The sequence below is a fragment of the Lutra lutra genome, chromosome 8 (genome assembly GCF_902655055.1).
Source record: "Lutra lutra chromosome 8, mLutLut1.2, whole genome shotgun sequence".
NCBI lineage: Eukaryota > Metazoa > Chordata > Mammalia > Carnivora > Mustelidae > Lutra > Lutra lutra.
In genome coordinates, this window is record NC_062285.1 from 61685660 (window position 1) to 61829838 (window position 144179).

The following is a 144179-nucleotide window of genomic DNA, read 5'->3' on the forward strand; positions in this document are numbered from 1 at the left end:
TGTTTTTGTTTGTTTGTTTATTTGTTTGTTTGCTTTAAAAGATTTTATTTATTTATTTGACACAGAGAGAGACATCACAAGTAGGCATTGAGGCAGGCTGAGAGAGAGGGGGGAAGCAGGCTCCCTGCTGAGCAGAGAGCCTGATGTGGGACTCGATCCCAGGACCCTGAGATTATGACCTGAGCCAAAGGCAGAGGCTTAACCCACTGAGCCACCTAGGTGCCCCTGGAAATTTCATGTTTTAAACAAATAAGTAATCAATAAATATTGGTGTTTGTTTGTTTGTTTTTCCTATTTATCCTTTCTTGAGCTTGCTGGATGTGATGAGAGGCCTACACAGTCCACAGCAGCCTGGCTTCCTCAATGCTCCTCAGCCCAGGCTACAAGGACGATAGTGGTTTCCAGCCCACTACCAATTTTTGGTCTCTGTGTCCCAAGGGCTCTATCAAAGTGACAAGTTCATCTGGAATGCTGAATAATCATTGAATTCATGATTGTTCAAAGTCTTAACGTAGTTCAATGGGAGAAGAAAAAGATTATACCGTGCACAGAGTAGGGAGAGGGGACTGGGCAGAGAGATGTACATAAGAATAGCTCTCAGGCCCCAGATGCTTGGCTCCTTTTATCCTGCCTCTCATAAAAAGGAGACATGTGTTCTGGCTTTGACGTTTCCTCTGGGATGTTGAAGCCTCCTCAGGTTCCCTGAGATCCCAGTTTTGGAACCCATGCCCCAGGCTGGCACTCACTTTCTGCTTCCTGACTCAGCCTGCTTCCTGGACTCCGTCTTTGACTTCTGCCTTCTCTGACTGCAGCTTCCTTACACTACCAGGCTCGGCTGTCAGTCCCTGTTTCTGGCATCTGTGCTACATCCCTTGAGTGACAGGGCCCTTCCTATAACTCCTGGCTTGCAACCCTTCTCAGGTGGCTTCAAGCCATCGGCATTTCTGGAATCTGCCCTGGGACTCCAGCATTGCCCCTCTCCAACCCATTCCCCACACTGCACTCAGACTTTTTCCACAGCACAGATGTGATCATGTCATTTGTCTTTTGAAAACCATCCATCAGCATGAAGCCCCAAATCTTTGTGGCCCTTCACGACTCGGACTTCTCCCACCTCCCCAGCTTTGCATCAGAGCATAGCGCCCGCCCCTCCCTCCATATCCCAACCACAAAGAATCATTCCCAGAACTCACCCCACCCTTATACACTCCATGTCTTCATATAGGCTTTATCTTCTGCCCGTTTCCTGCTCTTCTCCTCTTTTCATCAAGACTCAGATCAAGCACCATGTCCTCCATGGTACCATGGGCACTCTCTGAGCAAGTGTCTGATGGTTCTCTGAAACCATCTCACTGTCTACACCTGGCTCACTAGACTGAAGTTCCCTGAAGTGGGAGACTGTGCTCCTTGTCCCTATACCCCAGCATCTAACAGTATGCGGAATAAGTGCTACATTAATAGTTGCAGAGTTACTTGGAATCCATTACAGGATGTCAGACCAAGACCTAGCTAGGTCTAAAACTCTTGGCAATGCCTTCAGCTTCCAGAAGACTCCATGTGTCAGGCCCTGAGATAATCATTAAGCATTCAAAGATGGAGAAAGTTTTTCCTTCCTTTAAGAAGTTCACAGTTAGGGCTCCTGGGTGGCTCAGTGGGTTAAGCTTCTGCCTTCAGCTCAGGTCGTGATCTCAGGGTCCTGAGATGGAGCCCCGAGTCAGACTCTCTGCTCAGCAGGGAGCCTGCTTCCCCTCTCTCTCTCTGCGTGCCTCTCTGCCTACTTGTGATCTCTGTCTGTCAAATAAATAAATAAAAATCTTTAAAAAAAAAAGTTCACAATCAAACCAGAGGAACGGACTAACAGTTAATTGCAATTTAATATTGGAAGTGTTATGATAAAGTGGGACAGAAAATAACAGAATGATTTAGTGCAGTATACAATTAAGAGAAGGCTTGAATGCATACATGGATTTGAATCACAAACCCGTGCTTCCTAGATGTGTGACCTTGAGAATGTTATTTTCTTCAGCCTGAGTTTGCATCTCTGTGATGGGGGAAACAGTACATAGCAGGTAGAGAAAGAATGGTAATGAGAAGGGGGGTTATTATGGTAAAATTTATGTAATCTAATATTTACCATTTTAACTATTCAGAAGCATGCAATTTAGTGGCACTAAACACATGACCATCACCCCTGTCCGTACCCAAAACTTCTCCATTATCCCCAAGAAAAACTCCATACCCAATAAACAACAACTCTCCCTAGCCCCTCCCCTCAGCCCCTAGTAATCTGTATTCTTCTACTTTCTGTTTCTATAAGTCTGTGAATTCTAAGTACTGCATATAACAGGAGCATGTAATATTTGTCCCTCTGTGCCTGGTTAATTTTGCTAAGCCTAATGTTTCTAGGTCCATCTATGTTACAGCATAGAACAATATTTCATTCCTTTTTATGGTTAAATAATATTCTATTGTATGTATATACCACATTGGGCTTTTTCATTCATTTGCTGATGAACACTGGTTGTTTCCACCTTTTTGGCTATTGTGCTATGAACATGGACATAACAATATTTGTTCAAGTCCCTGCTTTCAATTCTTTTGCTTTTCTACCTAGGAGTGGAGTTGCTGGGTTATATGATAATTCTATGTTTAACTTTTTGAGAAGCTGCCAAACTGTTTTCCACAGGGGCTGCACCATTTTACTTTCCGACGAGGAATGCCAGAGGGTTCCCATTTCTCTCATCTTCAGCAACATTTGCTTTTTTCATTTTGAAAAAAGCGTAGCCATCTTAGTCGGTGTGACTTACAATAAGAACAGAGGGCAGCTTCCTATCCTAGATGCATGATGCAAGGAAAACACAGATAGCCTCTTTGGTCAGGAAAAATAAAACTCTCCCTTTTTTCTCTTTCTGGGCCTAGTCCGGAAAACTGAAAAAAGGGTCCAGTTAATGGAGAACCGAAAAAGAGGTGGGAAAGCAGAGAATAAGGTTTAAGAGTACAGGGAATAGGGAAGAAGGAGAAGGCTGAGGTACTACAAGAAGCAGTCAAAGGTTATGTTTTGAGGATGAGAATGGCCAAGGGACTTTAAGGAGAGAAGTAATAATTTAAAAAAACAATTTTATAAATTGCATTTTTTGGGTTTGTTTTCTTGAAAAGATGGCATAAGCCTGTGGTATGAAAAGCCCATCTTTCACTCCTGGGCCCCCCAACCCTCAGCTTCCCTTCTCGTTAGGCATCTACAGTTAGCAGTTTCTTGTGTAATCTTTCAGAGATATCTGGCATCGTGTTCAATTTTAGAGTGTATGCTGGGCCGCAGTGCAACATGCTACTTGGTTTTTCTCAAGACTTTGGGGAACTTGGGGCGCCTGGGTGGTTCAGTGGGTTAAGTCTCTGCCTTCAGCTCAGGTCATGGTCTCGGGGTCCTGGGATCGAGCCCAGCATCGGGCTCTCCACTCAGCGGGGAGCCTGCTTCCCCCCCTCTCTTTCTGCCTGCCTCTCTGTCTACTTGTGATCTCTCTCTCTGTGTCAGATAAATACACAAATAAATCTTTAAAAAAAAAAAAGACTTCGGGGAACAATCTGCTTCCCCCAACTACATCATGCTAATGAGCATGGTGACGCTTAAGGAAAGGCCCACGTTCCATGTTTGGTAGGAAGCTGAGAGATGACACGGGCAGGAGAAAAGATCCTAGTGAGGTCAGGAATTCAGGAGGAATAAAAACATAAAAGCAAGAAGAGACTATGAAAAAAACCAAGCCCTGAGAAATGTGCAGAAATCTGGGGGAAGTTGTTTCTGATAAGGGCTCCCACTATATTGACCCACATGCTGAAGACACAAAGATCCAAGATACCTGGAAGACTCGGGGAGACTCATTCTACCAATATTTGTGTTAAAGAGACCTACACATGACTTATCAGGATTGAATGAAATATGGTGGGTAACGCCTTTACCCTAGCATGGAGATACGGTAAACCTTTGGTAAGTTACAGTTGCTGTCATCACCCTTTATTGATTACTTACTGTTTGTAGGAGTTGGGAATACAAAGATACACAGTGTCCTTAAAGAACTCACACTGGTGAGGGAAGTGGACCATTGGTTACCGTTACGGCTTCTTCCCCTTAGCATAACACTTTCAAGGTTCATCCATGTTGTAACCTATATCTGTACTTAATTTCTTCTTATTGATGGATAATAGTCTTTGTGTGAATATACTACAGTTGATTCATCCATGAAATGATATACTTTGGGGTCGTTTCCACATTTGGGCTCTTATGAATAATACTGCTATAAACACTTGCATGCAAGTTTTTGAACAGGCATATGTTTTCATGTCTCTTTCGTCATACTTCTTGAATTTTCTACATTTCTTTGCTTTATTGTGCCCTGCCCCCTTCTCTTTTTATCTCTTTCTCTCAGTTGCAGTTTCCTTGGGCCTGTCTTTGGTGGGACAGCCACATTTACCCTGAGCTAGTCTGTCCAACTGAAAAGATAGAGCAAGTGCCACCCTAACCAATACGGAGATTTTAACAATATGTCCAATGGCTGTAATTGATTCGATCCTTGCTACAGGTTTGAGTATTAATCAGACTTTGTTAACCGAGCATTTTTCTCTGTCATTTTTTAAAAAGATTTTATTCATTTATTTGAGAGAGAGAAAGAAAGAGAAGGGAGCCCAAGCAGTGGGAGAGGCAGAGGCAAAGGGACAAGCAGACTCCCTGCTGAGCCAGCAGCCCAAGGCGGGACTCAATCCCAGGCCCCTGAGATCAAGACCTGAGCCAAGGGCAAATGTTTAACTGACTGAGCCACCCAAGCACCTCTTAACCAAGCAATTCTCAATGCTACCTTTTATGGTCTGAGGTTCAGAAACGGTTGCCTTTTGAACCTTATAAATTCCCAAATTTGTGAACGCTCTATTCCCTTTCCTGAGTGCAAATGGACCAATTCTTTCCTAAGCTTATCTCTTTCTTCTAATACCATGGCAAACTTCATCATCAGCAAGCAACACAGACTATAAACATCCTATTTTCCAACTTCTTCTTCTTGAACCATAAATTATTAAAAATTCGATGTGCCGCACAAATTACTTTAGATGACAACTGTACCAAATGTTTTACTCCTGCAGAATATGGATATACATCCTTTCATCTTCCAGTAATAGTTTTCTACCACCTGCTACCAGCCCCTAAGCCAATACCTCATTTTATGGAAATGTAATTAAAATAGAAATGTCTCTGACATACAGAATAGGCTAGGTTATGCTCTGGTACAACAAAACTAAACTAAACTAAAACTTCAGAATGTCGGCAGCTTAACCTTGCAAAAGTTTATTTCTTGCTTATGCTATATGTCCAATGCAGTTCATCAAGGCAATGAGAAAGTAAAAATAGCTCGGACGGTAAAAACCCATCCTGCCATTCATCAGATTGGAATAAAAGGCACAGATAAAGCCAGCTGCAGAGTTAACAGGAAACAATATTTCCCCCAAGGACACCCTGCCTCTGTAAACTGTCATCCGCCCCTCACCCCACCGCCACTTAAGTGACTACTGCTTTCTCACTCTTTGAGAATCCATTGTCTAAAATCAGAGACTATCAAAATTTGAAATACTTTGATTTAAATTGTATGAAATGATGTCAGTAAGAATGAAACCACCCACTTGCCTGGGGGGTAATCTGGATTTACAGCCCAGGTGCAAACCTTCAGATAAGGGATTTGAGCACACATTCCACATCTATCTTGTTGGGTCCTCCCCCCGCCCGCCCCCCCGCCACCACCCCAAGGAAACAAGGCCCTCAGTCTCCTTTTCAATCCAGATATGATGTTAACCACTCCATCCAGCCTGGCATTGCTTGGAACCTATCAAAACACTGATTTATTTAAATTTTACCTAAACTCGGGGCGCCTGGGTGGCTCAGTGGATAAAGCCTCTGCTTTGGCTTGGGTCATGATCCCAGGGTCCTGGGGTCGAGCCCCGCATAAGGCTCTCTGCTCCTCAGGGAGCCTGCTTCCTCCTCTCTCTCTCTGCCTGCCCTCTCTGCCTACTTGTGATCTCTGCCTGTCAAATAAATAAATAAAATCTTAAAAACATTTTTTTTTTTTACCTAAACTCTACTCTTCCAGAATTCTACCAGTTCTAACTCTATCTTTCCCTTTGTTGGGTGAGATACCCGGCAGTTTCTCTAGTGTGTGGTCTTCCCCACAGCAATGGGTCAATACATCTGATTTTGCCTAATAAATGGTTTGTTTTTAGTGGTTTGGAGCTGATTGGGCTAAGAGAAGACATTCAACTCATTATAAACTTTTGGCAGTGGAAGATCTGTATTTTATATAATGAAATAATTAAAGCTTCTTGTCAGACCCTGCCTTGACCCTAAAAACTATCTTAGCTTTCCTGGAAAAATCAAGCCAGCTGGTCTGTATAACACAAACCCTCACTCAAAAGCTATGGGGTTTAGAAATAACAATAGCCAAAGTCCTAAATGGTTCAGGGTGACTTGGGTCCCAGGCTGTCTCTAAAAATGTCGCTGGGGCATAGCCAGACTGCCCGCTGAGCCTCTTTCTGTCTCTGTCCCTCTAAGACTAATACTCTGGAGGAAAGCCTTGTACTGTGTCACAGGTAGCTGTCATCTGTCAATACTATTTGGAGAATAAAACAGAAGGAAAGGAACTGTAAGTATGCCGTCCTTCTCCACTCCCCGTCATCACTGTCGTTATTCCTAGAGAATAAGGAATGTGTTCAGAAGTGGTTAGCAGGAGTTGCACCAAGAAGCCTCAGAGTTAGAAATCAGGGAGATACTCAGGGAAAGGGATAGGATATCAGCCACTGTCCCAACGAGCAACAGAAGCAGGCAGGATTAAAGGAACTAACGAGGGAAGATGAAGCATCTGAGACAAGTGCTGGCAGGAAACCATTATGGCCACTTGGTCTGAGAAGGCAGAGGGAGGGAAAGGTAGAGTCTTGTGAGAGCTGCAGATGTGGAAGAGGGGTCCAGGCTGTAGAGGGATGAAGCTATTGCCAGGATCACAAGGAGGCGAGGGATAGGAGTTGAGGAGAAAGACCGTAAGAATAAATATCCCAATCTCTCTACCTTCACCCTCCAATCTGACTGCTGGTGCCTCCCATTGGCCAGACCCAACTGGACTCCAAAAAGCCAAAAGCCCAGGTGGTGCTTCAGTGAAGGTCAACCTCTAGAAGCACAGTTCGGGGTAGAAAAGAACAGATAATGGGCTGAGGTTGAGGGTCGAGCCAATGGAGACTAACAAGCATAGGTGTGTTGAGAAACAAAGTGGGAGATAATCTTGGGCAAATGCAAGAGATAGGAGAGGCACTGGAGAAAAATTAAGGGTTATGTCGTGAGTCCCAGGGTATCAGAAGTGAGGGCAGTGGTCCCTGGTTCCTGACCGGATGTCATGGGTGTCTGGTCATCGGATGGGTCATATCAAGAGTAGGGCCATGAGAAGTGACTTCAGAAGTTTAAAAAAGACTCATTGGGGGGCAGTCCTGGGTTCAGACGTCTCTAGTGCAGGAAGCTGTCCCTGGAAACCAAGGTATCACTGCACTTCCACTACAGCCCTCAGGCACTGCTGGTGTGGAATTCTTGAGTGACATCCACTGAAAAGAAAGCTATTTGGGCCCAGGGAAGAAACGTCTCATTTGATTTTAAGGAGGTTGCAAATGACTCATTCTGTCTCTATTTCTCATTTAATTTATTTTTGCTTTATTTTGAAGACTAGGTTCTTAAAGGAGCCAGCCGTGGATTGGCTCACTGAATATTATAGATAATTTCTGATAATAACTAACAATAAAAATGGTTGGTAGGCTAAGAGGATTTGTGCTGTTATTTCTAATCTGTTTTATAGATTAGAACTTTTTTTTTCAAAAAGTGTAATTAAATGTATGATCCAAATAAGCTCTGTATCTAATCACATGGTGTACTTTTTTTCTGCGTAGGAATTTTTTTTATTGATAATTAAGGAAGGATCCCTAGCCCCAAAATATCAGTTATCATACCTATAAGATTAAAAATATAGTGTAATTTAAAGCCTGTAATATTACTTCAATGTACTTCCTTACTTTAGCATATTGATGACATTGTTCATTTTAATCCTTAAAGAATATCAAATGGAAAAGCAATCAAAAACTCCACTTTGTTTTTGGAGGCGACTTTATCATTGCTTGCTGGGTTTTCCATTTCTGGAAGAAATTCATTGCTTAAATAAATGGGGTATAGGAAAACAAGACTCACACATACTAGTAGAGAACAGAAGGAGAAGGCAAAGTCTTCACGTAGAACTCCATTAGTCATTCTCTTTAATTCTTCACGTCAAATGCGTAAGGCTGTTTTGGCATTACTCTTAAAAGGAATTCTTTTACCTCTCCAGGAAGCAGGAAACGTTCAGAAAACAAACATTGCCTCAAAAGCTTCAACTGATGAATGTGAATATTCCCATAATCCTCCAAGTGGGTTGGAGCAAATATACCGTTAATGTTGCCTGCTCTTCCTGAAAAATTCTTTTTTTTTTTCCAGAATAAATTGGCTTTATGTAAATAACCTTCAGGTTATTTATGAAAAATGCTGTAACTCTGCTACGGTGAAGTTATACATAGGTGTGATTAAAAACAACACGTCTGTGACAATCTAGTTATGCCTTTCTTTCCTTTTTTTTTAAAACAACTTTAAAAAGGGCGAGCCTGGGTGGCTTAGTTGGTTAAGCATCCAACTCTTTTTTTTTTTTTTTTTTTTATTTGACAGACAGAGATCACAAGTAGGCAGAGAGGCAGGCAGAGAGAGAGAGGAGGAAGCAGGCTCCCTGCTGAGCAGAGAGCCCAATACGGGGCTCGATCCCAGTCTCGATCCCAGTACCCTGGGATCATGACCTGAGCTGAAGGCAGAGGCTTTAACCCACTGAGGCACCCAGGCGCCCCAAGCATCCAACTCTTGACTTCAGCTCTGATCTTGATCTCAGGGCTGTAAGTTCAAGCTCCACGCTGGGTGTGGAGCCTACTTAAAACAATAAATAAATAAAATAAGATAAGAATGGATAGCATTAAAAAAAATTTTTTAAAAAGAGCTCTATTGAGATACAGTCTACATACTATAAAATGGACCCTTTTAAAGTACCCAACTCAGTGAATACAACAGAGTTGAATAAACTAAATACAAATATGTATGTATTTATATATATATATATATATATATACACAGACAGATTCTATTGTATGGATACACCACATTCTGTCTCTCCATCAAGGGATTGACATTTGGGTTGTGTCAACATTTTGGCTGTTATGAACAATGCTGCTATGAACATTCACATACAAGTCTTTGGACATATGTTTTCCATCTCAGTATACATTTGCACAGCTTATTGACATGTGCTTTTGTTTTCGGCATGCCTTCTGAGAGAAAGACACTTTACCATCAGTTATGCCCTCACATTCTCTGTAAGCCTGAGTAAAGAAGAGAGTAGAGGTAAAAGGGAGGGTGACATGGACCCCCCAAAACACCCATTCCCTGATTAAAAATGAAGGGTTACACTCACTAAGGTTATCTGGCAATTGCATGTTTCTTTTTTTTTCCTGTTGGAAAAAAATATAAGTAGGCAAACTAAGAACACACACACACACACACACACACACACACACACCTATGAATACATGTGGCTGCACACATGTAAAGCCTTCATCCAAAAGGCAAATAAAAAGTGGGAAGGCTTTCCAATTTAGATATTAATGTTATTTTAAAAATATCCCTTTTGAATATCTGATCTTTAGTCTTTTTGGGAAACCAACGCATATAACTAAGTCTCGAAAGACTATTTTACCCTTGTTCTAAGAGGTCATATGCTCACTCAGGCCCAGTTTGTGATTACAGGATAAATTCATGTGAAATGAGTTTTTTTCCGCTTGCCTATTTTCTCAATTTAATTGAAAACTCATTCTTTCTTTTAGAAAATTCACTACAAATCCCCATGTTGTTATCATCCCATAATAAAGCAACGATCCCCTCCACATTGTAAAGTGAGCCAGCTATAACATGCTGAGTAGTCACTCATCACCAAGCAGCATGAGCAAGAGAGAATCCTACGCCCGTCCTGTTGGAGCTTCTTCTCAGTAGAGTGTTAACACGCCTTGCCTCTCACTGGTGTTGGGCCTCGTGCATTGTATCATTACATATGCATTTTCTCCTTAATCCTCACAAAGGACCCCACAAGTAACTTATTATCTCCATTTCAGCAATGAATAAACTTAGGCTTGGAGAGGTTGCATAACTTTTTCCTGAGATCACATATGTAGTTACTTGCAGAGCTCACATTCAAACCCAGGTCTTCTGACTTTTTCTGACTCCAGAGCCTAAATTTGTATTCACTCCATTACAGTGCCTTTATATATCATGAACCCGGATGAGTGCAAAGAAACCTGTACAAAATTTGCTAAAAGACTTCACCTACTTAGAACTCAGCTCTTAGATGAAGTTCTTTGCGTAAAACAGAGTATGGAATCAGGAAAGAAATTTAAAAAGTAGTCAAAATGGAGTTTATAAATCTCAAATACTAAAATACACACACATTGCTTATAGGATAATTCCTCAGTTCTCTCTCAGAGACTTTTTACGGTGCTAAAATATACATAGTGTAAAATTTACCATCTTAACCATTTTTTTTTTAAGATTTTATTTATTTACTTGACAGAGAGAGATCACAAGTAGATGGAGAGGAAGGCAGAGAGAGAGAGAGAGAGGGAAGCAGGCCTCCCGCTGAGCAGAGAGCCCAATGTGGGACTCGATCCCAGGACCCTGAGATCATGACCCGAGCCCAAGGCAGCAGCTTAACCCACTGAGCCACCCAGGCGCCCCAGCTACCGGGGACCTCATCTTAACCATTTTTAAGTGTACAACTCAGTGACATGCATTTATATTGTTGTGCTATCATCACCACCATCCATTTCCAGGATTCTCTTCATCTCGCAAAACTGATACTACATACCCATTCAACAATAACTCCCCATTTCCTCCTCCCCTCAGCCCCCGGAAACCGCCATTCTACTTTCTGTTTCTATGATTTGACTACTCTAAGTGTCTCGTGTAAGTGGAATCACACAGTATTTGTCTTTCTGTGACTGGCTTATTTCACTTAGTATAACAGTCCTCAAGGTTCATCCATGTGGTAGCACGTGTCAGAATTTCCTTTCTTCCTATTTAAGGCTGAATAATATTCCATTGTATGTAAACGCCATATTCTGCTTACCCATTTTTCTGTCAATGGGCATTCAGTTTGCTTCCACATTTTAGCTATTGTGAATAATACTGATATGAATATGGGTGAATAAATATCTCTCCAAGACCGTGCCTTCAAATGTTGGGGTATATACCCAGAAATGGGCTTTAAAGGATCGAACTGAAATTCTATTTTTAATTTTTTGAGGAATTGCCATATGGTTTTCCACAGCAGCTGTTTCATTTTATGTTCCCACCGACAGTGTGCAAGGGTTCCAATTCCTCCAAACCCTAGCCAACATTTGTTAATTTCTGGGGGTTTTTTGATAGTAGCCGTCTTCCTGGGTTGAGGTAGTATCTCATTGTAGTTTTGATTTGCATTTCTCTAACAATTAGTGATGCTGAGCATCTTTTCAAGCGCTGGTTGGCCATGTGTATATCCTCTTTAGAGAAGTGTTTATTCAGGTCTTTGCCCATTTTTGAATTGGGTTTTATTTTATTTGTGGTTACAAGGGGATTACATTTAATACCCTAGAGTTATAACATGCTAATTTGGATTTATAATAGCTTACTGTCAATAATGTACAAAAACTGCTCCTTTACTTTTCTGCCCCTACCCCTTTCAGTTATTGAGGTCATAAAATGATATCCTTATATATTGCATGTCCAAAAATATAAACTGATAATTTTTTTAAAAGTGTCAGTCTATTCGATTATGTAAAAAACAAAATGTGAAGTTATAAACCGAAGTTGCAATAATACTAGCATTTAGACAAATGATTTTTTTTTAAACATCTTAGTCTCTTAAATCATGCAGAAAATAAAAAACGAAGATATAAACCTTTGTTACAAAAATACTAGACTTTATAATTACCCCTGTATTTACCTTTGTTGGGCTTTTTATTTCTCCATGCAGCTTTGCGTTCCTGTCTATTGTCTTTTCATTTCAACCTACATGCCTCACTTAGCATCTCTAGGAAGGCAAGTCTGATGGTAACAAACTCCCTCAGGTTTGTTTATCTGGCCATGACTTAATTTCTCCCCTTAATTTTGACAAATAGTTTTGCTGGATATAGACAGCATTCTTGGTTAGTCGTTTTGTTCTTTTAGCACTTTGAATATATCAGCCTACTGTCTTCTGGCCTCCAAAGTTTCTGATGAAAAATCTGCTTATAATCTTATTGAGGATCCCTTAGATGCAGTGAGTCACTTCTCTATTGCTGCTTTCAATATTCTCGCTCTGTCTTTGTGTGTTGATAGTTTGATTATAATGTGTCTTAGTGTGAGTATCTTTGGTTCATCCTACTTGGAGTCATTGAGCTTTTTGGATTGTTGTACTCATGTCTTCATCAAATTTGGGGAGTTTTATTACATGTTATTTCTTCAAATATTCTCTCTACCTCTTCCTCTCCTCCTCTTCTGGGACTCCCACAATACGTATGTCGATCTGTTTGATGGTGACCCATAGGTCCCTTAGACTCTTTGTGTTCACTTTTCCTCAATCTTTTTTTTCTTTCTGTTCCTCAGATTTGATAATTTCCATTGTTTTATCTTCAAGTTCACTGATTCTTTCTTCTGCTACTCAAATTTGCCTTTGAATCCCTCTAGTGAATTTTCCATTTCTGTTATTGTCATTTTCAGCTTCAGAATTTCTTTTTGTTGGTTTTTTTTATTTTGTTTTGTTTTCTATCTCTTTATTGATAGTTTCATTTTATTCACGTATTGTTTTCATGACCTTCTCCACATCTTCTTTTAGTTCTTTGAGCATCTTTAAGACAGTTGTTTTAAAGACTTTGGAAGATCTGCCTTTGGGTCTTTTTTGAAGACAATTTTTTCTTTGGCTTAATGTTTTCCCTTTAATGCGCCTTACTTTCCTATTCTTTGTAGCCTTGTGATTTTGTTGTTGTTGTTGCTATTGAAAACTTAACAGTTGTATCTAATAATGTAGTAACTCTGAAAATCACATTCTTCCCTTTGCCCAGGGTTTTCTGGGTTTTTTTTGTTTTGTTTTGTTTTTATTTATTGTTTTTGTTTCCATTTTGATTGTTGGGAGCTATCTCTGTGCCAGGGATCAACCTGAGGAGTAAAATTAAGGTCTTCTCGGTCTTTTCTGTGCATTTGCTCTTCCCTGGGCATGTGCAGTGACTATCCAATGTCCCTATATATGAAGTTGCTTTTTTTTTTTTCCTAAGTAAGCTCCATGCCCTATATGGGGCTTGAACTCACAATTATAAGATCAAGAGTCATGTACTGTACTGACTGAGTCAGCCAGACACCCCTGAAGTTGCTTTTGAAAGTCTTAAGGTCTTTTTGGTTATTCTGTTTTTAAATGTCTTGGTTTTTAATTTTAATTTCTGGTTTCCCAGAAGAGGAAAAAGAAAAACAAAGGGGAAAAAAGGTCATTGGCCTTTTAAGTTCTCTGGAAGTCATGTCAGCTAGAGCAGGAGGGGCTTGCAACAATAGGGAGAGGTGCAACAACAATGGCCACCCCCTTCTCTGTCTGCATTTCTGTGACCAGAGCAGTAACCAGTAATTGGAGTGCAGATCTTCAGTGTTTGGAGAACAAGGTTCTTATTGCCCACCCTGACTCCTGCAAGCATATTACAAAGTTCTTCTGGAATGCATGCATGGCTGCCCATAGTGGATCATGCGGGTGAGGTCTGGGTAGCTGATACTGTGCTAAGAGCTGAAACTGACCGAAATGAACTGCAATTTGCCATCCAAGCCTTCCTCAGGAAATTGCAAGCCTTCAACAGATTCCACAGTTCCAAAAATAGTTACATCAGACAACTGTCTGCCAGTATAATTTTTGTCTAGGTAGGGAAACAGATTTCTGGCACTTCTGATTCCACCATCATCCCAGAAACTTTTATTTCTGATGATCTGTGATCTGATGATCACAATTCTGATGAGATTGGGTATCTGGTTTCCAAGCCCAAAGTAGATCAGAAGCAGGAATTCAGAAAGAGGACATCAACCAGCTACAGTCAGGCCCACAGTCTTACTTATCATCAGTGGTGCCAAAGCATTGCTGCCCTACCTCAGTGTTTGGTCTTTCAGCCATCCCTGCTCCACTGATGGTTATTGCGCTGCTCTGCAGCACCCTCCACCCCCACCCCGCACTGCCACATGCCTCTCTCATCCACTCGAGGGCATTTCTCGCTCTCCAGTTAGTTGGAGACACCTGCCTCCCTTACCAGCTGTTTCAGAGAAAGTTGCCACAGCAAAGATGTTGTATCCTAGGTGATATTTTTTTCTTTTCCTTTATTACCATCTTCTCTTTCTAAACGTTCAGAAACATGCCAGCTCCTTTTAGCAGTCAGATCCTGCTGTCGAGCCTGAGCCACTCTGTCAGAATAAATCTTTACTCAAAGAGACTTTTTCCTCAAAGCCCCAACTGCATTTTCCAGAAGTTTAATATATCTTTCTTTCTTTTTTGGAGATTCTCTCTTTTACCATTAAAACCTTCTACATCTGAGCCCCATTTGTTGTAAGCTGAATTCTCATTCATTCCCACTGAGCTCCTGAACCAGTGCAAATTGGGAGATACAGTTAGGCATCTGACCTATAGATCCTGCAGGAGTCATATTTCTGGAACTTTCTAATTCCATGAGGAAGGTAGTTCACACAGATCCTGCAAAGTACTCATAGGGAGCAGTGCTTCCTAATTCCACATGCCAGCCTATCAGAGGCTTTGTTCTGCCTTAGCAAAAATACTCTTACATCATCATTCACTTTCACCACATTAGTAAGCATACACAAACACATAGTGTGTGCATATGCATGCCAGCATGTACACACACACACACACACACACACAGAAATTAAATTTAATTTTCAATCCTGGCAATGATACAGTAAAACTATTGCTTTTAAAAATTGATGATGGCATTATAAATTGGAACATGTTTAAAAAATCAATATAGCAAAATGTATCAAGAACCCTAAAAATGTTCATTGACACAGTAATTCTACTAAATTATATATAGTCTCAGAAGATTATCTAAAATGTGAAAAAGCCCTGTTCTGCATTATTTATTATGTTGAAAAATTGTAAGAAAATTAATGGCCACCAGTAAAGATGTAGTATATGTATCTGCTGAAATTCTATAGTGAAATTAAAATATTGATATGGGCATTAAAGTAATTATAAAGTCTACATAACACTATAGGTATGGTACAATAGCTACCATTCACTGAATGTCTACTGTGTCCCAGGCCACGTAGTAGCTATATTGTGGATATTACTTCATTTTGGTCTCAATAATTCTGTGGAGTAGGTATTACCCTTATTTGAGGCTCTTTTCAAGGTTCTTCTTTTATCCCCCCTGCTTTCTTTCAATTATCTCTCCATACTCTCTTCCCTTTCTACTTAAAGGAAAGAAAATTCCTCAAAGGAGCTCCTACCTGACTTCAGAATATGGATTTTTAAACATTACCCTAAACTGCCTCCTATTCAATATGGTGTTAAACAGAAAAGCAAAAAGAAATCAGACTACTAAAGTATTATATCCACTACAATTTAAAGTTTAAAGATGTTGTCTCCAGAAAAAAAAAAACTTGGAAGGGAATATATAGAATTGATGACAGTTGTCCTAGGGTAGTGGAATCTCAGGGGGATAAAATTCTCCACCCCCCCCAATTTTCTGTAATATAGTTTCATTATTCTTATAAGCATAAATACTTTAAGGCCCCCCAAATGGAAGTAATTAGATTTAAAAAAAAATAATTGGATTCTGACACGATCAATCCTTTTCATGTTCTAAAACATTCTTTATGGTCATTGTAATATTGTTTTCAGAATTTAAAAATATGCTAAGTACTAAAAAATGTCTACTCCATTTATGACAATAACAGCGGTGAAGCTTTCAAGTTTTAGAGCTTAAGGAGAGAAATAATTGTAATCTCATACAAACACATCAAGATAGTGCTTTGGGTGTTTCAATTTTATGAATATTGGCTCACTTGATCTTTATGACACTTGAAAGGTACAAGTTCAACTTTCTGAAAGTTATCCAGAAAGCTCACTCCCTAGAGTTTCCGTGAAGCCGCAGCTCCACCATATCTACTGGCTGGTCCACATGCCCCAGGAAAGGGCCCCTGGGGCATTTGCCAAACATATCATCCAGCCCCACTTGCACAGCTGGAAACACAGCTGCAGGCTGCAGCTGGCCGGAACCCTGGAGTAATCATCACTGAAAAATGCTGAAGAGGAAGCTCCCCTGAAGGTCCTTCCTTCACCACCACCCCCTCTTTCTGTTCGTCGAGGCTGACTCTTCCACTTAATAGGAAGAACAATTCTACTTAGTGTCGCTAATCAAGTAACAGCTGGTGAAAGAGGGGAGCCTCACTTCTTCCCCGCACTTCAGGCTCTCCCAAACACACCAAAAATATGGCAACTGCAGAAATCATGGGGACTAATACTGCCCCCACCGGGCAAAAAACTCAGCCAAAACTGCAGCTTTCATTCAGATTTAAACCTCTAACAGGGAAAACAGAGATTCGAAATGTCACTTCTCTTTCTTAAAAGCGTGGGATTCTTCTGATTATAAAATGAATACATCCTTAGTGTGGAAAAATGAAAATGAATTTAAAGAAGAAAATTAAATCACCCTAAGTCTTTTCAACCAAAATTCCCACTCAGTAATTATTCATTTCTGAAAATAAATTCCTGGCCTTTCAAAAATACGTGACAGATACATTGATACACACTTTTTGATTTTACCATTTAAGAATCCTACTGCATATACTATTCAGTTTTCTCTTATATGTGATGTTACTGTATCTTCCCATTTTCCTATGCTGCAAAAAATGCTTTTAATGCCTTCTGCCTCAGATCATAATGTTAGGAAGCATTCCCTGAAGTTTTGTTGAACTATTAGCACCATTGATTCCTCTTCCTGTATTTCCTAACTCCGCTGAATCCTCATGGGCATTCAGCGTTCTCTGGCTTCAGTGAGAATTAAGCACAGGAAGAGGAAAAGCAGGCCATCTGTGCGGGGAAGGTAAAACCAGTGTAAATTAAATGGGGTGTGAAAAAAAGCCACTTATGCTCTTTAAACATGTGCTACTTGAGGGAAATGCTCACCTGTGTACAGAACTAATCACTGAACACACAGGCTTCAGGTGACCGACCGGTGCTAAGTGTTCTTTGTCCAAAAAGCAAAAAAAGCAATGCTCTTTTTTTATTTTTCATTTTTTAAGATTTTATTTATTTATTTGACAGAGAGAGAGACAGCTAGAGAGAGTGCACAAGCAGGAGGACTGGGAGAGGGAGAAGCAGGCTTCCTGTCGAGCAGGGAGCCCTGATGTGGGGCTCCTGGGATCATGACCCGAGCCAAAGGCAGATGCTTAAAGACTGAACCATTCAGGTGCTCTGCAATGCTCTTTATTTTATTATTTTTTTTTAATAACATTTCAAAGCTCCAAAATGATCCAAGAGATTTTAATCAAACCTTAAACATTTCAAGGACGGTAGACCAAAAACAAAAGAAGCCTCCTTCTCTGGCTCTGGGACCATTTTCCTCCCAACTCTGCTTACCAGCTAGAGTTCTTTTGCACTTTGTATACTCACCCAGGGCTGTTTGCTCACACACCACCATCTCTTCTCACTGATGGGTGTCTGTTCGCTCCTCCCTTTTCTTTCTGTTTCTCCCACACACCCCCGCTCCTTGTCTTCACCGATACACCAGTAATATGGAACAGCGTGGTGCTCAAGGGTGTCCGATGAGATCTGAATTTGAATTCCGTCTGTGGCAACTTAAAGCAAGTCACATATTCTCTCTGTCCCTCAGCTTCCAATCTGACAAGTGGGAATAGCAGTATCCAGCTCATGGGACTGTGGTGAGAAGTCCATGTGTCACGCTCTCTAAAGCACTTTCAGAATGGTGTCCAGCACACCATGACCACCTCATCACTGCTTCTAACATTTCTACTACTGGTGAAGAGCTTCCTAGATGTTTCCTTCACTTTCAGTCTCTCATTCCCCGCCCCACGTGCATAATTACAGAGACCTCTGTGCTAGGGGAGTGCTTCCCATGTACTAACCCTGTTTAAGCTCTCTACATATTTTTACTCCTTACAACAATCTGTATGCTAGAAATTACATTCCATTTTACAGATGGGAAAACTGAGGCTTAGAAAAGTTCCAGTCTGTCCTTTACAGTCTCTTAAAAATGGCAAAATCCTTTTTAGTTATATAATTTCTTTGCTCAAATGTCCACAAGATATTCTATTAACTGTCCCCACGTTGCTTCAGCTTTCCAATTGTGGGTATTGGGTTGTACCTGTTAATGCATTCTCGTTGTAGGCAAATATGGCCTTCCCAAGTCAATTCCTGAAAACAGCTCCAGTCCCGAGGTTGCTTTTGATTCTACTCATGCCCCTTTCTTTCCTCAACACCATTTTCATCAAAAGACAGAGGTTTAAATTTGCATTTTTTCCTAGAATTATAGTGAAGTCCTCTATCCCGGTACTTTTTGGAGTACATAAACCATATTCTGGACGTCCCTGAATTTAACTGCACATGCCTTTAAAGAAAACCAAAGCATGTAGTCAAGGATAAAATGATTGGTGTAAGCTGGTGGAATTTTGGGACAAAGCTCATTATTTTAAGATTTTCCAGCCACTTGGTTTGCCTGGGTGGCTCACTTGGCTAAGCAGCTGTCTTCAGCTCAGGTCATGATGATTCCAGAGGCCTGGAACCGAGTCCTGCATCAGGCTCCCTGCTTGGCGAAGTCTTTAGTGAAGTATTTAGGAAGTTGTAATGGGCTAAAGGGAGAGGAAGAGAGCAAGATCAGGAGTCAGATGTGAGAATTTGGAGGTAAAGCCTCATGGCCCAGAGCAACATCTTCATCAAACAATGTTTAGAGCGTGTAGTCTGACACTGGACTAGCCAAAGTGAGCACAGATTGTAGATTTGGAATTTTTTTTTAAAATATTTTATTTATTTATTTGACAGAGATCTCAAGTAGGCAGAGAGGCAGGCAGAGAGAGAGGAGTAAGCAGGCCCCCTGCTGAGCAGAGAGCCCGATGTGGGGCTTGATCCCAGGACCCTGGGATCATGACCTGAGCCGAAGGCAGAGGCTTTAACCTACTGAGCCATCCAGGCACCCCTGGAATTTTTTTTTTTTTAAGATTTTATTTATTTATTTGACAGACAGAGATCACAAGTAGGCAGAGAAGCAGGCAGAGAGAGAGGAGGAAGCAGACTCCCTGCTGAGCAGAGAGCCCGATGTGGGGCTTGATCCCAGGACCCTGGGATCATGACCTGAGGTGAAGGCAGAGGCTTTAACCCACTGAGCCACCCAGGTGCCCCTAGATTTAGAAATTTTAACTGCAGCACCTCTTGTCTACCCTCGTGTAGGGAATGATCAGAGGTACTGGAAATACTCACAATGAGGAAGAGACGACAAGACAGGTTGGGGTAGGATTGGCCTGGGCCAGGTGGTGGCTACAGAGAGAATACGTGGGAGGTTGACCTTGACTATCTAGGGTCTATTATGTGGCAGAGGGAAGGGGATGGTGGGTGGCGAAGGGCAGAGCTGGGAGAAACAGAATAACCTGAAAACAAAACAAATAACCCCAAGTGGCTGGACTTACCACTTATCGGTGATGTTATAAAGGAAATGCCGGAGTCCCGGCTCAGAATGGTGTAGGACTATGATGTTTCCAAGATCTGTCTGGTCACTCGTTTAGCTGGCACCTGGGTGGCCACTGGCTTACTTTGGGCAGGTCTGCCTGATTCAGGGGACCTGTCGAAGCCCCCACTCAAACTTCTTTCTCCTTTCTCTTTTTAATGGCTCCTTTCTTTTCTCCAACTAGAAGTGTGAATGTTTTTAGATACCCGATGATACCTTTCCGAACCCAAAGTAGGACCCCTTGCACTGACACATGATCTGGTGAGGGAGTGGAAGAGCTGACCTGGGTGAGATCCAGCCAACCCCACACTTCAGGGGCGGGGAGGGGGAGCAGCAGGCAGAGCCCGAGCCCGTGACCCCACTGCTCCAACTGCTCTGGGCTCTAACCATGGCCACGACGTGATAGAAAGGAGGGGAGCAGGGGAGGGTGGACTGATAAAGCAGCTATTGCCCCTTCCTCCTGCAAAAAATGAAAAGGCCCTCTGGGAGGTTGCATGCCTGAAGTTCTTGGCAAATATTTTAATTAGAGTTCAGACTTTGGCAAGGGCTCATTGCCAAAAGTCACTGAAACCGGGCATCAGACCCAGGAGAGGCCCTGGGGGGTGCAGGAGAGAGTGGGAGTGGCTGAAGGAAGGAAAGGAGGCTGATAAGGAAGGTGAGGAGGGCACCGGGCTTGCCCTTTGCCCCAGGGTTGGCGGCGCCAGAGGCTGCTTATTCCTCCTGTCTTATCTCGCCCTTGCATTCTGTTCCAGAAGTCAGCTCCCTTTCCCAGGGAAATGCGGCAGAGGAGTAAGTGGGTGGCTAGTCTCCCCAGAGAATGGCCTGGAGCAGCTTGGACTCTTTGTAGCTGGGGTGTGTATGCATGTGTGTGCCTTCCAGTGTGCTGGGGTGTGTCTGAGGGCTATGTGTTCTGCAACATCGACTGATCTGGAGAAGCACATGTCTTTAACAAGCCAAGCAGTGATGATGATGGTGGTGATGATGATGATAGCTAATGTCTACATGGCTCTTTTTTTTTTTTTTTAAGTTTTTATTAGTTATTTGAGAGAGGGAGAGAGGGAGAGCATGAGCAGGAGGAAGGGGCAGAGGGAGAAGCAGGTTTCCCTGCTGAGCAGGGAGCCTGGTATGAGCTTAATCCCAGGACCCCAGGATCATGACCTGAGCTGAGGGCAGATGCTGAACGACTGAGCTGGCCCTACATGGCTCTTTCTACCGGGGATTATCCTAGAGGCTCTACAGACACTTACTCACTCAATCTTCACAACAATACTATGAATAGGAGCTATATCATCCCCACTTGGCAGACAAGGAATTGAGAAACAATGTGGGTAAGTCACTCGCCCAAAGTCGTGCAGCCAGCCCAAGGCAGAACCTGCATTTGAACTCTGCTGTCTGGTTCTGGAGACCATTTTCTTAACCATCAGGCTCTACTGTCTCTCATACTGACTATAAACAGAGTTAAGTGTTCAAGTAAAGAGTACCAATTCTTAACAAGATCTAATAAGTAGTAAGCACTAAGTATCGGGCCCTATTTAAGCTTGTAGCTCATGTAATCCACTCAACAATCCTATGAGATTGGTACTGCTATCATCCCCATCTTACAAGGGAAGACACTCAAGACCGAGGTAGCTGCAACTTGGTGTGGACAAGACTAGAGTTTGGTCTATTAAGTAGCAAAAGCCATAGTTGTGGGACGCCTGGGTGACTCAGTTGGTTAAGCAGCTGCCTTCGGCTCAGGTCATGATCCCAGCATCCTGGGATCGAGTCCCACATCGGGCTCCTTGCTGATCAGGGAGCCTGCTTCTCCCTCTGCCTCTGCCTGCCATTCTGTCTGCCTGTGCTCGCTCTCTCTCCCTCTCTCTCTCTGACAAATAAATAAATAAAATCTTTAAAAAAAAAAAAAAAAGCCATAGTTGTGAGTAGGACCTTATACCAAAAGAAAGGATGAAGGGCATCAACTTACTATTATAGATTCTTCATTGAAACCAACAAACAATTCAGGAATGCCCCTCTTAACTTGTATTTTTACTCCCATTATAGAATACTCTTTTACTTTGCCTCCATTTAAAAAATGGGTCGCCTTTCTCTCCCCTCCCCATGCCAGCATTTCCACCTTCATCTCCAAAAATCTATTTCAGGGTATACCTAATGTTTTTAATGTCTTTCTGATGCCCACTCAACATGCATTTAGGTAACTCGGGCAAGCCATCAAAGGAATTAATTGGATAACGGTTTCAATTACTTTGCCACTGGCATAGGAGCACAATAGCAAAACAAACACCCTAATAATTAACGGGACTGAAAAGCCCAGTAGATCTTCATGACTACAACTGTATCTCATCCATCTCTTTTTTATCCTAACAAATAGGAAAGTGCCTGGTAAGCAATCCATAAATATTTATTAAACCAATGAATGACAAAACGGAGTTTTGCTATGGGGCACCTGAGTGGCTCAGTCAGTTAAGTACCTGACTCAATTTCAGTGCACCTCATTATATCAGGGTTGTGAAATTGAGGCCCACCATAGTGACAGGTTCTAACACACTGGGCGTGGAGCCTGCTTAAGATTCTGTCTTTCTCCCTCTTCCTCTGCCCCTTCCCCTGCTTGTGGGCCCATGCAACTGCACATGTGCTCGCGTGCTCTCTCTTGCTCTCTCTCCCCCAAATAAATAAATAAATAAATAAATAAATAAATAAATAAAATCTTTTAAAAACTGAGCTATGCGGGGCCCCTGGGTGGCTCAGTGGGCTAAAGCCTCTGTCTTAAGCTCCAGTCATGATCCCGGGGTCCTGGGATCGAGCCCCATATCAGGCTCTCTGCTCAGCAGGGAACCTGCTTCCTACTTTCTCTCTGCCTGCCTCTGCCTACTTGTGATCTCTGTCAAATGGATAAATAAAATCTTAAAAAAAAAAAACAAAACTGAGCTATGCTAGAATGGAGGAATAATTTCTAATTGCTTTGTCCGGTTCTACCCCTCATATTTACAGCACATAGAGAAAGAAACACAGGCATTAAGAGCAGAAAGATCTGAGTTTGAATTCAGCTTAGCTGCTCTCTATGAAGTCTGGACTAAGTTCCATCCCCTCCTGTCTGTTTAGGAATGTATGGTGAATTTCCATCCCTTCCTGTTCTTCCTGGCTTCATTTTATTTTGCTGCCTCCCTTAAGAAGGGAATGGAAAGCAAAGGAAATGAGATTCGAATTCTTGCATCCTAGTTTTTCATGCCCAAGACTCAGATAAGTCAGAACAATGAGAACCCTAGAATCCTTCCTTTTATATTTCTTCCTGTTTATGACATCAAGTACCCTAGGGTGTGTGCATTGTTAAAAAAAAAATTCTCTTAAGAATTTTCTACTGTCGCATTTACATTTGTATTTATTGAGTACACATTGATACCTGATGTGGAAATTACAAGGCCTACTTGACTACAGAAGACATTATGGGACATTGTCCATGTCCCCCTTTAGAAGCCCCTAGAAACCCTCATTTATTTGCTCTCTTACAGAAGTATCTCAGCCACAGAAAGCTGATTCGCCCAAGGTCATACTCGGGTTCCCAGGCAGCGGGCATCCAGTTGTGGACATGCGGGTAGGAATATTCGGCCCCTCACCCTAACCCAAGACAACCCCGAAGGGCCGCCTCAGCCTCAGAGCCCCCTGAGGCGTGGTCTGAGGCTTTGGCTGCGACTGTACCATTATCCAACCAACTTCTCTATTCCCTGTGCTGCTTCCTTCCCTTCCTCAAGTGTAGATCCCAAGGGGATAACCTTCTCGCACATTCAACTCAGTCTTCGACTCTTCCCCAGAGAATCCAAAACTTCAACAGTTACCCAATTGGTTGATTATTAAACATTTTTTGGTAACTCGGACCAAGAGTCTCTGTTACTCCATATAGCAAACACAAGTGATGTCTTTCATTTTAACCCACAGAGTAAGAATGTCAACAAATACACTGTGGGTGGTTAAAACTTAAGCACATTCAAGGGCGGTGCCCCTGGCGGTCCCCAGATCGGTGCGCCCCAGTGTGGGGACGGAACACACCCAGGGACGCCCCTTCTCCCAGCCTCCGACCACCCTCCAACCTCTCTTCCACACACAGACTTCGCCACCCTCTTCTCGGCCGCTCTCCGCCCCCGGGGCCCGCCAGCACCCCATCCCGCGCCGGGCTCCCGGCCGCGCTAGGCCGGGTCCCAGCGGCCGAAGCCGGTCCACCGCCCGCTGCCCGCGCTCCACGGCCTCGCACGCTGCCGGCCTCCCAGCCTCTCTCGGCACCGCGAGGCCCAGGCTCCGGCCGCCGGGCCCCGCATCCCCCCCGCACGGCCCCGGAGAAGCCCGAAGGCGCCCGCGGCTCCCGAAGGTGCAGCCCGGAGCCCCCGCGGCCGCTCCCCGCGCAGGCGCCCGGCTCCTCGCTCCCCGCCGAACCGCGGCCGGGGCCCACGCGCCCCTCGACCCCGGGACGCAAGCGCCCGACTCCCCTCCGCAGGCTCGACCCGCGCGGCGGGCTGGGCGCCGGGCTCTCCCGGAGGCTCACCCGCGGGCGCGCCTGGGGGCCCGGCGGCCTCGGAGGGCCCTCGGGCTGGTGCCAGAGCCTGTGCGGTGGGCGACGGGGCACTTCGGAGACCCCCTGGAGCCCTCTCCCAGCGGTGGACCGAGGGGAAACAAGAACCCTTTTTGTAGCCAAAACAAAACCAAAACCAAACCCCCAAACACTGAAGTACATAAGGTTATTTATGCTCTCCTGATATAGAAATGTATTTTACTTTAAAAAGGGTGCCTTATTTTTTCCCCCAAGATTTATTTGTTTATTGGGAGGGGTGTGGAAGCGCAGAGGGAAATTAGCTTCAAGCAGACTCCCCGCTGAGCGGAGGGGCTGGTGGTGGTCGTGGAGAGGGGGCTCCAGCTCAGGATGCCTGAGGTCATGACCTCAGGGGAAACCAGGAGTCTGATGCTTAACACACAGAGCCAGCCAGGCGCCCCTCCTTTTATTTTTTTAAGAAAGTTATTATGGGTTGGGGTGCCTGGGTATCTCAGTAGGTTAAGCCTCTTACTTTTGATTTTGGCTCAGGTCATGATCTCATGGGTGGTGAGATAGAGCCTCGCTAAACGTGGAGCCTGCTTAGGATTCTCTCTCTCCCTCTGCCCCTCTCCCTCCCTGCTGGCCTTCTCTCTTCTCTCTCTCTTGCTAGCCCTCTCTCAAAAAAAAAAAAAAATAAAATAAAAATAAAAAAGAAAAAAGGATTTATGAAGGCGACTGTATGGCTTAGTCGGTAGAGCATGCAATTCTTGATCTCAAGATTGTGAGTTCAAGCCCCATGCTGGATGTAGAGATTGTTTAAAAATAAAATCTTTAAAAAATAATAAAAATAAGGATTTATGTGCAAAATTAATTTTCTATAAATTAGGAAAAATTATTACCTTCTGACTGTATGGTATATTTCCCGATATATTCAGTACTTCATTTATATATTAGTAAAATTTTATACTTTACTTCCTTAAGTACCTTTCTTTTATTTTTTAATAATCTCTACATCCAACATAGGGGTTTGAACTTATGATCCCAAGATCAAAAATTGCATGCTCTACCAACGGAGCCAGCTGGGGACGCTTATAGGTTCAAAATTACAGGAGGAGAGCCTATACATTTCTTTTTAAGGGAACTCTTAGATTTTTATGTGTTTTTATTGTAAATGTTTTCTGTGTATGTTTACATTGACTTATAGGCATAATCAAAGTCCAAATCTAGGATTTTTGTCTTATTGACTTAGTAATGATCTTAAAATTCACATGGAATAATAAATAGATAAGAATAGCTAAGAAAGGGGCGCCTGGGTGGCTCAGTGGGTTAAAGCCTCTGCCTTCGGCTCGGGTCATGATCCCAGGGTCCTGGGATCGAGCCCCACATCGGGCTCTCTGCTTGGCAGGGAGCCTGCTTCCTCCTCCTCTCTCTCTCTCTGCCTGCCTCTCTGCCTACTTGTGATCTCTATCTGTCAAATAAGTAAAATCTTAAAAAAAAAAAAAAAAAGAATAGCTAAGAAAAATATGAAAAGGCTTGTGCCCGAGTTGATATTAAAGCACACAGCAAAGGTCTACATAAGTAAGTAAGTAAGTATAGATGATACTTACATAAGTAAGTATAGATGATAGAACGAGCAGATCAGCAGACAGAATAGTTAGATCAGGAGTAAAACCTTGTTATGCATACATTTTAAAATGTAATAACATCTGATAAAGGAGGCACCACAGCTGAGGGTAAAGAGAAGGAATTTTCAAGCTGGTGCTGGAATAACTGGTTAGTGATTTGGAACAAATCAATTTAGATTCTTAACTCTCCTAGGTGGATGAAAGAATTAAATGGGAAAAACCCAAGTCATAAGAAGTAAGGCCAAATTCCAGTGAATATTGTATCTGTACAAGAAAAAACTCATAGATGTAAGAAAAAAATCCAACAGTTCATTGACATAAAAATTTTAAATTTGTTTAAGCAAACAAAAAGTTGAAAAAATGTATAACTAGCTACAATTATGACTTTTAAAATATAAAACATTTGCACAAATGGATTAAAAAACACTAAAATATTAGAACAATGAGTAAAGCATACGATATATAATTCATAGAACAAATAAAAAGTCTAACAAGCACATTTTAAAAGTTCAATAAAATCAGTAACAAAGGAAATGCAAGTTAAATCCAGAAATTCTTTTTCACGTATTAAATTAATAAAAATGAGCAAAATTATAATAGTCAAGATTGCTAAAGATGCAATGTCAGCAGCGCTGTCACATACTATTAATGTTTTAGTACACACTCTTTCTAGAAAGTGATCTTAAATTTGAATCAACTATTTTAAAATATTGCTGCATTTAAACACTTAGATTCTGTTTCTAGAAGTTTACTTACAGAAATAATCACTCATGGGGAAAAATACTATACATCTATATAATAAAATGAAAACCTGAAGTTAATGAGAATACAAAACGATATGATGGGATATTTTGTAGTCATTAAAATTTGTTTTTGAAGAATTGTTAATAATACAATAAAATGATCATAATTTAATGTTGCATGAAAACGCAAAACTGGACATGATTCTGAATGTAAAAAAGATGGGCACATATACGAAATGAACTAAATGTCAGTAGTGCTTATCTAATAGTCTATAAACTTATGGATGAGTTTGGCGTTCCTTAGATTTTACTGCATTTTCCAACTTTTCTACAGTAAGACTAAATTCACTTCGCAATTTTGTGTTTGTATATGTGTGTGTATTTAAAGAATGAAGGAGAGGTGAAAAATTGGAAACATATTGTTAACTATTCTTTGGGGAAGCTTGTTCTTAAATAGAAGAAAGAGAAGAGCTGTGTCTAGAGAAAGATGTAAAATTGAGGGAAATTTCTTCCCTTTCTTTTTCCTGCTCCTCCTTTCCTCTCCTGTTTCCTCCCTGCTTCCTTCCTTCCTTCCTTTTTTAATGATTTGCTCTTTTTTAATGAGAGTTTCGAATACTTTATTGTCCGTAGGGGAGGGAATGAAAATGTAGTAGTAAGGAAATAAATGCAGGAGCAAATTTCCAAAAGAGATTAGAGAATCAGATAAAGAATGCTGTCTTTTGGGTGCCTGGGTGGCTCAGTGGGTTAAGCCGCTGCCTTCGGCTCAGGTCATGATCTCAGGGTCCTGGGATCGAGGCCCACATCGGGCTCTCTGCTCAGCAGGGAGCCTGCTTCCCTCTCTCTCTCTCTCTGCCTGCCTCTCTGTCTACTTGTGATCTCTCTCTGTCAAATAAATAAATAAATAAATAAACTTAAAAAAAAAAAAGAATGCTGTCTTTAAAAGGAATTAACTTCAAACACATTTGTTGAAGACATGAATGAATGAATGAATGAATACACGAACACCAAGCGGTATGACACTTTTCCTATAATTCTGTTCCTTTTCAAAACTGAAATCACTAGGCGCCTGGGTGGCTCAGTGGGTTAAGCCGCTGCCTTCGGCTCAGGTCATGATCTCAGGGTCCTGGGATCGAGTCCCGCATCGGGCTCTCTGCTCAGCAGGGAGCCTGCTTCCTCCTCTCTCGGCTTGCCTCTCTGTCTACTTGTGATCTCTGTCAAATAAATAAATAAAATCTTTAAAAAAAAATAAAAAAAAACTGAAATCACTGAATTAACAATAACAATTTGAATAGAGACAAAGAACTATCATATTCATTGTTAAACTGATATTGCTAAATGGCTCATATCTTAACTATAGGATTATGTCTAAATTCTCATTTTTATACGAAGAGCAAGGAGGAACAATAGAACAAATCGTAACTTTTTTTAAGCACAAAATTCAATTTACAAATGTTAATTTCATACAGGGAATGTGCTGTGGAGAACACTGGCCCTCATCCAGACAATTCTGAAAGTAAAAACTATACTTATTGTCAAGGAAGTGGTTGGGGTTCTGAATTTTCCAGATAATTCTTATAAGCTAGAAAACTGTTAAGCTGAACATATTACTTTTAAACATAGGCTGGGGTTTCTTTTTTCCTTTTAAGAATGACGCTCCATAGACACTTACCCCTGGTGTTTTAAAATTGTAATTTATTCACGAGATTCCGAAAATTGCTATTCATTTGCTATTCATTTGATACATATATACAGGCTCCTAAACTTTCAAAACTTAGCTAAACGCACATTCAATACATATTTTATGTTTTTGTTATATTCTTTGTCCTTTTAAGGACCTGACATTTAAATTAAATATGAAAGCATTCGAGCTACGTAATTATATTCTATTTACTCACTCATACATTCATTCATTGGACAAATATGCGTTGAGCTTCTATTACGTCTGAGGTACTTGGAAACAGGTGAAAACATGTCATCTGCCTTTATGAAGCTCATAGACTAGTGGGAATGCAGTCTTTGAATACATTATTTCAGAGCAGGGAAGCATATAAGCTAGTTTGGATTTCAGAAGTGGCAAGTGAGTTCTAAACTGCAGTGGAGAGATTAGGTGGCCAAGAACAGGTAGAGTGAGTTGTCACGAGCCTCTCGGGAAAGGCTGACATGGAATGACAAATGGACCTCAGGGAGAAAATACCGGAACTGCTCTTTAGATGAATACATAGATCATCAATGACCCTTCCTCAGCCCACACGTTAGATGGCCCCCTGTCACTTGCAGCACTGAGGGTGTCTTGAGGAAGGAGCCCAGGGAGGTGACAATGGCACCTTTGTTAATTTGTCCCCTTTTGGCATATTGTGATGCATTGCTTTTCTGCATGCTTAACTGATTAAATTTACAAAATACTATTTTCTTTTAACTTGTCCTCTAAAAACGGACAAGTAGATTTAAAAGATTCATCTAAAGAAACTTCAGATTTAAAAAAATAATACAAGCACAAGGAAATAAGGAAAAGTAGAGCTGAGGGAGTCTATATTGCAAGGTAAAGCGGTACCCATCTTGTCAGAGTGAGTAAGAAGTCCATTAAAACACTTGCAGAATTAACAAGTAAGGTTTATGGGCTCTCTTCCATAGTCATCAATGACAACCCTCATTTAAGTGCACATTTGTAGATGAACAATGGATAAAATAAATCTTTGTAAATTAGTGGATGGGATTAAGAAATGAATGGCTGGATGTGGTAAGTGAAGCTAACAGTCACTCCTACATTGGGTCCACATATGTCTTTGAGGTTTCTTTGCCAGCTATGACAGCCACTAAATTCAGCGTCAAAATAAATCAAGTCTGGAACCAGACTTGTGAATTGCTGTATCACAGAACATTAAGCACAATTTAAAAAATAAAGTATACTGAATCAACTTTACCTCATTGAAATGCTAACATTTTAATAACAATAAGGAATATATTTTAGTAATAGAATAAAATATTCTTAAGCAATATAAAATGTAAAATCCTATTTAATTATTAAAAACTTGGGGAAATGTTTTTAATGTATGTATAAATAGGACAGTAATACATATATGTTATTGAGAAATATGTACATGTACATATATGTACTTACATGATGAAGTACGTAATCAACGTCCTTTGGAGAGGACTTGGCCAGGAGAGAGTTGATGGAAGCTTACGCTAGTGATAGCCAGGAACAGATGCTTGAAGTATTTAGGCAGCTGAGCAATGGGACGGGCGATTATTCCTTTGAAAATGCACACTGGACCATGTCCATTACCTCTTCCCTATTAAAACCCTTAGAATAAAGAGGAGGGAATCCAAACAAGGCTCCTGTCCTCAAGGGAAAATTCCTGACTCCCAGGCCAGTGCATGCTCCTCTGTTACTCTCACAGAATCACGCTCTCTATTCTTTTCCTCTGAGCACTCCTTTCCCTCTGTAATTTTCACAACTACTGCCAAGATCACCTGAGGAATATTGGCCTCCCACTCTAACTCCAAGCTCCATGAAAGACCAGCAAAATGTCTGGCACTTAGTAAATGTTAATTTGAATAATTAATTAATTTGATGTGAAAAGTAAAGGAAATAGCCAAGATACTCCCCTTTTCCTAGCTCGAGTGGTTGTGCCCCTGGTGGTATTGTTTCCCAAGATGGAGTCTATAGGAGGAGAGGACCCTTTGGGTTGGAGAAAGAAATGATAAGTTCAATCTTGGACGTGTTACATTTGAATGAAAAATTTTGAGCATTTTATTTGAGTGTGTATAAATAACTATATGTGTGTATAAATATATGTGTGTATAAATAACTATAAATACATACAACAGAAGACTATCAGTTTTACATCTCTTGTTAAAATTACCCCCTTTGTGATTATGAAGTAGTTTCATATGCCTAAAATAAAACTGAATAAAGAGTCCTTCAAAAGGGATATTTCGGGGTATTTCCTATTTTAAGAACAATCATTTAGAATAGAAACTTATTTTAGTAAAGCATGTTACTCTACTCAAGTCATGAATAGGACTCTTCCCCCTAAGGATTGTCAGCAGTAAAAAATAAAATAACATAAAATAAAAACAAAAATCAGTCTCTCCTTTTCAAAGCTATCTTTTCTTTTCTTTTTTTTTTTTTTAAAGATTTTATTTATTTATTTGACAGAGAGAGATCACAAGTAGGCAGAGAGGCAGGCAGAGAGAGAGGAAGGGAAGCAGGCTTCCTGCTGAGCAGCGAGCCCGATGCGGGACTCGATCCCAGGATTCTGGGATCATGACCTGAGCCGAAGGCAGCGGCTTAACCCACTGAGCCACCCAGGCGCCCTCAAAGCTATCTTTTCATCAGCAAAGGCAAAAACTGCATTTCCCCCAAGTAAGATTGTTAGCATCCAATAGCACCCGGAGAGCCTCCAACACCTTGAGATGACCCAGCTCTCTTCCGGTCCCGACTGCTCAGGCCATGCATTTCCGATTGTTTTCAGATCTTCCTGCCTTCTGATCTTGTCATTCATTTTCTCATCTTCTTGTCTTTCTTATCTTTCCCTGATGCCTTTCAACCACTTCCCTATCTCCTTCCTCTCTCTCACTCTTGGATGCAGATCCTCTCTCTGGCTCTATTGCCTTTGGACACCCAAACTGATAAAGAAAGAAGGATCACATTGGATCAGGAGAAAAGAACAGTTAGCCCTGTATCCTGTTTCCTAAGTATCTCTAGGGGCTGAGGGACAGTTTATAGTTCAGCCTGGCCACTGGAACAATTTATTTCAATCTGTTATTTATGAATTTATGTCACCCTTGCTTTAAATGAGTACTTGGGGAAAAAATGAATATTTGGAAACATGCTTTTGACCTTTACTTGCCTGATTCCAAAGCCTGCATCCATGTGACATCTTTGTGTATTATTCTTAGGGTACTGATTCTCAGAAGTGACACCAATGAAATCTGAGTTCCTTCTACTGTTTTCCAGTAATAATTGTTTTCCAGTAATAATTTTCCAGTAATAATTTTCATTATTTGTTGAATACTTAAGATATGTTGCGAACTATTTTACGTGTTTATTAACATACAAATTACACTTAATTTTATGAGATAGGTATTATTGTCCATTTTTGTTTTAAGGATGAGGACACTGAGGCACAGAGGCATTAAGTAACTTGCCCAAGGTCACAGAGCTGGTAAACCGTGGCATTGGAATTAGAACTCAATGTGGCCCAGAGCCTGCACTCAGTCATCTAATTTACGTCCTTACAAAAAGTCGTACCAGTTTACGCTGGTACCATTAGTGAGTACAGATGCTATACTGCTTTGGAACACTTCTACTTTTTAATTAATACTTTATTAGGTAGATCCTAAACTTCCCTTTCTCTCCTTAAAGATAAGGTTGAGCGCTGAAATGGGTCTCTAATACCATCTCTCTCCCCATTCCCAGAGAGCCAGAAATGGGAGTAGAGCTGTGGCCTTGATATTCAGTATGAGGTGAGGACAGTGAAGTACTTTGCGCCTCTAACTGTGGTAGAGGTATTCAGCCAGTTAGTACTCTTAAGAGTTAGTACTCTAACTGTCCTCTGTAGATACGGACTCATTTGCCCATCAGATGGGTATCATTACCCCATGTGGCAACAAGCTAGGGAGATAAACTCACAGTTGACATGTACGATGATGCATAAATGTCATGTAAATTAGACATCAAACCATCAGGACTAATAATCAGCCCTGGGTCTTTATCTTGTCACACAGTCACAATACTTCATGAACCTTACTCCCTGCTCCCCTAAGAAATATAAATAAATAAATAAATATATATATATATATATATATATATATATATATATATATATATAAATAACCCTACAAAGCTGACCTGGGCCAAAATCAGAGACAATAGATACTGTTAAAGAGGCCCACTTTGAGATTTTAATTTAAATTCAGTTTAGAGTCAGTGGGGATTGCTGACCTCTGCCAGAACCCATCAATTACAAATCTAATGAGGTTGGGGTGGCTGGATGGCTTAGTCATTAAGCGTCTGCCTTTGGCTCAGGTCAGGATCCCAGGACCCTGGGATCGAGCCCTGCTTCGGACTCCCTGCTTCGCCCCCTTCCACTACCCCTGCTTGTTTTTCCTCTCTTTCTCTCTCTCTGTCAAATAAATAAATAAAATCTTAAGAAAGAAAACCAAGTCCCGTGAGGTACAATGTTTATCTCCGTGCTGGAAGAAGTGACAGTAGGCTCTGTCTGTCCCAGTGCTGCTGAGAAGGGTGAGTTCATACAGTGCTGTGTATCTGTAGAAAGATGGCCAAGACGATGGGGAAATCTTTTAGCTGCAAATTACTTTTTGCTGTGCCTGTTTAACTCCTAGCGCCAAAACACTGTCACCTCTGGATAAGGTTATTCAACGAACAAGAATGGTAAAAATCAGGCAAAGAAATGTGATCACATGAGTCAAAAGAAAAATCAGTCATTTTAAAGACCATCTGTTATTTTAGAGTAGATCCTACAAATAGGAATGAAAACCTGATTTCAGAATAAATAGCTTATCTTCTGACAAGGTAGGTTTTGTTCACAGATGGCTGTACTGCTTCTGTTACAAGGAGAAAATGCACAGGACGCTTATTCTGGATTAACCTCACCAGTTGACTTTCCTATTTTTCATCGTTGTTAAAATTCAGACTATCCCAAAACAGTCCTTTACAGATTAAAAGGAAAAACTACATATTCAGAAGAGAGTATTTATCCTATGACTCACAATTCATCCACAAGAAGTCTGCTAGTAGCAGGGCCAGATGTCTCTGGAAAGTTTTGAAACCCCACGGAGGAAAGCACCGTTGTCTCTGTTAAGTGCGCAGCTCGAGGGGACCCTTACAAGCTGTCCTCCTGGGCAGCACACACGGGAAGTGAGTCCCACCAAAGTGAGGGCAGGATGAAGATGGATTAAGAGCAGATGTGACTTAAGTTCATGCTGAATCCTCTTTGGGGCTCTTTCTCCACAAAGCCAACCAACCCTCCTTGGAACCATACAGAAAGGCCCTGTGGGGCTACCAGAAAAAATCCCAGGTGACCCCAGGTGAATCAGTTCTCCTTTCACAGTACAAATTCCTTCTCCAGCAACACCTTCAGAGCAAACACAGAAATTTTATTTTCTCGGTTTCAACGGGCAGCCCACAGTACAACCTGTGGATGTGTACAGACCACCTTCCATTATGGGAATGTTAGATACTATCGAAAATGCCCTTGGAGCTCACAAACCCAGTACAGAACAAACGGACTCCTGGGACTCTCTGGAAACAAGGGCTGTGGTTCCTACCTGAAGGCAGAGGGGCCTGGGGCCAGTCCTATCCCCTGGCCCTCCAAAAAGGGTTGTTCCCATATGGAGGAACATATCAGGGCCAGAGTCTAAGAATCAGCTTTGGAGTTTGCTGGGGATTCTAGAGCTAGATGAGCCAGTTAGACCTGTGTGAACTTGGGATAATTTCTTCAGTGTCTGAATCGGGGATTAGGATGGTTGGTCTGCACCTCTTAGTAATGTCGTGAGGATTAAATAAGAAACCATCTGTGAAGTGCTTGTCCTGCTGCTTGTGTCTCAGCAAGCACACAGTGAATGAGAGAGTTGTCATCACGCCGCCCTTTGCCTCCATTCGAGACCACAGCAATTGGGTTTAAGTGCTGAGCTACTTGAAAGGAAGTTTCACCTACAAGCAGTCCTGAAGAAAACCACACACTGCAGTGAGCAGGCTCTCGTCCTGAACACTATCTCTTCCCTCCTGCCACCACCCCCCCCCCGCCCCCACCCTGTTCTCCACACAGCAGCAGCCCTTCCTTTCAATTCGCCATGTTGCTGCTTACAATCTCCTTCCAGGTTGTCAACTAAAATCCAGATGAGGGCTGAAGATCCTTCTCAACTCGAGGACCAAGTGTGTCTAGTGGCAAAAGGATGTGCCATCATGGTTAAGACTCAAGCACAGACTTTCAGTTGAGACCTGAACAGGAATCACTGCCTGGCTTCACCTTTCACCGCCTTCTGTCTTAAACGAACTAGGCCAATCAGCCTCTTGGAATGTGCTTTCTTTTTTACATAGAGAGGATAATATGCAACTGAGCAGTTGGAGGGATTAAATGAGACAATATTTATGCGTAAAGTGCCTAGCAGAGTAGCTGGCAAGGAGTAGAAGTTCAAGTCACTGCTCTTGAATCCAATTCAAACAATTCAAGACTGCTAGGTAACTGCAGTCTTTGGGGTGCATAGAAACTAGCAAATAAGTTAATCAAGGGATAAGCTTGAGATCAGATGCTCTCCAAACAAATATTGGTGAGGATACATTTTACCTAATAAGGTAAAGATTTCAACAGCTTTTGGAACTACGCTCAATTTTCCTACCTTGCCTGTTTAGATTTCTCCCCTCTCCTTTTTTTTTTTTTTTTGAAGATTTTATTTATTCATTTGACAGAGAGATACAGAGAGAGAGTGTGCACAAGCAGGGGGAGTGGCAGGCAGAGGGAGAAGCAGGCTCTCCCACTGAGCAAGGAGCCCCATGTGGGACACAATTCTGGGACCTTAGGATCATGACCTGAGCCAAAGGCATACCCTTAAGCAACTAAGCCACCCACGCTTCTCTCAGGTTGCTTTTCTTATTTATCAGAATTATTGTGTCAGGCAAGGTGCACACTACTTAAAATTACTTAAAATTAATAAGCTCCATACTAAATTAGCTTCCTGTAGGAAAGAAGGGGGGAACAGCCAACATTTTGAGGATGTGTAGAATATTCCCATGATGTGAGTACAATTAACCCTCTGTTTTACCAGTGGGGAAAACAGGACAGGGACAAAAGTGAAGCACGTAGGGCAACAGTGTCAGAGACAGAATTTGAATGCAGGTCTGTCCGAGGTAAGCTACCATCATTTCGTCCCCTTCTGTTTGTACAGAATTTTCGATTTCTGAAGTTTATTCAAGAACATACCTTCTAAATAGTGTTCCCAGGAAGCTATTGCTGAACTAATGAAAACCACTTATGGCCATTTGAAGGGATAAGGGATTTTAATTATCAGGGATTTGAAATTTGGTTGTCCTCTCACTTTTCCAGGAGTGGTTAAAAAAACAAAAAACAAAAAAGCGATGGCTATTCCATTCAGTCTGCCCGCTTGAAAAGCTCCAGGTAGATTAATTTTTGAATTATGATTCATCTTCCCTTTCCTGTTTTGATGGAACACGGAGATTGAACGATTCCTGTCAATAAAGAGCTCGCGTTTCCACCCCGCAAATTTGCTCTATAATAACAGCCTAATTGACTGAGGCGCAGGTGGGATTTCCTGACGCCATTTTAAGGAAACACAACTCCCCTGCAAGGAAGCGCCCAGTTAAAAGGGTCTATGCCCGAAACAAAGAGTAAGCAAAAGAAAGGAAAACGGGCCCGGTTGCCCAGTCCCCTGCATCCTGTTCCCTCGCACCCCACTGCCCCCGGATCTGGAGCGCCGATACGCGCCCAGACAGGTGCGCACTCCGACCTCGGCACATCTATGAGGTCGAGTCCCACCCAGTCCCCCAAACAGAGCGCCACAGCACGGATCTCGGGGAAGGCTGGCGAGGTCTGCGGGTGCTGGATCCGGAAGAGGGGAGGCACCTCCCACTGCGGGGTAGGGACAAAGGGTTTTCAAAGGTGCTCGTGCGCCCCGCTCCCCCAGCCACTGCACAACGCCCCCGTCGGTTCCCCCACCAACCCGGGCCTTCTCGGCCTGGTGCCCGGAGGCAACACACCACTGCAGCGCGGCCCGCAGCTCCAGACACCGCCAGCTGTTCGCTGTGCTGTGCGGACCAGCCACTCCCGCGGCCATCCTCGCGCTGCGCCCTTCCCACAATGCAACTCCCCTGGTTCCCTCGGCCCTTCGGCGCTCTGGCGTACCCCGAAATGGGGCCCCATCGCCCAGCCCTCCTCTCCTCCGGCGGCGCCCTCTTCGTCGCTCCCACTTCCATCCCCAAGGGCTCCGGGTCTCCAGCCCCCAACGCAGCCAGGTTCTGGGCCCGCTGCCGGGTCCCCAGGAGGGAGTGGGGCAGGTGTCCAGGCTGCGCGCCGCCTCTGCTCCCGGTGCCACCGTCAGTGCGCCCAGCACACTCACGCCCCGCAAACCCTCCCTCGCCCCTTCCCCGATGCTCAATCTCCGCCAGCCGCGGTCGCTGCATCCTCTAAGAGCTGCAAGAGGGAAGTCGCGAGGCGCGGCCGCCAGCAGAGACACCATGTGACGGGCACCGCTCAGTGACAAGCAGCTTTGGTTAAAGAGCGGGCGCGCGGGAGGGGAGGCGACGGCGCGCGGGACGCGGGACGCGGAGGAATGGCCTGACTTTCCCCTTTAAACCATCACGAGCCATGGATGTGCAAAGGCGACGCGCCCCCCAGTAGGAGAATGACTGCGATTCGAGACCCTCCGTGCCAGAGCGTGTGGATGTAAGTGCGAGGCTGGCGAGCAGAGTGTGGGTGGGGGTTGGCGGTGGGGGGAGATTCTGATGCAATCGGCCCCGAAAGGAGGAGGAGAGCCAGAGAGCGCGGGCTGGGGCGGCCACGCCGCTCCGCCTGAAGGTCGCTGGGAACCTCCGCCCTTCACCTTCCTCGGAAATCCGCCGCCGCGTGTGAACCCTCCCCGCCCAGCCCTCGCTGACGGAGGCCACCTTTCCCCGCCGCGGCAGCCGGACCTTGACACAAAGGACATCACACGGCCGGGGGAATCCCGGAAGGGCGGACACCTGGTCCACTTTTGCCACTTTTCCCTTTATTGCCCAAGGTAAGGCGATTTTGCTTTAACAGGGGGAGCCAAGGGAGCGGCGGCAGGGAGGAAAGGGATGTTTTGGATGCAAGAGGAGGCGGTAACGTACAAGACACCCATGCGGGCGTGGAAGGAAGGAGTTCGCGGTTCTACCCGCAGCCTTCGGATTTTGCTTGTATTAAATACGGGAAAAGTCCAGATCGTCTGTTCTTTCGAGCACACGCGGCAGCGTAAGGGGGCGCAGGGGCCCCTTAATTCACCTTTGCGTGGGCTGTGGCTTACTTTCTGGGTCTGTTTTCATAGCGGTAGAGTGTGGCACGCGATCTGGTTAAATGATACTAGGGTCGGGGACCACGCGGGTCTGGAGGGAGAGTGCAGCGGACGGGAGGGCGCTGCTGCATACCCGAGGAGTGCTCGAATCCGGACATTTGGGGGGAATTTCCTGCGTCCGCAGGGCCCAGAGGAGAGCATGTGATGCCCCCGGGGGTGTGCGTGCGGTGGGCTGGGGCTGGGGTACTGGGCGCCGCGAGGGAACCGAGCCGCCGAGCGCGAGTAAACAGGAGCATGTTTGCAGCCCCTTCCTCGAGCTCTGCCCCCTCTCGCAGCAGCCTAGAGTAGGAGGATGCAGGGGGAAGATTACTAAAGGAAGCTGGCGGTGATTCACTGTCCTTTCCCGCCCTGAAGAGGTGCTTTCCAACAGGAAGAAGGGGAGAAAGAGAAGTGCTGTTCTGAGAGCTGGATTCCGCGGGAGCTGGCGAACAAAAGGCCACCGCTCGCGCGGGGCCCGGGCGCGGACTGCCCTCGGCTCCTCTCCCATTCCCTCCTCCTGTCCCCGGCGCCTCGCTCGCGTCCCTAAACGTGGCCACAAAAGGCCTTTGAACTCGCCGCGTCGGTGCCGGGAGGAAAGCGCTCCTTCGCCCCAGTGCGCGCCCTGGGGCGCCCGCCACCCCCATAATCCACGTCCCTGAGGGTCTGGCTCCTTAGCATCCCCTGGGACCGCGCAGGTTATGGGGCTGCCTGGGTGCTGCTTCCCTGCGAGGTCGCCCGCCCCTGGATTTAGGGTGAACTGTGATCGGAGGATATACAAGAGCATATGGCGGTAAAAGGAATTTCGCGGTTGCAGCCTCACCGCGTTTCGAGATGCCTTTCTCAGGCGGTCTCGGGCTTGAGAAGGTGGTGCTACAGTTGAGAGCCCTTTGTGTCTCTCTCTGCGGCGCGGACCCAGTTTTGATAGCACTGTTTCTGCCCGTGGAAACCTTACTGCCGCCAGGATCACGTACTTTCTCAGACGAAACCATGGTGATCTATGTAGTTAAGAGTGAAAAAGACCCCGGCGCTAAGAAACGGTATTTATGTGTATGTGTACGGGATTTGACATCTCTGCAGTGGAGTTAATTTTTTTAATACAAGGGGGAGGAGAGAATAAGGCTGTGGTTTGCAGACTGCAGAGAGCGGCAAGGCTGTAATTTGTCACCTTGATAGAAGAAACTGTGCAGCAACTCGTGCTTTTTCTGACGTCAGAAGGACAACGGAAATAAAACCTGAGCTAGGTGGCTGGCTGGCCTCATTGTTGAAACGTCTCACGGGGTGGGGGTGGGGGGTACTCCTGAAATCTATGCGAAACAGTCAAGATGAGGCACTGATCCTGGATTTTGCTTGGCCCCAACCTCAAAATGGCTTTACTCTTCCCGGCCACTTCAATTCTCAGCATGTCAGCTTATGTATTTAGGAAACTTGCCTAGTTTGGTTTGAGGTCTTAAAAGCTTGATCAAGTTTATTCACGGCAACCCCCCTTTCCCCAATATTCAATAAATATTTCCTACTGAGGATTTATTATATGTGACTAGATAAAGTTCGTGCTTCCCTTCTCTTGGGGGAAGAGACCGTAAATGCACATATAATGAATTTCAGGTACTTGTTAGCTTAAGGGAGAAATAAAACAAGATCATGTGATGGGGAGGGCACTTGGAATAGATGACCGTCTAGCAGGGCCTGTGTGGGAGGGTGACGTTTGTCCAGAGACTAAGAGGCCAGGCATCTGTCTATTCTAGTCTTGTATTTTTCCTCCCTCTGGATGACACTTGTGGGCAAAAACCAATCTTACTCCTTATTGTTCCCCTAATTCCCTGCACACAGTTACTGTTTAATAAATGCCTCTCAAACTGAGACCTTAGTCGTCTCATTCACTTCTTTATGCGCTGGTGACCATCCCTTCCTTTCTATATCCCATTATCTGTTCCCCTTTCTCCCAAGCGAAGATGCAAGAGGTTTCTTTACCCTGCTTCTCTTTCCCTCTTACCCTCTCCCCACTTCTGAGCAGTTACCAGGCCCTTGCAAATGCCTCTCAAACCTATCTTCTCACCTCTATTCTCACTGCCCAAGTTCAGGTCCCTGTCATCTGTCCTAGACATGGCAAAGCAAGCCATGTGTTGGGATACAAGGATCATGAAAGAGACGTGGAGGTGCCTTGAAGAAACCCGTGCTTCAGGCCAGCACAACACGTGGTGAAGAGTGAAGCAGGGAATTCCTGAGGCGGAACAGCTTTCTGGTTGCTCTCCTTGGGTACCAGGCCCTGCTCCCCTAATTCAGTCTCCACACTTCCATGGGATCTGGATTTCTAAAACTCAGTTTACTTTTTTTTTTTTTTTTTTTTTTAAGTGACTTTGCTTCTAAAAACCTTGAGGGAGTTCCCATGGCCTAAAGTTAAAGTCTCGATTCCTTAGTCAGGCCCTGAGGACCCTCCACAGTCCGACGCCTCATCTCTTTCCATCTTTCTCACAGTTCACTCCGTGCTCTCCCTGTGGTTTTTCTGCTTCAGCATGGGCGTTGATTCTGGACTAGAATGCCTGCTGTTATCCTGTGTATTTGGGAAGGCCTAGCCCAAATGCCTTTTTTCTTCCCTTTCAAATCACTGTTCACTGATCATCTCTCAGCATTTTCATAAAGATATATCTTTTACTTTTTGCACTTTTATCACTCTAGGTGATGGAGGGCAGGAGATGAGGACACACAGACTTTGAGTCAAAAGTAAATACTGGGTTTCAACTTACCAGCCCAGGGACATTGGGCAAATTGTTTAGCACCTCCAAACCTTAGTGGGTTGTTTTTTGCTTTTTGTGGGGTTTTCTGTTTGTTTGTTTTGTTTTGTTTTTATTTTTTTAAGAGTTTATTTATTTACTTGAGAGAGAGAGTGCTGGGAGAAGGGCAGAAGAGGGAAAGAGTCAAAGGGAAGAGGTGGAGGGGGAGGAAGAGAGAATCCTCAAGCAGACTCCCAGCTGAGTTTGGAACCTGACATGGGGCTTGATCTCAGGACCCTGAGACCATGCTCTGAGCTGAAATCAAGAGTCAGCTGCTCAACTGACTGAGCCACCCAGGTGGCTACCTTTGTTTTCCCCCCTTTATGTTTTCATTTGTTAAATGGGAATGAAGATAATGATGATGGTGGTTATAGTTGTATCCATCTTACTGAGTTATCCTGAAGATTTAATTCAGATAATGGGTGCCAAGCCCTTGGCACCATGGTAGCACTCCATATGTCTTGAATTAAAAGGGACTTCAGGTATCTCAGCTATCAGAGGTGGTGGGAAAGTTGATCAGTAATATTCCCCTTACCTCCAATATTCTGTGCATATTTAATCACTTAAAACACTTTTCTGAAAATAATATCTTAATGGAAACTATGAAGGTGGTGTGGGTGTGGGGGAAGGATGTGTGCAGAAGTAAGCACTTTCAAAATCACATCACAGACTTCAGAAAAAGACACCTTGGACCACTGACCCTAAACCGCGTCTTTTAAAAACAGTTACACTCATTTCTGAAATTTGATCACATAGTCATTGGTTTTCTAGTGCCCATCTCTGTGTTAGGGTTACTCAATAACAGTAATAATTCAGTGATCGGGATGGCCCCTTTGCCAGAACCAGGCTTACAATCAAGGAACTCTGCCTCAGTTCCAATGCGTCTTTGCCAGTAATTTGCCAATAATTAGCTGGGGGCACTTGTGCAAATCATATCACATTTTTATGCCTCGTTTTCTCATCTGTCCATTGCTAATAAATAGTGTCCAAGCTCACAGAGTGAGCTCACACACACAGAGCTCACACCCACACAGAGTTGTGAAGACACAATGAGAACAGAGCTGAGGAAGCCCTTGCACAAGTTAAAAGAAGCACTTGAGATGATAATCATTTGGAGTTCAATGTGTTGCTAATCCACAGGTGTACGGGACGAGTTTAGATTAGTGATCCTCAATTCTGCCTTCGCATTAGATCCACTTGGGGTCTTTAATTTTTTTTTTAAGGATTTATTTATTAGTGGGAGAGAGAGAGAGAGAATGAGAGTGCTCAGAAGCAAGTGGGGGGAAGGGCAGAGGGTGAGAATCCAGGCAGGCTCCCTGCTAAGCCTAGATCCCATGATCCTTGAGATCACAACCTGAGCCGAAAACATGAGCTGGACGCTCAGCCACTGAGCCACCCAGGTGCCTCCCCGACTCACTTGAAGTCTTTTAAAAGCTACCAATGCCCAGACTCCATTTCCAGATCTTCAGATGTAGTCAGCCTGGGATGGAGCTCAGACTTGCGAATATTTTTTAAAAAACACCCAGGATGATTCTAATTACAGTGGCTTAGATTTTAAAGCAAACAAAACAAAGTCAGAATTTAAATGAAGCGCTCCATATGTTGTTTGATATAAAGTCTAAGTTCTGCCGAACTGTGAGCTTGACTGACTTTTCCCCTGATTTGACTGAACCAACCCATTGTTGACTTCATGGATGCACAGCCTCAGGTTACAATTCACGGTGTGAGTGTTCCCAGCTGTACAGTCCTGCCCAGTGATACAGCCGGGGCCACATGAAGATTTAATGTGTGGATCTCAGTTTCCATCTTTTAGGAGTGATGAAGAGGATTGGAAAAAAAAGAAGCAATGGAAAGGAAAAGGAAAGGGATAGGCTCCGACCCAGGTGTGGGAGGAAGAGGCTGAGTAGGAGAGACAGGACAGACCAGAGGAAAAGCTGTCTTTGATTTCTGGAACTCATTTATTGAGGCTGCACACTGGTGGCTAGAAAGCCAAATAAAGCCTGTGGGTACATTTTGTGTGACCTACACTTTCCTTTAAAACTGTTTGAAATTAGTTGTCAATATCTAAACATCAGATCCTCACTTAAAATTGGATTTCTGGCATTTATTTATTTTTAAGATTTTATTTATGTATTTGAGAGAGAGCAATAGCATCAGAGATAGCAAGAGAGAGCACAAGTGGGGAGGAAAGGAAGAAGCAGGCTCCGGGCTGAGCAAGGAGCCCAGTGCGGGAGGTTGGGATCGTGACCTTGATCAAAAGGCAGACGCTTAACTGACTGAGTCACTCAGGCACCCTGATTTCTGGCATTTCTTGAAAAAAAATCAAAAGGTCTGTCCTATTCCTACTGAAATAGGTGGGATACGTGTTCTCCAGGTTCTTACGCCCAGTCTACCTTGCTCATTTGTCACATGTACGTGGGCTGTGGTTGTATTTGCAATCTATCCATAGACCTTAGTACTAACACATTCGAATCCCCTGGAGAGCATTTAAACTATCCATGCTTGATCCCACCCTAGACCAATTAAATCAGAAACTGCTGTGTTTTAGGTTATTTTGTTTTAAACTCTCTGGGTGATTCCTCTGTCTCTGTCTAGAACTGAGGACTTCCAGCTGAGTTCACCTATTCAGAAGATTTGCCCACAAGCTCATTTCTTATCTCTGAAAGCGATCCATTAAGAAACACTCGATAGGATCATAAATTCAGAGGGTTTTAAAACTGGAGATCTTGGAGAGAACATTGGTCAATCAGAACTTCCTGTCTTAAGGTGAGAAAACAGGCCTAGAGGGAAGAAAAAATTGTCCAAGGATTATTACATCATTTGGTATTGGGGCATAGTGTATTTTATGATGTTTTCTATTTTCACGCGAAGGTGTATTTGTACTTTTTTAGTGTAAATGATCTTTTTGTTTTACATGCACCATTTTGTGATGCTTTAAAATTCTCATTATTTCTATTCTTTCTTGAATATTTTGTTGGGAACTACCTGTCATAGCTTGGATAAGCCTTAAAAACAAAGACAATCCTATCCAGTGTTTTAGTTCTTGATCAAAAACATCATTAGAGCAAAAACATACATGTGCCAAGAAGGAATTTTCTCAGAGGCTGAACTGTTCCAGGCTGTTTCAACGCCGTGTTTTTAGTAGTTATTTAAATCTATGAATTTTCAGTTAATGAGGAAGATTTTTAGTTTTGTGGTACCCACACTGCTCAAATACATTCACTGTTCTCATTTATTTAAGCATCATGGGGATTTTTTTTTTTTTTTTAATGTAATAGGCAGTTTGTCCCATATCCAAAGTTACAGATTGACTTTGTTAACTTCTGGAGTTTATCAGTATTTTCTTAGAGAAATCAGAGTTGTCTCAAAACATCTGAATATGGATAGGTTAATTCCCAGATATCATAGGCTGGCCACATTGATAACGGACATTTAAAAGACCACATAGGGGGCGCCTGGGTGGCTCAGTGGGTTAAGCCGCTGCCTTCAGCTCAGGTCATGATCTCAGGGTCCTGGGATAGAGCCCCGCATCTGGCTCTCTGCTCAGCAGGGAGCCTGCTTCCCTCTCTCTCTCTCTCTCTCTCTCTGACTGCCTCTCTGTCTACTTGTGATGATCTCTCTGTCAAATAAATAAATAAATAATCTTAAAAAAATAAATAAAAATAAAAGACCACATAGGAACTGGAAGAGAAGAATAATTCTGGAGCGATGGGTGCAGGTGTTGGGAGACTGTGAACAAGGTAGGATGCAGGGCTCCTCCTGTCCCAGGAAGTGAGCGGCTCATTCCCTGGCGAGCTTCCTTGACAGGGGGCTTCTCTCCCTTGGTACTGCTGACATTTGCAGCCAGACAACTATTGTGGACTGCCATCCTGTACATTGTATAACATTTCCCAGCATGCCCTGACCTCTCTCCCCTAGGAATCTGCAGCATCCCCTCACTTGTGACGGTCAGAAATGTCTTCGGACATTGCCAGAATTGTCCCCAGTAGAGAACCACTGCCTTAATTAATTCCACTTTCTCTGGACCTTTAGAAATCATGCCAAGAATTCCTAAACATTCCAAGCATAGTGACTGTGATGTTCATGATAAATACTTTCCGTTTATATAGTAATTTACAGTTTTAAATGTATTTCCGCACAATTCTCACATGCCCAGATTAAATGTAAAAGGAAGTAAGTGGCAGACTTCATGAAACCAGGAGGTGAAGCTATTCATGTTACTTCCTTTATCTTCCCGATTCTATTTTGTTTTACTGAGAAAGTGTGTTTGTGAGGATCATTAATATATTGTCTGCAGACAGATGATCATAGCTTGTTTTTTAAATTTAGTTGTCGTTATTATTGTTAACGTATTTGCTACTACCATGTGCTAGGGAGCTACGCAGTCTATGACCCCTGTTTTCAAGGAGCTGAAATTCTAATTACGGAGGATGATACGTACACATGAAGACTATCAACATATGTAAGAACCCTTGTATAAGCCAATGAGTAATCTATACAAAAATGCTTAAAGAATCCATGACAGGTAAATAATCAATCATGGGTTGCTCATTAAAGAAAGATATCACAGGGCGCCTGGGTGGCTCAGTGGGTTAAGCCGCTGCCTTCGGCTCAGCTCGTGATCTCAGGGGCCTGGGATCGAGTCCCGCATCGGGTTCTCTGCTCGGCAGAGATCCTGCTTCCCTCTCTCTCTCTCTCTGCCTGCCTCTCCATCTACTTGTGATCTCTCTCTGTCAAATAAATAAATAAAATCTTTAAAAAAAAAAAAAAAAGAAAGATATCACAGAGAAGGTTGGTTTGAAATTTAAAAAAAAAAAGCATGAAGACAAATAAGCTGGGCTTTGAGAGAAATGTACTCTAATAAAAATGGGCTTCACGGGGTGCCTGGGCGGCTTAGTGGGTTAAGCCTCTGCCTTTGGCTCAGGTCATGATCTCAGAGTCCTGGGATCGAGCCCCGCATCGGGCTCTTTGCTCAAGCAGGGAGCCTGCTTCCTCCTCTCTCTCTGCCTGCCTCTCTGCCTACTTGTAATCTCTGTCTGTCAATTAAATAAATAAAAATCTTAAAAAAAAAAAGAAAAGAAATGGGCTTCACAGGAAGGGGGAGGAGAGCATGTTCAGGGCCAAAGGAATGGTGTGAACAAAGCAGAAAACTGTGTTAAGACTAGATCTATTGAGGGAATGGAAGGTTCAGGAGAATGTCATTGGAGAGAAAATTAAAGAGCTAGTTACGAGCAATCTGGGATTGTGTTGTAAGGTTCCAGAGATTAGACTTCATGCTGTAGACTTTGGGAAATTATGATTGGCAAGAAGAGAAGAGGGATGGGCCAGACATGTATTTTCAGGAACAACCTGACTCTGTAGTGGGGAGAGGGCAGGGTCAGCAGGTAGCATGGAGGAAAGCCAGTTAGGATTGTGGGTGGGGAGGGATGAGGGGCAGGGAGGGGACATATGAAAGAATGTTGATGGAGCATGGTGACTGATTAGATAGTAAACAGCATTAAAGCCCATACCCGGGCCCCAAGTCTGAGTGATGAGGAGAACAAACATTATCTTTAACAGGAATAGCAAAGCTGATGTGTGAGGTCAGCGATGTGTTCTACTAGGCATGTGGAGTTTGAGGTAATGGCAAACATCCGCGTGAAGAAGTCCAGCGGGCCCCTGGCGTCTAAAAAGAATTCGTGGAAATTTTTCTGAGCTGGAAGGAACCTGAGAGATCCTCTCTCCCTCCAGCCTTCTCATTTTACAGATGAAGAAACATGTGACATGTTAAGTGACTTGATCTTTATCAAGTAGTATTTATGAGGGAGATCCTATTTCATAATGCAGAGGAATGCCAGTTTTATGAAATGAAAAAGACTGGGGAAAAAGTCTGAAAGATGCCTTTGTGGGATGGAACCTGACACTCCAGGCTTGAAACCTTAAAAAAGAAAGAATTTGGAGTGTGTGCTAGAAGGAGGAACCCCTACCCTCCAGGCGGGAGAAGGAAGTTAGCCTAGAGGCAGTGCTTAGAAGCAAGCGGTGGGGAGGGGGGCGAGGTCAGGAAGCCATGCTCCCTGCCTGCCGCAGTTGGAGAAAATGAGAACTGAGAAAGGGCCACCTGCCTTGACCGGAAGTGATAGCAGTAGTAGCAAGTATCGTCCCAAGTAGTATGAGGCACTGTTGCAGGTGCTGCCCGTGGAGTCGAGCATGGACTCTTGATAATGACTGTTTGAGGTGGGTATTCTTCATCTCCAGTTTACAGATTCAGAAACTGAGGCAAAGCGACATTAACCTACTTGCCTGGGGTCAACAGCTCCTGAATGGTGGAGCCGGAATTTGCCAGTTGAGCATGGTTTCAGGGGAGTGATGAAGACGGGAGCAAGTTGTTCAGGTTGTTGGCAGTAAAAGGCTGGTGGGGGCTGGTATTTCAAGGTTACAGACAAGTCACTTTCCAGATATGGAGCTGAGAGTGGTTGGCGGAGGGCAGGGGAGCGCGTGGAGAGGAAGTGGTGATACAAAGTGCTAGCAGAGTTGTGACTTGCATTTGGTTAAGCCAGTCAGAGTCTTGAAGAAGAGAGAAAATGTCTTTACTTTGAGATTGCTTACAGACTCCTAGGCTTTTCACAACCAAAGGCCACTTTTATTATTCCCCACCTCCCAAAGATCATTTTCAAAGATTTTGAGTATCAATTTTAAGCTTTTTAAAAAGTTTTTATTTAGGGGTGCCTGGGTGGCTCAGCAGGTTAAGGCCTCTGCCTTCACCTCAGGTTATGATCCCGGGATCCTGGGATCGAGCCCTGCATCGAGCTCTCTGTTCGGCAGGGAGCCTCCTTTCCCCTCTCTCTCTCTGCCTGCCTCTCTGCCTACTCGTGATCTCTGTCTGTCAAATAAATAAATAAAATCTTTAAAAAAAAAAATAATAAAAAGTTTTTATTTAAATTCAATTTAGTTAACATATGGTGTATTATTAGTTTCAGAGGTAGAATTTAGTGATTCATCAGTTGCGTACAACACCCAGTGCTTATTACCTCAAGTGCTCTCCTAAATGCCCATCACCCAGTTACCTCATCCCCCATCACCTTCCCCTCCAGCAACCCTCAGCTTGTTTCCTGTAGTTAAGAATCTCTTATGGTTTGTCTCTCTCTCTTTTCATCTTACTTTATTTCTTTTTCCTGCCTCCATGTTCATCTGTTTCATTTCTTAAATTCCACATATGAGTGAAATCATATGATATTTATTGTTCTCTGACTAACTTATTTCGCTTAGCATAATACCTTCTAGTTCCATCCATGCTGTTGCAGATGGCATGATTTCACTCTTTTTGATGGCCGAGTAATATTCCATTGTAGATCTACACCACATCTTCTTTATCCCTTCATCTGTTGATGGACATCATCTGGGCTCTTTCCATAGTTTGGCTATTGTGGACATTGCTGCTATAAACACTGGGGTGCATGTGCCCCTTCAAATCACTGTCTTTGTATCCTTCAGATAAATAGCTAGTGGGAGAGTTGCTGGGTCGTAGGGTAGGATATAGCAATACAGGGCTTTCTCAAGAAAGAAGTCTTTTTTTTTTTTTTTTTTTTTTTTTTTTTTTTTTTTTTTTTTTTTCAAGAAAGAAGTCTTAAATACACAACTTAACCTTTCACCTAAAGGAGCTGGAACAAGAACAGCAAATAAATCCCAAGTCCAGAAGGAGAAGAGAAATAATATAGATTAGAGTGGAAATCAATGATACAGAAATTAAAACAAAACAAAACACAGTAGAACAGGTCAACAAATCTAGGAGCTGGTTCTTTGAAAGAATTAATACGATCAATAACCCCTTCACCAGACGTATCAAAAAGAAAAGAGAAATAACCCACATAAATAAAATCATTAATGAAAGAGGAGAGTTCACAACAAACACTGCACAAATACAAGCAATTATAAGAGAATATTATGAACAATTTTATGCCAACAAATTAGACAATCTGGGAGAAATGGATGCATTCCTAGATACGTATGAACTACCAAAAGTGAAGCAGGATGAAATAGAAAACCTGAACAGACCTATAACCAGCAAAGAAATTGAAACAGGAATCAAAAATCTCTCAACAAACGAGTCCAGGACCAGATGGCCTCCCAGTGGAATTCTACCAAACATTTAAAGAAGAATGAATACTTCTTCTGAAGCTGTTTCAAAAAATAGAAATGGAAGGAAAACTTTCAAACTCATTTTATGAGGCCACCATTACCTTGATCCCAAAACCAGACAAAGACCCCACCAAAAAGGAGAGCTATAGACCAATATCCCTGATGAACATGGATGCCAAAATTCTCACCAAGATACTAGCTAATAGGATCCAGCAGTTCATTTTTAAAAAAATATTATTTATTTATTTATTTGACAGACAGAGATCACAAGTAGGCAGAGAGGCAGGCACAGAGAGAGGAAGGGAAGCAGGTTCCCCGCTGAGCAGAGAGCCCGATGTGGGGCTCGATCCCAGGACCCTGAGATCATGACCTGAGCCGAAGGCAGAGGCTTTAACCCACTGAGCAACCCAGGCGCCCCGATCCTGCAGTTCATTAAAAGGATCATTCACCATGACCAAATGGGATTTATTCCTGGGCCACAAGGGTTCTTCAACATCTGCAAATCAATCAATGTGATATACCATGTTAAAAAAAAAAAAAAAAGTACAGGAACTATACGGTCTTCTCAATAGATGCAGAAAAAGCATTTGACAAAATACAGCATCCTTTCTTGATTAAAAACTCTCTGCAGTGTAGGGATAGAGGGAACATACCTCAATATCATAAAAGCTATATGTGAAAACCCCACAGGGAATATCATCCTTAATGAGGAAGTACTGAGAGCTTTTCCCCTAAGGTCAGGAACACAGCAGGGATGTCCACTACCACCACTGTTGTTCAACACAGTACTGGAAATCTTGGGCTCAGCAATCAGACAACAAAAAGAAATAAAAGGCATCCAAAATGGCAAAGAAGTCAAACTTTCACTCTTTGCAGAAAACATGTTGCTTTATGTAGAAAACCCAAAAGATTCCACCCAAAACCTGATGCAAAACTGATAGCGGAATTCAGCAAAGTCGCATGATATAAAATCAATGCACAGAAGTCAGTTGCGTTTCTATACACTAGGATTTGTTTTAGTTGAAGTGTAATTTATATGTGATGCAATATCCAGATTGTAAGTATACTGTTTAATGAGTGTTGACTACAACTTTAATATATTAATTTATTTCCAGTTTTTATTACTGAAAGAAATACAAAATTGCTGGTCAGAATTTAGGATCATCACAGCAAGGTAATGCAATCTAGCCTAACGCAAGGATACCTGACATTTTAGTCAACTTGTTTGGCTTGTTTGAGGCCTTTTGAGATACAGAAAGCAGCTCATGGATTCATGTTATCCAAGGACCTCAGATGGGCAAACTGCCTTAGACTTGAGAAGAGATGGCAGGAAGAATAGGACCATCATTGGCCTTAGGCCTAATGCTTTCTCAAAACTACTGACCTAGCTAGTGGAGCTAGGAAAGGTTTAATCTTACTAGTTTCACAGAATAAAAAATTCATAACAATTTTTAAATTAAGTGTGTGTGACTGGATATGAAGGCATTATTTTTTTTAGGTTGATAATGATCTGAAGTATTGTTTTATAAAAGTTTTTTTTTCAGAGATAAGTGCTGAAATATTTACAGATGAGAGGATATCTCGGATCTGCTTTAGAATAATTCTCTGTGATGGTGGGGGTTAAACTTCAACAAGACTAGCCTGAATTGATAATTGTTGAAGTTGGTTCATGGGGACTCATTATTCAGTTCTGTCTACTTGCATGTATGTTTAAAAGTCCCCATAATAAAAAATTTAAAAGGGGGGGAATAAAATTATGAATATCAGTTAGGGTTTAGTTGCATGTAGCAGAGATCTTTCTACGTATGTTAAGTGAAAGGGATTTAATACAGGCAATTAAGTGCCTATAAAATTGTCAGAAGAGATGGCAGGACAGGCCCTAGGCTGGGTCTCTTGGAATAATTACTGGAATACCACCTCTTAAAACTAGTCTGGAGGGGAACCGCTCCTTGTGCCTCCATCCGGAAGCCAGGGAACCAGGAAGCCAGTTTCTCACTGTCTCAGCTGCATGATGCGGAAACACACCTCGGGACCTAAATCTGCTGATCAGGAATCCAGAGCCTCAATTGCTGGTTCCAGAGCCATCTGCACCTGCTAGAACTGCATCAGCATCATGGAAGCCTTGCCCCACCCCCCCACCTTGCTCTCTGATTGGTGGGATCCAAATATACCTAGAACCCCATCTGCAAAAGATTGTGGGAAATGTAGCTCTCAACTTTCCATCATTACAGAACTGGACTAAAAGGAGTAGGAACAAATACCGAGCAGGCCAATCCACTCTGAAGTATATTAGCAATTGAGACTGTATTTATCCCCAAAAGTGATTTTTGACGTGGCTTAAGTGACAATATATTCTTTGGTTTGTCTTTCCCTCTCTAGTATTTTATTTTATTTTTATTTTTTTATATATATATTTTTTAAGATTTTTTTTTTATTTATTAATTTGACAGAGATTAAAGGTAGGCAGAGAGGCAGCGAGAGAGAGAGGGGGAAGCAGGCTCCCCGCCGAGCAGAGAGCCCAATGCGGGGCTCGATCCCAGGACCCTGAGATCATGACCTGAGCCGAAGGCAGAGGCTTTAACCCACTGAGCCACCCAGGCGCCCCTATATATATATTTTTTTAAGTAGGTTTCACACCCAGCGTGGAGCCCAGTGTAGAACTCAGTGTGGGGCTTGAACTCACGACCCTGAGATCAAGACCTGAGCTGAGGTCAAGAGTTGGATACCCAAGCGTGCCCTGCTGCAGTCTTTTAATCAGAATTTACCAAAGCTGTAAACCTTCCACTACTCAAGAACATGTACCTTGCTCCCTCTGCTCTAATGAGGTTCATCTGAATGGTCATGCAAGGCTGTTCTATGTACATTTGGCCAGTGCTATTCCCAGTACAAGTTATGTCTTCCCAATCCACTGGTCTAAATCCACCTGGTTTTAGACATAGTTCAAGTCCTAACTTTGTAAAATCTTAGCTCATTGCTCCAGGCCCCCTCTTTTTCCCCTTCCTTCCTGCCTGCTTGCCTTCCTGACTTCTGTACATCCGTATCCGTGTATACCTCCGAAATCTTTCTGGATTTACTCTTTGTTCTGCCATATAGTTGGGTCTCTATCATGCAGATATTTGTCTTTCTTGCTTAAATAGGGTACAAGTAATGTAAGCCTAGACAAGGTTCTCTGTGTATCTTCTTCTCTGATACATAACACCATGAAGAGTAGAGACTTAGGTCTTTTACGTTGGTACTCTTGGTAAAATGTACCAGTCAGCATACTGAGATAATGCTTGCTTAAGAGTACCTCACAAGATTGTGGTAAAGGACCAAAGATGTTCTGTGCTGATTAAACTTTAATTTGTAACCCATTATAAATGTTGAGAGAGTGTAATTATGATTGAGCTAACATCAAGATCCTCACAAAGTGACCCTGTTAGGCCTTTTCATTAATTGTATTGTCTTTAATCGCCTCTGTATTTCAGTGAAGGTGTCATTCTTTGCTTCTTGAACTCAACCTGCACTTCCTGCCAGTGCCGTTGACCATGATCTCCTTCACTGAGGAGTCTCAGCTCAGGCCCCATCTCCACCTGTCAGTCTCTTGTCTGCTAAGCAGGGTCACTGTCCAGAAGTAAACGGTTGGGTGTCAATTTACGCACAGTCCCGCAGAGCAGCAAACATTTGCAGCGATGGTGTAGACCCACGTTTACTATCTCCGTGTAACTCGGGATAGGAGATGGTATCTTCTTAAGCAAAAAAATATGTGGGGCACCTGGGTGGCTCAGTTATTAGGCGTCTGCCTTCAGCTCAGCTCATGATCCCAGGATGCTGGGATCGAGCCCCGCGTCGGGCTCTCTGCTCAGCGGGAAGCCTGCTTCTCCCTTTCCCACTGCCCTTGATTGTGTTCCCTCTCTCGCTGTCTCTCTGTCAAGTAAATAAATAAAATATAAATATATATATATGTGTGTGTTAAAAACTGTATGGTATGATTTCCATTTTTGTAAATGTATACCTGTTTTTTATTTGTACACTTTTCATTTCACAGATATTTATTGAGTGCCTACTACGTGCCAGGCACTGCATCTATGTGGGTAGAAAGGCCCTGGAAGGTCATATATGTATACAGTGATCATCTTTGTGTGTTGACATAACAGGTAACTTTTTTCTGTTTACTTGTGTCCCCTTCATTTGCAAAAACGTATTTTCTAATTTTTTCTGCAAAGCTTATATTATTTATTAATAAGGAACTAATTTGTTTTTAAAAAACATTTCTGGGGACGCCTGGGTGGCTCAGTCTGTTAAGCTGCTGCCTCCGGCTCAGGTCATGATCCCAGGGTTCTGGGATCGAGTCCCACATCAGGCTCCCTGCTCAGCAGGTAGCCTGCTTCTCTCTCTGCCTCTGCCTGCCTCTCTGCCTACTTGTGATCTCTCACTCTCTCTCTCTGATAAATAAATAAATAAATACAATCTTTTTAAAAAAAAGTTAAAAAATTTTCTGTTCTACAAAATGCTTGTAATCTAATTCTACATGAAGTAGGTTAAAAACAGTCTAAAATCCCAATATTTAAAAAAAGAGAGAAGAGAAGAGGGAGCTAGAGATGGGGGAAGAAAAAGAAGGAAAGGATAATGAAGAAAAAAAGAGAGGAAATACATCAGAGTCTAACAGTGGACCAGTTTTGGGTGGTGGGATCTTTTTTACAATGTCTGTTCTAATGATTCTACGGTGAGTGTGTATTAGTTATAGAATAAGAAAAAAAAAATTCTTTCTCAAGGACTGGTCTGAATGTGACTTTCCTATGAAGCTGCTTCAGATTCTTGAATTTGACTTTTTTCAAACTTTGAAATCCTTCATTACCGAGCCTTAATAGATAGATGATAAATTGCCCAGAGAGGAATTTCTAAGTGTGGCCTCAGTCTTGGTAAGAGGTGTCACTAACTTTAACTTACCCCATTTTGCAGCTTTCATTTTCAAGAATGAGTTAGATTTCAGATAGGTTATTTCATAACAAAAAAAATGTATTTTTTAAAAAGGAGATTAGGACACAGACAACACAGAGACAGCAGCAAGACACGTGAGGACACAGAGAGAAGGCATAGCTATCCACAAGGCCTCTGAAGAAACAAAGCTTGTTGACTCCTTGCTCTTGGACATCTAGCCTCCTGCACTGTGAAAAAAAAATGTCCTGTTTAAGCCAAAGGAAAAAAACATTTATTCTTTGTGATGAACTTAGTACTGGTATTTGCCTAATACTGACATAATTTTAGTGGCGAGGATGTCCTCTCGTTCTTTTTATGCTTTTGCCTTTTTGCCATTTATTTAAATGACTATATAACTTGTACACACACATATATATTGATACAAAAGTTTAAATTCAAACAATGGATTCCAGATCTATGATTAGTCTACTTTTCCTCTCCTCAGAACATTTTTGTCTCATGTCCTATTTCCTACCAGTCTGTAGAGAGGAAAGGACACAGCCCAAACTGCAAACACCATCCACTGAATCAGCTTCCCACCAGCCCCGTAGGATCACTTCAGACTCTGAGGAAGCTGTACAGGAGAGAGCCAGTGTGGCAAGACTGCTGGAAATTACCCAGTCTAGCCCATCTGGGCAGCTTTCATTAAGGCGGCAAACACATCAGAGTGCGTGTTAGCACACTGCAACTTGGGTCAAGTAAAGCCAGGTTGTAAACACTGTTGCTGTGTGAAGGCACTGAGAACAATTAGTGATGGCCCGGTTGCTAGCCTTACCAGCCTCCTGCCTAGAACAATCAGCCCTGAGCCACCAGGTGTGCCTTTGCCCAGGAGACTCGAGGCTAGTCTCTCTCTGCCCTGGCTTCCTGCTGTCCAGGAGAGGCCCTGCCCGGTAGGAAGGTGAGTCTCCCAGAACCTGAGGTATTAGGAAGTACTTTCTTTCTTACTTGCTTGCTTTCTTGCTTCCTTCCATCCTCCCTTTCTCTCTCTTTCTCTTTCCTTCCTCCCTCCTTTCCTCCCTCCCTCCCTCCTTCTCTCCCTTCCTCTTTCTTCCTTCTTTCCCTTTCCTTTTCTCTCTCTTTTTTCTTTTCTTTTTCTCTCCTCTCTTTTCTTTTCTTTCTTCCCATCTTTCCCAGAGGGCAGTGAGAGTGTCTTCATGAGCAGGGGACAGAGTTGCCCTCCTCTCTCTGAGGGTGTGTAGGGACCTCTAGGCCCTCACTTCAGGGTCCATTTACCCTGGCCCCAGATGGCAGGGGCGGTCTCTAGCATACTTAGGGCCGCAGGCTTCAAATGTACTATAATTGGCTTTGTCTCCAGGATTTCCCACCCGTACCTGGGTTCTAGGGTTTTCCGCATCCCCTCATTTGAGGGTCCAGACTCCAGAGGACAAGCACAGGGGGAGGACACGAACAGAGGTCTCTGGCACTGGGGGAATCTCCCTGTTGGAAGTTGTAAAGGATCCTGGAAGCAGGGGCATTTCGTGCTAGATAGGAGTCTGTATGAACAAAAAGGAGTACAGTATGGCCTGGTTGTGGGAAAGAGAGGAGGAAAAGTTCTAAAAAATTATCACTCGGGGCGCCTGGGTGGCTCAGTGGGTTAAAGCCTCTGCCTTCGGCTCAGGTCATGATCTCAGGGTCCTGGGATCGAGCCCCGCATCGGGCTCTCTGCTCAGTGGGGAGCCTGCTTCCTCCTCTCTCTCTCTCTCTCTGCCTGCCTCTCTGCCTACTTGTGATCTCTCTCTCTCTGTCAAATAAATAAATAAATAAAAATCATCACTCTAAGGTATTGCCTATGGGTCTGGAAAATTCTATCAATGAGCACAGTGCTTCTTGGGATATACTAGGGTGCTTAGCTGGGCACATCAGAGTTTTTTTTGTTTGTTTGTTTTTAAAGATTTTATTTATTCATTTGACAGAGAGAGAGAAAGCTCACAAAGTCAGAGAGGCAGGCAGAGAGAGAGAGGGGGGAAGCAGGCTCCCCGCTGAGCAGAGGGCCTGATGGGGGCTCGATCCCAGGACCCTGAGACCATGACCTGAGCCGAAAGCAGAGGCTTAACCCACTGAGCCACTCAGGCACCCCCACATCAGAGTTTTGACTCTTCACTAGGCTATAGGCCGCTTATGGAATTCAGGATCAGACAAAGTACTATTCAAAGGGGTTTGCCATTGGGAGGTGAAAAGAAAAACAAACTTACTGGCATTCTGCCTCATTCCACGGCCCCTATGCCCTCACTAGGATGACCCTTGGGGGTTCCTCCACCTACACAGGCCCTGCTTTTCAAGTTGTGTCTAGCTTGTCTTGGTGGCCACCTGTTTCTTAATTTGTGATGCTTTGAGTCCGAACCTCTTCCCCCCCATACCATGGAAATGTATGTCCCCCGTCATCCACGTGGGAGAGACTGTGAACTCTGCAAGTTGTTCCTTTCTGGAGAGGAAATATAGTTTTAGGTGGATTAACCTAAATCCCCCGAGTATGAGTTTTTAATTCCCTGATTCCCTGACACAGAGTGATTTCACTGAAGAGATTGATTTAATCTCTTGCAGTTGATGGATAAAGTGTTTGCTAAATTTCAAACCACAGATTTGTCCTTTGCTGCTTGACGCCCCCCCCCAGGTTGTGTCGTTGATCCCGCATGATGCCATTTATTGGGGATCCGCATTTTTATTAAACTGGGCTTGCTAAATCTGAGGTGCTTTTGTGTCTGTGTAGTCTGTACCCACTCTGTGTGTGTCCTGGGATCAGGTGCATTAAAATAACGGCATCACTTTCATTTTAAATGCACTGTTCCATTAAAGGCATCTATATTGGCCACTGTGGATGCAGTATTCCTGTTAATGTGCACACAAGAGCATGGGACAGGACTCCTTTTGTAGTTAAAATGGAGAGAGATTTATGACAGGCATAAAATTTAGAAAGGAGCTTCCAGGGGAGCCTGGATGGCTCAGTCGTTAAGTATCTCCCTTCGGCTCAGGTCATGATCCCAGGGTCCTGGGATCGAGCCCTGTATAGGGCTCCCTGCCCAGTAGGAAGCCTACATTCCCTCTCCTGCTTCCTCTGCTTGTGTTGCCTCTCTTGCTATTCCTCTCTCTGTCAAATAAATAAATAAATAAAATCTTTTTTTTTTTTTTTTAAAGGAGATAAGCCTCCATAACTTGATATACAAAGATGGCCTTAATGCATTGGATGGCAAAATGGACAAGTTATCAGGAAGTTAACTTCGTTAACTTTGTTTACTTGTAATGGTTTATCTTTCATTGGTGGTGATAGTCGTATGTTTAAGTAGTTTTTGTTGTGTTGTTTTCTAGGTCTGTCAAGCTTATATTTTTGCTGCTATCCATTTTTAATATACTCAGAACAGAACTTGGACGAATTTTTTTGACCCCAAAGATACTTTGTAAACATGATGCATTTCAAAAGTGGACTCGAATTAACGGAGTTGCAGAACATGACAGTGCCCGAGGACGATAACATTAGCAACGATTCCAATGATTTCACTGAAGTAGAAAATGGTCAAATAAATAGGTAAGTATTTTTGCGCTAACACTTTCAAGCCCATGAAAGAAATGTCTCTCAAATATTATTCTGGTTTTTGATTATTCTCCTGAATTATTCATTACTAAAGTTATGCTCCATTTGAAGACGTAATTTGAATTTCTTATGTGACATCTGTTGGGCCCGGTCTGCAATAGCAGAGGAAGCAAATAGGAAAGTAATTTATTCATCTTTTCAAATCTTTCAATTGAGTCTAATAAAAATATATAAATTCGATGGACCCCAACCAGCCCTAACTTTTCAAAAGCTCTGTGCTTGTGAATCAGACTGACTGCTGGAACTTCGCTGCTGAATGTGAGCGTGAACGGGCATCATCTGCCCTCACCTACATTGTCACCCACCAACGGTTAACAACCCCTTTGCCAATGATCCCATTTCAAAACTACAAATCCAGCATTATAATCATCATTTATAACACAGATTTTAAATAGTAATAACCAGAGTTGGGGCCCATTGGCTCTCTTGAGAAACTGTAGTAGAGACTTAGTACATGAAACAGAAAGAAAAGATAGCATGAGTGGGAGGAGGCAGGTGGGAGGCAGGTGGGAAAAGTGTGCCTGTGAAGCTCTTGGCCCCAAATGTGACCTCAGCAGGTCCTTGCAACTCTTGGGTCCTATGTTTCGTAAGTTAGAAGAGTAGGGCCAATAACTTTTTTTTTTTTTTTTTTTAAGTGATCTGGGACATTCTTTGACATGTGGATTTTGTAGCCAGATATAGGGGTCATTTCACAGGAAGTTCTCCCGGTTGGGACTTGGTGATGTGGTTTGTGGAAAGCATGTAGCCTTCTAAAAGGCCAGAGGAAGAGAGTGGAGTAGATAGCACCACTTATGAGAACACCAACAATGTACACATTTGGGGGGTGTTCAGAAGGAAATTGGGAAACATATGTCAGCTAACCAGATACCTTTGTGGAAATTATTTCTGGAAATCTGCTCTCCTTTCTGCTGTGCTGTGCAGTTGGAAGTCCAGCAGAGGACTTGGGGACCGTCATTCATGAACTCTAGTTCCAGCCCTGCCTCTTCTCTTCCCTTTTCCCTTCCTTAAATGTTCTTAGAGGTGAAGTGTGCCACCCAGACACTTCCTCATTATCATCCAAGTACCATTCACTGTGTTGGGATATGTCATATGGTTGGACCCAAAATATGCTTCTTGCACCCTTTCTGAGTAATTATCAATAGTAAATTCCATTTCTTGAATGTCAGGTGTTTTTACATTTATTGACATTTTTCCTTATGACTTGCAAAGCTTTCTTATGCAAATAAGGAAAATTTAAAAATGCATTTTACAAATAAGGAAGCTGAGGCTCAGAAATGAAATGACTTGCCCAAGGGTACACACAGGTCTGTCAGAAATGCCTGTCTTTCTGCTCTGTTCTGCTGCCTCCAACTATAATCCTGGGACATGGATGAAAAAAAGAGTCTTTACCAATTTTATTAAAATACCAGTGCTATGGGCGCCTGGGTGGCTCAGTGGGTTAAGCCGCTGCCTTCGGCTCAGGTCATGATCTCAGGGTCCTGGGATCGAGTCCCACATCGGGCTCTCTGCTCAGCAGGGAGCCTGCTTCCCTCTCTTTCTCTGCCTGCCTCTCTGTCTACTTGTGATCTCTGTCTGTCAAATAAATAAATAAAAATCTTTAAAAAATAAATAAAATACCAGTGCTATCTTAAGCTCTGTACACCCAGAGTGTTCTGCAGTCACTGCTGACCTCCACTTAACAGGGGATGGGAGTCTAACCATTTCACAAGTAGGACATTTTGGTTGTATAATAGAGCTTCATTCCTGAAGCAGTGCAAACCTTTGAGGACCTTAAAATGAGTCATTATACTATTCAGTTCAGAATCTGAACTTGATCTTTAAAAGTTGTACTTACTAAACTAAGAATGGTAGGCTTCTGAAGAGATTACAGCTTGTAACAGCTGGAAGCACCCATTCTCGCCTGTGGCTTGGGCAACTTGCCTGGGTGATCTCACTTCCTCCCAGACTGTGACTAAGGCAGTACGCGGGGACAGCGGGAGCGCTGGCGGGCGGGTGTTGACCACTTGCTTTGTGGAATCTGGCTTTGCTACTGCAAATACAGTGTGATGCATCTCTTTGCCTGACACAGTTCATGAATCTTGCTTCCTTTCTGGCTCTAGGACAATTCAAATTAAAAACAGCATGTGACAACATGAAGCCAAAACAGGCAAATGGAAAAGACCAAAAAAAGACCCCCATCATGATTCCTGCAGAAGCGACACCTAAATACCTCTCCCTCTTCTTGTGGCTTTTTCACATGGGGTGAGGGAAGCAGGCTCAATTATGGGAATCTAGGAGGGAGCCCTCTGCCAGAGCAGTGAACTGTTAGATCACAGAGTCTCTTTTTAGGAAGCCAGAGGGACTGTTGAAAGCAAATATTGATCTTTGCTTACCTGGCATGTAACTGATAGCTTTGCCTGGAAACTCCCCACTAGGATACTCTCAGAATCATCTTTTTAAGTTTGGTTAAAAATAGAGTAGAGCCATGTGGGTATTAGGACTCCTGCCCTTATTCCAGTTCAGTTGTTTTATTTCATGCCCTAATTTTTGGGTTGTAGTCATGGAAATCTATACTTGAAACAGGAAAACCTTTCAAAATGTCCACTAGGCCTGCACTGCTGACATTTAATGTGCACGTAAAATGCCTGGAAACCTTGTGAAAATGTAGATTCGGGTTCGGGAGGTCTGGGACGGGGCCTGAGATTCTGATTTCCAGCCAGCTCCTAGGTGATGCCCATATTGTCGCTCTGGGCACCACACTTCAGAGTAGCAAGCTCTAGGCTCTTTTTCTAGATATGAGCTTCTTGGCAGAAAGAGCCGTCTTAATCATCTTTATATCTCTTATACCTTGTAATGATATGATAAGAGTGCCTGGGACAGGATGGATGTTACAAAATATTTGTTAAATGAGAAAAAGAGAGACAGACACACACACAGACACAGACACACACAGACACACACACACACACACGGAACCATTAGTGCATGGTTTAGAATTAGATTTGAATTGAATCCTAGCTCGATCACTTCTGTGATCTCATGCTTTGAGCCTTGGTTCCATCCCTGTGAGAAAGGGATAATAATAATAATTGACTTCATGGGATTGTTGGGGAATAGTAAATGCAATACTCTTCTGCTGTTTGTAGGTTAAGAATTCAGGCTCTGCCTCCAGCCAGCTCAGGTTCAAATACTAGCTCAGCAGTTTAGTTTTTAGCAATGTAACTTTGGTCAAGTTACTTAATTTCTTAAAATGGAGCTAATAATAGTACATGGTATACGATACCACATGTAAGTATTGTGAAAAGAGATGATAAAATCCATGTAAAGTACTTGGCAGAGTGTCTGGCAATAGTAACCCTTTTAGTAAAAAAGTAGAAAAGTCTTTATCAATCATAGGGCAACCCTCTTTCTTTGGGAAGCACTTCTCTGTTCTCCACCCCAAGGAATAACAATATCGATTTAGCTTTCGGATGGTTGCTGGTTATTGTTACTTTAAAGCAACTGAAATATTAAAGTTGTTGAAACATTAGTAGATTATCCTAGCTGTATCCATGCAAATATTCATATATGTTGTCTATTGTTGTTCTCATCTCTGTGCAGAGGTAGTGCTGTTATGACCCTAGAAGCATCTAACAAAATTTGAGAGTCTTTCAATTAAAATTTTTCTTGAAAGGATCTGGGGCAGCTCTTGTTACTATACCCTTACCAGCCTCTGTTTGCTTGTTTTGGTCCCTCTATATTTTTCAGAATTTATGTCCTAAATTTGTCTTACTTGGAAGGGCCCTTGAAAATGTAATATCTTTTCTACATATTAAGGAAGAAATTTCCACTATTTCTTCCTATGCTCAGTTTTCATGTCAGAAAAGTCCTTCCTTGCTTTAACAGCTCCTGTTCCAAATAAAGTCTGTTTTCTTTTCAGTAGAGTTTACCCGTCAACTAAGGCTTTGTTTACTTCCCAGTCTTCTCTTTATTTAAAAAAGATTTTTTTTAATTCAAGTATAGTTAGCATACAATGTTATATTAATTTCAGGTATGCAATATAGTGATTCAGCAGTCTATACATTACTCAGTGCTCATCAAGATAAGTGTACTCTGAATCCCCTTCACCTATTTCCTCCATCCCTCCAGCCCCGCCTACTCTGATAACCATCAGTTGGTTCTCTATATTTAAGATTCTGTTTTTTGTCTCTTTATTCCTTTATTCACTTGTTTTATTTCTTAAATTCTACATATGAGTAAAATCGTACAGTATTTGTCTTTCTCTGACTGACATTGTACTTGGCATAATACACTCTAGGTCCACCATGTTATTGCAAATGACAAGTTCATTCTTTTTTGTGGCTGATAATATTCCATTGTATGTATGTACCTTGTCTTCTTTATCCATTCACCTGTGGATGGACGCTTGGGCTCCTTCCATAATTTGGCCATTGCAAATAATGCTGCCATAAACATAGGGGTGCATGTATCTTTTCACATTAGTGTTTTCGTATTCTTTGGGTAAATACCAAGTAGGGATTACTGGATCATATGGTAATCTTATTTTTAATTTTTTGAGGGACCTCTAGACTGTTTTCCAGAGTAGCTGCATCAGTTTGCATTCCTACCAATAGTGCACAAGAGTTCCTTTACCCCTACATCTTCACCAGCACTTATTGTTTCTTGTGTTTTTTATGTTAGTCATTCTGATAGGTGTGAAGTGATATCTGATCGTGGTTGGATTTGCATTTCCCTGATGATGAGTGATGTTGAGCATCTTTTCACATATCTGTTGGCCACCTGAATCGGTCTTCTCTTCAAATGCCTTCCATTTCTTTCATTCTTTCATGTTTTCTAATCTCCTTGTTACTGCTTCTTTCCTCTTATTCTCTTTTCCTTTTTGGTGTAGAGTGTTAGGATTTCAGGGAAAGACCGAACAAAGGTCATTCAAGTTCAAGCACTCGTGTCTTTTGTGTTATGAATCCTCAAATGAAACACTATAATCTAGTAAGAACCTGATTGGTAGAGATCACAATAGGAAGATTATTCTCCTATCATACTACCCATCCTTAATTGGATTGTTGTTGTTGTTGATTTATTTTTGGTTTTAAATAACTGTTCTAGATTTTTCGCCTCCTTTCACACTACCTCAGTGTAACGCCTACATCCTTTCCAAGGCTTTGTCTGTTGAAGGTCATTGCGACAGCCACTGTAGGTTTTGTTTTGTTTTGTGCACAGAACAACTGGCTACCTAAGAGTTGGTTGAATTCTGCTTCATAGGTTGACCTGAAACACTTTTTTAATAACACTTTTATCATTTAAGACCATATCAAAGACCCCCTTGCCCACAGCCCATTTTTTTAGTCAATAAAGAGAAATTTTATTTCAATTTCTTTGCCAGAGGTCAATGCTTTTTAGCATGGAATTGCACTTTTTAAATGGTGAGATAATGGAAACTTGTAATAAGTCGCACAACCTAGTTATTTTGAATGGACTTTTCACAAAAGAGGTTGGTTTTATTTGTTGAAAAAAAAAAAAGTTTACAGAAATGCAAAGCAGAGATATAAAGATTAAGAGAAGGAAAATTTGGAACAACATAAAGAGAATAAAGATGCTTTCTTTAAGGACTTCATTCTTACTAAGCTAGATTTCCCTGCAGCCTAAGCAACTCCATACTTCTTAAAAAGAAGATGCATATTCAGGTTAATAGGGTCCTCTGAGTTGCGGGTGCATGGGCAGGGACATATAGGAAGAAGAGGGAGTGGGGACATCACATAACCACTCAGGATGCAAAATGACCTCGTGACGCAGAAAAATAGTAAATAGGTCAGAGTCCGAAAACTCCATTTAAGGCCAGAGCATAAGAAGACCATGGAAGATGAAGGCTTTGAACTGGCAGGATGCCCCTGGCTGAGAGGAAGATGGAGGGTCTCCTGAGAGGGGGGAGTGGATTGCTACTATAGTTGATCCTTGAACAACACGGGCTTGAACTGCACAGGTCCAATTGTTTTTGAAGTAAATACAGGACAGTACTGTAAATGTATTTTATCTTCCTCGTGACTTTCTTTCTTTCTTACTTTCTTTTTTTTTTTAAAGATTTTATTTATTTATTTGATAGAGATCACAAGTAGGCAGAGAGAGAGAGAGGAGGAAGCAGGATCCCCGCTGAGCAGAGAGCCGGATGCGAGGCTTGATCCCAGGACCCTGGGATTATGACCTGAGCCAAAGGCAGAAGCTTTAACCCACTGAGCCACCCAGGCGACCCCCTCGTGACTTTCTTAATAACATTTTCTTTTCTCTAGCTTGCTTTATTGTAAGAATACATAATACATATAACACATAAAATATGTGTGCATCGACCCTTGGCGTTACTGGAAAGGCTCTGGGCAGCAGTAGGCTGGTAGTAGTCAAGGTCTGGGGTGATGTGCAGAATGTCCTGGCCTGGCTTGTCTCCTCCTCACCAAAACGAAGATCATTTTGCGGAGCAGGGGGAGCTAACACTGGGATGTTGAGACAACCTTAAGTTAAGCAGTACTTGGAATTGCAGAGTAAGGGATCCCTACTTGAAACTTTGTCCATGGCGGAGCCAGTGAAGATTTAGGGGAAAACCGATTAAGCCAGGCTGCAGAAAGCGCCCCAGAAGAGGCAGAATCACAGAGGCATTTGACACACTGTGTTTTTTAATATGCTTTTTAATGGTTACTTATTACCACAGCTCTGCAAGTCACGTTCATTATTCTCATCCTGCAGAAATTCTGTAGGAAAGCCCTGGCAATCATGCAGAGACTTTATTCTTTATCCCTTTCCATGGTACAATGTTTGACCCTAGTAAATTTCCCCGGGGTCACAGTGCCTGCGTTCCATTCTTCTCTGCCCACCAGTCCTCCGCCATGGACTCTGAGGCACGCAGCCGGGCTGGGAACGTAGATCTGCCCCAACAGGCAGCGTACTGGTGTTCTGTTTGGTTTCTTTGAACATGTTGGGGCTTTTCTCTTGATTTAAAATAATGGAAATGCTTTTTGGAAAACAAGTCCCTCCACAAGAAGGGCAAATGGGGGACATTATGGATAAAGATTTGGTGAGACTTCAGTTGGCTGTTAAAGTTATCCTGATTAAATACAGTCTTTTATTTAATAGCAACACTAAATTCAAGTCCCTTTCATCCTGGCAAGTCCAGCACCCACATTTTTTAAGGGGGCTGTCTGTGCGAAAAGGAAGACAGCTTTTCCTTGCCCCTCTTCAGCCAGATCTGTAAACCTCAATTCTGTGTAAAGATTTAAAATAAGGGCAGGGCACCTGAGGGTGACTCAGTCGGTTAAGCGCCCGACTTTGGTGTCCTGGGATGGAGCCCTGTGCTGGGCTCTGTGCTCAGCCCGGAGTCTGCTTGGCCCTCTCCCTCTCATTCTGCCCCTCCCCACTCATTCTCTCTCTCAATAGGATTTCTCAGGCCTCTGCCTTTAAGTTCCCTCTGGCTGATTCCACCAATATAAGAGGCTTTTCCTTTTCTGGATTCCTCATCTCTACTCCCTTTTGCACAGCCAGACCTCCCTGCTGTGGTTTTAGCTGGCACAGTCTCTCCTGCATTTCAGGGGACCGAGGTTGCCTTCTACTTCGGTTCACCCTCTTGCTGGACAGGTGGCAGGCATAGGCAGATGTCGAAGGGATAAGCCGCAGATCATGTGGCTTAGATGAGGTGATGGCCCCAGGGCAAGTTCGTAGTATTATACCGCCTGTCTTTAGCTTATCCTGGCAAAAGAAGGCGAGCTTGGAGAAGTAATGCCAGTGAGAAGCCAGACCCCTTGATGAAAGACGAGAAAGGTAGCTAAATTAAACCAACTTTGATGAGATGTATCTTTTATTTAAAAACGTTTTATTGTGGAATACAGCATCATTCAAAACACCATATGAAAATGTAACGTACAGTTTAAAGATATCTGCTTCTTTAAAATAGTCCAATTCAAGTGGCTTTACATTTATTAGTGAAAAATTCACTGTGACTAGTTCTTCCCAAAACTGGGCAATTAAATTTTCAAAGGAATAACTGAAAAGCATCCCTAACGTGTCTTACTAATCCATGCAGCAGTGTACCTATGGACTCTTCTTTGACAATAACACCTGTTTTGTTAGTGGGGATTTCTTTTAAAGATTTATTTATTTATTTGAGAGAGAGAGAGAGAGCACAAGCAGGCTAGGGGAGGGGCAGAGGGAGAGGGAGGAGCAGACTCCATGCTGAGCAGGGAGCTCTACAAGGGGCTCAGTGAGGGTCTTGATCCCAGGACCCTGGGATCATGGCCTGAGCTGAAGGCAGACGCTTAACTGATTGAGCCACCCAGGCACCCCAGGATTTTTTTTAAAAACTGGGCTCCACACCCAATGTGGAAGTCAATGCAGGGGAGACCAAGAGTTGGACACTCAACCAATTGAACCACCCAGGTGCCATGGGAATTTTTTTTTGTTTTTGTTTTTGTTTTTTTTTTTAAGATTTTATTTATTTATTTGACAGAGAGAGAGAATACAAGCAGGGGGAGCAGCAGAGGGAGAGGGAGAAGCAGGCTCCCCACTGAGCAGGGAGCCCAACATGGAGCTCAATCCCAGGACAGAACTCAGGATCATGACCGGAGCCGAAGGCAGACACTTAACCAACTGAGCCACCCAGGCACATCTCTGCTTCCTTTTTTTTTTTTATTGAAGTTTTTTGTTTTTAAAGATTTTAGGAATTTTTTTTAAATTGGGAATTTAGCCCATAACGGTCTCATATCAATCATTAATATATTTGATGGTTCTTCGAGGTTTCTGGATTCCTGCTTCTATGTCTGTATATAGTTTACGCAACCTGTCTGAATCTTTCCCATCCCAACCTCAGTCCCACCTCCCCCATGCAGAGGAGTGACTAACATCTAGTGCTGTTACTCTGTGCCTGGAGCTGTACCGATGTTTTACACATGGTCTCTTATTTAATTCTCCCGGTAATGCTACGAGATAATATAATAGTATTACTCCCATTTCACAGATGAGAAGACTGAGACAGGATGCCTTGTGCCTCAGAGCTAGTGAGGATTTGAGCTCAAGTTCTAAATGCCACACTTTCTTAAAGCCCTATAGCTCTGCCCCTCATCGTGGACTACCTACTCTGCCTTCCCCCACCATGATCTCCCAGCCTGAACTCCTACAGCCTCTTGTTGGCCTGGTGTCAGCGTCACTTACTACCCATTCCCGTGCCTCCCTCATCACCTGGCCTGCTGGCTTGCAGATAGCAGTTGCTGAAGGAATGTCTGATGGGGAAAGAGTTATTTTCTTTTTTGCAGCAGAGAGGGAATGCTTTATTTACTAAGTTTGCACGCCAGGGATGTGAGCTCAGAAGGAGGCCTGTTTCCAGGATTCTTTTAAATGCCCCCTTTATAGTATCCTTGACATTATCGAATTGTCGGTCAGAGAAAATTCTATGTAAAAGTTAACTTCCATTGCATCTAGTGTTTTAATCCATCAGTACTGAAATGATTTGAGATTATTCTTTTTGATTTATGGTTGTCTTTCATTTCATCTCGAGATGAGCACCTGCTATTAGCAATGGTTTCTACTAAGTAGAGTGAGGAGTAGAAAAACAATTGAAGCAAAGTATCTGTCCGTTGGAGTGCTTGGAGTTTATTTGTTAAGACGAAAGTGGAGACAGTGAATTCTGGCAAAAAAAAAAAAAAAGGCAAAACAAAACAGAAAGGTGGTTGTACCGGGCTATAAACTCTTAAGGAACTGACTGGTAACTTTTCATGTGTGATGTTTTGATAAGTAATAATGTGAAGCTTCAATCATTATCGTGAAGTTAAATTATTATAACGTGTCTTTACAGCAAGTTTATTTCTGACCGCGAGAGTAGAAGAAGTCTCACTAACAGCCATTTGGAAAAAAAGAAATGTGATGAATATGTAAGTGTCATTATACTAAGGGATGCTTGTTTGTTTTAATCACATAAAATGGGACAGATGTTTTTAATTCATGTAACATAATACCAGAAGTATAGCTACTTATATTCCCCAGGGTATCCTGTGTATCTTCTGCTGAAACCCATTTTAAAAAATAACTAGACCACTAAGGAAGTATTTCTTGAATTTTATTGCCACACCGGTTCCTAATAGCGCTTTAAAGACTTTGGCACGATGAACTTTCCTGGGGACTGATTTGCTTATGTTTGTTTGTCTCTTTGTTTAGATTCCAGGAACAACCTCCTTGGGCATGTCTGTTTTTAACCTCAGCAACGCCATTATGGGCAGTGGGATTTTAGGACTCGCCTTTGCCCTGGCAAACACCGGAATCCTACTTTTTCTGTGAGTGTTGACATTGCTGTACTTTCCGTGTTAAAACTGTATTTTCTGTATATTTCTGCTCATCTATAGAAGAAATTGGAAATTTTCTAAATAGTTTTTCTCTTCATATTTTTACTAACTCGGTTAAGTTATGAGTACATACTTTTACATTGTTTATTGGAATGATTTTCCAAGTTGCACCTTACGTTTATGAGGAAGGGGAAAGAGAAAACCTTTTTATCCACCCAAAGCACCAAAATGAGCCTTTATAAGAAGGATTAACAAATTTCAAAATAAGATTTTTGGTATTTTTGGATTCCCTGTCACTTTAAATCTCACCTAAAGGTCAAAATAATTTGGAGATGTCGAATTCAACCACTCACCACTTTGGTATTTGGATTGCAATGGAACATGTACTATATCCAAAGGTAATCGCAAATTTGTTTGTAATAAATAGCCGAGAAGCACAGATGAGAAATTAGCATGTACTTTTCCTCTGAGAGTTAGTTAAAAGAAAATAGGCAATTTTGTTTTCAGATAACTTTTCCTCGCACTGTTAAATGGGACTTTCTGCAGATGGACAGAGGGCTTGTTTTCAGTTGGAACAAGTAGAAAACAGATCATAGAATTTATACCAGGAAAATGCTCACCCAGCCTGATTCTTCTCTCAAACCTGTAGGGAGTATCAGTGGTGTTTTGCCTGAAGAGGCGAGGAGGAAATTCTCTTCTCCAGCCTTCCCCCTCCCACAGACTACACTCAATGTTCCTCACTGGCCTCACTCAGTAGTTTTCATTGCTGGATTGTTGAGATGGGAGCATTATTTCCTTGGAAGCAGTGACCAGAATGGCTAGTACTCCTACAAATTGTGTATATTCCTTTAGACTTAGAAAACTGTAAAAAAAAAAAAGAAGAAGAAAAAGAAGAAGAAGAAGAAAGAAAACTGTGATGAAAGTACACTGCTATCCATTCCATTACCCAGGAATCAATGATGTCCTTCCATGCTGGGCCATTTCGGTCAGTAGCACTAGGGATTAACATTCTTCCTCTTACGTGTAAATGCACTAGACATGTCTTTCCTAGAAATAAAACTCTGTTTAGGGCAGTGAATTCAAGACTTTTTTTCCTTATTTTCCATCCAACTCTGTAAACCCAACAGCAGCCTCTTCTCTCAATAGAGAAAACAAGAAAACAATGCTGATGAATCATTTTGTGTGGTCTTTCTGTTTATGTATATCTTGAGCCAGGTGCCAGGTTTTAGGGTGAAAGGATGGCGTTGGACAAAATATTTCTATGGTGACTTTTTTGGTATGCGTGGAACTCTGACCCTCTGAGGATACTGCAGGGTCGCTGCACTTGTGACTTTCAGAGCAGTGACTGGAGACACCCGACTGGTAGTCCCAACTCCTCTTCTGAATGAAGTCTTCTGTAGTCTTAAGCAAGTTACTTAGCCACTCTGAGCTGTAGTTGCCTACTCTGTAAAATAAGGCAACTATACTAGAAAAATCTCAGAACTGTGCCAACCTCTGAAACCCGATGATTCTGTGACTATTTTCAGTTATTCCTAAGCTGGAAAAATGTTCGGTTCGGAAATGTGTTTTACACTGATGTATTTATGTTACTATCACAGTATTAGTTAGTTCTATGTTAAGTAGTTGAAGAATCAATTCTTTGATGATGGTAACCACAGTAACTCTTGTGGCTCTTACTTTGTACCAGGTACTATTCTAAGTCTTTATGCTGAATCCTTGCAAGTCTCTGAGATAGGTACTAGTGTTAGTTCCTGCCTTCACAGGTAAGGGAACTGAGGCAGAGAGAACAGACTTTTATTTTGAAATCTCTTTTTGTCACCATTCTGGGAACCCCCTTCTCTGGGAATCCCCTTCACCTCTCTTCTCTCCTAGATCCCTTATTTCTCCTGTATTCCATTTCTTCCTTTTTCTGGATTGACTTCCTTTTTGTTGCTGAGAAAGGATGAACAGAAATAACTTTTTCCGAGGCCTTCATGTCTGCAAAATGTTTTTATCCTACCTGCATCCTGGATTGGCAATTTGGCTGGATAAAGAACTCTATATTGGCAATAATTTTCCTTCAGAATTTTGAAGGTATTGCTTCATCGCTCTCTAGTTTCTTCTGTTGTGAAGTCCCATATCCTCCTGATTCCTGATTTCTTTTATATAGCCAGGATTTTTCGGTTTTGTTCTGTTTTGTTTCTGGAAATTTGTTGAATCTCTTTGTCCCACATGTTCTTCAGTTTTATAGTTCTGTGTCTTGAAGTGGCCCTAATCACCCACTGTGTCAGGCTGTCGGTACCTCCTTTTCTTTTAGAAGGTAATAGTCTTCAGTTTGGGGATATTTTCATACACATTATTGTGTCAATGAATTCCTTCCTCTTTTTACCTTTTCTATGTTTCTGGAACTGCTCCCCAGATTCTGGAACTTCTGGACTTGTCCTCCCAGTTTTATTCTTTATTTTCATTTCTATAATTTTTCACTGTAGTTTCTGGGACATGTCCTCAATTTCCCTCAGCTCTTTACTGAATGCTTTATTTCTGTTATTATTATTATTTTTTTTTACAGGAGCTTTTAAAAATTCTTGGAATATTCCTTTCTTATATTATTTTGTTTTATGATTTCAGTGTTTTCACTAAGGATTCTAGTGATAGTTTTTCTCTGTTATGGGAAATTTCAAGCATAAAGTGGGAAGAAGAGTATAAAAGATTCCCATTTTCCCTTCATCCCATGGCCTTACTTGTTTAATCATACCCCTCACCTGGATTGTCCGGAAGCAAGTCGCAGCTCTAATATCATTTCACCCATAAATATTTCAGTGTATTTCTCATTAAAATATAAGGGCTATTAAAACATAACCATAATATGTCACACCTAAAAAATTATCAACAGTTCCTTAATAACATCAGATATCCAAACAATATTTGAATTGCCTGTTTATCTCCTTTAACAAAACAACAACTGGATTTTCCAAATCAGTACTCAAATAAGGTCCATATAATGCAGTTGGCTGATACGTGTTTTAATCTCTTTTAAGCTGTAGGTTCCCCCATTTCTCTCTTCTTTTCTCCTATGCACTCTATGTGATGAAGAAACTGGGCCGTTTGTCCTATAGAGTCTCCAACAGTCTGAATTCCACTTACTGTATCCCTCTGGCACAAGTTGATTTTTTGTTTGTTTGCTTTGAAATTGATCTTTCATTTTAGGATCTTTTCTGAAATGTCAGGTGGTCCTTTTGTGTCTGTTGTATTCGAAAGTAAGGGATGGGGAAAACAAGGCCAATTTACGCCTGCCACACATGAGTGGGGCTTGTTGGGAATAGTTTCACTTAAGGTGTTGTCACCAGCCTTTTACTTGGGGAACCAGCAGTGTTGGTTACTCTTTGGCTGCTGGGATCACTCAGCATCTTCTGGTTACCTGCCAGGAGGGTCTCAGCATTGCCGCCATCTTTTTGGGAACCAAGCTGGGGGCACAGTTTGGGGGTGGATATCTCAGTTGCATGTGTTCACCTAATCCCAGTTTTCCTGGCAGTACCCACACCCCCCAACCCAAGTTGTGCTGGGCCCCTCACCCAGAGACCCGAATATTATACTTTACAGAGAATGTCTCTTCAGATATATGTCTTTTGCCAGATAGGAGAGGAGCAACCCCTCAGCTTCACAGAATAGGTGCCTGGTCTGGGGAACCTAGTTATTTCTTGAGGATCCCCTTTATTTTAGCTCATCCTTTCCACTATTCCCTACTTGCAGTAATGCCACCGGGGCCTTTTGGGAATTCTATGGTGAAAATTGGATGAGTCTTGGCTTTCTCCACTGCCAGTTGAAGGTTCAGCTTTGTCTACTTTCCAGTTCTGAAATTTTGTGCTTATTGTCTCCTCTAGTGTTCTTAGGAGGGAGCAAGAGTAAGTTCTTATATTCAATCTGCCATTTCTAGAATTCAGTTGATTTTTAGTTACAGTCATTCAGGGATAATTGATCTCTTGTCTCATGACTCTTCAGTTTCTGACTAAAGCAAAGAATTGGATAAACTCGACACTTAGAGTTGTAGGAAGACTGCCCTGCGTAAAACTCTTAGGAATTATTTGGTTACTTGCAAGATGTGTGAATAGCAAGCACCGCACACTGAATCATCAGGTGAAAGCTTGTGAAGGTAGCTGTATAAAGACCCAAACTTATAAGCTCTTCACAAAATGCAGCACTCTCCTACCTTAGAACAAGGACTCACTCTGTGTGTCGTAAAACCAGCTGCTCCTACAGCTGCTCAAAGCCAAGAAGCAGTTGGCAGGATCAAGGTATTTCATCTGGTACAGGGCCCTGTTCCAGACTCATATTAGCCAACACGGAAAAAGAGTCCAAGCCTGTCCAAGCTTCTTTAGAAAAGCAGCTGGGAAGGCTCCTCCAAGTCTCCCTGAGGCTGGGTGCGGAGCTCGTCACTGGGGTCATCTGAAAACTTGCGGGAGTGATTTCTTTTTCTTGGATGAATTTGGGGCTCGTTTTTTTTGACCTAACCATAATGGCTGTCATCCCTGTTTAACACACATCTGATTCAGTTGGGATTAAGTGAACTCTGCCCCATTGGAAGAATGCAGTTAGGTTTTGTGTTTTCCCCGAATTCTGAAGCCCTGTATTCCATCTGAGGAACAGGAAGTATGGGAATGGGGAATCTTCAGCTTACAATTGTTCTGATGGTATATGTTCTCTTTTGAGGGCAAAATGGGGCTGTACCCTGAGGCAGCAAATTGGGGATATGCTGAGGCACAAGTATCTCAAGGTAAAATGCACCCATTGAACTCAGTTTTCCTAAGATTGGGGATCCAAGGAAAAGGCAGTGAATGCTGAAAACTCTTCCACTATAACTCCCTCTTCTATCACTCATTTTTTTTTTTTTTTTTTACATAGCTCCCCTGTAACTCCTTCATGGCCAAAGTGGTATCAAAATTAAATACTGGCAGGGTGCCTGGGTGGCTGAGTGGGTTAAGCATCTAACTCCTGATCTCGGCTTAGGTCACAATCTCAGGGTCATGAGATTGAACCTGGAATAGGGTTCCGCACGGGGTGTGAGCCTGCTTAAGATTCTCCGTCCCCTTCTCCTTCTTCCCCTCCCCATCCCAAGGAAAGAAAAGAAAAGGAAAACAAAGTAGATCTTGGCATGGAAGAATGGTGGGGTTTGTTTTATTTTTTATCTCACTTTACCATCTCTCCCACCCTAGCCCAAAACAGGAAAGTTATATTTTTTATAAACATATAATATATTTTTATCCCCAGGGGTACAGGTCTGTGAATCGCCAGGTTTACACACTTCACAGCACTCACCATAGCACATACCCTCCCCAATATCCATAGCCCCACCCCCCCTCTCCCAACCCCCCTCCCTCCATCAACCCTCAGTTTGTTTTGTGAGATTAAGAGTCACTTATGGTTTGTCTCCCTCCCAATCCCATCTTGTTTCATTTACTCTTTTCCTACCCCCTTAACCCCCCATGTTGCATCTCCTCTCCCTTATATCAGGGAGATCATATGATAGTTGTCTTTCTCCGATTGACTTATTTCGCTAAGCATGATACCCTCTAGTTCCATCCATGTAGTCGCAAATGGCAAGATTTCATTTCTTTTGATGGCTGCATAGTATTCCATTGTGTATATATACCACATCTTCTTTATCCTAGCCTCAGCAATCAGACAACAAAAAGAAATTAAAGGCATCCAAATCGGCAAAGAAGAAGTCAAACTATCACTCTTCGCAGATGATATGATACTATACGTGGAAAACCCAAAAGACTCCACTCCAAAACTGCTAGAACTTGTACAGGAATTCAGTAAAGTGTCAGTATATAAAATCAATGCACAGAAATCAGTTGCATTTCTCTACACCAACAATAAGACAGAAGAAAGAGAAATTAAGGAGTCAATCCCATTTACAATTGCACCCAAAACTATAAGATACCTAGGAATAAACCTAACCAAAGAGACTAGGAAAGTTATATTTCTAAAGATACCTATTAAAAGCATACATTTTATAGAAAATGAATATCTTTAGAACATATCATTTCCTCATAGTAGTAAGTAAATGAGAAGTTTATTAAACTGTATAGATTTTATATTTTTTCATAACTTCCTGGCATATTATTATTATTATTTTAATAACGTAGCCCTTAAGTGTAAAACTGTGAAAAAGGAGAATGTAATTGATGATACTTCTGAGACCTCGAAAGATATGATCATTTATTATAAAAGTTGAGTTTATAAACCATCTGTTTGAAATGATAATTGTGAAACAATGTAAGTTCAAATTTTATTTTGGTTGATTACAATTCCAGAGGCTCTTTTTTTGAGTTTTCGTAGTTTTTGAGTCCCGTTTGCCATTTTCTATGTCACTTGGTTGTGAAGATAAAAATATAATATAGCTAAAGACACACTTTGAAAAGTGGCATGCAAGAAGACATTTATTAATTAGTGCCAACCCTATAGGACCGCTATGAGTGTGTATGTGTGTACATGTGTGTGACAGAGGAAGAAGAGAGTATGTGTGTGAGAAAGTATGTGTGAGAGAGTGTGTGTGCATGAGAGAGAAAATGTGCTTGTGTTTCTGAGAGAGAAAAATGAAGGGAGTACCAGTAATGATTTGTACATACTAGCACTATATAGTACCTGTTTGTGGAATTATTAATTAGGTAGTCATAAATAATGGTTAACATCTATTGAACAGTAATTACATATGCTGTTTTATCTCATTTAATCTCCATCAACACTATGAAGTAAGTATTAGTTCCATTTTACAGACGAGGTAACTAAGGCTTAATAACAACTTACCAAGTTGGGGAGCCAAGGTTCCGTCCAGGCTTTTCTGACTCTAGAACCATAAAACACTATACTGTCTTTTTGTGATACCTTCATCAGAAATCAAATCTGCATTATTAATGTACATCATCAGAGAAATTCTATTTTTATCAATAGATACCAGCAAGTTAATATTTCAGCTTTAAAAATCATCTTGTATAATCTTCAATATTCCTGGACTATGTTACTACTGTTTCACCAAGAATCGTCACCATTATTGTAATGGAAATAGTTTTATTATATCAAGTGCACCACATTGTAGATCGGGGTGGTCAGGTTCCTGGTAATAGCCCATAAAACACATGCTTAAAGTATATCATGAAACTAACATACCTTCTGAACTGCTTCATATGTGTCATATCTATACCTGACTTGGCCTTGAGTGCTTTTAAGAATGTCCCTTGTCTTCGTGAGCCCTTGACCTTAATTCCTTCCAAATATTTAACTAAATGTTAAGAATTAAAAACCAAGGACTGACAAAGTCAGATAATACCAAGCCCATTATTAGCGAATTGGTTCAATACTCCGAGTAGTTCCATAAAATAGAATATTAGACTACTATATGAAAGAGGAAACTGAATTATATGTACTGGTATGGAAACATGTCACAAGAATATTATTGTTTGAAAAAGCCTGACCGTTAGGTGGAAGCGGGCAAGAGAGGAGAGTGTGTGTGTGTGCTTACGCCCTGCAGACTATTTCGAGGGTGCATGAGTGAGCTGTTGACAAGAGTTGCTTCTGGAGAGTGGCACAGGGGCTGGGGTGGAGTGGGGGTGCAAAGCTTTCACCCTGTATTGTCTTCCTACCAGGTTTTTTTAGGGGAAGAAACTAATGAAAAGAAGCCTGTTTTTTAAGGAATTTAAAACCAATGCCATAAGGCTTTTTTTTCCCCCTTCTTACCTACAGAAAACTGAGGAAAAGCAGATTTTCAGTACTGATATTTAAGGCCCTTAGAGCGAGAATAAGCAGTTGATGCCGTGCCACCTACTCCAAACTGTATTTTCAACCCCATCTGCCTTCAGAGAGCCTCCATTTCAGCCACACCACGTCCTTCTTTTCTGTAAAGGCCACCTGCACCATCCTTATCACCCTGGCCTTTCCCCCTCCTTATTCCCATGCACCTCCGTGCTTCTGAATCCTGACAGGCCTGTGAGGCCCAGTCAGATGCCACCTCCAGAACTGTTTCCCTGATACTTCTTTACCTTTCCGATTGAACTCTGAGCCCTACAAGGGCAGGATTAATGTCTAATTCTTCCTTGTTCAAATCAGCCCCCCGCCCCCGCCATCACTTCTAACCCCTCACTCCCCACCCCCCAACCCTGCTGGCCCCAACAAGATCTAGAACAGTTGCTTGCATATATGTGATTCTCAATAAAGTTTCATTGACATGAATGAACTAATACTTAAGAATTAGATTTTGCAAAACCAAACAAGTCTTTTAGGGCAAAACAATGGCCCTCATAATTGGTGCAAACTTATTGGAGGGCAAATACCAACTGAAAGGTTTAGCTCACCCTCAAATTTTCAGTGGGCTGTGGAGATGTAATGATAATAACCAGGTTAGCACAGCACTCGCCCCCAAGTGGTTACTTGGTTACTTTCCTGGGAATGCCTCTTTCATTTGAACATTCTAAATAGTTCAGAGCCTGTTAAATCCTGTAAGAGGTTAGTATTACATTGCTAAAAGGGCATTTGTTGTTAAATTGCTATTTGCAAAAAGGAACATAATTGTCATTTTCAGTGTACAGCAATTACCTTTACTTTGTGGTAAATTGTCTGCTTCAATTGTAGGTGAATTCTGTCTCTCTTTTTCTTAATATTTACTTCTGTGGACCACTAAAAAGATGCAATATTGTATTACCTATAATTACAGTGTTTACAAACAAACCAGTAAATGGCCATGCCAGTAAGGGTCAATCTAGAATATAAAGATCTCTGTAAATCAGGATCAGACTAGCAGGGGACTTCTCTCTTTAAATTCAGTGTTTTACAGTTGAGCCTACATAAGGGACAGACAGAAATGGAATTAGAACCATAGGTCCATCAACACATTGCCCTAAGTCCTGTTCTTATCTTGTAGGTATTTGATCATTATTAGCCTGTCACAAAAAAGGGGGGGGGGGCTTCTCACGATACCAGGAGGTTTGTATTCTTAAATAACTGTCTCAGCATAGCTCTGAAGTCTCCTATCTTTTTTAGCAAATTCTACTAAATTGGAGTGAGACCGCAGTGTTCCTTCACAAATATGTACTCTGCATGATCCTGAATTGTCACTGCTTCGTTACTTCATATGTATTCCAGAAAGTTTGAATCACGCCCACCAAGATGATAATTTTGCTCTTAGCAGTAACAGAGATGGTCTGTGTGATATTTATCAAGTTATTCCTCGTAAATGTTAAGTCGTCTCTCTCTGTGCACTCCTTAGCAGGCAGTTCTTTGCCTGCTTCCGCGGAAAGACCAACTGGATCTTGTGATCTTAAAAACTGGGCGATTAAAGAGGAAGTCAATAGGGAAACCCTACTCTTCCGGTGATCCTAGGAGGAGGTCCATGAGTATAGTCACAATCCTCTTCCCTCTTGTCAATCAGTTATTTGTTTTTTAAAATTCTTTGAGTTAAAGTCACTGTTCCTTAGAAATGATCTGAAGAGAAAATTGTTGTCCTTCAGCTGGCAGCAAAAATCATTGGCATCAGATTCTCTTGTTTGGGAATAATAATACTGGAAGAGGAGAAATGGCACATTCAGCCTTGCCAACATTTGAGATACATGTAAAAAGGGCAGTGGCAGTGCCATTGAACTCTATTGAAATTCGCTGGATTAAGCAGCTTTTCAGAAATCGGGAAATAGGAGTGGTTAGTGTTGTGCTAAAAATGAGTGCTTATTTTGTAAGCGAAAGAGGGTTGGCAAGCGTAGGAGATGAGTCCCACCCATTGTTTTTAAGAGTTGAGCAGTTATGCTTAGTTGGTGAGTCATCTAAGATGTGTCTGATAAGGGTTCCAGAAGGCAATTCTCGTGGCCCCAGAGGTGCGCGGGTGTGTGCACTACGCACATGCGCGAGAGCATGCACCCGGAGTTGGCTGAGTCCTCTGTAGACTGAGTCGCATCCTGTCCGGGGCCCCGGTGCTACCCAAGGACAACAGCATGGCCCCCATTTGGAGCACTGTTTTTCTCAGGTTGCGAGAGGCAACTTAACTCTACTGTCTAAGGTTTTATCAGTATTAAGACCTCCGTGATGCGTGAATGCCCTTTCGTTCACTTTCCTGGTTTGCAGTAAGCCAGGTGTGTATCAGCACAGTAGGTCGGGACAGCCCAGAAATTTGGATTTTCAAGGTTAGCTTGAACTTTCACTACTCACAGAGTGGTAGCTGGTTTAGTAGAGTGGAAGAATGCCCTTGTGTGGGCCAGTTAGCTGTGCTTTGTTCAATGGCTACAGGCTTCACTTCACATTGGGTCCGTGTTTCAACCATCTGCAACTACATTAGAGGTTTGCCAACTACAGCATACTGACCAAAACCACCTGTAGCTTCTTTTTGTCTGGCTTGCTAGCTGCGAATAGCTTTTTTTTTTTTCTTTAGAGAGTTAAAAAAAAAGATGTTATAAAGCATACGTGTGCCATGGGACCTATAACAACCCTACTTATCATCCTTATTTTATAGGTGAAGAAGCTTAGAGTCACAGAGGCTACGGCACTTGCTAGGATGACACTGTGATTGGTGTGGGATGAGGGGAAGGAGGGCAACAAGCCCATGGTGTAGTCCTCTCAACATCCAAGTCCATTGCTCCTTCAATGTGCATTGTTACCATGGAAACAGTAGGAAAGTATGAATGAAGCCATAGCTCTATCGTTCCCCTTGGAGTGGAAGTCCAAAATACCCACCGAGAACAGCACACTCCTTTATTTAATGGTTACGTGGAATTTTTCTGTCACTCAGGAGTTACATCTTAAGAGTATGATAAAGGGGATGTCATTTTCAAAGGTAAGGATCTAGGTTTGAGGAAAAAGGAAGCCAGTTATTCTTGTGGAGTAGAAGAAGAGGAAGGAGGACATGTCAAGAGTTATAAATGGAGTGCCCACAAAACCCACAGACCTCTACCAACGACTATAAGCAAAAACAGGAAGTGGTAGTGGCACATGGCTTGCTTTCTTACCAGTACAACTTCCTCTTTTATTTATTTATTTATTTTTTTTTAAAGATTTTATTTATTTATTTGAGAGAGAGACAGTGAGAGAGAGCATGAGCAAGGAGAAGGTCAGAGGGAGAAGCAGACTCCCCTTGGAGCTGGGAGCCCGATGTGGGACTCGATCCTGGAACTCCAGGATCATGACCTGAGCCGAAGGCAGTCGTCCAAACAACTGAGCCGCCCAGGCGTCCCCAACTTCCTCTTTTAAACTCAAACCTCCTCCTAACTGTTTAACTTCATGAAGTATCAACTAAATTGATAAAATTCTAGTTCTGTCTGCATACATCTTTTAAGTACTTCATTCTCTGTAGGATCATACTAGATCTTACTTGATTTGGTCATCAGTGAGGCATATTTCTTTCATTAGAAATTAGACAAGATGAAATATCTAATCAGCAGTGAGGCTAGTTTAAGAGCAGCTTTGCATCAAGAAATGTAGATTTATCTACAAGGAAAGAAATGGAAGGAATTGTACGAATAATTGATCCCGGCCCGTTCCCAGCTCAGCATTTAAAAACCATCCCTTTCACTCTCTAATTTGTAAATATTACAAATAATTGCATGCCACCAGATCCTGGTGTGCTGGTCCTCTGACCCTCAGAATGTTGAAATTTAATCACAATGTAGTGACTAGGAAGTACACTTTGGGACTGAATAATTATATGTTTCTGCTCCTTTCTTTAAGTATTTTGTGAGCTCCTTAAATGAAATTGGGACTGTATTAATGATCTTGGGGTTTAAACAAATGCAACTCTTCCCCCTCCCTCCCCAAAAGGAAGAATTGGAATAATACTACTATCATTTAAGAGGTTCTTTACATTTTTCATTTTAATACTATTATTGTAAGTGAGATAATCATTAAAGACCATTTTGAAAATACATAAAATAAATTAAGTATAAAGAAATCACCCCAAATCTCACTGTTAACAACGGGCTCTGTTAGGCCTATGATGTATTTCATTCTAAGTCATTTGTCTTCTGCTTAGGTTTTACTTTTTACACTGTCATTCCTCTGTGGACATTTGACTTTGGCAGACAATGTAGCATGGGTGGGTAACGACTTTGGAATCAGACTTTGAGGGCTCTAATGCTAGCTCTGCGACCTTAGACAAAATACCTAACCTCTCTTAACTTCAATTTCCTTATCTGTAAAATAGTAATAGTACTACTATTTTTTTTTTTTTTTTTTTTTTTTTTTTTTTTTTCTTTTTTAAAGATTTTACTTATTTATTTGACACAGAGAGAGAGATCACAAGTAGGCAGAGAGGCAGACAGAGAGAGAGGGGGAAGCAGGCTCCCCGCCAAGCAGAGAGCCCGATGCGGGGCTCGATCCCAGGACCCTAAGACCACGACCCGAGCCGAAGGCAGAGGCCTAACCCTCTGAGCCACCCAGGCGCCCCAATAGTACTACTATTTTTAAAATATTTTAAAGTGCTTAGTGTGGGCCTGACGTACTGAAAATACCCTAAATTTATTGGTAGTGATGATCAATTAAGTGTTTTATTAATTATATTGAATCCCTATTAAAGTAAAGTTCTAGGAAATGGATTTGTATGTAAAAGATAGGTTTGAATTTTCCAAAATATTTCAAATTTTCACATGGATTAGGAACTCAGAACACTTGGTCCCTCTCTTCTCACTTTCAGGCACATCCCCTTCCATTTGGGCTCTCATTAAATAGACGATTCTTAAAAAAAAAAAAAAAAAAAAAAAATAGACGATTCTTCCTCCTCTGTGTTGCCTTTTTTTTTTCCACTTAAGCCTCCTGCTAGCATGGCTTCCCTGGGCCAGGAACTGTGCTGCACCATCTGCCTCTGCAGTTACCCTCCAGACATTCTACTTGTGACCACAACACCCCCTCCCCATTTCCAGGCTCCTCCCTTGGGTACTCCCATGCCTGTCCTCCAATGTCACCGACAGCCTTGGAGAACCTCAGGGAGAAGTACACTTCCTTCCCTGTCCAGTGCAGATGTCATGGCCTTTCACTTGAAAACCCCTCTCTTTCCCATACCCTAAAATTCCTTTCCCCGCTAGCTTTCTGTCACACTAGCTGGAAACCCCCCGAATCTGAGCTTCTTAACTATGCAGATGGGTAACTACATTCAACTTCTTCGCTTGGGTTCTCCCTACTGCCCAGCCCTCCCTTCATCCCCAGCTAGTGCTCTGCTCTCTGTAGCAGTGATTTTAGATCTTTACTTATTTCATATAGGTATTTCCCTTTGGAGGAGTTGACGGGGAGGAGATGGAGGGGCAGAGAGAGTTAGTGGAGATAAGAGATGAATAAAAAAGTGGAGGGGGGACACAGGAAGAAAGGTTGGAGAAAGGGAAAGGGTAGAAGAAAGTAAAAGAGAGGCCAGTAACAGAGGGGAAGGACTGGAGAAAGATGGTTGGCCAGAAAATAGTATGTTTCCTACAGTTTGTCCAACTAGCTTGTACTGGAATTTTAAATTTCTTGTAAGTATCCTGCCTCAACCAGATCATTTTGGATCTGGTTTGAATTTTGGAGGGAGGGGCTGTAGATTGGTGGGAGATGACGGTAGATAAAAGCAAAACTAGTGAAAAAGATTACTTTTGCTCTAATGCAGGGAGTTTTTATATGGATTATTCTAATCATGATGATGGTAAATGTTTTATACTTTTAACTGGGTTTAGAAGAGGAAGAATTAGGTAGTGTAGTGAGCCTCAGATCCCTTTTGGAAGAAAAGAAACATGGCTGGGGTGGGGGGAGGGGTGTGGCATTGAAAATAATTTTGTTTATTTCTTGGGAGAAAAGAGCAAGCAAGCAGGAGTCAGGAGTGGGGCAGATGGAGAGGGAGAAGCAAAGCAGGCTCCGTGCTGAGCAGGGGAGCCCGATGAGGAGCTCCATCCAGGACCCCAGGATCATGACCCAAGCTGAGGGCAGACACCTCACTGACTGAGCCACCCATGAGCCCCTAATTTTAAAATATATATATTGGTGGAGTAACTAATGCCCTAATATCCCGAGGAAGTCAGGATCCCACAGGAATGGTCCGCATCCCATAGGAATGATAATGATTCAGCTGTAAATGCTTCACTTCACTCCATTCTCCCCTGGACAGCCGTGGGGCTGTGTCATAGGTAGTCACACTGTGATGGTGGCATGGCACCCCAGCTGCAGACAGTGTGGCAGGCCAGGTGGCACTAGTTCAACAGTTGTGAGAAACGGGAACACTGAGATCTGTTTGCCACAGGGCCAGAGCTGGCAGCTTTAAATCCCTGCTACTCCAAGAGTGGTCCCTGGACCAGCAGCATCTGAAATACTTGGGGACTTTTGAGAAGTGCAGACTCTCAGGTCCCACCCCACATCTATTGAATTAGAATCTTCAGTTTAACAAGATCCTGAGGAAAGTCATATATACCCTTAAAGTTTGAGGGCAGCTGCTTTAAACTTTGGACAGGGAGAGGACAGGGAGAGTCATGCAGGGAAGGCTGGGAAGGGTTCTCTTATTTTTTAAGAGGAATGGGTCCTGGAGGAGTTGAAAGCACTCACCTGCATGGCAGCCCGGAACACCCCCATGTAAACACCCCCATGGAAGCTATTTCTGGATCGGCAGTGGTGACTGCTGCTTCATCTCCACCTCTTTCCAGGGCTCTGATGCTGGGTGGGGAGCATGGTATATGATTTCTTGTTATTTAGCTAGGCTTTTAAAAGATGTGGTGTGGGGTTGGTCTTTTTAAGGTATAATTTATATACAGTAAAATTCATCATTTTAAAGGATAGGATTTGATAAATTTACCCAAATATAGTTGTGAAATCACATAGAATATGTCAATTGTTGGAGCACTGGGGTGGCTCAGTGGGTTAAGTGTATAGATCTCAGCTCAGGTCTTAATCACACTGTTCTGAGTTCAAGCCCCACATAGAGCTCCACACTGGGCATGGAGCCTACTTAAAAAAAAGAAAGAAAGAACATTTCAATTGCCTTAAATATGTGGTTCTATTGTCACAGTTTTCCATTTGATTAGCATATAGCACTTTAAGAAATGAAATTTATTATAATGTTATCCATATAATGTCTGGGTAAGACATGGGAGAGCAAAGAATTACAGTCTTATCACTGTGATTCTAAACAATAACAAATAAATGTCTTTAAAATAGATGTTTAGGGGCACCTGGGTGGCTCAGTGGGTTAAAGCCTCTGCCTTCAGCTCAGGTCATGATCCCAGAGTCCTGGGTTCGAGCCCCATAGCAGGCTCTCTGCTCAGCAGGGAGCCTGCTTCCTCCTCTCTTTTTCTCTCTCTCCCTGTCTGCCTGCCTCTCTGCCTAATTGTGATCTCTGTCAAATAAATAAATAAATAAATCTTTAAAAAAAAAAATAGATGTTTAGAGGCTATTGTTTAAGGTAGGAGCCAAAATTTTCTTGCACCAAATACACTAAATATATCTAGGACCCCTGTCAGAAATATTTAAGAAATCATGGAGAGCAGGAGTATTGCCAGAGAACTAGAAATGGGCAGATTTCATCCCAGCTTTCCCAGATCTACTTGGTAAAAACTAGATCTCAAGCAATATTTAAGGACGTATTATTAAATAGCTTTTATGTACAAATACCATAGAAAACATTGCTCCTTGGAGGTCAATAGGGTTTTCCTATATGGTTGTGCTAAACTACTTTATCTTTTGAGATAACAGTGAACTAGCTGATCACAGGATTGTCTTAAGCAGAATGTATCTTGATTTTAACAAGACATTTGGCATAATCCCATATGACTTACAAATGAGATAAGATTCTGTAAGTTCATTCTTAGCTAAGAGTCTGCTGTATGCTTTGTTTGGTATTGTATTGTATGTAAATAGGCAAATAAGATGGGCCATGACTCCGAATGAAGTGTTACGCCCTGTCCTACAGTCTAGTTAGTAATGGAGGGACATAATAAAGCAATGAAATAAAAAGATTGCTTTGGCTGCTGGTTGGAGGATGGATCAGAGAGGGCAAGAAATGAGAGATAGAAATTACTATAGTTGCCCAGAAATTAGAGGTGATGGTGCCTTGGATCAGAGTAGTGACAGTGGAGATGGGGATGGGGGCAAGGCATATGGATTTAGGAACTATTTTTGAGAGAGAAGTGATAGGACACTTGCCAATGATTAGATGTTAGGGATGAGAGAGTAGATAAAAGATCAAGGGTGACTTCCAGTTTTCTGGCTAGAGCAGTTGATGGGACAGTGGGCCATTTTCTAGATTGGGGTCTTGTTCTATTCAAAGTTAGAACCAGTGACTTGGATGAAGACAAATTCAAGATATGAAGCTTGATGAGGTAGCTGATACATAAGTAAAAAAGGTCAACAATTTAAAAAGATATCAGGAGACTGGAAAGACAAAATATAATGGAAAGTGTAGAATCCTTTCAAAAAAAGTATACACATGGGGCACCTGGGTGGCTCAGTGGGTTGAGCCTTTGCCTTTGGCTCAGGTCATGATCTCAGGGTCCTGGGATCGAGCCCCGCATCGGGCTTTCTGCTCGGCAGGGAGCCTGCTTCCCCCTCTCTGTCTGCCTGCCTATCTGCCTACTTGTGATCTCTGTCAAATAAATAAATAAAAATCTCTTTAAAAAAAAGTATACACAGGATGGAACTAGGAAGAGTAGCCTAATAAGCGTTTCTAACAGAAGCTCAATAAGAATCAAAAGTGTGGCATGGCTGCCGTAAAAATGAACACCAAAATGGGTTGCTTTCTAGGAAACATGATGTCTATCTCAAGTTAATAATCTTAACATGCTTTGTGCTATTTGGACCCAAACTGATGTGACAGCATTGTGCTTTTCTTGGCACACAGCCATGACAAAGGATGGTCAAGGAACTGGACCATGACTGAGATGTAAAAAGCCTGAACGCCCCCATCACAGGATGACAGCTGGAAAAATTGGAGAAGTGTAGGTCAAAGGGCACAATCTGAAAAAGAGCACCATCAGATGGACTGTTTGGCAGAAGAGGGTTTCGATTTTAAGTAGATTCAAGTAGGTCCAAAGGGTGAAATGGCAATGGTAGTTTCAGCTCAGCCTAAGTTCCTGTGCGAGGTGCTTTACAGAAGCAGGATGGGATGGGTGGCGTATGGGTCCCCTGTGACACACTTTGCAGACCTGGATGCCTGTGTGTGGGATGGAGCAGAGAGGTTGCCTGTGCTGGACGGAAAACCGGACAGGGTGGTGTCTAAAGACCCCTCCCTGATCCTGGAGTCTCGAATTGTTTCCTAACAGGCTCCTTCCCCGTAGGGGACATAGACTCTCTGAGGATGTCCCCACACCACCTCTTGCCAAGTATGGCTGACAATGTGAGGGTTCTTGGAAGTCCCTGATCACATTCTTCACTAGATAACTCTCCTGCCGCTGCTTACGCAGTGCCCATGTCCACCTACAAGTTTTGGATCCCCTTCTCTTCAAGGCTGAACATAAGTCTGAAATACCAACACCTTGACAGCTCAGTTCCTATCGCCAAGATTTAGTTGCCCCCCAAACACCTTTTTCAGCAAGCGGCTTTTGCCATAACCATATTAGAACTTGTCGTCAGTGATCAGAAGTGTGAAAGCAAACATGATGTCTGGATGAGATGCAGAAAGGAATCACTCGTGTTCCTCTTAGCACAGGAATACCGGTTTATATTTCTCTGCCAGCAAACCACAGTTATATGTACAAAGATCTCATCGGACAAATGGAGGTACAATCACGCTCAAGACAGGAGAAATGTTCAAATAAGTTATTACATTCTCTCAAGTCATTCCTCCTCCTTTCTTTCTGATGTTATATTTTGCGTCTTTGACACCCTTGGATCCCCTTAAACTAGTCTAGCATCATTATAGCCAATTAGACAACTTAGAGTTTCTTTCTAAGAATCTAAACAAGGAGGTGCACTTCTCTACATTTTAATTCCATTAATACTACTAGATTTCTTTTATAGCCCAAAGTGGTCTTAAAATTTTATGTACAGATTTTGCCTTTTATGACCTGCTAGAAAAAAGCATTTTGTTTTATATTAGTTTTGGGGTTTTGAAGGGAAGCTCTAGATTTTGGGAGGATGGAGAAGACCATCTTCAGAGATGGGGTGGTTAAAGGCAGAGGCTGTCAGAATGTCGCTCCAGGTCCTTCTGTCTGGGGTGCAGTGTTATGTCTCTTAAACACGGAAGCAGGAGGGTTGTTTTCACCACAGTGGGAGGCTCTCACTCTGCTGTTGGTAAGTGTTGGGGAGAACATAGATGCACTCCCTGCTAATCTCTTCCTTGACCAAGACTTTTCTCCCGGAAAGAGAAAAAGAGGTGATAGGAGTTCATGAAGAAATCCTTGACTTCTTGCCAAGGGCCACAGGCCAGCTTGAGCATCACCTACAGTGAGATTTGACCCAGTAGAATGTGTTGGGAGGCAACCGTATGTAAGACCCATGTGGTCCCAGGGGCTGCTAGCTGAGGGAAGGAATGTTTCCTTATAATGTTTCTTTTGCTAATCAGTACCCAGTTCTCCTAGCCTTTGGTTAATCATTAGGTAGACATTAGTAATTGTCCCTCCTGCCAGGCACGTAATTCCTACAAGGTCATACTCTCTAGTCATTAGCCTGGGGCCTGGTGGCAGGACCCCCCTCCTCCCCAGATCAGTCCCAGGGGAATAGACTCAAACGGGCATGTGGTCACTCCAGAACAGCAGCAACTTACATCTCTCCTGTCCCCTACTGGAAACCCATGCTAGGCTGCATCACACCCAAGTCCTCTATGGCTTATCACATGCGCACATGGAAGTCACCCGTTTGTTTTATTGTCCCTAAAAATGTGAGTGAACTCTGAGCAGAATTCGAAGCTTGCTTCTTCAGAATAAATATTGTTTATCTCTCACAAGGTGAAAGAAAAATCATACCACAGTTGGGTCCTGTATCTTCCTCTCTGGTAGAACATACCAAACGGGGCTCCATTATGTATCTCAGAACTATGAGCTGGGTATTTTACTGCCTGCTCTCACTTTCTCCTGTCCCTCAGCCAGAAGAGGTAATAAGGGACTTACCTTCGGAATCACCCTCCCCCTCAAGGATCTTAACTAAGTCAATATATGTCTGAATGCACTTCTTCCTTATCATCATCTTTTCACCTAAATTCCCCTTTTTATTGGCTGGTCAGTTTGGTCTTCACCCAGAGTGTTAGGTTTTATGTTCTTTCTCCCTGTGTTTGTTTTACCTCTGCTGAGCTCTGTCCCTCTTTTATGTTTTATGACCAATCTCTGGCATTCTGTCTGCTCTGCAGTCGGCCATTCTGTTCTCCCCCATCGATCTCCTTATGGCCGCATTGCCTATAGGGGAAGCAAAACACATGAGACATGAGACAGCCATGGAGCTGCCTTTCTTCCTGGGGTGAGGGAAGGCACATAAGGGAGTGACATCTGAGCTGAGCCCCAGGACAGGGGTTCACTGGGTGTGCGGGCGGGGGTTGGGGTTGGGAAGAGAGACCCCACACAGAGAGAATCCCATGATAGGCCAAGTACCTCTCAATGGCCCTTGCCAGAAAAATCCCTGCCTTATTTACTCAAATGTGGAATCAACTGCACGTATATACTGTTCTAGGGATAGATCTCCTACATCAGGGAGTGAGTGGTTTCATTTGGGGAGACTGGAACTTTTTTCTTTTTAGCATATAGGCTTTATTTTCAATTACCAAGTCTGTTTTAACCAAATGATTTGGAAATAATCTATGTGATCTTCCATGTCATTTTAGCTGTGCTTTTTCTTGAGGTGGGTTTGATAATGAGCTAGATGTACCAAAACAAAAACATGAGTTCGTCATTCAAAAATGTCTTCTCATTTTCCTAATCAAAATTTTCTCATCAGTTAGAAGAAATGCTTGGTCTTTAAAAGGAACTAGGTGCAAAAAAAGTGAATTATCTCAGTGGTCCAATGCATAGATTAAAAAATAGCCACAGAGTAATTAGATGAAAAGAACCATAGACATCATTTAGTTTGTGTCTATGTTACAGGTGAGGAATCTAGGGGTGGGAGAAATTGAGCAATTTGCCTAAAGTTACATGGTCATTGACCTAAGAGTCACTACAAGCCTTACCCTCAGCCCTTGCCCACGCCCCCCACCCCATCCCACGCCTCTTTCACACTTTCTCACTCAGATGTAACAGAAAGTGCATCATAGGCCATAAAAGCTTTCTTTCCTAATACTGTCTGAAAGTCATTTCAACTGAAATGACCTCAGAGAGCTATTTAGGCTTTGAATTAACATAGAGGATTTGCACTATTAGGGTTACTCAGATTCTAATGAGCAGCTCCTTATTTGGTAGAACATTTTTATTGAGGATTTTAAAAAGGGTGTGACTAATCGTTTCCAAAATTTGGATGCTACCAACAAACAGTGTTAACCATATAAATAAGCCTTTGCTCTTCTAAAATGTAAGGTCTGAGTATGTTCTTTTATAAGACTTGTTTTCTTTGCTTTAGGATACTTTTGACTTCCGTGACACTGCTATCTATATATTCAATAAACCTTCTTTTGATCTGTTCAAAGGAAACAGGTAAGCTGATAGTAGGTCTAATTTTGTTAAAGCCAGGATGAATGATTTGCATGGTGATACTGTGAACGAGTAATGCCCTCCCGGTTCAGCCACTGATTACTGAAGAGTACATTGACCTACAGTTCCTCAAAAACCTATAGTAGTATTTACCCAGAGAAACAGACACGGCACCATGGACCTTAAATTGTCTTGAACACCGAGAGAATAGCATTGCCATTTAAAGCAAACCCCCAATCATACCTGTTTTTGTAGTTTAAGATGACTTCATTTGAAAAGCTTCAGTTTTTCCTTAGGTCTTTATAAATTCAGAACAAGGATCCCATGTTTTGATATTATAGCCTTCAAGATTTTAAAAGTAAACAGTGCTTTCATTCCCTTTTGTGTATATTCCAAGGAGAAAATGGTATGCCCGAGGCAATGTGGGAGCGAGGATACTGGGGAAGGGCTCCAAGTTCTGGGCAGTGTAATACCTGAAGTGTTTATTTTCTATTCCTGGGACAAATGGATTCTGTTTGTAATACTTTGACTTTTACTTTAGCTGAAACCACATTGGCCAACTATTACTGTACAGAGATGACTCCATTTAACTGGGACATTTTGTAATAGATTGAGCATCTACCATTGTCTTGTTTAAACACCAGTCTTCTGAGAGATTGAACAAAGCTTTAATTATAGCCTGACCCACAATTGCTTTCTGTGAAAGTTTTGGAAACGTGAGCCGAACTGTCATAAAGACATATAAACATGTTTTCTTAATGAATGGTTTAGCAGTTTAGTATTTATCGAGATGAGACAGTTGAACATGTTGGGATATTCCTGTAGCCAAATTATTCTTTTGACAGATTTATCTATTGGTCTCTTTTCTGAGTTATGTATCTGTGAACTAAATTTTACAAATGATGAACATTCTGGTGTTGACTATTGTATGTTTGTTATTGTGTTTAGGACACACGAGACATTCATGGAATGTTATTAAGATTAAGATAATTCCTTATTAGCCTCATCAGTTCACGTAATTAAAGGAAAGTTTCGTCCCAACAATAAGGGTTTTTATTTTTATTTTATTTTTTTTAAAGATTTTATTTATTTATTTGACAGACAGAGCTCACAAGTAGGCAGAGAGGCAGGCAGAGAAAGAGGGGGGAAGCCCACGGAGCAGAGAGCCTGATCTCAGGACCCTGGGATCACGACCCGAGCCCAAGGCAGAGGCTTTAACCCACCGAGCCACCCAGGCACCCCAAGGATTTTTATTTTTAAATCAAATCTTTACTTTAATGATATGCACCAAACCTGAGAAAGGACATCAGAGTAGGAATCCCCCCACCCAGTAGAAAAATCTTCAAGATAGTTAAAAATAAGCCTTATGACCTAATAATTGAACTGTAATGCTTTTGTAGCCAACCTGAAAAAGGAGAAATGGTGGTCATGTCTGACATTTTAAAATGTCACGAGGTTGTGGCACCTTAAGCCTTGCAAAGCCCAAAAGGCTATATATGTGATTTTGAGAAAGACAGAATAACTTGGGGAATAGTCCCTCGAATGAGGATATCTTGGCTTTCTTTAACTTTTAGATCCCTGTCATTTCTTGTGTTCTCAACTATGATTTTTAAATAGGCTGCATGGTTTATGAAAAGCTGGGAGAACAGGTCTTTGGCACCACAGGGAAGCTCGTAATCTTTGGAGCCACCTCTCTACAGAACACTGGAGGTAAAAGGAACACACTTTTCTATACATAACTTTAAAGTATGTGAATATTATTATCTTTTCTAATTCTGGTGGTTGGGTGGCCCGATGAATTTTAACAAAATGGAAGCAGTATCGTTCTCATTGCTAAAATGGCACATGGAAAGTAAGGCAGAGAGAGCAGTCACTTATTTAAAACCAAGTATACTGAGTAGCTAAAACTGTCTTTGTGTCTTATTGAAGGTCAGTCTAAGAACAGGCTGGTAGCCTTTTATATAGCTTGCAACATGAGCCTTGGTATCTCCTTTCTAAAAATGTTCTCATTTTCCTCTAGCAATGCTGAGCTACCTCTTCATAGTCAAAAATGAGCTGCCCTCCGCCATAAAGTTTCTTATGGGAAAGGAAGAGACATTTTCGTAAGTGATAGACCATTTTTTTGTAAGATGACAAAAATATTCTTAATTTTAATGTGGACTAACCAAAGTTTTTGTTTTATGAAAACTACAGGAACCTGAGTTTTCTCTGGGTTGTTATTTTTTCTTTCTTTGTTGTTCCAACACATTTCTCTGGGGTTTTTATATAAATGAAAGAAACAGGGAAAGCCATTTGACGATGAGCATTTAAAAGGTAGATTTATCTGTCAAACTGCAAACAGTAGATGCTGCATCTCCCGGAGAGCCTGAAATCTATATCCAGTTTCTACAGAACAGAACAGATACAGAGTATTTTTAGCACAGACATATATTTAACACAGAAGTGGAACATGCAAACACATTAAGACCCTAGTCTCTTTCTTAAAGAAGGGAGCAGAGCAACATTTACATGAGCCAACTTCAATAAAGATCTAGCTAAGCTTGGAAAATGTTGGAGCTACACCTGACATAGCCATTGTTTTAACTCCCTCTTGTTTAATAGTTCTTGCCAGTCTTAGTTTCTTTGTTTTCTTTCAAGGCAGAATCATAGGAGCCAGAATTCCTCATGTTCTGTCATCAGGACTCAAGGTCAAATACAAGAGGTTAGGGAGAAAGCAATGCCTACCTGTGCTGACTTGTTTTTCAATGGTATTAGCCAAGCAAAACAAAATGGAACTTCTCCTTAAATAATTGATAAGACATGTTGTAATCTGACAGAATGCAGTGTGTGCATTCAGCTTTGAAACCACGTAAATTATTCAGAGGACTGCCCCATTTAGCTGGTGGGGGAGGGGGGAAAATCCCTCCTTCCATCACTAGGGAGAGAGACGATGGTAAATGGGAAGTGGTTGGATTAAAGTGTTTGGATAAGCCTGAATAATGATAGAAATTAATGGTAAAAATTAATAATAATAAAAATTCATTAAAATGTATTGTGAAGTTTTACATTTGAGAAAAAAATTTCACTTTCTATGAAAATATGACCCAACTTAAATGCCTTTTTCAGAGCCTGGTATGTGGATGGCCGCGTGCTGGTGGTAGTAGTTACCTTTGGCATAATCCTCCCTCTGTGTCTTTTGAAGAACTTAGGTAAGGAAAGAGCTTGTTTTTATCATAGTCTCTACAGTGCCCAGATGAGTCAGAAACCTAATGAAAATTAGTAACTTTGCCCCCTCTACTTTTAGTTGTAAGGTAAAGATTATGTGAATGATAAATTACAAGTATTAATCAGGCTTGCTTTAATATGGGCTAAAAACACTGGTCAGTATGTGACCTCGTAAGCAATCCCTCCATTGAGCTGTGGAGTGGGGAGGTGAGGCTCTGGGGCCAGCAACAGACTCAGTGCCGTATCAAAGAGCACAACTTACAGGCTACTCTGAGAAAAGTGCAGAATATGGAATTCTCCTTACACAAGGTTTTCAATATCCTGATTATTTAGATCAGTAGATTTTCAAATCTATTATCAAGACAGAAAGTTGCTTATATTTATCCCCTAAAGTATAGTGAATCATTCGTATATTATCGGAGTCTAACCCATCTCAATTATTTGCTTCATTGAAGGGAAAGATTGAAATGAAAGGTCAAAGGTTGCCATAATCTAGGTCCTAGCCACTTGGTTTTGATATTTTCGTGTGTCTATGTTTATATTTGGAGACAAATGTGCCTGATGTTGTGGGAATTGTATACATTGAATCATGTGGCCGGATTGGTATCTAGTCCAAAATGCATCACCTTTAATTCTGGGCTAATTCAAGGAAGACATTTAGATTAAAGTTCTTCCTGCAAATGATTGCTAACCTTAGTGTTTTGTTTTGTATGAATATCAACCCTCTGTAGCTGTTATGTAAGATCTAGAAGTAGATCTTAAAAACGACTTAATTTTATGGTTCCTAGGTCTGTGTTTTGGCTTCTCTGTGTATACACACATAGCTATTTTCAGTTTAAGGAGGGAAGCACTCTTTTTCTCTGGGAACAATGCAACCTCCCAGAGACCACTTAACTCTGCCTTTGTGGAAGTTACAGTGGATGGGGACACCAAGGGGAGCAAGGTGAAGATCCCCAGACGCTCAATTTATTCCTAGAAATCACTCATCTCCTCTGTGTGGGCCCCTCATCTGGGAAGAGAAGTACTATAGCTGATACTCAGTATGTACGCAATAGGTACATAATAAAGAATACCGAGATCAAGGAGTAAATGGATTTGGCTTAAGGCTCCATCAGAGTATAGCAACAGAGAGCTATGGCCGGGTTTGGGAGGCTCTTTTTCCCTGTCTGGGAATCTGCATTGTCTAGTGTTATCAGGAAAAACTAGAATCAAAGTGATAATACGATACTTTTATTTAAAGTCGCCTTTTTTTTTTTTTTTGCCAAATAAAGGAGCACTCTCAAATAATAAATCTATTCACATAGGCATATTTTTAGATTATTGGACCTATGCTGGAAATAATGCATTGAAAGAAACAAGGTGATACGTGAAATAATAATAAATTTTTTCAACTTTTCTTTTAGGGTATCTTGGCTATACTAGTGGATTTTCTTTGAGCTGTATGGTTTTTTTCCTAATAGTGGTAAGTGCTAATGAAATGATTGGCTTGGTTTTGCCACAGTACGATGCCATACAGCAGTTATTTATTATTTGGCTTTATTTGATAAAGTCTAATTGTTTCTCCTATATTTCTTAATACCAGGTAATCTACAAGAAATTTCAAATTCCCTGCACTGTTCCAGAGCTAAATTCAACAATAAGTGCTAATTTAACAAACCCTGACATGTGTACGCCAAAATATGTTACCTTCAATTCAAAGGTAAGTTTCCTCATCTTTTCAATATAAAAAAGAGCATTTTGTTAAGAGCATTATAGTTCTCCTATTTGTTGTCATTAAACTGCTTTGAAAGAATTCATTCTCAGCAGAACACCAAACCTACTGCTTCCCAAATCCCATAATTCAGAGACCTTTGAGAAATAGGCAAATATTAGATTTCATGCTTCCTCCTATCCGGTTTACATAAAGGACAACCTTAAGCATTCTCTGTGAAAATCTCTGTGTGGATTGTTGTCTCAGCTCCTCTCTTCCTTGTAGATCTTTCAAAACAGATTAATACCTCCTTAGCCCACTCCCTGCTCCTCCCTGGTGGTGATAGAAAGGCATCCCTCCAGTTTCCCAGCTCCCACAGCAGAAATACAGATGCTGAAATACAGACACACAAACTGACACTTTAAACTTTCACACAGTTGGGGTGCTGTTATTAGCATGGGGAACATTGGACTACAGAACCAGTCAGGCTTGGATTTAAATCGTTTGGCAAGCTACCAGACCCCCAAGTGAAAAACAAGGATACTGTTCTATATCTCACAGTGTTTTTTTAGAATGGGCCTGGTCCAGTGCTTTCACAGAATTAGAGCATGAGAAATGTTACTTTTCTTCCTCCTTCCTTCCTTTCTTTCTTTCTTTCTTTCTTTCTTTTTTTTTTGCATCAGAAGTTGTACTGAGTTTGAGAGTTTTAAAAAAGTCTTATCTAAGAAAACTAAAGAGATCAGATGCGATTGGGCCCGTTCAGGGTGGTATGGTCATATTATGCTAAGCGAAATAAGTCAATCAGAGAAAGACAATTAAATATGATCTCTCTGATATGAGGAATTTGAGAGTCAGGGCAGAGGGTCATGGGGGGAAGGGAGGGGAAAATGAAACAACATGGGATGGGGATGAGAGACAAACCATAAGAGACTCGTAATCTCAGGAATCAAACTCAGGGTTGCTGGAGGAGTGGGGGGTGGGAGGAATAGGTTGGCAGCGTGTGGACATTGGGGAGGGTATGTGCTATGGTGAGTGCTGTGAATTGTGTAAGACTGATGATTCACAGACCTGTACCCCTGGGGTAAATAATACATTATATGTTAATAAAAAAATACATAAAATAAAGTTACATGTTGAGAAGCCAATAAAAATGTTACGACCAGAAAAAAAAAGAAAGAAAGAAAGAAAGAAAACTAAAGAGAGCTCTCTTGCATGCAGGCACAATTCTAAGGACACAGCCAAAGTAGTGACTGGGGAAGTAGTTGTCTTTTTAGATGCCATCTTTTAAGTCTGGTTTGACGTGCCCTGTAGAGCAAAGAACAGTGGAACAGAGATGGAAGAAGCCCAGGGCATGTCACCTAACCTGTTGAAGGGAGTCGGGAGAGCGGCAGTGGTCTGTCTACCGATCAGGGTTGTTGTTGGGACTTGGTGAAATAATGCAGGGAACGTGCGGGGCGACCGGCCAGTGCCATGTAACTATGGGACGATGCTTTGCCTGAAGCAGTAAAATAGGATGTAGGTGAGGGGAACCCAAGAGCCCTGTGTGCCAAGTGCCTCATGTCTCAAGCTCGATAAGCCCTCTTAGAAAAGCTGCTTCTATTTTCGACACCAAAGCCCTCCTAATAATCGAGTAATCCAGGGATTCTGAAGAGCTGTCAGAGAAGACGACAGCACAGAAATATTGGAGCGGAATAATTTTTAGAGTAAAAAATGCTTCTTCATGATGTTTATTTTTCTCTCTCACACAGACCGTGTATGCTTTACCGACCATTGCCTTTGCTTTTGTCTGCCACCCATCAGTCCTGCCCATTTACAGTGAGCTTAAAGAGTAAGAGATTTGTTTTTTACCTTAGTCATTTTACCTTTTTTTACCTTAATCAATTTTTACATCCCCTCATTAATAGGCAAGTACTGTATTGAAATAAATAGATTTGTATAATGATCTGGCAGATGGATTCATCAGCCAGCTTCAACATTTACTTTCTGCCATTCTGGAGCAAGTACTATATTAAAGGAAAGAGAGAATAAGAAAAATCAGAAAACTGCATTATGTTTTGGCCATAAATACATAAAGTGGCCACCTATGTGGACTTTTTTGTTAAATCGGTTTTTCACATACTATATTACTTAGGAGAGTTCAAGTCTTTGTGTTGCTTTATGTGACTTATGCTTCCTTGCCAAGTGTTATAATCATAATCAGATTCATGTATAAACTGCAAAATGCGTTGTGTCTGATTTGGCTTGTATTGGTTTAGAGGGAAAAGGCTGCGAAATCAGGCAGAAAGAAATTAATGTTAAGGCCAAAAACTGGACAAGAGAATATAATTGTTCATTTTAAACTATTAAGATGATTCTGTGGATTTGTTTTTGATTGCTGTTTTAGAGAAAACTAAAGTCCTGCTTATAAATTTCCTCCTGGGTTCTCTTTTTAGCTGTTAGCAGACTTTACAGATAAAAATAGTCTTCATGGCAGAGTCTTAAGCTCAGAAAAGATATACAATATTTTCCATTTTGAAAAATAAAATGTCATTTAGCATTGATTCACTCATGACTCTTCCTCTTTCACATTTAATTGATATATGGGTAAGTTTTACAATATCTTTATCTATCTATGTGTACAGCAATCCTACTTTATGATCCTATACTTAGGACATTTAAATGTGTCTTTGACAACTTTTAAATTTAATAGTCCAGCTTTTAGTTTGTAATTTTCTGATCTGTGTGCATCTCAGTTTTTTCTGTTATGACACAAACAAATGTTATGACTATCATGGTCTGTTATTGAGTACAAGTCTCATAGACAAATTATTCTGGCCATTAAAGAAACTTAAATGGCCACCCAAACTCCCCGAGTAAACTTGACCTAAGAGATAGAGCGCTTCATCATCACAGCTGTGATCACTTGGGATTTATTGTTCTGGAAACAGACTTCCAAGTGCTTTCCCGAGGCTACTCAGTGGGAAAAAAGGAAACTAAATAACAGCTTTAGCAATAGAACACCTGAGATCAAGTTCCAGATTTGCCCGTGATCTCTGGGCTGGGAGAATAGTATTTGAATTTATTCTGCCCTTTTCCCCCGTACATGCTGAGTATGGAGATAATATCAAAAACAAATATTAAAAAAATATTTTCCTCCCTTTAGATGAGAACATGATATTCTTTCAAAAGAATGGGTAAGGGCATTTGAGGGATTGGTAGTTCCATGAATCACTCTCTCACATTATACGTTTGGCATTAAAGAAGCTATTTTAAACTGGCGTAATTGCTGGGGGCAGGGAAGGTGGATGGCGGGTAAGCTCCGCTGCTCAGATCTTCCCTAGCCCAACAGAAAGTTGTTAGTATTCTTCAGTGTTAACACCAGTACTTAAACTCAGTAACATGGTTTTTAATTTTTAAAATTCCCTTATCTTTGTTCTTAGTCGATCACAGAAAAAGATGCAGATGGTGTCCAATATCTCCTTTTTCGCCATGTTTGTTATGTACTTCTTGACTGCCATTTTTGGCTACTTGACATTCTACGGTAAGTGACTTCTGTTCGCACACAAATATATGTATTTGTAGATAAATTAGTGAAAAATCTGTATCCAAAGAACTTCTAATATTTTTTAAGAGATTTGTGTATTTATTTTAGAGAGAGAGTGAGAGAGCACGGGGCACGGAGGAGGGCAAAGGAGGAGAGAGAATCCTGAAGCAGACTCCCTACTCAGCCCAGAGCCCAGAACACTCAGCTCAGTCCCAGAGATCATTACCGGAACCAAAATCAAGAGTCAGCTGCTTACCCGACTGAGCCACCCAGGTGCCCCAATACCCAAATGACTTTTAACACGATAGCCCCCAAAAGCAACAAATCTACCCCTTGATTTTGCTGGTCTTTTCTTCTACATAAAGCAAATGGTGATGATTCCTTTACCTATTTGAGCAGACTGCGCAATAGAGAAATTACTGAAACAAGATACTGTAATTTTTTCTTCCTAATACTGTCCTTAAAAGAAACTGCATTGGGGTGCCTGGGTGGCTCAGTGGGTTAAGCCTCTGCCTTTGGTTCAGGTCATGATCTCAGGGTCCTGGAATCCAGGCCTGCATGGGGCTCTCTGCTCAGCAGGGAGCCTGCTTCCCCACACCCCCTCTCTGCCTGCCTCTCTGCCTACTTGTGATCTCTCTCTCTCTGTCAAATAAATAAAATCTTAAAAAAAAAAAAAAAGGAAGGAAAGAAAGAAACTGTTTTTTAAGCATGCCACCTTTACTGAGCAAAGTTGAAAACTATACCAGAGAAGGCTCTCCTAATTACTGGTGCAAATTGGGTCAGATTCCATTAATAGAGAAGAGAGACAGAGACAGATGTTGAAAGTGGGAAAGAGCAGGGTGCTACACTCATGACACTTGTGTTAATTAAAAATAAAACGCCTGATTGTTCACTGGAAGTTGGTGCCCTGCAAAGATTTGAAGGAATGGCAGGGATGGTTCAAAGGAATGAAATCTGAAAAAGAGAACAACTGGGTTTCATTTGTAACTTCTTGGCCCTGTAGGAATAGTTTTCTTTCTTTTATTAGGTCTTCCCCCTCTGCTATTCAGATGATCCTCAAGCTGTATTGAACATCTTTCATTATCATTATAATTTGGGACCTGATTTAAATTTGAATACCTGTATTTCACATTGTTCTCTATTAAATAATATTTCTTAGGGGCATCTTTTTTTTCCCATAAACACAAATGTCTCAAAATTTAAAGGCGCCTGGGTGGCTCAGTGGGTTAAAGCCTCTGCCTTCAGCTCAGGTCGTGATCCCAGGGTCCTGGCATCGAGCCCCAAATCGGGACTCTCTGCTCAGCGGGGAGCCTGCTTCCTTCTGTCTCTGCCAGCCTCTCTGCCTACTTGTGATCTCTGTCTGTCAAATAAATAAAAAAAATCTTTTGAAAAAAAAAATTTAAACACGTTTGCAGATTATTAATTCAGCCTGGAGGGAAATGGCTACCTGATTACAGAGTTGTATTGTCACCATTTTCACAAGTAATGGCAAACAGCATTGTCTGATGAATCCACAAATGCCATGTTGAATTTTTGCATAAAAATAGTGTTTCTAGGTTGCCTGCAGAATTGCAGGGCTGGAGGTAGGTAAAGGGAGGGAGGGAGAGCTTCATGTTTCTTAACAGTCTCACTGTTATCTTGTTCCAGCCACGAGTTTTCTTTGCAAATCCATATTTTTTCTTCACATAAAATAAAATACCACACCCTTTTGTAGTCTTTGGTTAAAGAAAAGGGCTCAGCTATTTTTAGATCATTATAAATTTTGACTCAAGAAAATTCGAACTAATGAGATTTTTATTATAACCTAGGCTCCCTTTTCCAAAACTGAGCCCAATCTATGGCACAGAGTAGAATTGGAATTCCACCCCCAGAATCTTGAGACCCGTGCAGTGAGAAGACCTTACAGGAGACATGGCAGGAGGGGAAGGAGGTCTTGTCAAAGCAGTGAGCATTCACAGGGACTGCCATTCTAGCTTTGGTTGTCTTTGAAATCACATCCTGAAGTTCAGAGTTAAGAAAAAGTTCAAAGTGGTACAAAAACTAGATTTTTTTTTTTTTTTTTTTAGTAAAAAAACATACATGGAAGTGAATTCTTTGCTGCTGGTGGTGAAGTTTGTACCTCTGCTGGTTGGCCCCTGGAAGCTGAGTGATAAGAGGAGAGTCTGGAAGGCTCTGTGGGGCCTGCTGTCCACCCAACAAGGCTGAGGCAGTGTAGTGTCCTTTGACGAGTGGCAGCAATTGGGGAAAGTGTAGATTAAGAAGGATTCTGTATTTCGACTGGATGTTCTTTTTAGCCCCAATTTATGCCTAGGCTGAATTTGGTATAAATCGAGCACCCCCATACTGGGTAGCGGCTTGTAGTGATGACTTTACAGTCATCATTCCTCTTAAGGTGACATACGGACAGGTGGCGCCTGTCTCACACAGGGCATTTTTCTTCTCAACTTCACAAACTGTTTCAATAGTCATTGCAACACCCAGGACATTGCTTTCCTTGCCTTTTAGGTTGTTCTTTGTTGTTCTTTGTTGTTCAGATCAACTGTCATTCAGCAACGTGCCTTGTTTCTCTCTCAATACTCTCTTTTGCTCGCTTCAGAAAACGTGCAGTCAGACCTCCTTCACAAGTACCAGAGTAAAGATGACATTCTCATCCTGACCGTGCGGCTGGCTGTGATTGTTGCTGTCATCCTCACGGTGCCCGTGTTGTTCTTCACGGTGAGTAACAGGCCGCGGGGCCCTGTAAGAAAAGCCGAGGTCTCGCCCTTAGCTCCCTGTTTGAAGCCTGCCCCACAGAGAGCCCGCTGCGGGGAACATCCCAGGGTCACTGGAACGGTACCAAGAAGGCACCTCAAGACTCTGGGGTCAGTGAGATAGGGCAGGCTCTGCTGGGATGAACCTTAATTCTCATGAATCTGTTCCTTCTTCAAAATGTAGACAGAGTGTTCGGATCTTGCTCGTGCGTGATGAGAGAACAGAAACGGACCGGAAGAGCACACACTTAGTCAGATAAAGACAGAAATTATCCCCCACCAGAGCTAACTACCTATTTGTAAATAAACATACTTTCCTTAAGCCAAGCCCCCTACCTGTAATCCTGCACAAGGACTTACAAAACATTTCCCAGATTCCTGTGCACCAGGACATGTGTTTCTGCTGAGGACACGTCGGTTGGTGTGCCAAGGGCCCTCACAGAGCCTTTGTTTTCTTTTCCTGTAGGTTCGTTCGTCTTTATTTGAACTGGCTAAGAAAACGAAGTTTAATTTGTGTCGTCATATCTTGGTTACCTTCATACTCTTGGTTATTATCAACTTGTTGGTGATCTTCATACCCTCCATGAAGGATATTTTTGGGGTCGTAGGTATGGCTTTATGAACTTTCTACTTCTCATTCTCCGCTAGCTGTTCAGAAAGCTAAAATTCCTGTAACGACTGCTGTAATGACTTCATTTTTTTTTCTTATTTTACAGGAGTCACATCCGCTAATATGCTTATTTTCATTCTTCCTTCATCTCTTTATTTAAAAATCACAAGCCAGGATGGAGATAAAGGAACTCAAAGAATTTGGGTATGTCTCAGGCCAGCCAATCTTTTTCTGATTAGTTTTTCACTTAAATTTACCAAATAAATAGTCCATCTCCCCCACCTAATCCTACTTTTAGCGGCCTCAAAAGAGGAGCAGCAGTCCTGTCGTTTTCCCCTTTGGGAGATTGAAAATACCGTATCCGACTCTGATCTGTTCTCTGAAGATGTCTTACTCTTATTGTGCCTTAACTTGGGCTCTGAGCTAGGGCAGGGCCAGCTGGGAAACTAGACGTCTGTCATCCTGTGTCTCTGTGGGGCGATGCCTTGTCTTTAGCAAGCTAGGAAAGGGAGAGGTACTCGAAGACTTGATGCAGCCTGCTGTTTCCGTACATTCCCGGTCCCGTAACTCTGACAGCCCAGGGCACATGGGATCCCTTCCTGAGAACGGCGGCGTTCGCTTAAAGAGACCTCTTCTAATTCGGCAGAAATACTTTGGAACAACAGACCTGGATTCAGAAACTACCTTTCTAAAAGGGGATTCTTGTTTCCAGGTCTGGTGAAGTTCAAAGGCATCTTGAAGGTGCCGCACTTGGAGACAGTGAGGGAAGCAGGGGTGGAGTGGTGGCTGCCTGAGCACCTCCTGGAGCACCATTTTGTTTGGCCTCAGAGAAGGCTTCTCAGCTGCCCTTCCAGATAGTGTCAGCGCTCCAGTGCACACATGACCCGAATCAACAGAGCCGGGTGAGAGATGCAGGCAGGAGGAATCATCCTTGTGCTTTTAGGAGAAGCAGCACTGATCTGGTAGAGCATCTGCCTCCCCAGCAGGATTCTCCCTGAAACCATAAGCTCCACATCCTTCTGAACCATACCAGGAGGGGCTTCATAAGCACAGAGAGAGAGTGGTCACTCTGGCATAGCAGTAAAATACAATGCACATGAAATCTGAAAGTGCCAAAGGCCTGTTGCCTGTGAGTTCTGTGGGCCTCCCCAGCCCTGCTCTCACCTTAGAACTGGTCGTAGGATCTAGCAGAAAGCATTAGACAAAGGCTCCTGTCCATGTGGGCCCCTCAGGAAGTTAAACCAGACCTCCGATGAAAAGCCTGTGGACAACCCCACCATTTGCCTCTTCTCCTTCCCTTAGCTCTATCCTCCAGGTTCAAGTTCAGCCCCCTTGGCTCTCAAGTTCCTTCATGCTTTTCCCTGCAAAACTGTGGTTGGATACTTTCAAGGCCAAGCAATTTCTAATCTCATGCTCTCCAGAGTCTGGTTTTAGTAACCTGTACCCCTTCTAGCCTTCCTCAACCCTTACAATAACTTAGTTCTGGACGCCCATTTTCTGTTTCACTTGATCAAATTGACTTTGCTTTTATATATCTTTTCCCCCACTTTTTCAAATAGAAATGTTTGCCTGCCAGTGGTAACTTCAGTTGGTTGGTAAAAAGTAACAAAATGGCCTGCATATTTTCAAAGTCCTTTCTCTCTCTCTCTTTTTTAGTTGTAATCTTAGTTTGAAAGAAACTGTAAGGATACTCAGTGAGTAGAATGGATTCATTCTGAGGTGACCGTGAAGTCAACAAAAGAATATGGGAGATGGCCCTGCATAGCTAGTTCTTGTTTGCCCCTCCTTGGAGAATCAGAGCCATACAATCCTGGAATGATTCTCAGAGTTTGCCAATGGTTGTAACAGACTCCAGATACAAGGGGACACAGAAAGAGAGGGAAAAGCATTTCTATTTGTTTCCCAGGTGTATGTGGGAGATGTTGGCTTCCCTGAAAATAACCCATGCTTTTATGTTGCTCCAGGCTGCCCTTTTTTTGGTCCTGGGGGTGTTGTTCTCCCTGGTCAGCATTCCCTTGGTCATCTACGACTGGGCCTGCTCATCAAGTAGTGACGAAGGCCACTGAGACCAGCTGAGGACAGGAAACATTCCAGCCCGTGGCTCGGTCACGTCACCACACAGCAGCAGTCTATCATCACTTCTTTTGCAAGTTTACAGAAGCAAAACAGGAATTCACAGGATACTTAAAATGGAATAACACTTCGGTAGCAAAACAAAAACCTGTTTCTATAATAGTTCCTGTCCCTCTAAGAGTTGGGATCAGTTTAAGGATTGTGGATTTTTTTTTTAAGTTTCATGCAATTGTATTTCTCAGTACCCTTCACAATCAGTTATTTTTCATTCTCCTAACTCTATTTTTTTGTGGTTTCATGGTCCTTTAGAACCTTGGAAACATAATCATCGATCATGTTTATTTATTATGCGTCCAGGTTCTGAAATCATTTTCTTGCCGGTGTTCCACTCACACCATCGGTATCTTTTTAGAAGAGAAAAGAATCTTGAATTGTATATAGTTATTTTGCTTTACAGAAAAAAAAAATGGTTTCATAAGTATTTTGCCTACTTTGGTTACCATAGCACACAGGGATAATCATAAGAGAGTGACAGGGTGTGTGCCATTGCTGGGTCAGAACCTGCCCAATATTTGAGGGGGCCCTGATCACCTGGCAGCCAGGTTCTGGTGGTCCATGGCCTCACTAGTACCACACCCTGCATCCTGGGGAGACCTTTTCCAATGAGTGTTCTTAGCTGGGAAGGGGGTGAGAATGATTTCTTACCTTGGTAAACATCTCAAACTACACATTTGGGTTATCTAGCAAATGAAGTTTTGTTTCCCTCTTGGCCAGTCATGTCAAAGTTACTCTAATCTGAGTCACCTTCCACTGAGGGAGACCCACAACACCTTTGTAATAAATTGAGAAGCACGAGTATTGCAAAAAGAGCATCCAAAATGCCTAAGCAAATATTCCTCTGATGCAAATAGCCTTCAACCCTACACCTGTATTGTTGAAGGGAGAAAAAAAACACTTTTTTAAATTATACACCCAGCAGCTTTTACTCATGTCCACCAGCTTTTGCACAGGGAATAATGTGTATCTAACCAAGGGTGATCTAGGATAAGTAATTCCTGTTTTATATTGGGTACTTTAGGGGGTCTTTAAAAGACTTGTTTTATATCTATAAATTTAGGTTATTACAAATACAAGATTTTTGTACCTTAAATAAGCCTCATTCCTATTTCTTCTCCATCAATAATCCACTCAGAGTCTTGAAAAAAGAAAGATAGAAAGCAAGCAAGCAAGCAAGCCCTCAGAGATAGCCTTTGAGAAGAACTTGTGACAGAATCAGTGTACCTTCCTTCCCTCAGACAGGGACTTTGGTGCCTGTGCTGTCTCCTCTTCTCATCCCTAACCAAAGGGTGGGCTGTTACCGCCCACCTGACATGACCCACACAGGAGGACAGAGCTGCCTCACACCCCTACTCCAGCCCCACTATCTCCTAAGGGGGATGGAAGGAAATTACACAGAGACTACAAGAGAAGAGAGTTGGGGGTAAGACATAGCTTGGAAAGTTGTGGGACCGCAAGGAAACCCAGAATTACATCCTCCTGAAGCTGGACCATCACCTGTGATTGGATTGTCTCTATAACACAGCAAGAAATGTTGGTGCTCTCTGAGCTGGTCTTTTGAAACAGGACTTGTGTTTTATTTATATTCTGGTTGAATTTCTCAAACACATAAGTTCACCAAGCACAGATTCCTTATCCAGAGATACGGAGACTCTAACCACAGACTCTTGGGAGGAATTCCAAGCACTTAGCTCTGAGTTCTGTTCCTCCCTCACTAAAATCCCTAAAGGCCTTTACTCACCATTCACTGGGAGTAACAAGGAGCTGTCCCTTCCCTCTTTCAGACTAATGTTCCATAGAAAAGGCAGACATCGAAGCACCTTGTTGTGATCCTCTTGGGGGGAGAGGGAAAGGCTATTTCCTGCATTTCTTGGTAGGATCATTCATAGCATTTAATGTAATGGCTCCAGAATTACATCCACCTTAGGTCAGAGTTTCGGTAATTAGATATGAATACCTACCCATACGTGAATACTAACCTAGTAAAATCCACAGCCATCTCTGTCCTTTTCAGCGATGTCTTCCATATTGGATGAACTGGGAGAGAAATTAAGCAAAACAAGTCAGGTGGCCCCTCAGAGGCTTGTCTAGGGCACCGAGTAATGAAATAGCCAGGTAGTAGACGGACCCGCCATTAAAAAAAATATACTTAGTTGAGCTTGCAAGCAATATTATGCTACTTTCTATTTTCCTCATTAGTTTAGAACAATTCATTTGACACTCACAAAGTCAACTTAGAAAATTACCATTAACTTTTGGGATGGGTAGTGGTATTTTGGGATATCTGGATTTTATGTGTCAGGACAGGGAATTTTTATTATTATTTAAAATATTTATTTAGAGGAGGCACATTGTTGTTGATGTCTGTGATACTGCAGGTTTTTAAAAATCTTTGTATGTTTATCTAAGTTTATTTTTGACAGGATATAATAGACCCTACTGTAATTTGTCAAATACCACGGATTAATTATATCATTTGTGTGGGATTAGCTGTAAAGTGTACTGCAATAATTCTTCTTGTTCAGAATAGTGAACTGGTAGCCAAAAATATATGTATCACAGATGTTAGGTAGAATTTAAACAGCAGTCAAGTGCTATAGAAGTTTTTCTGCTAAATTAGTAGACTAAAGAATATTATACCTTAGCCACTGGGAGCAGCACGTTTTCCTTTGGTAGATAGAACCTTAACACTAGCGAACAGTGCCAGTTTCATATTTTGGATTTAGAACTGTTCTCTAGTTATTATAACACAATATGCCGTAAATCCCTAATTTACCTAATGTTACTTACTGGGAGTGGAGTAGGAAAGGATGTACAGGAAAGAAATCTAGTCTCGTTAAACACAGGCTGTCCCCAATTTATAAGCAGATCATGTTGCGAAACCCTGTTAGGTGGTTGTTTGCAAGCTGGAATGTATTTTCCTCTAAAAACCAGGTTATACATGGTGTTTAGGCCTCCAGAGCAGCTAGGAAAGATGATCAGACCCATCATTCAGCAGAATAGGATAATATAACATGATGGCTAAAAAGCCTTAACAGCCAAAAATAATATTATTTTGAAGGAGTCTTTGTTCGGAGTTGCCAAGAGTATGTCACTCCCGTTAGTGGAATCTGGACTGCCCACGCCAGCTGCCGGACGGTGGGGGTAGGGTCACCACCAGTGAGTGGAGATCAGCGGGGCCTGACGCAGGGTCTCTAGCAAAGGAGGGGAAAAAGAAGTCCAGGGCCACCGGAGAACCTGGTGGGAGGAGGAGGGGAAGGAGGATGAGGAGGCTTCTTGTGAGCCCCCCAGGGACATTCCTCAGCTGGTAGCTTTCCTTTTGCCTGGAGGTCTCAGACTTGGCCTGACTTTTCTGTTCATAGGACCTGCTGCTCCTATAGTTTGTCTCTTCCCCTGCCTGTTAGAGAACAGGGTGTTGCACAGCCTCTCTCGTGTGCCAGTCACTGGAGCCAGCCCGCACGTAGCACTTTTAGTGGGTTTCGTGCTAGTGAACCATGGTTTAACTGTCTAGTAATCAGGTCGGTGTAAGAAAGCTCCCTCCTGACATTCCTTCTTTCTATTTGCAGACCCTGTTGAGAAAGGCACCTTGGGGGCGGGGAGGGAGGGGGATAGTCAAGGGGCTGGAGGTGGACTAGGGACTGGGATAAGATTCCTGTGATTGAGAGACACACCGGAAATGGCCGCACAGCTGACTTCCTTCTGGAGTTGGATTCAAGCCTCTAAGCCCGTGGTCCTCACAGTGTGGTCCCCAGACTGGCGGCAGCAGCATCACCCGGGGATTTGTTGGAATGCAGGGTTTGGGGTCCCAGCCCAGAACTAAGGAAAAAAGAAACTCTCGGGGCGGAAACCCTCAGCAGTCTGGGTTTGAACAAGCCCTCAGCCTGATCTCTATGCACGATAAGTGTGAGAACCACTCCCAGTCCATTCGTCTGTCATTTCTTTTCTCCCCATCAGTCCTACCTCAGAGTATGGTTCCTAGGAGATGCTGGTGTCGGTGCTCAGTCGTCAAGGAAGGCCGCCTGCCCTCAGGTCTGTCAGCCTGGGCTGAGGGGCACTCAGATGACATTGTGTGAGGCTGTGAAGAAATGGAAGTAAAGTGTTTGTGTTTTTGCGGAGAAGGAAAAGAAAATATCCTTTGTAAAGGCAGCCTTAGATGAAATACTGAATTCGCATCAGGAGTAAGCTCTCCACAGCGTTCGCGCGCAGTGTGATGAGCCGCCTATCCTCTTCAGGCGGATCTCTAGAAAGGTCTGTACTGCATAAGCACCTACAAACTGCTCGGAAAGGGATGGAGAGCTCGGCTCCATTTCAGTAAATCACAGTGCTGGAAGGCACATGCATGAGGGTGGGGAAGAGGTTGAGGACATGATAGATATTTGATCTGATGGCTCAGAGCAAAAGCCACGCGTTTCCCTCAGTTTATCCAGGTAAATGGCTTGAGGCTTAGAAAGGGCAGAAGCTTGAAGAACAGAATTCCTCCATTTCACTTCACTGTCAGCTTGTAGCCACTCTCAAAACAGAGAAGATACAGACTGTGCCATTTAGCAGTGCTAATAAATGGTTTTCCTGAGCGATGGCAGAGCTGGGGATCCTTTAGCAACAGAACATACTTCCTCCAAAATATACACAGGGAATTTATGATGACATAGGGCTTTCAGGTACAAATTGGGTATAGGGTGGCTAACAACTGAAAAATATCGCTAAATCGAAAAGGGAGAGTTCTTGAAAATTGTAACATTCACAAGGCTCGGTCATTTTCCTTTAGGGTTTTCTCAGAGGAAGGGCTGCAAACTGGGCCCATCTGTCTACAGGCTTGAATTTGTGTTTTTAAAAGGAAGAATCTATGCAGCTGAGGTTTATTGTAGAAAATACTTCATTTGTATGTAAATATGTTGTAAATAAATAGGAGGCTGTATATTTTTGCAGTTGTTGATCCACACTGAAATAGAAGTCTGCGTATCAAGAATCTAGTATTTGCATATCAAGAATAAATGTTGTCATAGATATTAGTGGTTTTGTTTGGGAATTAGAAAAAATTTACATTCTCGCCCAGGTAACATCATTCTCTCAGTGTAAACGTGGAATCTAAAAATCTTCCTTAATTGTTTAGAAAGCAAAATGTCGGAGAAATAGTTGCATTGATTTCTTATACTGGTATTAAGCTCCATTATTTAAGAGATAATCCTCTGAGCTACAAATAAGGAATATTTAGACCCAAATTATTCTCATATAGAAATAGATACACCCAAAATGACAAACTGTTTCTTCAAAATGCTCTTATGCTGTTAACACTGATACCACTACATAGTATTTATGAAAACAGAAGTGGGGGAGAATTTTTTTCTTTTCAAAATTAAGTTGAATTGCTGCATTTCCCAAATGTTGGGATCTTTGGGGGTGGGGGGGACCTGAACATTAACTATGAGCACACATTTGAAGGACAAAAGAAGACCATTATTTTATCAAGCTTTTGAAAGTCTTGCATGTTTGCCTTCCATTTTCAGTGTTGACACCAACATAAACCTCTTAAGTCATTTTTTCCCAAAACACTTGAATCTTGACCATTGGTACGTAACTCATTCTCCAGAGTCTTTGTTGTATTTTAGACTTCATATAGGTCCAGTATGTGTAACACACCGCTTTTATTCATGTAAAAACTTGTAAATGACTTTCAGATGAGTGATAGAAGTGAGTCACAAGTCACAAAACTTTGCTATTCATGGTTAATCAAATAGTTTATTTTCCCCCCAGGATATGGTGTAAATAAAGAAATATAAGAAATTCTGTTCTATAATTGCTCTGTTAACATAGTTTTTAAACATTAAAAGTGTGAGCTAAAAGTATTTTTGAATTTTGCCTTTCTTCTTTTGGGATGTAATACTAAAATGGGGGGGAGCGTTTGATCTTTGGAGACAGATTTGCACACAATTTGTCAGTGTCCTAGAACATTACTTGTTCATGAAAGCTTATATTTATGTACCCAAACTTGAAAAAAAAATTCTTCTGATAGAAATCTAGGGGCGCCTGCCCCTAGGCTTAGTGGGTTAAGCCACTGCCTTCAGCACAGGTCATGATCTCAGGGTCCTGGGATCGAGTCCCGAGTTGGGCTCCCTGCACAGCAGAGAGCCCGCTTCTCCCTCTCCCTCTGCCTGCTGCTCTGCCTACTTGTACTCTCTCTCTCTCTCTCTCTGTCAAATAAATAATTAAAAAACTTTAAAAAAAATCTATCTTGGGACGCCTGGGTGGCTCAGTTGGTTAAGCAGCTGCCTTCGGCTCAGGTCATCCTGGGATCGAGTCCCACATCGGGCTCCTTGCTTGGCAGGGAGCCTGCTTCTCCCTCTGCCTCTGCCTGCCATTCTGTCTGCCTGTGCTCGCTCTCTCTCCCTCTCTCTCTGATAAATAAATAAAAAAAAATCTTTAAAAAAAAAAAATCTATCTGATCTGAAACATACTTTAACCTATCCCATTTCTCCATTCTCTGTAATCAGAGTAGTTTAAACATAATATTTTCTTTTTAAACTCAGGTTAATCTTTATGGAGATCAATTTCTGTACTATGTTGTTACAGGGATTCTACTCATATTGTAGTCTCCCATTAACACAGAAAATCCTATCAGCACTTCCAGTTCTCTGGAACTTTTAAGGGGAAACTTCTACAGCTTGACCTTTTCTCTGTCCATTTCTGGCTCCTCTCCCATGATCTTAGGAAAGTTTTATCAGAACAGCAAGATGGTCAGAGTCTGATATCCAGATTCCTTTTGAAGACAGGGCTAGTGCAAAAACAACCTGGGTCTTCATGGTATGACTGAGTATAAGGCCCTTCCTGACTCTCCCTGAGATGCCACGATGATAGCCCATTCTGCAGAGCACGGGTGCACATGTGGATCTTAAGGTGGAAATTTGGGGCACAGGAATCCAAGTTGTGTACTCCAATGTAGCTTCATTGACCAAAACCCCAGAGGCAAAGGGTGTAAGTAATTATTATTTTCAAACTCAAGCAGTTGTTAAAATGCAAACATCCAAAAGGCCATTGAGCATAGGAGTGGGTTTTGTTCTAAGTCAAAAGCTTCAAGCCTCTGGTGGTTTTGATAGTTCTGACTTCTTCCCCTATCACTCCATGAATGCCTCTGCCAATACTGTTCTATTCTCCATGTTACATATAATTGTCCAGGTGACGGTTATTCTCTGACCCCCCCCATGGAATAAACGATGGGCTTACTAACTTCGCAACTCAGAAGACATGCTTTCTTACCTTCTAGACTCATAATTGTATTCTGCCTGGTTAGGATAGTCTGGGAGGGGTCGATGAGGCCCAAATAACTGGGCCAATCTTTTGTAAACCAATGCTTTATCTTTAGTTAGTTTAAATTTTAGACTAATCTAAATTGGCAGGACAATCTGATCTTCCTCCATGGGCTCAGTGCAACATCAAAATAACCTGTCAGATTATTAAAATGTATTATAGAGCTGTAGCACCTACAACAGATTTTTACTGATATGGAAATAAATAAATAGATCATAAAAGAGAACACATAAATTGCCCAAATAACACCAGAATGGGGGCCTTCAAATTAGGGAAAGCAAGGGCTATTCAATAAATTAAGAAAAAAGGACTAGTTTTTTGAAGAAAATAAAGCTGGGTCCCTGGTTCACCTCTTATATCTAAAGAGAGCTCAAATACACAACATGTGTATAAATACATTTTTTCACAAGTGTAAATCCATGACTCTCATAAAGCTGTCTTACGTCGAAAATTTTATTTAGCTCATTATTAATGAAGGAACATATAAGATGTTTAAGAAAATGGTTCAAAGGATAATTTAAAGAACAGACACATACATAAGCAATCAGGAGAGCTAAGATGAATTTGCTAATAGACATAAAACTGGCCTTATCCAAAGGGGGAAATCAGTTGATCTCCACCAGCAGAATTCTTTTACTTCTCTGGGCAGTAATCATTTCTACATTGGTTTTCCATAATTTACAGGACTCAAAGCCCACAATGCCCCCCCCAAAAGGCAAAATGTGTATAGAATCAGATAATTCAGAAGAGATATCTGGTATTCCATCAAAGTATTCCCAGTAGCCTTTTTTGCCCCTTTCAGTCTTTCCAATTTCCCTAACAACTTCCCTTTTTGTGACCATAAAAATCGCAAGGATTATTCTTGACCATAAAAAAAGAGCTGGACTCATTATGTTTGCCTGATTCTTTTCATAGGTGCAAAAAGTGTTAATTAATCATGTAGGATTCCTTGGGTTTGCTTTGAAAATTGAGAGCCATGTAGTACTGAACAGCTAATGGAACCACAGAATTGTAGTTTTACATGTCTATTATTCGTTAGCTCAAGGCTGGGGAAGGAACCCCGAGAAACTACCCATATTTTGCTTGCACGATCTATAAGTTTTGGTGAATTCCTCTCTACTTGAGTCCCATTCCCCACCCTCCCGCCCCGTTCTTACCACCTTTAGGGATGATACTAAAGTCAGTTTTCCTGAGATGGTTTTGTAGCTCCATAACTAAAATCAACCTTTGTTCCTTAGAGTTGTTTGCCATAACTGATTAAATGAGCATCATTCTCAAATAGGACATTCCAAGAAAGGCCATGGTTCTAAGATCAGTTTTTTCCAATTATATTCTGGTAGAAAGGAAAAGATTCTTGTTGAACCCATGCAAATACATACATTGCTGTGAAAAAGTAAGGGAACTCAGAGCTTCTTAATTTGGGTGGTAGGTAGTTCCTTGAGAGGTATAATATAACTGGTCTAATCTGACTCTCAAGTTTGAGGTCAAAATTATTCAAAATATTCCCTCAGTCAAATTACCAGGATGCCCAACAACTCTTTCTTGATAGTCCCACCATCAAATTGTCCAAGAACCCTCGAGGCATTTGATTCCTGAGGTGCCTGCTTCCAAATTCAAGAGAATGAACTGGTGAATGTAATCCATTCACATCAGCCTCTTTCCCACTGTGTGCAGCTTCTGGTGCTGCCACACGGGGTCACTGTTGAACACCAGCGCTGCACAATTTCTTAACCGGTGTCTACTGTGGCAGTAATGCCCTGAAAGGTCCACAGCTCAATGAGGGCTGAAGTGATGGAGGAAGGATAACCTTAATACATATAGTGCCATGCTAGCTGTCACCTTGACAGCCCAAACAATCTATAGTGCTTCAGCTCACCAGAAGTTTGTTCCCACCAGGCTCATGCCCACCAGGCTGTCTGGCTCAGAAGGGGCTCCAATTAGAGCTGCATACTGTATCAGAGCCAACCCTGTCCCTTTCCCCATCCATGAGCATTTAAACCTGATATTGATCTCAGGTCTTGACTCTAGATATCCCTCATGGTGAGTTTCACTTTGAGACTCTTAGGACTGTTTCCTGTCCCTTCTGAGATCATCTCAATCTATAAGAGAGGTTCGGAAACAAAACTCAAAATGAAAGGAATTGGGTAGAAGACATAATATGATCTTCCCAGGAGGCAGCCTGGTGCTCTGCAGATGTGCTTGACCTTTTCAGTAGCTACTGTTTCAACATACAAGGAATGTTTGGCTTTGGACAGTCATAGATAAACCACAAAAATGTTTCAGTTACATTTTTCTCTAAGGGTGATGCCTGTCAGTTTGACTCCTACTTAGAACTTAAGAGGGGCCATTCAATTGACTTTTCCTTGCTTAACAGCGACTAAACTGTCTTCAAGAAGAAGCACCTAGAAACTTCTTAAGGTTTTGCCTACACAGTCCTTAACATAGAGTTAATTTCCTTAATAAATCAAATTTTAAAAATCACCAAGAAAAAATATAAAAAGCCCGATAGAAAAATGGACTACATTAATATAAAAAGTGAACAAAAAAAGAAATAAACCTTGAAATGGCATTCAATCTAACAATTTAAGTCATAGGTAAATAAATGAAAATTAGAACATCTGTGTATACCTTTTTAAATTATTGCTTTCGTATTGGCAAAAATCAAAACAGTTGCTATTATAGTTTGGGTAAGGAAGTAAGAAATACCATTTTCATATGTGGCTGATGGTAATGTAAACTTTTTTTGGAAAGAAATTTGGCAATGTCTATTAATATTATAAATGCTCTTAACTTTTGTCCCATCAGTTCTATGACTGAGTTTTTGTAACTCACAAGAGTGATATGCTGTCAGATTCTCTTCCTGTTTCTTTATCTCAGTTCGTACTCAGGTCTCTCTTCTTCTACTGTTTCTGTTGTCCTTTATGTTGTTTCTGCATCCCTTCTCTTTTCTCAGTAAGCTCTTCAACAGTCTGTATGTTATCACTCCCCCCACTCCAACTAAACCCAGCGCCCAGTCCTTATTTTCTATCTTCAGGCTCCCAGCTGGCCTTGTTCCATATCACACATAGAAACTAGAGACATTTCCTGGTCTTTGCATCACAAAATTTCCATTGGTAGATCCCTGTTCAATCACAGTTTGGCTCGTCGTAGCTAGTTTCAAAATGGTGGTGGGTAGGTTTTATGTATTTTATTATATTTAGGGCAGCTTTAAAATAAGCCAGGGTCCTTCTTCAGACCAACTAAATTATAATCTCTAGTGCTATGGCCATAGATGTTTAAAAAATTATCCAAAATTTAGAAATAACACAAAGAGAGGACATAATACTGGACCAGGATGTTATTTACCAATCTCACCCATGCATTATTAAATCATCTGGAGGAATGTACTTTTGCTTGATATGCTGCTTACTATTGACTAAAGGCCCAGATTTTGCAATAAATCTATATATGTTGTAAAAGTATATACTGTACTATTTAAATGTAATGTAATTACATATTTACAAATGTGATTTGTAATATGTAATAACATAATTATATACATAATATTTTTATGTAAATATTATATTATGATATATAAACTTCACATGTTAAATATTAACGTCTCAATTTTTATCTGATAGAGATGCAAATTATTTCTGTCTAGGTGAACTATAACCTCCAAAAATTTGCATTTAATTTAGCAATCTTATTCTATCATTCCTTTTAAAATGACTATAATCAGTTCCTTAAAATAGCCTTTATTTAATTTATTTTTTAAAGATTTTATTTAATTATTTGAGAGAGAGAGAACCAGGGGAGGTGAGGGGAGTGGAGGAGAAGGGAAGGGTGGAGAGAGGGAGAGGCAGACTCCCGGCTGAGCAGGGAGCCCAGTGTGGGGCTTGATCCCAGGATCCCAGGATTATGACCTGAGCTGAAGGCAGACGCTTAACTGATTGAGCCTCCTGGGTGTCCCTATTTATTCATTTTTTATGTAGGCTCCGCACCCAGCATGGAGCCCAATATGAGGCTTAAACTCAAACCCTGTAATCAAGACCTGAGTTTTGAGATCAAGTGTGGGACACTTAACTGACTGAGCCACCGAGGAGCCCCTCAAAATGCCCTTTAAATGTATTTGGCAATTTTATTTCAGATTGGTTGAGTGTTATCTTTGGCTTATTATTCTTATTAAGGAAACTATCCAAAGGATCTGAAGTTCCTGTCTCTGTTGTGATATTTTATGTTGCCACATTCACTGTCCCCCTAGCATAGATTATTTTATATCTTTGACTCCCAGCCTTTTTATTCATATTATGAATACTGTGAAGACTGAATAAATTTTTGATACATTCTTTGTGCACAAAATATATCTTTTATGCAGACAAATATTGCAATTCCAATTTTTAAACATATGTAGCCAAAAGAAGCATGTCTGAGGGCAGGATAGATTCCTGAGCACCAGTGAGTCCTTTTTCCTCAATCAGGTAACTGGCAACTAAGTCTGCATGAACCGCTCAGCACATGGGAGTTGGGCATCAGAGAAAGTATTATGTACTATCTACATTTTTTTTTTGGAAGATCTTTTATTTATTCATTTGAGAGAGAGAGAGAGCACAAGCAGGGGGAGAGGTAAGGGGAGAGGGAGACGCAGGCTGCCCACTGAGCAAGGAGCTTGAGGTGGGACTTCATCCCAGGACCTGGAGATCATGACCTGAGTCAAAGGCAGCAGCCTAACCATCTGAGCCCCCCAGGAACCCCTGTCTGTACCTTTCGAAAAGATAGCTCTTCTAAGTAGTTAAGAAGCTTCTCTGCCTGAGAAATTATCTTGCTTTCATTTTTCAAACATCCAAGTTGATATTTGAGCCAAAGGTTTATTTTCCTATGGAAGCATGATGGTTTGAAGGAAAGAGTGAGACGTACTTTCCATTAATAGTTTTCAAAGACCCCTTTGGTAGTCAAATGATGTCCTTATCCTGGATCTTGTCATTTCGTGATTTTCAGTGGAGTCCACTCTGTGATTTGTACGCCTGAGGATTTAGCATCTCTTCCCTTCTCAGAGCACTTGACCAATAACTGACGTAAGGCATCACTGGTGTTAATCTGTGGCGTAAAGAGCGCAGCGACTTTGCCCTAATGGGGCCAACACGGAGGTGTGCCCACTATCTGCAGAGCTCCCTGTGCCACAGAGCCAGCTTCCCTTCAGACTTTCATGACACTACATGCTTCCTTGGTTGGTTCCTTCTCTCTGACCTCCTGTAGGTTCTTCTTAGGAATACTCCCTAATAAATCACTTTTACACAAATCGGTCTTAAGATTTGCTTCTGGGGAACCCAACCTAAGCACAAAGTTTGCCTGGGCCCACAATGTGTAAAATATATTTGAAATGATCATGTTATTCTGAGCTTTCTTGACAAATCAAAATCCTGGGGGTTTTATTTGTTTTGTTTTGGTTTGTTTGTTTTTTGGGTGAAGAGGTCAGGTCTTAAGTAAATCCTATGAACCGTCCTCCCTTTGCTGAAAATCAAACAAACAAACAATACTCCTTCTAGAATAAAACATCCTTATCAGTTTTCCATGGTTCTTTCTCTGAATAGGGTAGCTGCAAAGCAAACCACATGGCCAGCACATTCTGTCAGAGGGTCCATTCAAACAAGAATAGCATTTCTAATTACCCTCTGGAATCCCACTCGATTGTTCTCTCAGACTTCTCTAAACACATTCCCAGGCCATTTTAAAATTCTCTTTTCCAATAATGCTCTCAGGAGACGCTCACTGCAGTGTCTGTATGTACTGTGTGGAGTGAATGGCAAATACTGCTCTATCTTCAAATTTGAAATGACCAACTCATATTTGTCATTAGCTAGTAAATCATATCATGTCATTATCTGTTCAGCATCCTCCAGTGGTTTTCCATGGCACTCATAGAAAAAGCTAGATCCTTTATTTATATGGTCTTCCCATGATCCCTTCCTCCTGACCACCCCCTACCCCATGCTGACCTTCTGGTACCCTGAACATACCAAGCATACTCTGGTCTCGGAGCCCTTTCACTTGCTCTTCCTTCTGCTCTCACACTCTTCCCACAGTTACCCACATGGCTGTTACCCTATTGCCTTCAGTTCTCTTCCCAAATGTCACCTTATCCCTAAGATAATCTCTGACCGTTCCACAAAAATTGGCAACTCACCTACCCATAACACTCATACCTCATTTCCTATATCCCTTATCTTGTTTTATTCTTGTTGCTAGAACCCTTATTTCCACCTCAAATGTTTTAGTTAGCATGGTCTAGCTAGGATGTAACCCCATGAGAGCAGGATCTACGTCTAGTCTCTTCATTGCCATATCCCCAGCACCTAGAACAGGATAGGCAGGTGTTCAATAAATATTTGTTGAAGAATGAATTAATTAAAGAGTTTATATTAGTCACTTTCCCTCTGTAAGTGGAATAATTAGATGTAGGATTCAGCATCGTGCTCCCAGAAGTTTTTTTCTCCCTCTTTTAATTTTCTTTTAAGTTTTTAATTCCAGTTAATTAATGTATAGTGTTGTATTGTTTCAAGTGTACCATATTGTAATTAAAACCCTTTTTTATTTTTTGAATTTCATTTTCAAATATTTTTCTTAATAGGTGTTTTAAAAATTATAAGCCCCTTCTTGCAACAAGTCAAATATTACAGAGATGTATTAGGAAATGGTTAAGAGGGGCGCCTGGGTGGCTCAGTGGGTTAAGCCTCTGCCTTTGGCTCAGGTCATGATCTCAGAGTCCTGGGATCCAGTCCCATATTGGGCTCTCTGCTCAGCAGGGAGCCTGCTTCCCCCCTTCTCGCTCTCTGCCTATTTGTGATCTGTCAAATAAAAAAATAAAATCTTTTAAAAAAAAAAGAAATGGTTAATAATCATTGTTTGTTTTTGGAACACTAGATTGATACTAAACATCCAAAATGTAACTTTCAGAATGGTGGTTATACACGTGGATTCTAAAATCAAACTGTCTGGATTCAAATTTATTGGATCTGAAAGCTCAGATATGTTACTTCAATATCCTGATACTTAACTTTGCTTTTGTAAAATGGAAGTAATAACAGAACCTTTCCCATAGAATTACTGTGAGGGTTAAATGACTTCATTAAAACATGAACAAAAACTCAGAATAGTATATATTGTACTGAAAACATTGAGCAAATTATCTAAATTTTTTCCCACTTAACAAGATCTTGGATTTCCTTCCAGCACAGTACCTACAGATTAAACTCATTCTATGACTGGATGCATTAGCATCCCCTGGTGTGGCTAAGCCAGGATATGTATTTTTTTAATCTTGTCCCATGACAGACATATAGATTTTAATGGTATATAGGCTATAATAAATATCCATGACTACAGGACCTTATATAAATTGGTGTATTATTTCTCTAGGATAAAAATTCACAAAGTTAGACAGCTGGGCCAAAATATCTATCTTACTTAATTTTAATAGAAATTATTAAATTACTTTCTAAGCTACTAGTAATAATCCACACACCCATAAATAATATATATCTGTCCCTTTCTCTGCATCCTCCCCAGAAAAGGAAGTTGTGACACATTTAAAGTTTTTGTCATGATGACAAATGAATGGGATCTTGTTTTTATTTTATTTTAAATTTCTAAACTATTAATGAAATTGACCTTTTTAAAAATATTTATTGCCATTTTCATTTTCTTTCTTATGATTTGTCTGTTCACATTCTTTATCCATTGTTCAATAGGACTGTTTATCTTTGGCTTATTAACTTGTGTAAAAGGGACAAAGGAATGCTCTGTTTACTACATATGTTATAAAATATTAATTTTTTTCCAGTCTATTATTTTTGTTTTTGGACTTTGTGATGCATCTTTTTATTTTCTGCCTTCATATAGTCAAACAAAGCTATCTTTACAGGTTTTGGCTCTCTTGTATTTATAGTCTTTATAAAGAAATTCGCTCTCAGTGCCAGGTAATAAAAGTATCATCCTAATTTCATTCAACATGTTTATTATTTTATTTATAATAGTCAAGATTTTCAATCCATCTGTAAGATATTTGTGTATGAGAGAGGGGACTAAAACTTTTCTCATAGATGGATAGGTAATTAGGTCAGCACCACTTATTATATAAACCACCATTTTTCCTTGCTTTACTAAGTTCCTATATTTTTATCTCTTTCTGGATGTTCTTTCTAGTCTTCCTATCAACATTTGCAGTCTTGTGCTAACACTGTCTTGAATTAGAGTCTTTTTTCCATTTTTTTCAGTTTCCAAAATGTTTTCAGTTTACTTAATGTTCTTTTTTTCTTGGTTTTTTTTTTAGTTATATTGTGCTATAATTGACAAGGTTGTAAGATACTTTAAAAAAAAGATTTATTAATTTATTTTAGAGAGAGAGAGAGCAGGTGGTGGGGAGGGGCAGAGAGAGAGGGAGAGAGAGAGAATCCAAAGTGGGGCTCAGTCCCAGGACCTGGAGATCATGACCTGAGCTGAAACCAAGAGTCGGGTACTCAACCAACTGAGCCACCCAGGCACCCCAAGATTGTAAGTTATTTAAAGTATACAACATGATGATTTGATATGTGTATACACTGTAGAAGGAGTCCTGCCATCTAGTTAATTAACACATCTGTCACCTCACATATATTATCTTTTGTTTTTTGGTGAGAACATTTAATTTTTACTCTCTAAGCAAATTTTAATTACACAAGACAGTGTTAGCTACAGTCATAGTTATTTCATATAATGTCTTAATAATTGGTAAGACATGCCCCTCTCAATCTTTCTAAAAGATTATTGGTCACATTTAGATATTTAACTTTCTATCTTCTTTCTAAAATATTTTGCCCAGGATTTTTTTAAGCTTATTGGGTTTCAGGTTGGAATTCCAATACATGAATCTTATTTATTTGGAAAGAATAGACATTTTTCTTAGAGTGAGTCTTCCTACCATCCAAAACAAAAGTGTCTCTCAAGTTATGTGGATCTTATTTTACATCATCATTCAGAGAGATTTTCCAGTCTGCTTCATAGAGGTCATACACTTTCCTTTTTAAAATTTATTCCTTAAGAATTTTATAGTTTTTGTCACTATTATAAACTGAATCTTTTTCTCCATATTTAAAGAATTTATTTATTTATTTGAGAGAGAGAGAGATCAGAGCAAAAGAGAAAGCACAAGGAGGGGAGGGGAACGGCTGAGGGAGAGGGGGAAACAGTCTCCCCACTGAGCAGGGAGCCCAATGTGGGGCTCGATCCCGGGACCTTGGAATCATGACCTGAGCTGAGGGCAGACACTTAACTGACTAAGCCACCCAGGCGCCCCTCTCCATCTTTATTTCCAACTGATTGTTAGCAAACTCTAGATTCTCTGTTTTATTATGTCAGGTGGAAGCAGCATCTCACTTCCAGCATTGTCAAATTATCACTGACATTCTTTTTTCTTTTAACATTTATCATTGCCCTAGTTCTAAAAATTTATAGTGCGTTTGAAAAGCTATTTCTGCTTTATATCATGTGTTTTATATATAACTCACATGATTTTCCTTTACCAGAAAGGTTTAACATACTGCTTAGTTTTTAGCTATGAGTCAAAAGGTATGTTATGTGAAAAAAACCTTTAAGAGAAGGAACTCTAAACATGGGGGATCTGAAGTTGGACTTAGGATTCCTCTGGAAAAGACTGTTATGTGTCTAATACCTGCCACTTCTGTGTCCATTTATAGATCCTCCCTTCAGTAGTATTTCATAACTTAGTCCTTGACTCAAGGTAGAATGGCCTCCTAGGAATATGAACAGGTGGGGAGGTTAAGAGAGTCTGCATGAGGATAGGCTCTTAAGGGAATCTACCCAGCTGCCAAATCAAACCCAGACTCTGAAGGTCTGGGGAGTTGAAGGAGCCCCAGAGGGACTGTCGCACCATTTCAGTCATGATCAGCCATCTGTCAAAGCTACAGAGTCCAAGGAGGAAGTGGCCAGGTTCCTCCGAGTGGTGAAACTCTACAACAGGAAATCAGAAGCAGTTCCCAGGTCAGGATAGACATAGGCAATGGCCAGGAAACTTCACGAAAGACAACAGAGCCGTAGTCAACCGCCCCGAACTTCAAAGCAAGTCTCCATTTCTAGAAGGAACCAGAGTACTAAACAAATTACTGATTGGAACTTAGAAACCAGAACTCAGGCAAAACCCAGTGCCAACAGCTGAGGCAGCAAACAGGCCAAAGCAACAGAAGGACCCAGACATCACATCTGAGAACGCTAAGCAGTGGTCTGGCAGTTGCTCTTGAACCTAGTGGTGGCCAGTATAGCACCAGATCCCAGGTCTGACCTCTTAGTTCCTTGACCTCCGCACTCTCAATGACTTTGTCTTTCACCCTATCCAGCCACTTGCTCACATCATAATATCTAGACCTTGCCATTGTCAATAACTGAAACTACTCCATAATCTCAATTCTGACCTTTATTGACCACCTTCTACATTTAACCTCCTATCCTCACTCCTTCTGCTACCTGAAGGTCCATTATCCTTCACCTTTAGCAAATGGCAATTCCTCTGTATTCTCACTGTCCCTCACTGCCCTTGTGTTCTCTCTCTGTCAAATAAATAAATAAAATCTTAAAAAACAAACAAACAAACAAACAAACAAACAAACAAACATCACAACACTGGTCCAGCTGGATATTCTGTGTTTGCTCCTCCAGATCCATCCTTCTCTACTCCGCTCTGTCTGCCAGGAGCTGCCCTTTACAGATGATTCCACAACTCTCTTACCCTTTAGCTACCAGTTAGGTTCAACCAATGAGAGGCACAGACAGGAAAGGGGAGGAGAGAATTGGAGGTAGGGATGTTAATCCCCTGCTCCCTCCATATCAGGCTGTAATTCAGCAGTGGCTTTAAGTTTCTTTAAGGCTACAGCCTTGGACTCACAGGTCCTTCTCCTGCGGTTGTCCCTCTCATGGAGCTCTGATAACTAGTCATCTCCTGCCCTTTCAGCCTGGGCATGATAATGGCGCCCTCCTGGTGCCCACTTGAGGTGCTGCAAGGGTGCTTGCTGGGTCCCTTGACATTGCCTATACCTTTGAAAATGTCCCCTCCTTTAAATTTTCAATTAATTCCTCTTGAGAGTGCCTTCTCTTTTCTCCCTGGGTTAAACCCAATTCTCAGCCTATTCTGTGTCTGCACCTGTGCAGTTAAATGTGATTGGGGGAATACCACAAACTTGAGACGAGCTGCACTTTAAATTTATAACAGAAACCACAACTGGGCCCTTGATACCTACAGACAATCACACCATACATATCAAGATCTCTCATTCTCCCACTATTTCAGATAACCTTTTCACACCTCCTCTTCTTTCCTTAAACCCCCAAACCTCATCCCCATCTTCATTTTTTAAAAAGATTTTATTTATTTATTTGACACAGAGAGAGAGAGAGCGCACAAGCAAGGGGGAGGGGCAGAGGGAGAAGCAGAATCTCCTGGGAGGATGAAGGCCGATGCAGGACTCCATTCCAGGACCTTGGGATCGTGACCTGAGCTGAAGGCAGTCACTTCATCAACTGAACCAACTGGGTGCCCCCCATCTTCATTTTTAATAGATGATTTTTATTTCCTACTTCACTGAGAAAGCGGAAGTATCAGAAGAAAACTTCCCCAGACTCACACCATCTCATGTACTCACCAAATGATATCATCTGCCACATCCTCAGCTTTCCTGCCTCTGTCCATAGATGAACTACTTGAACTCTCTACAAAGCCAGTCATGTATATGTGGACTCTGAGGCCTTTCATCTAATCAAGGACATTGCTCTAGTAATTTTACTTTGTCTCTCCCACACTTCCAGTCTTTTTCTTTCTACTGGATCATCGTTGTTAGTCAGAAAGGCATATTTATATTTCTCCCATTTAAAAACAACAGTGATTACAACACCTCTCTTAATCCCTTATTAGCTCCTGTCCCATTTCTTTTCCTTTCCATTTGTAGCCATATTCTTAGAAAGAATGGTGTATGTTTACTGTCTCCATTTACTTTTCTTTTATTCCTCTTGAACCCTCTCCATCAGGCTTACCCCCACAACTCCACTGAAATTGCTTTTGCCAAGGTCACCAGTGACCTTCATGTGGTTAATTACAATGGTCAGACCTCAGACCATCACCTATCAGCAGCTTATGATACTCTCTTTCTTCTTTAATATTTTGCCAGCATACCACATTCTCTTGTTTTTTATCCTACCTGTTGGGTTGCTTCCTCTCAGTTTCTGTTGCTATTTGCTTTACTTAGTTCATCCTCTTAATGTTCAAGTTCCCCAGAGCTCAGAATCTGAACCTCTTCTTTATCTGTATCTTGATAACTTAAATCAGTTCCATGTCTTCAAATAAAATCTATATGCTGATGATTCCCGTGTTTCCCTTGCTCTTGAACTCCAAGCTCAAGAACCCAAGTGCCTACTCAACATTTCCACTTGGTTGTCTGACATTTTCAATACAAATCTCTTGATTTCTCCTTATTCCCTAAACTTGCTCCATGTCAGCCCTCCCCCATTCGCTACCTTGCCTTCCTCAGCTGATGTCAACTCCAATCTTCTAGCAGCCTGCAGAAAAAAGTTGAAGTTTTTCTTTGCTTTCCCTAGCATTAGCTCTTATTTTGTCTTCTTCTATTAGCCTCCTGTTCAATCTGTTCCAGCTACACTGGCTTCCTGACTATTCTTTGAGCATGCAAGGCACATCTCAAAAACCACAGGGTTTTTGCTCTAGCTTATCCCTCTGACTAGAATGCTTTCTCCAAAAACATCCTCTAACTTCCTCCCATCTTTTGATCTTTGCACAATTCTTATTTTTTTTTTAAGATTTTTTATTTATTTATTTGACAGAGAGAGAGAGATCACAAGTAGGCAGAGAGGCAGGCAGAGAGAGAGAAGGAAGCAGGCTCCCCACTGAGCAGAGAGCCCGATGTGGGGCTCAATCCCATGACCCTGAGATCATGACCCAAGCCGAAGGCAGAGGCTTAACTCACTGAGCCACCCAGCCGCCCCCACAATTTTCATTTTCTTAATAAGGCTTACCCTGGCAGCTCCATGTAATACCACAACACATATACACACACATACAAACACACACATACATGCGTGTGCACATAGTCCAAACTACTTTTTCATAGCACTTATTGCTTTAATTATGTTGTTTATTGTCTCTCTCTTATACTGGAATATAAGCTCTATAACGTCAGGGATTTTTCTATCGGGTTCACTAACGTATCCCAAATGTTTAGAACAATGCCTGGCACATAGTAGGCTCTCAAATATTGAGTAGGTGCGCACAGGTTGTTGAATGAATGGGAGATAACTTAAATGCTAAATCCTGCTTGGTTTAGTTTAAGAATCTAAATCTATTAACACCCTGCTTATCTCGGACGAAATGGGACCAGGAATGGGGCCAGGCCAGAGCGTATGGATGAAGTCTATCTCGATGGAGCTGGACAGGAGAGTCTAGTCAATGTAGTCAATGCAGAGGTAGGTGTAGGGAAAGGAAAAGAAAAAAAGAAAAGAAAAAAAAAAAAAAGAAAAGTCCAGAAGCTCCCTTAACCTTGGAGCAGTGTAAGTCTTAGCTGAGAAGTCCCTTGTCAGTGTTGAACTGGAGAGTTCTCCATGGTTCAGATGTGAAGAAAATAAGAGGTCAAAGGTTTACTCAATGTAAAGAAAGTCTTCACTAATGATTAAATAAGCATCTCAGAATATATTTATAGAAAATACTAATGGGTATAGAAATTATAGATGTGTGTCTGTGTGTGTACACACACATGAGTGTTATTGTTGTTGCTCCCACGTTCTCCCGGATGTCATTTATCTCATCCAAAGGAAATGAAACTATATGCAAATTCCAGACCAAAGATGGGTTCCCAAGATTCTCTGTTCAAGTTTCTCTACCTGAAGTTTCACTTCCTGAGGAAATGCTGTATTAACACCTATGGATACTAATCTCTTTTCGGATGGTTTCAATATCCTTCAAAGTATGATCTGTGGGTTACCTGAATCAGAATAGTCGGATGTCTCTTAAAAACGTAAATTCCTGAGTCCTTCCCAAACCCACTAAATAGGGTCAGGAATGTACAACCTTAGTAAGCTCTCCAGGCAACTTTGATTCCTACTATAGTTTAAGACCCACTGTTATAAAGGAAGGGAATTGTTTTGCCCTAGATTAATGTTTTGCCCTAGATTAATGTGTCTGTTTTCTTTATTCTGTGTCTCATCTTTTTTGTTTCATTTTTAAAAACATAAAAAGAAGACTTTATTCTGAAAATGACCCATGTTTGGGATTAGGTGGGAAGTTACAGATGAAATTGATTTAATTCAATAATTCCTGTGACCCATTTTATTCTGTTCCAAGTATTGTGAGGTATAGGATAAGACACACCAAACTACATACTAACCAGGCATACAAATCACTCTTTTCTTCTGGGCGGACTGTGGTGAGCTTTTAAATTGCTTTGCTCCCAACTCCAGACTAATAATTCCTTCAAATTTAAGGACTGTCTCTTGGAGAAAGTGGACAGTTTCATACCAAACATAAGAACACTGAAGAAACAAGCTAAAATATGACTCCAGATAATCAGTTAACTCAAGACCAAATTATGCGAGGCAGACCATCATCTGTATATCATTCATTATTTAGAACAATGCATTCATGAACTGCAGTCCTTGGCTATGTTTCCCTTATAGACCAACCCACTGACTGAGCAGCACACAGACATAAGGTCATAGCTAAGAAAGTTCCTCCAAAAGTTATCACTCAATTTTATTTTAGCAAATAATTGGATAATCTTAAAATCTTCCAGAATATTTCTTAAAGAGAAGTTCAATAGAAGAAATTTAGGTAATAAAATTCCCGTCATTCCAACTTTTTTCTTTTTTCTAAAATAAAACAAGTCAGCTTTCATCAAACGGGGCTTCAAAGGAAGTTCTTTTTGTCCAGTTCATCTCTTATCCTTGAGGCTTAAGAGAATTTAGCATATACTGGGATAATTCCAAACAGACTCATTTTGGTGTTATCTCACTCTCTAAATATTACCCCAACTACTGCAATCAAGCAGAATTCTAAAACCCTTTCAGGGAATAGGAGACTTTCAGTATACCCTGTTTCCTCAGAACCTAGTTGCCTTGAGAAAGAAGTGTTCTGTTTATTCCCATGTTAGAAGCGTATGCTGAAATGTTTGTCATTTTGGAATTCTTATTTATTCAGTTTTACTTTTTATTTATTTCTTAAAGTAGACTCTACACAGAACTTGGGGCTCGAACTCACAACCCCAAGATCAAGAGTCACATGCTTTACCGACTGAGCCAGCAGGCACCCCATTCTGTATTATTTTTCAGTTTTTAGTTCTATGAACATGGCTACTTTTCCAGTTTTCCTATCTTTGGAGGAGGCAGTCAAATACTTTATGAAGGCATTAAATTCAGGTTAGAATTGCATAACATTATTTATTACAGAGAGGAATTGGTAAGGTCCCCCTTAAATGGCCAGTGAAAGGGAAGGTTTAACTGGCAAAGGCAGCTGTCCTCATAAGGCAGGGCCACCTATCCCCCAGAACTAGATCAAACCTCCACATAAAATGAGAATAAAATAGGAAACATGTCTTCCATCTTGTTGAGGAGGCATTCGTCACACCCTGCTTTTAGGGAACTGGCTTGGGCCTCCCATTTGGAAAGTAATCCTGAGGTAGTTGGGGAAGGGGAAAAGCTTTATTCTTGGGGTGGAGAACTGGCCTGAACAAACTGGTATCTCAGGGTCACGAACCACCAGCGGACACTTCAAGAAAGGACTGTTTTTTGGAGGGAATTCGTACCCTAAGCCAAGCAGAGATTCCCTGTCAGTTAGCTCTACAAGTACTAATTCCATGATTTATCGGAGGCAAACCTAGACTTGTGTGTGTGTGTGGGGGGGTGTAATGCTTGATCTTCCCTCCCAGGATTTTCCACCCAGCCCAAGGACAAATGGCTTGCCTAGGAGAAAATGTAAGGAGGTAGGAACATGGCATTGATCTCAGACTGACCTTAGCTGGAATCCGGCTCTACCCCATACAAGCTACATGACTGTGGGCAGGTTTCTTCATCTTTCTCAGGCTCAGTTTCCTCCATCATAAATTGGGAATAATGATGGCCACTCCACAGAGTGGAGCGAGGAATAAAGGGGACAGCACATTGTCAAACGCTCAGCGCAGTACCTGTCAGCTAGTAAGCCTGCAGCAAAGGTTACCTATTATCACCGTGATGCTCTGATCTGTGGGCCCATGTTCTGTGTTTCAGTAGAAACCCGTGAGAAAACTCTACTCAGCAAGAACGAAATCACTGTTTGTATCATGTTTGAGGCCAGTGTAAAAGCCAAAAGAATACTGTGGTTAAGAGTATCAGAACACAACCCTCACTCGTCTGAATTCCCACATGGGTTACTCAAGGTAGAGCTGTCATAGAATGTGGGACTAGCCCATTGTACAAAAGCCAAACACACCCATGCTTTAAAGGAGTTCTTTTCACAAGGGTAATTGGCAGAGACTGAAGCCGTTAGGAGTCAAAGCCGAGGTGAGTCTCATCAGGAAAGTGTGCACACAGCAGAAACTCCCAGCAAAGGACCGAGAGCATTACACTGTGACGTCAGATCTGTGGTCTGCTGAGCCGTCTAAGCAGGGCCAGAGGGGCAAAAGCTCACCAGTAAAAATCAATGTCAATGGAAGTTTAAGAACACCAGTCTCCAAGAAGCGTGAAAAATTCACATGTGCTGCGGGACAGCCCGTTCCTTCAGTGCCTGAGATCATTGTCAGATTCAATCTTTTCCCACAATAATGTAACACCTCTGTTCATTTGCAAGATTCCACGGTGAGATCATAGGAAAAGCACTAGATCCTGCGCAAATGCCTCCTTATCCATAACGAGAAATTACGTGTGTGGTCATTAGTTTGCTGTAGCTAAAACTGCGAGCCCCAACACGTCAATCTTGTCCTTCACACCATTAGATGCTTGAGCAGTTTTATTTTAGTTTATTTTTTAAACTGTCATTGGCAACTGCCCAGTAACACTCGGAATGAAGCAGCACCCTCCCTCCCATTTAGCCTGTTAAACAGGCTTGTTGAGCAATAGGGCAGAATAGTGAAAACTTCCTTGCCTTCAGTCAACCTTTCCTTAATTGGGAGTGCAATGCACATTGCCATCCCCGACAAAAGAGAAATGCAGTTTTGGTTTTCCAGGAGCACGCTATTAAGATTGCAATTCATTTGTCTGAATTCTAGCTTCTTAGGTGCACATACATGCCACCAAAGAAACGAGCTCTCTGGGATGTACATACTCATTTCATGCTTTTTACTTCTTCATACTCCACCTTTTTTGCCTTTTCAGAAAGGATTTAAGATCATCAGTTCAAATACAAAAACACTTTTAATTTTTAAACATTAGCCTTTTACTCACCTCGGGCTCATTCAGATTTGTGATTGAAATAATAGCCCAAAACAGCTATTTGAGTGGTTATAGCTGCACAAATATTTTTGAAAGAATGGTGAACCAAATAAGACATTATTGGCGAAGTGTTCTGAATAATTGGTTGCACAAGTGTCCTTACAATGGAGAGCTTTTGTTCACGTTTATAGTCCCATGTAGTGGGTGCTATTTAACTTCTGAAGTGGATTTGCAGGTTGAAAAGTCACAAGCTGGGCGCCTGGGCGGCTGTCAGTTAAGCGACTGCCTTCAGCTCAGGTCATGAGCTTGGAGTCCCAGAATCAAGTCCCACATCAGGCTCCCCATTCAGTGGAGAGTCTGCTTCACCCACTGACCCTCCCACCTCTCGTGCTCTCCTCTCTTGCTCTCTCTCAAATAAATAAAAAAAGCTTAGAAAAGAAAAGTTGCACCTTACTCCATGGACTAGGATAGTGGTTTCCAAAAATCTGTTCGTGTGTCATAGGAGTGACCCAAGATCTGACTTTCAGTGGTCAGGAAACGAATGAGAAAATGAAGGATATATTAGAGGGAGAGGGAGACTTTTTTATATATTTGAAATTACTCTATTTAAAGGGCAGAACTTTATTCCAAGATTTTTGGTCTTCTATTTATCTCCATATTTCTTTTATTTTTAATTGTACTTGTCCATGAAATCCACATTCTGGGAACCACTGCTGGAATGCCTAGAAATATGAGAGCCTGTCAGTGGCGAATTGGTGGAGCTCGCTATATTCCTATCATGCTGGCCACAGAGAAACTGCCAGATTTAGGTCAATAACAATCTGGCTGATCTAGCTGAAAATATCCCCAGATGGTGTCCAGTCTCTTGCCCTTCTCCGGGTCTATTAAACCCACTCCCTCCTGGAACCCTGACCATCACTAAGTGCTTTCATTTTAAAACATAGGAAACCTTGGACCAAACCCTTCCCCCATTTGATTCCAAGAAAAGTGAGTGACTACTGGGTAAACCATGCTGAATTCTATATGACCAAATAATCCCTGAATGGAAATGGAGGGAAACAAATATTCAAATATTCTCTCCTCCCTAAAAAAATATATATAATAATAATAATAATAATCAGCAAACATAAGAAATCTGTATGCAGGCAGCACCATTTTGATTTAGCTAGACATTTTCACACTAGTGAAGAAAACATTTTGGCAAAGAATTATTTTAACCAAGAAGTAAAACACAAAATTCCAATCTTAGCTAAGGCCATCTGTTATAACCCACATGAAAGCACATTGGAAGGAAATCTCTCTATCCATTCCATTGTAGTATTACTGATGCTCATTGGCTCTCTTCAACGTCAAGCACCGAAGTGAATACTGCACTTTTTGGGGCTGAATTGGCTGAAAAACTGCATTCCCTGAAGAAAGGAAGAGCATGAGAATCCTCAGAGGAGAGGGATCCTACTGGGGACTCTGGTTATGAGTCCAGCCCACGTGGATTTCAGATCGTTTGCCATGTTTATGGGTCTATTCAGTTTATCATCACTGAGGGGGAAAAAAAAAAACCACTGCAAAGCCCCCACTTCATAGAAGATATTTTTAGATTCAGATTTTAGATAAATCCGAGTTTTTTACACAGAGAACAAGATACACAGAACACTGTCCCTTTGAAAAAGTTCTAGGGAAAAGTTAATATGATTTTATAATCCTATCTACTGAGTTTTTTTTTTTCAGTAGCCATCCCTTCCTCCCTCTCCCCCATAACCAATTACCTGCTCTGGTTAAATGTGAATCTTCACAGTGATTCTTTTGGCTAGATGTTATGCCATAAAGAAGGCAGGGTTTCTGAATTTGACACACAGAAAATCTTGGTTTCAAAAAGTCTAAGGAATTGAAAACATTGATTATACAACCGGAGTCTGAGGCAAGAGATTGTGGCAATCTCCTCTTCTCCCATCTTGGTCATTTCAATCTTTTCCCATATTCTCCTACTTTCTCATGTTCTTCTCCTTCCTTCATGTAGTGTTTCCTACTCCTCCCTACTGCAAGATCTGAGGAGGCACTATTTAGTGTAATGAATAATGGCTTTTGAGTAGCTCTTTAACACTCACCAAGTGTGTATCACTTCTCTGCCATATTTCAGCACCTCAGAAGACAGGCAGCAGATAATCATACTATCCTCAGCATCTTGATAAAGAGACTGAGGTTCAGAGATTGGTCACAACTCCTAGAAAAAGTGGTGGAAATGAAACTCCTACCAGTTTTCCTAATTTCATATCCCAAGTTTTAAGCAGCATTTGAGGCTAAAGAAGTCAGCACTCTCTGGTCTAAATCGAGATCCCAACATTTTTGGTTAAATATACTTTCTTTTTTCTTCAAATCTGTAGAGACTTGTAACTCTCTGAGTTCCTAAGACCTGGTAAAACAACAACAATAACAAATCTGAGAGTAACCAAGACCTCAGCATCCAATTCTCCTCTTCTCTCAGGAAATTTCAGTCAATAGGAGGAAAGGGGCAGTGGGTAAGCCAAGTGAGCCTCTGAAGATACAGGGAAAGGCAGGACAATAGGAGGAGTTGTATTATTAACCCACAGGCTAAATCTGAAAGCTATGTCTAGAGCTGGAGAACAGGGCAAGAAACCAAGAGTGCCCTCTAAGGGTTGGAGAAGCGACACCAGGAGAAGGCTACCAGCACCAACCTAAACCCCTAGCACATCTTGCCTGTCCAGCACAGCGTTCAAACAGAACAGAAACATTTACTGATTCTCAAAAAGATGAACAGACAACCAAGACCATGGAAACATTTGAGGAAAATTAATACCTCGGAAGAAAATCCAAAATTCAACAAATAAAGAATTTTGAAGAATAAGAGTTAAAAGAGCTCACAAGTTTTCAGAGTAAGTATAAAAATATCACTGGAAAGGTATAGGATACTGTAGCTAAAACATTAATGGAATATTGTAGAAATAAAAAATTTGAAAATTAAGAAAAAAAGATCAATTTGGGAGTTAATAGTAGAATGGACACATATGAGCAGCCTTTTGAAATAGCAAATTGAGGAACTGTCTCAAAACATAGTTGGGAAAGACAAAGAGAATATGAAAGAAAAGTTAACAGACATAAGGATTGACTCAGATTCCCATAGCCATTTAATAGCGGTTCCAGAAAGAGAGAACAGAGAGAATATAAGAGAGGAAATAATTGAGGACTTAGTAAAATAAAATTTCTCTGATAGAAAAAAATATTCATATGATCTAATAGGTCCTAAGCAGGATAAGTGAAAAAAAGAATTTACATCTAGATCCATTCTTGTAAAATTTTGGAACAAAGAGAATAAAGAGAGCATTGAAAGGCTCTAGAGAAAGGGGAGATGGAGAGGAGAAGGGAGTTGAGGGAAATTGGAAGGGGAGGTGAACCATGAGAGACTATGGACTCTGAAAAACGATCTGAGAATTTTGAAGGGGTGGGGGGTGGGAGGTTGGGGGCACCAGGTGGTGGGTATTGTAGAGGGCACGGATTGCATGGAGCACTGGGTGTGGTGCAAAAATAATGAATATTGTTATGCTGAAAAAAAAATAATAAAATAAAATAAAATAAAGAAAAAGAAAGGCTCTAGAGAGTTGGAGCAGCTGGTTGGCTCAGTTGGCGGAACATGGAACTCTTTATCTCAGGGTGGTAAGTTCAAGCCCCATGCTGGGCATAGAGCTTACTTAAAAAAAAAAAGATAGGGATGCCTGGGTGGCTCAGTTGGTTAAGCATCTGCCTTCAGCTCAGGTCAGGATCCCAGGGTCCTGGGATTGAGTCCCACATCAGGCTCCTTGCTCAGCAGGGAGCCTGCTTCTCCCTCTGCCTCTGCCTGTTCTGCCTGCAGCTCTCCATGCTTTTGTGCTCTCTCTGACAAATAAATAAATAAAAATAAAAAATAAAATAAAGGCTTCAGAGAGTAAAAAGTAGATAACCTGCATAAGAACAAAGATAATATTAACATCAAAACTCATCAATAATATTGAAATCAAGAAGAAATTAGAACAACTTCAAAATTCTGAGAAAAAAAACTGACCCCAAAGTTTTGACCCAGCCCATTTTTGTAAATGTAAAGTCTCAAAAAAGTTGTCAATCAAATCATTTCTGAAAAAAACTAGTAAAGAACATATTTGCAAATAATGAAAAACAAACCCAAGTAGAAGACATAGGATAGATAAAACAAGAAAGAGGGGTGTTAAGAAACCAGAATAAATTACACTTGACCTTTGTTAATTGTTGGAGGAGTGATGAAAAAATAAAAATCAGAAATTAAAATACCAAATGATCTCAGGGGAGAAAATGGCAGCAGGAGCAGAGGGAACTGGTAAACGAAAGTGTGCAAAAGTTCATCTGGTCTTTTTTTTTTTTTTAGATTATTTATTTATTTATTTGACAGACAGAGATCACAAACAGGCAGAGAGACAGGCAGGCAGAGAGAGAGGGGGAAGCAGGCTCCCCGCTGAGCAGAGAGCCCGATGCGGGGCTCGATCCCAGGACCCTGAGATCATGACCTGAGCCGAAGGCAGAGGCTTTAACCCACTGAGCCACCCAGGCGCCCCATCTGGTCTTAGCATAAAGTTAAATGCTGCATAATTTTAGATAAAAAAATATGTTGAATAGGCATTAAACATCTAAAATTAACCATTAGAAAAGTAGAAATAGATTGTGTATTCCAAGCAAGTGGAACAACTGAATGCAACCAAAACTAAACCAAACTAAAACAGATTAAAAAAAAACTTCAATAACCGAATCAAAGAGCAGAAAGAAGAGAAAAAAAGCAATGAAAAATACAAAACCCATAAAGCAAGATGGTAGGAAAATGGATGTACAAACTGACATATACCCTTTAAAATGTCAAAATCATGAAAATAAAATAAAAACTTCAGAAATGTTCCATATTAAAGGATACTAAAGAATCAGGCCAACTAAATCCAGTGCACAATCCTGGATTGGAAGCAGGGGTGGACAAAGAATTGCCATAAGACACATTAGTGGGAAATATTTGAAGTTGGATTCTAGATTGGATAATAGTAACATAACAATGTTAAATAGTAACATAACAATGTTAAATGTTAAAGGTCTGTAGGATAATTTTCTTTTCCTTAGAATACTCATACTGAATTATGCAGGAATAAAGGGATATAATCTTCACATGCACTCTCAAAGAGTTCCAAAATGAAAAATGACCATGTGTATATAACTATGTACTACATAATACATATGACATAGGTGTGTGTCTATATATCAAGAGAGGGAATGATCAAGAATGTGACAAAATATTAACAGATGATGAAGCTGGGTGAAAAGTATACTGGCGTCCTTCAGACTATTCTTACAAGTATTCTGTAAGTATGAGACTATTAAAAAAAGGAAGTGATAAAATAATATGGCAGAAATAAGTATAACAATCAATATTCATGACAATATGAATGGATTGAATTCCTTTATTAAAAAAGCAGAGATTCTCAGGCTGGTCTAAAACAAAGCAAAATAAAATAAAGACAGAGACCTCAACTACCTGTTATTTGTAAGAGACACAGCTATAACCAAAAGATTAAAGAATAAAGAATAAAGAATAAAGGCATTTTCCAGGCAAATGCTAAGAAACAGAAAGCAAGTACAGCAACATTCATATCAAGCAAAATAGAATTCAAGACGCAATGTTCCAAGAAGGAGAACAAGGAATATTTCATATTGATAGAACAATTCATGAAGAGGGTAGAGCAATCATAAATCCATTTTGTCTCTGATATTACAGCATTAGTAAATAAGGGAAAGACTGGTGAGCATGCAAAGAGATGTCAAAAACTCCCAATTACAATGGAAATTTCAAACATTCCTCTCTTAGAGGTGGATAAATCAGGTCAGCCAAAAGGAAATTACATCAGGTTTGAACCATGGTTGAAAAGGAGGTCTAATATGTATATAAAGAAATTTGTGCTTGGAAGGCAAAGATTATACATTTTTTTATAAATTTACCTGAGATATTGAGAACAATGAAAACAGGCCTTAGAAGGAGGCTTCATTTCAGAGTAAGTCATCTTAGATGGAGGGACCCCTTGATCTTATACTTTGTGTTTCAGGAAAGGATGATATTGAACCCAGGCCTATCCAAAGCATCTGCCTCAAAACCAGACACTTGAAAAGCCAGATTTCTGTTTTGTATATTATACATTTCCTTCTCACAGGAATCATACCTTCCTATAACATGATATGCATGTGACAGCTCCAGGATCATGCTGCACGCTGTACTGCCAAGCAATTTTCACAGGAACTCCATGCCCCTGTAGAGCTTATAAGCATATATAGTACATATGTGTATGTGTAGCTACACACACACACACACACACACACACACACACACACATATATATATATATGCATATATATGGTTTTAAACTTTACTATGATATACTTTATACACTACAAAGTTTACTCATTTATACTGTACAATTCAATGGCTTTAGTATACTTTCAGAGTTGTGCAATGATCAGTATAACCTAATTTTATTTTTTTTTTAAAGATTTTATTTATTTATTTGACAGAGAGAGATCACAAGCAGGCAGAGAGGCAGGTAGAGAGAGAGGAGGAAGCAGGCTCCCTGCTGAGCAGAGAGCCCGACGCGGGGCTCGATCCCAGGACCCTGAGATCATGACCTGAGCCGAAGGCAGCGGCTTAACCCACTGAGCCACCCAGGCGCCCCCGTATAACCTAATTTTAAAACATTTCATCACCCCCCAAAAGAAACCTTTAATCCATTTACAGTCACTTCCTACCTGACCTTCTGCTCCCTCATCCTCCAAAGTGGCTCCGAATTCCCATCAGCAGTGTAAGAGGGCTCTAATTTCTTCATATCCTCACCAATATCTGTACTGTCAGTCTTTTTTATTAGGGTCATTCTAGTACATTTGAAGTGGTATCTCATTGTGGTTTTGATTTGTATTTCCCTTGTGACTAATGATAAGATCTTTTTATGTGCTTATTAGCCATTCGTGAATAGTCTTTGGAGAAATGTCTATTTGAGTCCTTTGTCCATCTTTAAATTGGGTTGTGTATTTATTTATTTATTTTTAGTTATAAGGGTACTTTATATATGCTATATACAAGGGTTTATTAGATATATGACTTTCAAATATTTTCTCCTTCAGTTTTTGTCCTTCAGTTCTGATAGTGTCCTTTGAAGCATGGACATTTTTAATTTTTATCAATCTTCTAAGACTTGTGCTTTTGGTGTTGTACCTGAGAAGTCATTGCCTAACCCAAAGTCATGAAGATTTACTCTTGTTTTCCTCTAAGGGTTTGACAGGCTTAGCTTTTATATTTAGATCTCTGTCCACTAGAGTTTATATTCTAAGTATTGTCACACAATAGCCTAGGAGTTGGGAAAGGGGTCTGTTGGGTTTGGACAGGGTAATGTGATGCTGTTCAGCTGTGGTCCCTTTGCTTTCTTCCAGCTGTAGTTGAAAAGGTTAGAAAGCTATGAAAGAAAGTTCCATAGTAACCCATGGAGTAAACCTTGTAGTCATGATTTTTTAATACTGGGTCTCACTACAAAAGTCAGAGTACTTTAGGATCTGGGGGACAAGCTCTGTATTATAACTCCATAACCCAAGTTCTTACTGATTCTGATTCCAGTTGGCTTTCTAACTGATCAAAATTTCTTCTGTGATGTATTGCTCTTCAACAAAAACTAATTTTTCTTCTGTATACTCATCTCATTCTATGAATAAATCATTCTGTATTCCAAAGCAGAACTTTACTTGAACTCTGATAGGTAGATATGATATTTATCTTCTTCTTCCCCTAGAGAACTGTGTTGCTAACCAGGAACTTGCCCCTTTGTAGGCTCTTCTACTAGATTCCATAATTGCACTTATGCTCTCTCTGGTAACTCCTCTCAGTCACTTGGACTCGACATTTCTAAAGACGACTAGTTAACACTCTTCTATAAAACACGAGATTGAACACTCCTAGGAAACATTTCACTTTGTCAGAGTTCTACCTTATTTTTGACATGTCTCAGATGGTGAATTTTTTCCTCAAAACTTTTGCAATCTGCTTTCCTCAAGCCTCATGTGCATTTTAACCAGGCAGAACAACCCCTTACTTGATAATCAAAACTTTGACATGTTGCACCTGTTTTCTCACAAGGTTCCTCTCGCATTCCCTTAGTGCATAGGTTCCTTTCTGCTGGTCAGAATTCAGACCAGGATGGTCTTTGGAGCCTCAGCTAAAAAAAAAAGTGTATCCTATTCTCTTTTATATCTGTAATATCGTATCTTAGTTTTGGTTTTGTAATCTGCAGTAGGAAAACATCATTTATTCCTTCCATCTGGCCAGTAATTCCTTGGTCTCTGCTGCAGCAAATTTTCTATTCCTGTTTCTTTTGATAAACGATGCTCACCAAATGTTTTTCATCATGCTATATCTTAAATATCAATGCTATTGGACTGAACAGTTTCTGAGAATTAGGTAATAGTAATGCATCATAGTAATGGGGCATCATGTTGGCAATTTGATACCAAATGGTGGGCAGGAGTTATTATTCTTGCCCTCCCCATAAACATCTGATGCTGAGTATGTGACTCATTAAAGAGTTGTACCATTATTGATCAATGAAACCCGTTATGGGTATAGAGTGTTTCCACCCATGCAATGTATTTCTGATCTTAGCCTATAGTCATAGTGACATCAAACAACCCCTATTTAATTAACAGTGTGGCTGGCCCCATTGGTTACCTGTTTTAATCCTTCCTTCAACTCTTTCTTGTTAATAGAAGACTAATTTCATTGAGATACGGGCATCCATCGGTCCTTTCTTCCCCCAGAAAGTGAATTTTTATTGGTCTAAGATAGTCATGGTTTAGGCATGGGCATGTGATATACAGTTTTGGTTAATGATATATGTTACACGGAAGCAGGTCTGCTGGGGTGGTAGTAGGGGTGCTTTAAGGAAAGATTTTCCTTGGTAATAACCAGAGGTCATAGAATGAAATGGCTCCTCTTCTGTTTGATGGGGTCATGCCTACAGGTAACACCCAGAACTATAACAGTCATTTTGCAACCATGTGGAGAACAAGCCTGAGGAGAAAAGACAAGATAGTGAAGATGACAGAGCAGAAAGATAGGAAAAAAAAAAAAAAAAAAAAAAAAAAAAAAATCTTTTTTTTTTTTTTTTTTTTTAAGGATTTTATTTATTTATTTGACAGACAGGGATCACAAGTAGGCAGAGAGGCAGGCTGGAAGAAAGAGAGGGGGAAGCAGGCTCCCTGCTGAGCTGAGAGTCCCATGCAGGGTTCAATCCCAGGAAACTGAGATCATAACCTGAGCCAAAGGCAGAGGCTTTAACCCACTGAGCCACCCAGGTGCCCCCAAAAATCTGTGTTCTGGATAATGTCACTGACTGCTAAATTAAGCAACCCTGTAATCACCCTATCCCCTTGCCTGTGATATGATATAATAGATTCTGCTTATTGTTTAAGTATATATGTTTAATACCCATAAGTACATATATTCATATTAATTAATTAATATAATATATATTTACATCTCTATGAATGTTTTTGACCTAGAATTATAGATATAGATTTGGAAGTGGCCAGGGAAGTCATCTACATTCTAGCCCAACCCTTTAATTTATTTATAAGAACAGCTTAGACAAGTGAGGCACCCTGCCCAAGGCCAAAAGTTAGTAGTTGATGAGATTCTGGAATCCAGTCTTTGGATTTCTTTCTGAGTCCACTGTGCTGTCTACTCCCCTCAAAACAGGAAAGAGTTCCAAAACTTTCAGGACATCTTGACTGAGCGAAGGAGCATGGGGTATCTAATGGCCTGATAGGGACTGGCTGACTTTCCTACAGTGAGAGTTTCATTCCATCATTTTTATATAGGCTTCTACCAAAGTAACAGTTTGCCTCAGAGACCGGCCCTTGCCCAGACTCACAGAATGGCTGCAGATCTTTTCAAGAAACACTTGGCTTTTCTCTAATTTAAGTAAATATGTGGTGCTATTTTCCCCTCAAGCACCACAGATATTGAGAGCCACATCCGGACAGCTGGGCCTTGTTTCATATAGGAAATTTCATAGAAAGAAATTTTCACCTTTTGGGAAGTGACTTTTGAAAATAAAGAAATGCAGGCATTTACTTTTTCTTTCTCTCTTGAAGACTTTCACACCAAGGAGGCCAAACTGAAGAAAAAACAATAACAACAACAACAAACAAGAGCAATAAAACATTATCTAAGGTAAAAAGAGTGCTATTGGCAGTTCTATATTGTTTGGCCTTAATAGTCCGCTTCCTCGTTTGAATTTGAATAGCGCTGCTATTTTAATCACCTTAGTAATGCTTTTGTCTTGAATTTTGCGCCTTTTCTAAGGCAGCACAGTGTTTTGCAAAGATAAGGGAATTTTTTGGACATTTTGCTTTTCAAATACAAAGGATGGTAAGGCACATTTTTACATTACTATTCACTATAAATAAATATACCACTATCTTTTTTGTTAAATATATGCTGATTAATCACTACAGATTAAAATAATCCATATTGAAAACAGTCATTTTTTAAAAGTTAATAGAAATTGTATCTACACTGTATTGTTGTTTTAACAGCTTAATTTGCAAATAAAAGAGCAATTATAATAATTTACCTCTTTGGGAAAAAAAACCCAAGATTTGTAGAATACTTTCCTTCATGGAAACAGCACCACCATCTGGAATTTCACAGTTTGTGCAATGAAAGAATTAAATTACAAGGTTTCGTTTTATTTGTTTTTAGCAGGTAGAAAAGTAATTTGTCTCTTCCTGAGAGATTTTACAGATAAAAATGATACAGAAATAGCATTTTGTTATCAAGTAAGAAATAACTGTGTTTGCCCCTCTGCCACGCCACAAGGGATTCATGTAGTTTGAGTCCTATAGAAATCAACTGTTTTGAATGGTGTAAGACTCTCACACGATTTCTTTCATAGCTAATGTTATTATAAAATTAACATTTCAACAGAGACTAATTTTATATGTCCTCCTGACTGCATTTTTCTCCCTTCCCTCCCATCAGACTGCATTTTCTTCACGTTAGAAAAAAAAAAAAACATTTTTTCTTTAACCTCGTGTTCAATAAATCTGATGTTCCAATTTCTTCTCAAGAGTAGAGCTTAATTTGTGCACATGATGAAAAACAATTGGAACTGGTTTTCAAACATGAAAAAGACTGTTAAAGAATGTTAAGCACTGTACAAGTGGCCAGAATTATTGTTATTATTATTATATAAAGGGACCATTAATGGTGTGGCATATATAAGTATATGTGGATCAAATATAGCTCTCTATAGTAGTTTTACTAAACAGTATATGAAACTATGCAAACTTTAAGTTCTTCAAAAATGGAAAACACTATATGATGTTTGTTAAAATCCCTACTATTCTCATGAATGGAACAAAGCAATTCATTCAAGAGTCACAAATCCCATCCAACACTCTAAACAATCATGTTCTTGTATTGTCAGATTAGGATGTTTTAATCAATGGCTTTATCGCCATTGTTTTCCATAAATCAGCCTTAAAACTGAGCACTCCAGTGTTCCATTCAGTTGCCAAAATCAGTCTCATCCTGCACTAAGCCATGCGCATCCTGTAGAGTGGAACCGAGAACAATTGAAACAACTGTTTCCTGAAAAACAAAGGCGAGGCTTCTCCAGCTATGTCAGATGAACACTACAGATAAACATGCTTCTGTATCTATTCCTAACCTCACTCTCATGTCTCGGTTCTCTAGTCAATATGAGAGTATGTTACCAGTTAGCTCATTTGATCATCTTTTCTCCTTTACTACTACCATTTGAATGATACTTAACCTGGTGGCTAACAGTCACTGGGCACTTACAGTGCTTCAACCCCGCTCTAAGTGTTTTATAGGCATTCCTTCATTTTCGTTACAATCTTATGAAATGGGCACTCTTACTTAACCCCACGTTGAAAGATGAAGAAGCTGTGGCCCAGAGAAGTTGAGCAAATTTGCCCAAGGTCACACAACAGAGAAGAGGCACACCATGGATTTCAACACAGAGAGTCTCACTTCTAATGCCGCTTCTCAACCAGTATATGATGGCAGGGTCATAAGTGGTCTTTGATTTTGTCGACCACTTTATATTTTATCAATTTTAATCAAAGCTTATCTTATTTTGCAGTAAATATCAAATCTATTTGTAAGCCTTTTTTCCCCTACATAGTATTTGGTTTTGTCCACACGTTTAAATTGTTCTTTCTTCAAGAGTCTTTCAGTATTCAGTAACTATAGAATTTCTAAAATATTATCTAACTTAAAAAAAAATCTTTGGGGGTGCCTGGGTGGCTCAGTGGGTTAAGCCTCTGCCTTCTGCTCAGGTCATGATCCCAGGGTCCTGGGATGGAGTCCCGCATCCGGCTCTCTGCTCATCAGGGAACCTGCTTCCCTCTCTCTCTCTGCCTGCCTCTCTGCCTACTGGTGATCTCTCTGTCAAATAAATAAATAAAATCTTTAAAAAAAAAAATCTCAAAATTCATGATGCATATCTACTTTGAACTAGCAATCCTGCTATAATTTTAACATATATATTTGTGATTTTCCAATAGTCCTTTTTTAAAAAGATTTTATTTATTTGATAGAGAGAGAGAGATCATAAGTAGGCAGAGAGACAGGCAGAGAAAGAGGGGGAAGCAGGCTTCTGCTGAGCAGAGAGCCCAATGTGGAGCAGGCACCCCCAATTGTCCTTTAAGACAAATGTATAAGAATGTTCATTTTATTACTGTAAAAGCAAAAGGTTAGAAGAAATCTAAATAGCCACCCATAGGGGACTGGTTGAATAAATTATGACCCTCATTGTAATGGGATACCATAACATCATTAAAAAGAATGAGGCAGAACTCTATGTATTCGAATGGAACTAAGTTCAAGATACATGAATTGAAGAAAAGATGCAGAAGAGAGACTTAGAGGGCATCTGGGTGTCTCAGTTGGTTAAGTTTCTGCTTTCGGCTTGGGTCAAGACCAGGGTCTTGGGATCGAGTCCCTTGTCAGGCTCACTGCTCAGCAAGGAGTCTGCTTTTCCCTCTCTCTCTGCTGCTCCCCCATTTGTGCTTCTCTCTCTTGCAAATAAATAAAATCTTTAAAAAAAAATAGAAGAGAGGGCACCTGGGTGGCTCAGGGGGTTAAGCCTCTGCCTTCAACTCAGGTCATGATCTCAGGGTCCTGGGATCGAGCGCCGCATCAGGCTCTTTGCTCAGCAAGGAGCCTGTTTCCCCCTCTTCCTCTGCTTGCCTTTCTGCCTACTTGAGAACTTTCTCTCTTTGTGTCAAATAAATAAATAAAATCTTAAAAAAAAAAAAGAAGAAATACTGTAAGGACCTATTTAGCCAGAGCACTTCCATCCATCCGTTAAACAATAACCTTGTTGTTTAACCCTTAAACTGTCCCTGCTCCTCTTCCTCCAGGGGACTTACTTAAAAACACGTCCCAGAAACCAGCCCCAGGTAACAAAGCCCAAATACAAGGGTGGGTCAGGCCAGGTGGAGACATCCAATCTGTGGGGGGATGCATAATGTCTCCCTAGTTACCAAGCAGTATGGGTCCCACCCTTTGGGCACCTTTTGGGTGCCAACTCTGACCACGGTGATAGGCTGGTTCAAATGTCTACTATAGGGTAAATTGTAATTCAATTGGTCACTTATGCGTGACCTAGCATGACTGTGCAGCTTTCTCTGTGTGTTACAATTTCACTGGCCACCTGTGCGTGGCCAGGCCCAACCACATGGCCTTTGCCCTTAAAAGCTAGTCTGTGGAACAGAGAGAGGTCGCCCTCTCTGTAAGAGGCGCGGCCCTGGCCGGTCAGTTTGATTCTTGATGCTTGGTGCCAAATAAAGCTTTGCTTGACCTTCGCTTTGTATCAGTCTCGCTGCTCCTTTAATCACGGACCCATTATTGGGGGGCCTAACACACACAAATTGCAATAATGGAAGTTCAAAGAAAAACAATGAGAAAATACTTGACCTCTCTAGTGAAATTAATGCAAATGCAAATTAACAAGAATGACAAACTCAATGCTGCAGGTAAATGTACCAAAATGGGCACTTTTCTACAGCGTTGACCCCAGTAGACCCTGGAAAATTTTCTGGAGAAAAATTTGCCATTGCTTCCAAAACTTTAAAATATATGTTCCTTTTGATCTAGCAATTCAATGAGTAGGAATTTATACTAGGAAAACGTTCAGACAAGCGCAAAATTCAAGATAGCAATCTCAAGACACTTTTTTTTTATAACAGTGAAAAAGTAGAGCAACTTAAAACGTCCATTAATAAGGAAATCAGTTCAATAATTTAAGATACACTCAGGTAAGAAATCATACTAAAAGAAATGACTCAGATCCATATTTATTAATTTGGAAAATGACAAGATTTATTTTAAGCGAAAAAAATCAGTTTGCAAAAATAGTATGGTTAATACAATCCTTTTTTGGGGTGCCTGGCTGGCTTAGTCGGTAGAGCATGTAACTCTTAATCTTGCGGTTGTGAGTTCAGAGCCCCATGTTGGGCATAGAGATTACTTAGAAAAATAAAAATTAAATTTTTTTTAAAAATGCAATTGTGTTTTGTTAAAATACAAAATACTTGTGCACACACACACACACACACACACACACAGCTTGAAATGATACAATAATAATACAAATTGTTAAAATGGTTATATTGGGTACCTGAGTGGCTCATTGGTTAAGTGTCCACCTTTGGCTCAGGTCATGATCCCAGGACCCTGGGATCAGGCTCCCTGCTCAGCTGGAAGTCTGCTTCTCCCTCTGCCCCTCCTCATGCCTTTCCCCCTGATGATGCTCTCTCTCAAATAAATAAAATCTTTTTAAAAATGCTTACTATATTATTGCTACATAGTAAAATTTTGGTTGTTTCACTTTCTTCTTTATAAATGTCTGTATTGTATGTATTCTTTTTTTCTTTTTTTAAGTAGGCTCCACCCACAGGATGGAGTCCAATGTGGAGCCTGAACTCTTGACCTGGAAATCAAGACCTGAACTGAGATCAAGAGCCAGGTGCTTAACCAACTGAACCACCCAGGTGCCCCTGTATATATTCTTTTTAAAAATAATGAGGCATTATGTTCATCACAATTTTTTTAAACAATATTTTTCATTGGGGAAAATAAAACCAGAAGTAAACCTTGAAAGGTTAACTGCCTTTTAGGTCTCTCCATGATGTCTGCATGCATTTGGTAAGCAGAAGAGTGAATGCAGAACTAGGGAGGGAATCTATTTTTATTACAAATGTAAATATTTGATATGAGGGCTTAAGCTCTCAAGGCTAACTTAAATATAACCATCCTAGAGATTTTTTTTTTTCACTAAGGTTCAGCAAAAGAGGGTTTATTATTTCCTTAATCATCAAGTTTTTTAAAGGTTGCTGCCTGGAACAATGATATTTTTAAACAGAGCCATAAATAGGCTCACGAACTATACCAGACAAGGCCTTTCCTTCAAAGACACTTCACTAAACAAACACTTATTAAGCTCTGACTCTGTGCCAGACACAGAGGATACTAAGAAAATAAAACACAGTTTCTACTCTTAGAAGGTTTACTCTCTAGCAAAGGGCAAATAGACAAGGAAACAAATAAGAGTTAACAGTGCTAGGTGCTAAATAACAGTAACAAACACAGGGGTGCAAAGAGAGTCTACTTGGGGAACAAGTGAAAAAAGCTTCATAATGGGATAATTCTTGAGCTGGGGCTATAGAGATTACAATATTTGTCTTTGGTGAGGAAGAAGAAATATTGACGGAATATGAGTAGCATTCCAAAGCATTATGAAAGAAAGGTGAAAAATACACCAGGATTGGAGTGCTCAAAACACAGGTTGTCTCAGCTTACAAAAGTGGTATGTCCTTACAGCAAACTAAACAATCAAAAGTATTTAAATAAAACGTACAAAGCATTTATTTTCTTCCTATCCCCATTCCTCCATTCTCAGTTCCTGAGGTAATAGAGTTAACAGCTTGAGTGATTCCTTCCACATTTTCTCCACCAAACACAAGCCACATGCTTGCTTTCAGTTTGGTTTACTTTGGTAAATATGGAAACAGGCTACAACATAATTGTTCAATTCTATTTTTTTTTAAAGATTTTATTTATTTATTCCATGAGAGACGGAGAGAGAAAGAGAGAGAGAGGCAGAGGGAGAAGCAGACTCCCCAGGGATCACGACCTGAGCTGAAGGCAAATGCTTAACCATCCGAGACACCCAGGTGCCCAACTTTATTTTTTTAAGTAGACTTCTTGCCCAACATGAGGCTTGAACTCACAACTCCGAGATCAAGAGTCACATGCTCTACCGACTGAGACAGCCAGGTGCCCCGTATTGTTCAACTTAAAAAAAAAAATACCTAACAATCTGTCCAAGGATATCTCTCCTGGTCAATGAATATAGATCTGATATGTTTTTAAAATGCCTGCATACTCTTGCATAATGTGGAATTTATTCAGTCATTTCCCTGTTTGTTCGACATTCAGCTTCATTTCTTCTCGGTCCCTTTTTTCCCCTCCCAATACAAACAGTGCTTTTATGAACACCACCATTTTGTGTGTCCTGACTTTTGTGTGTATTTATTTGTAAGGGATGGGTTTCTGAATATATATTTGCCAAGTCAAAGACTCTGTGAACTTTAAATCTTAATAGATATTAAAGGTATATCTAAAGGCATAGCACACTATGCTGGCATCATTTATTAAATCTCCCACCATTTAACACTCAATTGGAACATCATCTTTACCACGAATCTATTTCTGGACTCTCTGTTCTATTCCAGTGATCTATTTATCTATTCCTATGTCAATATCATACTTTTTATTGTCGTACTTTTTATGACTAGCTTAATAATCTTGAACAGGATGGCACTGTGGTAGGATGTGGGTTCCTGAAACCAAAGGACTAGATTGAGATCAGACTCCACCAGCTTTGTGATCTTGGGTAAGTTACTTCAATATCTTCCTCTATAAAATGGTGATAATAATAGTATCTAACTCATGGAGTTGTGAGGATTAAATGACCAATGTATGTCAAGTGTTCAGAACAGTGTCTGGTGCAGGGTAATTGGTAAGTATTAGCTATGATTATTATAACTGGTGAGGCATGTCATTGATGAGGTTCAGGACACACTACCCCCAAAACTGGCATCTCGGCATATTAAATATTTTTGAGCTGAAAAATTTTGAGAAAACAGCAGAAGCAAGGTCACTCTGACATTTCCTGTGCCCCTTTCCCCTGAAACTCTCACATGAGAGGTGCCCTCCCTATATTCAAAAGAAAGGAGCATCCTTATCTCTGAAGACAAGGGGATGCTGAGAAGAATCCTGACAAACAGGTATTGCTGTCTCCCCTAGTTTACCACACTTAACTCATATTCTTTGACTTATCATATTTCTTTACACCTGTCCAATCTTCAGCAAACCTACTAGCATAAAAATACTCAGGTCTGTTTCTTCCA

The 144179-nt window shown here is 41.3% G+C and overlaps 1 protein-coding gene across 1 annotated transcript; it reads left to right on the top strand.

Moving 5' to 3' along the window:
* Positions 1–37191: 37191 nt before the first annotated feature.
* On the top strand, positions 37192–107761 carry SLC38A1 (solute carrier family 38 member 1). Its single transcript, XM_047743001.1, has 17 exons — positions 37192–37502; positions 52704–52812; positions 56939–57155; positions 67024–67099; positions 67383–67498; positions 87941–88014; positions 89629–89721; positions 90032–90113; positions 91117–91199; positions 92619–92677; positions 92798–92914; positions 94654–94733; positions 96325–96425; positions 99025–99143; positions 99645–99786; positions 99895–99992; positions 101753–107761. Exons 3-17 carry the CDS (start codon positions 57034–57036, stop codon positions 101852–101854), a joined length of 1464 nt encoding a protein of 487 aa, XP_047598957.1. The 5' UTR covers positions 37192–37502; positions 52704–52812; positions 56939–57033; the 3' UTR covers positions 101855–107761.
* Positions 107762–144179: the final 36418 nt, after the last annotated feature.

What these genes read in the sequence shown, in the direction of transcription:
- SLC38A1 (XM_047743001.1), top strand. Translation starts at nt 57,034, where the DNA reads ATGATGCATTTCAAAAGTGGACTCGAATTAACGGAGTTGCAGAACATG. An exon ending in TGCCCGTGTTGTTCTTCACG is followed by an intron (nt 99,144 to 99,644) that starts GTGAGTAACAGG and finishes CTTTTCCTGTAG; the next exon opens with GTTCGTTCGTCTTTATTTGA. An exon ending in AAGGAACTCAAAGAATTTGG is followed by an intron (nt 99,993 to 101,752) that starts GTATGTCTCAGG and finishes ATGTTGCTCCAG; the next exon opens with GCTGCCCTTTTTTTGGTCCT.